This window comes from Sarcophilus harrisii, chromosome 1, assembly GCF_902635505.1.
Source record: "Sarcophilus harrisii chromosome 1, mSarHar1.11, whole genome shotgun sequence".
NCBI classification, from domain to species: domain Eukaryota; kingdom Metazoa; phylum Chordata; class Mammalia; order Dasyuromorphia; family Dasyuridae; genus Sarcophilus; species Sarcophilus harrisii.
Genome location: NC_045426.1, coordinates 49,697,913 through 49,836,661, shown reverse-complemented (window position 1 = coordinate 49,836,661; position 138,749 = coordinate 49,697,913). Strand labels below are relative to the sequence as shown.

Genomic DNA, 138,749 nt, shown 5'->3' with positions numbered 1-138,749 from the left:
CTGGTGCAGGGGCTGTCGTGCGCCTGGGGCGCCGCGGTGGCGCTGGGCACGCTGCTCCTGTGCCGCCGCTGGCTTCTCGGGGCGGTGGAGGTGGGCCCCGAGGGCCACGGGAGGAGCCGGGCCCCGGGCCCCGGGCCCCGGGTGCTGGCTGTGGGCGGGGCTCTCGGGCTGCTGGCCAGCGGTTTGCAGCTGGCGGCCGCGGTGTGGCTGTACCCGCTGGCGGGGACCCCCGGCCGGTTCTCCTGGCCCTGGTGGGGCGTTCAGTTCTGGCTCCGCCTGGTGGAACTCGCCTGGGCTGCCGCCCTAGCCTTGGCGGCTGGAGTCGCTTCGTGCCGCTGGGGACCCGGGCCCACCGAGCACACGTGCTGGGGCAAGCTGCTGCACTACGCGTGCCCCCCACCGGGGAAAAACGAGGTGCCCGAGTACCCCAACAACTGCTACGACTGGACGGGCACAGCCGGGGTCGAGCGCGGCGGCACAGACATCAGCAAGAGCCTCATTCGCAACCCCGCGGAGAGCGGGGGCTGCCGCCCCGCCAAGGACAGCAACGAGCTGCGAGCCGGTCAGGTCTTTCCCAGCCCCGCCGGCTCGGCGGCCTCCCTGGCTCGGGCCGGCCGGAGCCCCAGGCACCCCACCAGCGCGGGCCCGGGTCGCTCTCGCAGCAGCGTGTGCCTGGATAACACTGCGGGCTTGTCGCTGAGCGAGCTGGACTTGCGCCCGCCGTCGCCCATCAACCTGAGCCGGAGCATCGACGAGGCGCTGTTTCGGGAACACTTGGTCCGCGACAGCGTGTTCTTGCGCTCCAGCCTGCAGTACCCAGCTGGCCTGGGCCGTCGGGACTCCGCCGCCTCTCTGCAGGCTCTCCCCCAGCCCGGGGGCCCCGTCCTGCGGCAAAGGCGCAGCAGCAACCCCGACTGCTCGGGCCTGGCCCCTCAGGACCGCTGCTGCTCCTTGACTGACGTGCGGACCGTCCCCCAGCCTGCTCCCGAGCCTGAAGCGGGGGCAGCGTCCGGGAGCTCGCTGGACAGCTTTTCCAAGGGCTCCCTCAAGATCAGCTGGAACCCGTGGCGCCACGGGCTGTCATCGGTGGAGAGCCTTCCCCTGGACGAGCTGCCCAGCACGGTGCAGCTGCTGCCCTCCCAGGCCGAGCCAGAGCCGGCGTCCGCCCCGGAAGAGCTCGGGGACTCAGAGCGCGAGGCCCGGAGGAGCTTCCTGGCCCTGAGTAAGCAGGTGGACTCCCGAAGCGCCTCCAGCGAAACCATAGAGCTGTGATCAGGCCGGGAAACTGGCGACTAGAGAGAAAAGGGGAGCCGCTTCCCTTCCCTCTCCCTGCCCCCCCCAGAGCAGCCCAGGGAGAGAGGGGCGCTTCTTCCTCAAAGCCAGGATTATTTTTTTACCTATTTTTTGGAACTCTGATTTTGCCCAGGGATATGGCCTTCACAGAGTGGAGGGAAAATGGGGAGAGAACTCTAGGGGACCCTTCTGCTGCCCCTCAGCACGGAGCCAAGGAAGGAAGGATTCCAGGAGCTATAATGGGGGACACGTTCTGCAAGAAGTCCCCTCGAGAGCCACGTCTAAAACTTCCTGCTTTGTGCCAAAAAAAAAAAAAAAAGAAAATAAACTTTTAAACCAATCTGCCTTGCCCAGCCTTCCTGTCCCTCCTTAGCCCTCAAGTCCTGGTTTTCCTCCTGTAGGATCTCTATCCTTCACCTCCTCCTACCACCTGGGCTGAGCTTTCAGCCACTCGGCCAAACAGCGAGGAGAAATCAAGGCAGGGTAAGCCAGGTACTGCTCCAACATCTATGAGGGCCCACAGCCATGTGTGCGGAACTCAGAAGCCACGGAGTAGAAATTAAAATCTTGGTTTGCCTAACTCCTCTGAGACGGGTCCTCATCTGTAAAACGAGGGGGTTTAACTCCATCACCTCTAATGTCCCCTTTTATTTCTAGGTCTAGGACCCAGGAGCTGCACTTGGAAGATTTAAGAAGCTCTTGGGAGGCAGACACTACAGAGCAGTGGATGGAGGTTGGGAGTGGGCATTCTTTGGTTACAAAGGTTTCTCTCTCCTTGCCCATTAATTTTCAGGGCCCTGCTGTAGCTGAATCTCACACACCCAGTGGACATTCCCTTATCCCATTTTCCCCATCAGAAGCTCACACACTGAAAGTGATGGCAAATTCTTTTCTTCTACCACCCGACCCCAAAATCCTTCTAATTCTCCCAGTTCCAAAGAGATTAGCCCAAGATTCACAGTCAGAGGATTTAGCCATTATTCCCAACATAGAGAGCCTAGGATCAGCTATTAAACTTAAGAGACACTCAAGTTTCCTCTTTATAAAATTAGGTAATATTTTGGCTCAAATTTTGGGGGGAATTTTTAAAATAAAGAGAAAAGAAGAGGTGCATGGTGGGAGTAAGGAGGGTGTGATATAGCAAAATAACAAGAACAAGGATGTCCAGGAAATGAGCAGGAGAAATAGGCGGGTCATGGGAAAGACTGAGGCAAGATAACCTTGAGAAGTCAGGAGAAAATGAAAGAAAATTCATGGGGCAAACCTGAAAGGAAGACTTGGACATAGAAGGGTGAATCAGGACACCTCATTCCAGGTGAGCAAAGGCCTCTTGGGGCCTTATATGCTGTCCCTCATACAGTCACCATTAGACAAATGTATAATATGTCAAGCTGGAGGTTAGGTCTGGGATAGATAGCAGGGGGGCTTAGAGATGCTGGAGCCATTGTTAGATTTATGAAGAACTTTATTTTCCTGAGATGAATAAATAGTTGAGTGAGTGTGGGCAAAAGCAAGGGCAGGGACCATGCAGGAGGATTCTGTCCCTCTGCTCCTCTTCCCTTGCATGGACCACCTCCCCGTGCCTCCCAGTTTCCAGGACTAAAGAGGGGAGAAAGAATATGGGGCACAGCTGTGTGGCCAAGGTCATAGGCACTACCAAAAGGAGGAAATGATTTTTAAAAATCACTTAGCCGGGACTTGTCCTCCCTTTCAGTATCTCATTCCCACCCCCCTTCCCAGCTCCCTTTAAAGTTGTGGGCCCTGCCTCCAGGGGTATTTTTTTCAAAACCCTTCCATTGCCAGTTCCAACGACAGGTAGGCCCCAGCATCAATGGAGGGCCTGGAGCCCCACTGCACAGGGGAGCGGAGGGCCACAGGAAGTGCATCTAGTAGAGAAGGGGAGTGGGACCAGAGAAAAGGATGGAACCCTGGCCCGGTCCCCACACACAAACACAAAATAACTGCAGCCCTAGCCTGTGGCTAGGAGGGAGACATTCCCATCTCCAGCTCTGCCTGGAGGGTCACATCTGCAAAGATGGAAGCCAAGGGACAGAGAGAGGCACTGAGCTCAGTGGAGGACTGGCGTGGCACCTGGGAGCCGGCAGTCCTGATTCACTCAGGCTTGGGAGGGCAGGGCTTAGAGTTAAGGTTTGCTGACTTGTTCCCTCCTCGACACAAACCTTAACTTGCCCAAGCTGCCTCTCTATCTGGATCCAGTCTCCCCCCACCATCAGTTTTCAGTCCTTGGGCTTGACCTGAGCCGACCCCCCTTGGCCCTGCACTGTAGAGAGGGAGGAGGGGGACCCTCCCACCTGTAGCAATTCTCTATCTGCCCTTGATGAAGCCGTCCAGCACACGGTCACTACGCTCTGACAGCCAGTATCCGGCCATGGCAGCCACAGCCCCAATGAAGATGGCAGTGAAGACCATATCACCTTTGGCTGCCAGTGTGGCCAGGGCACAAATGATGACACCAAAAAACATCTGCTGCAAGACCACCACCTCATCGTCAGTCACCTCGGAGAAGAAGCCTCCCGGCTTGGGCTCTGAGGAGGAGGAGGAGAAGAGATCCATGTGCAAACGCTCTGAGCTTTACAAATCTGGGCCTAAAAGCCCCCTTACGGGTGGCTGCTCTCACTCCTTTTGAAGATGAGGAACCATCTTTTTAAAAGGGTTTAAGGGATGTGCCCAGGGTCCCTGAGTGAGTTTAACTCGGGTATCCTGACATCAGGGCTAAGGTTCTATCTGATAGGCTGGGTGGACAGAAGCCAGGTCAGGCACATGTAAAAGTCACCGATGGAAGCAAGGCGTTGGGAGAGGGCTGATCCAGATGGTGGCAGTCAAGGAGAGAGAAAAGAAGGGTTTGGGAGAAGGGCTGTGGACACTACAGATGGCCGGTGGCCAGATAAGCGCTGGGCAGGCCTCTGGACAATCTCCTTGGAGACTGACGGGAAGGGCGGGAGGCTCAGCTCCCCAGGGGCCCAGAAGGCAGCCCCCAGCCCCACCCCCAGGGCACTGCTCACCTTCCAGCTGCCGAGGCACACAGCCCTCCTGGCTTCTCTCGTAGCCCTCCACACAGGCACACCGGTAGCTTCCGTCCGTGTTCTCACAGAGCTCATGGGGGCCTGTGCACACCTCCTCCTGACCCTCACACTCGTCCACATCTGGGGGATGGAGGGGAAGTCAGGCCTCCTCCGGCCCCCGTGACCCAGAGTCCCCGAGCCCACCACTCCTCAGTGTTGGACGGGCCAGACAAAACGGAGGCTCCCTCACCCAGGCATTTGGCTCCCTCTCGGCGGTAGCCCGCACTGCACCTCTTGCACCGGGCAGGCCCTGCCCCCATACAGCCAGCACAGGCTTTGGCACAATCTGGGGAGAAAGGGGAGAAGGGCCGTGAATGGGACCCCGCGATCTGATGGAACTTGGGAGTAGGCCATAAGAGACGGAAGGAGCCGCTGTCCCTCCCAAGGGGCCTCCCTCTCCCCACCTCCACCTCCAAAGTTGGGTCTGACCTCGGCACTCATAGGACCCATCCGTGTTCACGCAGAACTGGTTGGCTTTGCAGGTGGCCATCTCTGTCCCACACTCATCGATGTCTGTGGAGAAGGAGGGGCTTTCAGGGACCTCCCTCCAGCCCCAACCCCCTCTGATTTCATGGGACCCTATCCTCACAGGCCCTACAATACTCTATGTGTATCCACAACAGTTTATTCTTTTCAAGTCTTTTCATATCATTTACACTCATCTGATCCTTATAACAACCCCATAAGGGAAAAGTAGGGTTTTTTTTTTTTTTTTCCATTGTTAAAAAACATTTTTACTTAAAGTTTCGAGTTCTAAATTCTATTCCTCCCTCCTTCCCTGAGACAATAGCAATGAGGTACAGGGTCTACATGGGCAGTTATGTGAACCATTTACATATTAGTCATTTTGTAAGAGACAACCCCAAAGGGAAAAAAATGAAAGTAAAAAGTAGCATCCTTTAGTCTGCATTCAAACAATAAGTTCTTTCTCCAGAGGCAGATGATCTGTTTCACTATTAATTCTTTGGGATTGTCTTAAATCATTATATTGTTGAGAAGAGCTAAGTCTTTCACAATTTTTAATCCAACAATATTTTAGTTCCATTTTTACAGAAGACAAGACTGAGGCTCACTGAATGACTTGCTCAGAGTCACATGGCTCCTAGTGGCCCAACTCTCCTAACCCCTGGCACAAAGCCCCCCTGGACAGAGTGGGAGGCGTGCCCCGAGTCTGCCCCACTCTGCTGCACTCACCCACACACTTTTGCTGATGCAGGGCCCAACCTTGTTTGCAGCGAAGGCAGTTGCCCTCCTTAGGGCCTGAGCAACGGGAACAGGGGCCGAAGCAAGCTGAGGAAGGCAGAGACAAAGGGAGGGATGGTGTGAGATGGGGAAGACGGTGGGCCCCCTTGACAGCTGAGCACTTTGTGCCATCTCCATCCCCAACCCAAGGGCCTCCCTGGCCCTGGCCCACTACCTACCCTCACATACCAGGTGGCTGGAGTTTCGAGTGGCTTCATAGTAACCGTCCCCACACTGGGCACAGGTGGGGCCCCCATAGCTGGGCTGGCAGTCACAGCGCCCACTGCCCTGTCGGGTGCCCTCCCCGTCACAGTGCCCATTACCACTGCATGGCTTCTCCGTGCCCCCAGGACAGGCTGTAAGGAGACATCACCCATCCTAAGCCCAGAATAGCCTTGGAGCTGGGCTGGCAAAAGCTACTCCTCCCTTACCCCCAGGATCCACCAGTCCTCCCAAAGCCCCTCAGGCCCATGAGCTCTCCAGAACAGTACTGCCCCTTCTCCTCCTATCATCACAACTGGGCCTAGTCTGAGTCTGGGGCCTGGTTGCTGCACCACATGTACCACACTGTGCTTTGTCACTATCCTCCTCCACTTTTTACCTCATTTCATCTTCACAAATGCCCCGGGAGGGGACAAGTATCATATTCCCAATTTGCAGATAGAGGAATTAGGCTAGGTCACATAAGACAAGTGGAGATGAAGGGATGGAGACAGCTTAACTACACAAGGGTCAGACAAGGCTTCGGAAGAGAAAACGGGCAATTTTGACTAGTTAAAATGGAAAAGCTCTTGCACAAGCAAATCCAGTGTAGTCAGAATAAGAAAGGGAAGAAGCTGAGACAAGTTCAATGGCTTCCCTCAAACTCCATGCCACACTCTCTGCAGTGTCCCTGAGGGGCAGATGCCCACGCGCCCACCACCCCTATTCCCCAAGGCAGCTTGAGCAACTCACCCTGACAGGCAGGCCCATAGGTTCCAGGAGGGCAGCAAACCTTTAGGGAATCCATGCAAAGCCACTGGAAGAGATCGGGGGCCTGATGCTGCCTGAGAGGGTGGGGGCACCATTAAAGGGGCGGGACACAATACAGGCCACAAAGAGTGGGGTCGAGGCTCTCTGAAGGACCCAGCCCAGCATCCTCCCTTCCCCAGTGCTGGCCAACCAAGGAGCCGGTCTGGTGGTGAGCCATCATTCAGCCCCGCTCCCCTTACTTTACATAGAAAGAAGCAGTGACCCCAAGAGGCTAACTGGCTCGGACCCGCTTCAGATTAGCATCAGACCTGTAGGTTTTCGGATTCCAAATCCAGTGCTCTTTCTACCACACCATCTCGTTTCCCAGGTGAGTTGTTTCCCAAAATAGAGTTCGGGTCAGTTTGATTCAATTAAAAAAACATTTATTGAGCACCATTAACATGGAGGCACTGTGCTAGGTGCTGAGGCTACAGAGATAAAAATCAGCAGTGTCTGCTTTCAAAGAGCTTACAATCTAAAGGGGAGAAGGGGAACCCGAGGCTCAACACAAGCAACGATGAGCCAAGACAGAATGAGATATGGTAAAAGTGACCCGGCAACGACCTGGTATTTGGACTGATGGGAGATGCTCCCTCCTGCCAACCCATGTCTCCCCCAGCTCTTTCCCATCAGCCCCCGGGGAGCCCACTCACTTGTGGAACCACCAAGTCTCCACCAGCTCCTCACTCTGCTCCAGGAGTCGGTGACATTCAAAGTCGGACTTGCTGCACACGCCCTCCAGCACCTCCACCAGCCTAGTCTCACTGGCCAAGTGAGACAGATGGACAAGCTGAGGTCCAGCCCTGCCCCTTGCCTGGCCCTCCCTCCCCCCAGTGAACCCCACCAATGGTACCTTGCAGAGGGGGGAGCCTTCGATCTGCTCCTGGCCCCCGATGTGGCACAGATGGGACATAAACAGAGGAGAATCCCCCTTTTCTTGGGGAAGGAGGTCCTGCCCCAACCCTGAGACCCCGTGGTCTCCCAGCCCTTCGAATTACCTGTCCTTATACTTGGACAGCTTCTCTTCCTCCCAGGCAGTGTTCCCTCCTCCAAAATTGTCCCGGACTGTCCGTTCCAAGCCCTGTAAGAGAAAGGGCAGGAATCATCCCACTCCATAATGAGTGGCTCGGCCTTAAACACTTAAAGAACAGGAGGTTGGGGGTAGTAGAGAGATTGGAAAAAGCACTCACCTTGCTAAAGCTGTTGACCAGGTCCCGGCAGGTATGGCAGGGCTGTGATTGGAGCCACACAGGGATTGGGAAGCTCAAAAAGAGGCACAGACCCCATGGTAGGATGGGAACCAAGCTTCTCCAGAGAACTGGAGCCATCTTCCTTCGGGGAAGCTTGTGTGTATCGGGTAGTGAAAGGAAAGAGGCCACTTTGTCCCTGTTCGGGGAACTAGGGGAAATAACCAAGGGTAGTGATGAGAATATGCAATGGAGGAAGACTATGTAACAAGTGAGACTTGGCCGGGGGAAGATGGGACAAATTCTCCTGGAAATCAGGGAAGAAGAAAGAGCAGTAGATAGAGAAATACTGAGAAGATAACTGCTCTATTTCTAGGGAAGTGGGCAGTAATATTAGAAGGAATTAATTAGTGAGGAAACCTTAGTCATTAGAAAAGTATCTAAATGGGGACAGGAATAACTAACTTGGGCTTTCCAGTAAAGGGACAGTACTAGGACAAGGAAGACAGAGGAAGAGGCACCCCCTGTAGCAGAGGGGGAGAGGACATGGGAGAGGAGGTAGGATTATAATACTGGGAGAGGAGAAGGGAGCAAAAAACTAGACCAGCAAAGGGACAGTGTCTGTTGAGGGCTGTGAATTGGAAGTTGTGGGAAAAGGATGAAATTGTAGTATTTGCAAAAGAGGTGAGCTGGGGATGCCAGTGTTCGGGGGAGCATGAGAAGGAAAGAATGTGAGGAGAGCAAGAATAAATAGAATCATGGTATTTCCAGAGGAATCAATAGGCTGAGATGGGGTGGAGAGGGGAGATTTATAAAGATATTGAGAGGAAGAGAAAATACAGTTAGGCTAATAAAATACTGAAAGAAAAGGGGCAACATGGGGAGGGGTATAGTAACTACGGGACTGAGAGGAAGGGGACAATATTAGGGGTGTTGTTATTAAGAAAGGTATGGAAATAGTAAAGGGGCTGATATAAATCCTGATGTTGAGAGGATAGGCAGCAATAGGGGGAAGTAGAGTAACTACCTTATAAAGAAGAGGGCAATAATTAGTTAGCTGGGATATTAAGGAAAAGACGGCAATCTCAAAAACTGGTAGTAAGATATTGAAGGGGAAAGGGAAATATCAGCAGATTGCTATAATTAACCGGATATTTAGGGGAAAGGGACAATATTGGGAGGCTGATATTAGCGGGGTGTTCAAGGGGAGCCAGGGCTGATATTAACCATAATATTGACTAGGACAATATCTGGGGACAGATATTAACCATAAAATATTGACTAGGACAATACCTGGGGACAGATATTAACCATAATATTGACTAGGACAATACCCGGGGACAGATATTAACCATAATATTGACTAGGACAATACCCGGGGACGGATATTAACCATAATATTGACTAGGACAATACCTGGGGACGGATATTAACCATAATATTGACTAGGACAATACCTGGGGACGGATATTAACCATAATATTGACTAGGACAATACCTGGGGACGGATATTAACCATAATATTGACTAGGACAATACCTGGGGACGGATATTAACCATAATATTGACTAGGACAATACCTGGGGACGGATATTAACCATAATATTGACTAGGACAATACCTGGGGACAGATATTAACCATAATATTGACTAGGACAATACCTGGGGACAGATATTAACCATAAAATATTGACTAGGACAATACCTGGGGACGGATATTAACCATAATATTGACTAGGACAATACCTGGGGACAGATATTAACCATAATATTGACTAGGAGAATACCTGGGGACGGATATTAACCATAATATTGACTAGGACAATACCTGGGGACGGATATTAACCATAATATTGACTAGGACAATACCTGGGGACGGATATTAACCATAATATTGACTAGGACAATACCTGGGGACGGATATTAACCATAATATTGACTAGGACAATACCTGGGGACAGATATTAACCATAATATTGACTAGGACAATATCTGGGGACAGATATTAACCATAAAATATTGACTAGGACAATACCTGGGGACGGATATTAACCATAATATTGACTAGGACAATACCTGGGGACGGATATTAACCATAATATTGACTAGGACAATACCTGGGGACGGATATTAACCATAAAATATTGACTAGGACAATACCTGGGGACGGATATTAACCATAATATTGACTAGGACAATACCTGGGGACAGATATTAACCATAATATTGACTAGGAGAATACCTGGGGACGGATATTAACCATAATATTGACTAGGACAATACCTGGGGACGGATATTAACCATAATATTGACTAGGACAATACCTGGGGACAGATATTAACCGGGCTGTTGCGAAGGGGGCAATATTGGGAAGAGGAACTGATTTTAACCAAGTATTCAGAGGGAGATGGCAAGATTGTGGGATAATACCAACACAATCACTAACAATATTCATACGATATTGTGGGAGCAATCATAGGAACTGAGGTAAACCCTGGTGCTGAGGTGAAGAGGGCAGTGTTAGGGGACTTATTTTAACCAGGATATTAATGGAGATAATATCGGCAAGGGCTTCGTCCAGGTATTCAGAAAGGGGGCAATACTGAAGGGCTGCTTTTAATCAGGTGTTTGGGGTTAGGGGCGTTATTGAGGGACTGATTTTAATCAGATATTTGGGGAAGGAGGCAATCCTGGAGGGCTTGTTATTAACCAGGTATTCAGGGGCAGGGGCAAGACTGGGAGGGCTGATTTTAATCACGTATTTGGAGAAGTAGACGCTGGGGGGGGTCTGATAACTGATTCAGGGGGAAGGAGTAATACTAGGGGGCTGACACTAACGGTGGTATTGAAGGGAAGAGGGACGGGAGGGGGCTCCTATTAACGGCGGGGGGGGGGTGGGAAGAGAGGGGTTGGGGGAGGGGATGACTGGGGCAGGGAATGACAACGTCCCCCCCAGTTCCGGGGCGGGGCGGGGAGGGAGGAGGGGGCGGGACCCGCGGAGGGTGGGGCCGTCCGTACCCGCCGTCTTCAGGAGCCCGGATGGCCCGGGGGCTCCAGGGCCGCGCCCAGCCCAGCCGCCCTCGCGCCGCCGCTGAAGCCGCCGCCGCCGCTGCTGCCGCCGCCGCCGCCGCCGCCGCCGCCGCCGCCGCCGCCGCCGCCGCCGCCGCAGCCTCCGCGCGGCTCGGAGCCTTCGCAAGCTCCGCAGTCTAGGGGGCGGTGCCAGCCCTTCCACCAATGGCGGCTGGCCATGTGCCTTGACGTCACTGCTAGAGCGACCAATGGGAGCTGGCTCGAGCTGCACCTGTCCGCGCTTTTAAAGAGACGACGCGCGGAGCCCGCGAGGGAGGGCGGTGTCCCGGGCCCCGGAGCCCTTGGCCCGGATGCATAGACTAGAAGCTCGGAAGCTACAAAAATAAGTCTGTCTTTATTCACGCACGCGTCCCCAAGCCGGGGTTCCACCCCTCCCCACGTCCTCGGGCACCGGTGGGCGGGGTTCTGGGGGAGAGGCGACCTTTGCTCCGGGTGGGTGCAAGCCTGGGGCTGCGCAGGACTCGGCTCCGGCCGGGCCTCGGGCCTCGGGCCCCCGGGCGCGGTGGGTCAGAGAGCAGACGCCGACCCCCGCCGCAGGCACTCCTCCAGGGCCGGCTGCAGGTGCTGGGCCACGCGTGCGGCCTGAGCGCCGAAAGCGTCCCGGTGCGCCCTGGCCGGCCCCGCTAGCGCCCTCAGGAAGGCGGGCATCTGCGAGGGCAGAGAGAAGACGGGCACTGCGCGGAAGAGGTCGGGGATGCCCTGCGGCGGGAGCAGCTCCTCGAAGCAGGCCACCACGTAGCGCCGCTGCGCCCTGCCCTCCAGGAAGTCCGGCAGCACGCAGCTGAGGGACGCCCCGAAGGTGTCGGCCGGGCGGGCGGGCCCCCGGGGCGCGCGCGCCCCCCGGAGCCACTCCTGGCAGAGCGCCGCGGCCCCCGGGGAGAAGAGCAGGATGAGCACCCCGCCTTCCTGCAGGGCCTGGCGCCGCTGCGCGTGAAACCAGGCCAGGGGGCCCAGGGCGCTTAGCTCCCTCCGGTGCCACAGGTCCACGGCTACCGAGAGCGGCAGTTGCCCCAGGGCGGTGGCCAGCGTGCCCACGAGGCGCTCGAAGCTGGCGTGGTCCGGAGAGTAGAGCAGCAGGGCTCGACGCGCCCGCGCGGCCCCTGCGACAAAGACAACTGCTGTTGAGCCTTCTCCGCCTGCAGCCGGGAACGTCCCGGGCCTCGCCCCGAGTCCCACTGTCAGAGGGCAGAGGTGTGGCCTGGGACCCCCTTGACACTCACCCCCATAGCGGTAATCGTTCTTCAAGAACTGCAGCCACCCTGTGAAGGGAGAGGGGCAGAGGCAGCCGATCAGCGTGAACGTGCTTGGCGTTCGCCTTCGGTGCTCCAGGCCCGCTAGGTCTGGGTCCTTCTAGGCTTATGCCCCACCTCCCCCTCCTCCCTCCCCGCTAAGGACTTCCTAAGCGGGCCCTGGCTGCGTCAGGAAGAGGGAAATCCCTGAGAGGCTAGGGACTGGAGAGAAGTGCCCCATCTCACCTTTCATACCGCCTCTATTGAGCAGGAAGAGAAGCAGGATGCACGCAGCCAGGACTAGGAAGGCCAGCCAAACCAGGACCCAACGCTCATGAGTGTCTAAGGACAGAAGTCAGCACCAGGGCTAGGGACTTGGCCCTCCAGGGGGTGGGAAGGGGAGGCAGACACCCAATACCCCACAGATCTCCTCCCGCGGGTGTTCTTCCCTTCCCTCAGGCCAGCAGGTCCTAGAGCTCCCCGTGGGTCCAGGTACCATCCATTCCCCTTCCCTTTCATACTCACACTTTTGAAGAGAGCAAGCCCACAAGATCCCTGTGTCATTCCACAACTGAAAGATAAGCAATTCATTAATTTCCAGGAGCCCTCCTAGCACGAGGCATTGCCTCCTCATTTTTCCCCTTCCAGGGTAATAACCCTGCCTTGCTTCCTTTCCCTCTGCCAGACCTGCTGGAATCTTTACAAAGTGTTAAGAGATTGGAGTTGATAGAGACAATAGTTATCTGGTTTGGGATGGTTCAGTGTGATTGATTTGATCTTAGAAAGAGATATTTTGGGCCAGAACTTGAAACAAGGTACTAAGTGGAACTGATAGAAACAATGCTTGTGTTCACATCTTTAGAGAGCTCATAAGTATCTGAGCACTCAATGGAGTTCACACGTTTGGGAGAGTCAGGGTTTAGAATGAGATAACCAAATTCACACCTGTTAATCAACATAAAAATTAGTTCAGAGGAAAATCAGATGAACATTTCACCTTCGGCTTTAGCCCGTTTTTATGAGGAAGATTTTAAACTACATATGGCTACATTGAAGGTTCTTCCACCTACAGTATATATGAGAGTAACTGACAATAAGACCCCATCTCTGAAATTCTTCCAAAGCCATCCCAGAATCTTTACCACCTGAACAACTTATTTTTGAGCCTTGGAGGAACTTCCCGCCCTTGAAAGAGATAGAGACTGACCTGGGTAGGTGAGAAATAGATTACATTCACTGTCAGAGATTTACTCACTATCTTTGTGAATCTGGACAAGTTTCTTTAGATATCTGGCCCTCCGTTTGAAGAGTTAGACTAGAAGAGGCAGAGGGGTTCATGGATAGAATTAGTTTTGGAACCAGGGAAAACTAAGTTCTGCCTTTGATGACCTGGTTGTGTAACCCTAGATAAGTGTTCTCAGCAGCTCTCTCTAAAATACTGACCTACATTTGATAAGAATTCCCTCATCGGGTAGAAATTATAGATCCAGGCCCCTAACTATTCTAGACTAGGTGATCTCTAAAAGTCCTTTTCATCTCTGAATCTGGGACCTTTTATGGTGGTTTCAACTTCACAAAATACTTCCTGATGAATGTTATTGTTCCCATTTGACAGGTAATGAAATTAAGCCTCGGAAAAGGTCAGTTGATGTACCCATGTTCACACCAACAGTACAGAACAGCTAGGTGGCTTAGTGGAGAGAATTCAGACCTAGGGTTAGAAAGACTTCTCTTCCTGAATTCAAATCCAGCCCAGTCAAGTGTGACCCTGGACAAATCATTTAACCTTGTTTGCTTCAGTTTCCTTATTTATAAAATGAGCTAAAGAAGGCAATGGCAAAACCATTTCAGCAGCTTTGCCAAGAAAACCCCAAATGGGGTTATACTGAGCAACAACAACACAGACAATAAGTATTAAGGTTGGAATTTGAACCCAGATCTCCTGGCTTTGAATCCCACACTCCCTATGCTATAGCTGCCTATACCCAAAATCCTAGTTATCCTTCCAAATCTCAATTTAAGGACTATCTTATGTTTGCTTTTCTTCAGGGAAACCTTTCCTAAATGTTCCAATGCCCCCTAATCTTCTCATCTCCTTAAAGATCTTCCCAAATGTTTTTCACTTCCACTGATTCAAATAAATGCTGTACTTTCCAATAATATCTGGTTTATATAAAACCTGTATGCCCTGTAATGAGTTCTTTTTAAAAATACACTCAGATATATTTCCTTTCAAATAGATCTTATTCTGAAGACTATATTTAGGGGTAGCTTACATTTGGACCAATACAGTAATTATGTTTATATCATCATCTATGTTTCATATATGATATCCTGTCTCTACAACTAGACTATAAGGTCCCTCAGTATAGAACCTTATAAATACTATTTCCTAGTATTCCCTATAGCAACAGGTATATCAGGAGTTTTTCAAAATCCAATTTGGTTACATTTTGAGAAATATTAATAAGTAATAAAATAATCATAAAATTATGAAATTAATTATAATATAATTCATGTATATTTAAATTAACTGATTTGAGCATCAGGAAATTTCTAGCTTTCATGGAATCATAGATTTTTAGAACTAGTCCAACCCTTCTTATGTTTTAAAATTTATTTTTATTAAAATATCTTGTGTTTTTACATTATCTTTACTTCTGAGCACATCTTTCCCATTATCCCTACCCAGCAAGCTATTGTAATAGAGAGTGAAAAAGAAAGAGGGAAGAAAATCAGTTTGATAAAACTTGCCAAGATACCTGATAGTGTATGCAATGTTCCCCACCTCTGCAAAGAAAGGAAGGAGACATATTTTCTTATCTCTTCTTTTGAGCCAAGTTTGGTGATTATAATTATATGGTATTCAGGGTTTTTGTTGTTGTTGCTGTTCTTTCCCTTTTACATTTTAACTTTGAAGGAAATTGAAGAGCATGAAATCTAAATGACTTGCCCATGAACTTGTAACAGATTAGAGGCAGAGTTAGTAGTGTTGTTTGTTTATATTCTTCTGTTTTAACATGACAGCAGATTATCAAGAAATGGGAAACCCTTCCTGGAAGGTTTTAAGAACAGAAATTCAAATGCAAAGAGAAATTTATTCCTGGCATAAAAAGTACCACGTACTCCACAGTCTTATGGCACAAAAAGCAATCTAATAATGCCATATAAATATGAGTATTTCCCCAGAGGCCAGCCTGTGTGGAGGAGGGAGAGAGAGCAGGGGATGGCAAAGTTCACTACAAATAGCAAGAGATCAGGTTTCCTGCTTCAATCATCTCCTCCATGGCAGGCACTTTGTAAGGTGCTGTGGGATCCAGAAAAATAGCAGTGGAGACTTTATTTGCTTCCTGTGTTCATTAGTCTCCTCATTAGTCGATTATCTGCTTACAGATAGATCAGGGTCTTTGCTTCCTTCACATCTTCCTAGAAGGTTCAGCCCAGAACTCTGTACAAAATAGATCCTTATGGGTGGTGTTTATTATAGGATAACAGAATATTAGCTCTCATAGAGACTTTAAAGACAAGGTATTAAAACCAGAAGGGACCTTGCTAATAGTGTTAGCCCATGAAATGTCAGGGCAGGCAAGGACCTTAAGCACAGACTTTTAGATCTGGCAGAGACCTGAAACCATAAAATGTAAGAACACAGAATGTGACAGCCAGAAAGAACCTTACAATATTGCATGTTAGTCAAGGAGAATAATTTACACAATGATCACAGTAAGATAAAAGAAACAACCTTGAAAGACTTCAGATCTCTGATCAATGCATTGATCCATCCTGACCTCAGAGAACGGATTGATGGTGAAGCTTGGCTCTCATCAATTAGCTTAGGAGATGGATCACACAGCAGTGCAATGAGGGACACATTTTCCGACATGGCTATTGTGTGGATGTGTTTTTATTAACTGTCCGTATTTGTTACAAGGAGAAGAGGTTCTATTTTAGGTGGTGAGAGACTTCTCTAGGAAATAGCAGTGACATATATTAGACACTTTAAAAATGATAGCATCTGAGGGACCATGAAACATAGACTGTTAGAACAGAGACCTTAGAATGTAGAACATTTGAAGAAGAATAACTTGGGAGGGACCGGAGGGTCTGAGAATGCAGAATGGCAGGGCTGGAAAGAAACTCAAAACAGATCATCTTAATCCAGTGCCACCTTCCTTCCTTCCTTCCCTCCTTCCCTCCTCCCCTACTGATTTCACAAAGGAAGAAACAGAGAAGAAAAAAGAGAAGAAAGGAAGATGACTTGCTTATAACTCATTTGAAGCACTTACAACCCTGTGAGGCAGGAAGGATGAGTTTGGGTTCAGAATTATGATTTCATTGACAGGGAACTTCCACATCAGGAAACTCCCTCTTCCCATCTGCCATGATTCTTAATGATCTTAGTAAGTGGCCTAGGGCACTTGAGGAGAGGGGGAGAAGATTAAGTGACTTGCCCAGTCATTCCACCACTACATGTCAGAGGTGGGGCTATGAAGCCAGGTTTTCCAAACTCTCAGGCCAGTTCTAACCTGTTTGCTTAAAATCATAGGATCATAGACCTAAGAGTCTTGAAGGAACGTCAGAAGCCATCTAGATCACTGTCTGAATTTTATAGATGAGAAAACACAGCAAGGTTAAATGATTATCAGTTATTCGCAATAATAAGTGTCAAATCCAGAAGCCACACAGTTAGAATCAAAGGTGAGTTTCCTACTGCACCATACAATTCTTTATCACTCCCCTATTAGATTTGAGATAAGGGGCAGAATAGTTAAGTGACTGCCCCCATGGAAGCATCAGATTTAGAACCCAACTGCCTCTATCCAGCATTCTTTCCATTCTTCCAGTCCTGGAGGTTTCACTGGGTTGCCCTCCCGCCCACTACCTGTCCACCTTTGCCAGCTTTCTGCCTCCACTGACCTGCACACATTGACCGGATTGCAAGTCTTGAAGAAGCTGTTTTCCAAAGAAGGCTGCTCTCTGTCAAGCCAAAGATAGGAGCTGTCACACGGGAGGGCCACTGGAGCTGGGGGGGAGGGAAATTGTGGAGGGCAGGGAGGGAGGAGGGAACTTGAGGGAAGAAAGGAAAGAGCTCTAAGGTAGGGGGAAGGAGCTGAGGGGAAAGAAGGGAGGTGCACAAAGGTAAGAACCTTCAAACTTCAAACCTTACTTTGGGGACCTGCAAGTAATCTCAGCCTTATGGCCAAAAGGTTTGAAAGGAAAAAACCAGGATGTAAAACAGATCAAGAATAAAAAGCCAGGAGGGACCTTGGATACTATCAAGTATTACAAATTTTACATTTTGCAAATAAGGAAATGGAGGCACCAAAAACATAAGTAATTTGCCCCGAATCACAAATTAGTAAATAACTGAGTTGAGATGTGAATATGTGTTTCCCTGATTCCAAATTCAATGCCAGAGGATGGAGCGAACCCTCACTGGAAGATTGGGGGGGCTGTAGTGCAGAGTACCTGTTGAAATGGAGGAGGAAAGCATGCAGAATAGGTAAAGGGCTATAGGATGTGGGCTAGGGTCTTACCGTATGGGCCGTGCTTGGCAGTGGGGTGCACCCACTGGTCTCCATGGCACAGAAAGAATGGTTCTGCAGAGGGCCCCAAGTCTCCAGCAGTAGCATGTCATTCTTTAGAGGACCCAGAATATCTGGGAGGGATTAAAGGTCAGAAAAATCAGAATGAGAACCTTCTTTCATTCTCTTCAACTTGACCATCATACCTTCTCCTCCCCCAGCTTAACTTGCTTCTTCAAGTCTTTCCCAGGCCAGATCTCTTCCCCCCTTTCTTCCCTCCGCCATGTTTCACTCACTCTCCTGTGGGCATTCCTGAATCTGGAGCTTTTCCCCACTCCATACCTGCAGGAAAGAAGGATAGAATCAGGAGGCCTGACGAGGAGAAGGCTCCAGGTGAAAAGGAAGGGGAAAGGCAGGGGATGGGGAAAGGAGGAGGACATACATGCTAAATAAAAATAATCATAGGCATCTAGGTGACTCAGTGAATAGAGCATCTGTCCTGGAGTAAAGAGGACCTGAGTTCAAATCCAGCCTTCAGGCATTTACTAGCTATGTGAGCCTGGGCAAGTCGATTGGCCTTATTTGTCTCAGTTTCTTCATCTGTAAAATTAGCTAGAAAAAAAATAGCGAACCACTGCAATTTCTTTGCCAAAACAAAACAAAACAAAACAAAAAATAAAACCAGTTGGGATCACAAATTGAAAATGATTTAACAACAAAAGTCACTCTATGGATAGATCACTAAGCCTAAATTCAATCCAGCTTCAAATAGTTACCAGCTTTATGATAAAGCAAGTCACTTAACCTCAGATTCATTTATAAAATGAGGCTAATAAGAGGACCTGCTTCCCAAAGATCATTGTGAGAATCAAATGGGACAATGTTTGCAAAGCTAAAATTTATATATACACCACCTATTTTTGTAATGAGAAGGATAAGTTTAAGATGTAAAAATAAGTTATAATGAGGAGAAGGAATTTTGGTATTGTACATAATGAATCAGAAAGATCTGGGTCCAGTTCTAGCTTTGAGATCCTGGACAACTCATTTAACTATTCAGTGGTTCCAGGCAGCTCCAGGACCATGGGCTGAACAGCAGCTACCTCACTGTATTGATAAAAGAAGTTTCCATACTGGAAGTTTTCTATGCCCATTAAGTCAAAGGTTGGAGAATAATGGTGATAATCCCTCACAAATTTTATGGCAATTTATATTTTTTCAAAAAGTTCTTTCATATATTTTATCTTATCTTCAAGATAAAAAAAAAAAAAACAAGTATTTGTCAGAAAAATATTACTTCTGAGGACAAGAGGTCCTGTGCCTCCACCTACCTACCAGCTCAGCCCAGGGCTTCTGGTCCTTATTTGTGCCTTGGGTCCTGCTGGCAGTATAATAAATACTATGGTCTCCTCTTATATTCATAATTGAAGAAAATGCTCCATTTCAGTTAAAAGTTGGTAAGAAGAAAGCAGTGATTTTCATTCCTTCCAAGTTCCCAGACCCATTGAAATTTATCCAGGAATCCTTTAAGTCTGAGGAAAGTGAGAGTAAGAACCCCTGACCTAGCCCAATCCCCAATCGTACAGATGAGGAAACTGAGGCCCAAGTGACTTGTATTAGGTAACAAAGTTAGCTCCTGGCACTGCCAATCCTAAAGCCTAATGATCTCCTATGCTAATATTCTTTCCATTGCACCAAAGGTGATCCTCCAAACAGTCCCAGGGAGTAGACAGAAGTGGGTCTGATTATAATCATTTGCCAGATGAGGAAACTGAGTCTCAGAGAAGGGAAGGGCCAGCCCAGGGTCACAGAGGGAGTTTGTAACCGAGTTGGAAACAGATTCCAGAGCTCCAGTTCTACTAGGCTCAGAATTCTTTCTCTTCCTTTGGAATCTCACCTGAACACAGACATTAGGATGGAGAGTCAGCAGAGGGAGGTCCTGGAATTTCTGCAGAGAAGGGGAGGGAAGGAGAGAAGGAGATCCCCAAGATTAGCAGTCACAGGGTGTGTGTGTGTGTGTGTGTGTGTGTGTGTGTGTGTGTGTATCTTTCGATCTGTCTGTCTGTGTCTGTGTCTGTGTCTACCTCTCTCATATCCTCTCCACTTCTTGGATTATCTGAGCTAATTTCCAGGTAACCATCCCTGGTTTCTCCCTTTTCTCCTCCTTCAGCTATTCCCCTGCTGCTCCTTGATTCCCCATCTCCCTTTTAGTCCCCAACTTTGTCTTCCCTTCCCTTACATTCAGAGTGACATTTTTCTGAGGCAGGGGCACAGGCAGCGGGTAGCAGAGCTCACTATCCACCGACTTCCAACAGAGAATGATCTCAGCAGACAAGGAGCAGGGTGCCTCCACCATCCAGCTCAAGCTTCTTGTTCCCAAGAACTTCAGCTTCAGTTTGGTCTGGTTCCACAGGTTCTTGTGGGCTCTGGGGTCTAGGGAGGAAGGGTTGTGGGAGACCCAGGTATTCCCCACCTGTGCACCCGCCAGAGGATGTATCCCATCCCTCTCATTAAGTTTTATTTTCCCTCTGTATTCCTAGCTCCACACCCACCCTGACACTTCAAGACCAGAGACTGCCTCCCTCTGCTTCCATCCCAGGCCCCAAACTCTCTCACCCTCCTTGAATGGGCAAAGGTAGTTTCTGATGGCATCTTCCTCTTCCTTTATCCACATCTGGAAAATGAATCCATTTGGGTGAAGGAACAGAAGGCAAGATTTAACCTTCCTTTGACTTAGGAACGGGGTCCTTTCTTCCTTTTTCTCTTATCCCCCCTTTACATTCTTCCCACACCCCTCCATCTCAGGGAGACAATTCTAAATCTACCACCACCAGCAGCCAGCTTCAAATCTTAAATAGGCTCAATTCTTACCTCGATACAGAGGCAAGGGACAAGATCCGTTTGGTTCAGGGTGATATTCTGTGGTCCTGTCTAGGAGACAAGTCAAGGATAGAATCTGAGATACTACTATTACTACTACTACTGGGAGATGGGAGATGGGATGGGCAGTCAGGGTAGGGAGGAGGAGAGAAGACACACTCTTAGAAAGCAAACAAGAGACCAAGGAGCCAGCCAGGACTGAGAGTAGAGGAATAATATGATTTACAAAAGCTAGGGGCAGCTCTATTCCCCAGTAATCTCTCTTTCTGCAAATCACCAGTGCATGAAATTCTATCATTACAGATTGACCATTTGGGTCCTGGATGCTTTCTTGGTTTTGAGAGTCTCCTTTTAAAATAAAAACGCTATTAGGGTTAAGGGTGAGGGCAGAAGAGAAGATAGGAGCTCTTAAACTTGTCAGAAAACACCACATATAGGATGTACTGACTGTCACCAAGCTGGAGATAGGGGATGGTCTGAATAAGGGAGGAGCCAGGAAGGAGGAAAGATAGAAGGGATCCTAAGAGGAACTTCAGAGACTGAGAGGAAGGGGAGAGACTGAAAGACTCAAATTGGTTGGTTGAAGGGGAGGGGACAAGAAGAGGTTTGAGTAGGAGATCCTAGTCAGGAAGCCAGAGGGGAGATTTCTGGGGGGAGAAGAAAAAAATGGTAGGATGAAAAGAAATGAGGAGTTAAAGAGGGGAGCTAGATCCCTTCTCACCAGGACTTCAAGAAACTTCGTTTTACGATTCCCACTCTGATTCCAATAGAGAGAAAGGAAATAGTTTTGCTCTGTGGAGATGTCCATCACCAGCTGTATATCATCCCCTTCACTGGAGATATTGAACCAGGGCAGCACTGGAAGGAAATTAAGGGTGGGGTAAAAAAGGAAGACTTTCATTCTGTCTGCCCTCCAACTCAGACTGCTCTCTGTCTTCTACTGCCCCCCAATTTGCTCTTCCTCCAAACTTCTCCCTCCTTTCAACCTGACTCTGTTCTATACCAAAGCAGCTTGGGACGTTGTTCTGCAATTCCGGCCTGACGCAATCTGAGAAGAGAACAGAATGAAGGTTCTTAGTAGGGATAAGGGAAAAAACAGGAGAAGAGAGAACACTGTCTCTTTACAGGTTCTTATTCACTGGCTGAGCAGGTAAACAATAAATGTTTTTTCTTTTTTAATATGTACAATTTTAAACATTTATATGTAAGTCATGTTGAGAAAGAAAAATTAGAATAAAAGGGGAAAACCACGAGAAAAAAAACAACCAAAAAAGAGATACTTTTGCTGAACTATTTTTTCTTTAAAAAATTATGGGAGATTATGTGATGATCAACTATGATGGATTTGGCTCTTTTCAACAATGAGGTAATTCAAGGTAATTCCAATAGACTTGTAATGGAAAGAGTCATCCCTCATCTAGAGAGAGAAGTATGGAGACAGAATATGGATCAAAGAATACTATTTTCAATACTATTTTTTGGTTGGTTGTTTGCTTGTTTTTTCTTTCTCATTTTTTATCACTTTTTGATCTGAGTTTTCTTTGGAAGCATGACAAATATGGAAATATCTTTAGAAGAATTGCATGTATTTAATCTATATTGGATTACTTGCTGTCCGTGGGAGGGAAGGAGAAAAATTTGGAATACAAAGTTTTGAAAAAGTGAATGTAGGAAACTACCTTTGTGTGTAAAATAAAAAGCTATTGGGAAAAAAAAAAAACTTTTAAAAATTCTTAGACATACTAGATGTTTTTCTTGGAGGGAAGAGGCTCTATTAGAAAAATAAATGAGAGCTATCAATAAAAATTTATATTTACAAAAACCTCTCAATTTCAGATAAAAACAGTTTCAGATCCTTTCCTGATAGTAGGTTGTAATAGGGAGAGAAAGCAGATTTAACAGGAAGGGATCCAACAAGATAAAACTAAAGAAACCCAAGACCAATTTTCCCTCCTTTCCATGTTGCCAGGACCATATCTTGTTTCTCCCTTCCCACAGCGGCCAGACACTCACCTGGCACTTGCTGTATATGACTGAGTTCTTTTTCATATGGAGGCTCAGTATAGATCCGTACTTCCTCCCCTAATGGTGCCTTAAAACAGTCAAATACCAATGAGCCCTGAAGAAAAGCCAAAAACCCACAAAGGATCAGCGTTAAGGTCAAAAGCAAGGATTACTAACTGGATCCTCAGCTCCCCTGAATTTCTCTACCCTTCCAGGCCCTTCCAGGCCCTCCCAGCCGCTCCTACCATGATCCTCTAGAGGCAAAGTAAAAATCATTTCCACACTTCAGTCTTGGGAAGTTATGAAGGAGCACAGGGACCCATTTTAGAGATAAGGAAATTGAGGTCCAAAGAGGGAAAGTGCTTTGCCCATAGCTGATAAATATGGGAGTCATTCAAAACTAGATGTTTTGACTTCAAGTCTAGTATCCTCTATAATATAATTAACATCTAAATGACAAAACGGACAGATAGTTACAAGCCTGGAGTCAAGAAGACCTGAGTTCAATTCTAGCCTCAGATGATTACTGGAGGATTCTGAGCAAGTCACTTAACTGCTTCTGCCTCAGTTTCCTCAACTGTAACCTCCACTGGGGACAATAATAGCATCTGAGTCCCAGGGTTGTTGTGAGAATCAAATGAGATAATATTTGTGAAGCACTGAAAAGACAAGTGACTAGTACACGGTAAGTTCTTCATAAATGCTTCTTCCTTACCCCTTCATGTTGAGGGGAAAAGTTCTACCCAAGGTCAATTCCTTCCCTCAGATACTCTTTATTTTATCCTTTTTAAAGCATCATCATAATTATCACTTTATCTGTTCCCGAAAATAACCTATGAGGGAGTCAGAACAGTAATTGTTCCCATTTTACAAATTAGGGAAACTGAGGTACAGAGTGAGTGCCAGAGCCAAGTCTTTTGACTCCAAGCCTGATGTTTTCCTGGATTACGCCTTCAGTGCTAATATGTGTGTCCCGGTAGAATCTCAGGGAAAAGCTTTAGGATAAAGCTAAACAGTGGGCCAGCCCCACAAGGCTTCCCTGCCCTTTCATCTTTCAACCTACCACATTTTGACCCGGTTGTACCATGGCGGCAGGCACCTCTATCTTCACTAAGACACATCGGTCGGAGAGGTATGCCTGGAAGGAAAGGATGACTTTTGCCTGGAGAGATTCTACGGAAGACACAATATAATTTAACTCAGCAAACATTTATGAATCACCTACTGAGTGCAGAGGACTACAATAAGACTCTGTGCCAGGAAGAGCAGCCTGGATCGGTCTGAGGAGCAAAGCAGGGATCAGGGACAAAGGGAACACTGTGCAAAAAGCCATTCTTCCCCAGGGAGAAAGCAGAGAGAGGCTGGGAGCGGAGAGGGGGCTATCTCACCATTCCTAGGCCAAGGGTGAGAAGTTAATTCAGCATCTTCCCGGAGCCAGACCTCATCAGATTCCTCCTTCCTAGGTTCTAAAATAATTCTGTAAGGGCAGATTCCCCCCTGCCCAAGAACCCCGCCCACCCCAGCTCAGAGACAGTGAGTAAGTTTTCTGGCCCCTCTCCCAGGTTTTCTGGAATTCCTTTTTGCCGGGAAATAAAGCCTGTGGGCTGCATCCCAAGGAATCCTCATTTCCTTAGCTGCTAGGATAATGAGGAACACAGGTAGGAGAGACCCTGAGCCAACAGCTGAGTACCTGCCATCTCTAGAAAATTTAAGGGGAGATCCTTCTCCCCAAACCTGCGCCCAGCCGTGGGCAGCCTGAGTCCTCCCCAGATGGCCCCATTTACTGGCTTCCTTCTCCCTTTCCCCTTCCTCCCTCCCTTTCCAAAGGCTTTCCGGTCCTTCCCCCTATCTTTTCAATCACTCCGGATCTCTTCCCGTCAAATCTAGTGACATAGACAGATGGCAAGAGCAGAACAAACCACCCTCTGCCACAGGCTCGCTCCCTCTTTCCTCCTGCCAACCCCTCTCCTTTTCCCCTCTGCTTTTTCCCAACCCATTTTTTCCTCCTTCCTTCCTTTCTCTCCTCAGGAACTTTCCCTTTTAAGTACAATCCCCAGCCCAGCCCCCCTCTTCCCACACTTACGATTTTAGAATTCAAAGCTAAAAGAGACTTGGGAGCATTATCCTTTTGTCACAAAGGAGAAGGCCGAGATTAAATGCCAGAGAGGTAGGTCCGAAAAGACCATTTGCAGAAAAGATGGTGCCTCGGGTCTCTTTTTTGCTCTGGCTCTATGATCCCATGATCCCACATGGGAGGGTGAAAGAGTCGAACCCAAATCCTCTGACCTCAGTCCAGTGTTTGTTCCAGACTGTGTCCCTACCAGATTTCTCTCTCCTCCCCAGGTCTTTTTGACCTCTTACCTAAACCCACATCCTAGCCTGAGGATCCCCTTTGCCCTCCACCTTGATAAACCTTTTCTTTAGCTCCCCCACACCCCCACAGTCTCTCACCCTGCACTGTCAGGTGGAGGGTTACCCGCACACAGGGGACACAGTTCCTCTCTCCCCTGCACTGAAGGACCACCTCTGTCTGTAGCTTTGTGGGCACCAGCACAGGGTCTTTGGTGGGCTCGAGCAGGCAGAGCACATCTTCTGGAGGAGGTAAATGGCAGCGTTTGAAAATATCCAGCGCACCCAGGCCAGAACAGGGGTGAAGGGGGATGGGGAGGGGAGAACAGTACTCTCAATGCTAGTACAAGGAGGGGGGTTCCCTAGGAAGCTCTCGGGAACCAGCTCAGCCAGACCTAAGGGACTGGGGGGTCTCCAAGGAGCCAGTGGCAGGAAAGTAAACCTCATCTCCAGTCTTCTCTTGATACTCACCCCAAAGGTGACAGGAAAGACCCTAGGGGAAGAAAGGGAGTTCAGAGCTTCCCTGTTTCCTGCCCCAACTTTCCCACATGCATCCCTGCACTCCCATAAGCAGGGTTCAGATTGGGTGCCTTAAGGGCACAGAGACAGCGAGGGCCTTGGGGAATCTGGAGCCTTTTCCAGAGATGCCCGCTGCTCAGTAAGTACAGGGAAGGGAGCCCTGCCGGAGCCCCACAGAGCCAGCCAGTAGCCTGCAGGGAAAAGGTGAGCCGGCTGCTTGTTTCTCTCACACATCGGCACTCTGCCCTTCCCCCTAGCCCAGCACCCGCTCCCTACCTGGGCAGACCTGAAAGGGCAGTTACACCGGAGTTGGGGTGGTGGTGGTTGGCACCGCCAAAGCCCCGGGCCAGAATGGGCGCTCTCTCCCGGCCATCCTTTAACCCCCTCCGAGACCCCTTAGGAGCCTACCTGAGAGCATCGGGCATCGTCGTGGGACCCTGACAGCTTCTCCAGAGACAGCACCCAGGGCCTGCTACTGAGGACCAAGGAGAAGAGCAGCAGCAGCAGTGGGACCGGCATCTTCTGGCTGCTGATCGTTGTTGTCAGCCGGGCTCAGGCCTGAGGCCGCTCCCCCTCGGGGGGGAGAAGCTATCTCTGCCCTCCCCCCCCCCCCCCCCCCCCAGGTCTGCTGGCCAACTGTTGCTCCTTTCCTCCTGGATGCCCAGCGGTGCCAGAGTGGGGACTGGGACCCCTCCCCTCCCACTCCTATCCTGGCTCGGGGCCTCCTAGGGTGGGAGGGTTGGGAGGAGATTCCAGGCACTGGGAGTCTTTGATGGCTCTTCTGAGTTTGATCTCTGAATCCAAAGTGCTTTCGATTCGGCTCGGAGCCCTGCTATCCCGCCTCCTGTTCCAGCCCCTGTCCCATCCTGTCCCTCCCACAAAACACTGGGCCCAGTGCCCAGAATCTGGATGACTGGGAAGCCGGCAACTCACTAGCCACTCCACACAAGGCACAACCCTCCACACACACACACACACACACCCCTACCTAGCAGAGGCTGGCATCTAACCAAAGGCAATACCCAGCAAAGCTACCTACCACCCCAGGGAGTCTTCTGGGAAGAGGGGAAAGGGGAAGGCAGTTCGAGAGGCCCTTCTCCAGGGACTTAGTGACATGGAACTACTCCATGCCATAAAAGTGTGACATTCATCTTCCTGCTGCTGATGTTAAGGTAACACCCAATCCTTTTTCTCCTGAACCTTCAAGCCCTGCCTTTTTTATGTTTTCCCAGTCTGAAACTAATATAGACCCTAGGGTACCGATGATCTCAAGAGAACATAGCTTGTTCATATCTTTTGGGTCTAGTAGATCCTAAAAGGACTGTTACCCCTTCCCATTCTTTGCTCACCACATAAAAGGGAGAGTTGGAGTTACAACTCAAGTGGATGTATCTCTCCACCAAGTCCAGGATCCTGAAGCTTGCTTGCTAAATATGTGTGATCTCATAAAAATAACAGAATTTGGGAGTTGGGAAGGATCGAAGCAGCTTTCCAGTCTACTCTGTACACAAAAGGAATACTTATACCAGATTGTGGTCACCCAGTCTTGAGGCCCAAGAAAAGTGAACCATCTCAGCCACTACAGTGGAGACTTTTATCTAGGGTAATGGAGTACATAGTAATTCCGCTTCAGAAGTCAAGCTTAGTTGCTATATTTCTCCTCATATCTGACTCCAGTGCACCCATTCTTGTGACCATTGATGGAACATCTGGGTTCCTTCATGATGATCTTTTCAAACAGCTTACTGATACCTTTTTTTGATGGTTAACCCCTCACTTTATTGCCTGCAATATCTTTTTTTGAAAACATTTCATTTTGGGTATAAAATATATATATTGTATAAATGAACTTCAACAATTCCATATGCAAAGGTCAGAAAATAAGAATAGATAAAACTATGAATCTATAATATACAGATTATTTAACATATTAGCAGTATATTTTAAAATATTTTACAATTGCACATTAATTTAATATAGACATTTTTATTTTCAGTTTCAAATCTTCTCCCTCCCCATAATGAATACCTCACATATAGTTGAACTCTTTTAACAACAACAAAAGTCAGGCAAAATTAACATAGCAGTAATTCTCCTCTCCTCCCTTTCCAAAAGGAAGGACGTGTTTCATTCTCTTTTCTCCCAGAATATGGTCTTTATAATTAACTAATCGAAGTTCATATGCCCGTATTTTCACAGATTGTTATTCACCATGTTTGCTTTGGGCAGCCCATCCCAATCCAAACTGTGAAAAGTAACCTCTTCTCCTCCTCTACCCAGTTTAGCCAAATTTATTACTCAATCACTTCTTTGCTAAATCTCGAGGATGAGGGCAGAGGAAGGAGGCTAGCTGAACTCCAGGCAAATATCACCCCTAAGTAAGAGATGGAGGCAGGAACTCTGGGCTCGTGTGTTGATCCCGATCTCTGGGTCGTCACTGTTTCTTCCACTCTCTCCTTTGCTTCCTCTCCCAGCTTCCCCCCCCCCCCCCGCCCCCACTATTTTAGGATTCCTTTCTCCAACTGGGAGCAAAAGGCCTCTTTACTGTTATCCAACCAGGAAACTGGGCCGGAGGGGCGGAAGGCGAGGAATGCTGACGGCTTCCTTCAGCCTTGGTCTAGACACTTTAATAGAAGTGAGAATGCATGTGCGAGCAGTGGGAACAGAGCCGCGCTTTGGGGGAGTCGGGGAGGCAGCGCCTCGCCACAGATGGAAGAATCTCAAATCCTTTTGCGGGGAGGGCGGCCAAATGCTTTGCGCTTCCTATCCATCCTCGGGGTGGTCCCCTCCGAGCCTCTCCTCCTCCCCACTCCTATGGGGACACGCGCTCCTCTGGAGGCCCACCTCTGAGGGGAGAAGGCTCCATCTTGGCGATGGGCAGGAGCCCCTTCAGGCCTCCCCCAGCTCGCTTCTCTTCACAGAACGCCGGCCTTCCCGTCCCCCCTGGGCCGGAGGAACAAAGGCACCTCTCCCCTCTCCCTCCCGACTCAGCCGCTGTCCGAGCGCAGCAGCTCCGCCCGCGCCGCCTCCTGCTCCAGCCTCTGGCACAGCTGCAGGCGCTTCCGCAAGTAGCACCGCCAGTCTCCGCGGCCCGGGGAGCGGGGGCCGAGCCCGAGCCCGCGCGGGCCGCCGCGGTTGTCCTCGGCGCCCAGGGCCCGGAGCAGCCGGGGCAGCTCGCCGAGCAGGCGGAAACGCGGGGCAGCGCGCAGCGGCCGCGGAATGTCCTCCGCCGCACAGAGCTTGCTGAAGAAGGCCAGCAGGAGCGGTCGCGCCCCGCTCGCGGAGCGCGGGCCAGGCTGGAGGCAGCAGCTGAGGGCGGCTCGGAATAGGTCTTGGGTGTCCCGGTCGCCCGCCGCCCCGGCGCGCCAGCGGCGGTAGAGCTGGCTGCTGGTCCGGCTCCAGAGGAGCAGCACGGCGCCCCGCTCCTGCGCCACGCGGGCCTGGGCCGCGCACAGCCAGGGAAGAGGCCCCAGGCGGGCCACGCGCTCCCCCTCCCACAGGTCCAGGATCACCTCGCCGCCGCCTCCCAGGGCCACCCTCAGCAGCTCGGCCAGGGCTCCCACCAGACGGCGGTGCGCCTCTGAGTCCGCGGCGTAGAGCAGCAGAACGGGCCGGGGCCGACGGGGTCCTGTGGAGACAGAGCAGGGGCAAAGGGCAGGGGCGGCTTGAAGGAGAGGGCTGGGCAGGGGCCGCTCCATCCCGCCCTGCCTCCCGGCCCCCTCGCTCGGGCCGGGCTAAGGCAGGGACAGCCAGAGCTTAACATGCATCGGGAGAGGAGGGCACCGCCTGGGGACTGGGTGGGAAAGAGAGAGACCTGCTCCCCAGGGGAGCCCCGAAGCCCCGGATCCTTTCCCCTCCTCAAGCACCTCCGGCCAGTCCGGGCCCTCTCACCTGTCAGCAGTCTCCGTAAGCCCCGGCAGTTCAAAACCAGGATGGTCACCAGCAGGGAGATCCCCATCAACAGCCCCAGAGCCAGAAGCCCCAAGTGCCTGTGAGAGACTGAGGCAGGCGAAGGGGAGGTCAGAGGAGGGCTCCCCATCTCACCCCCTCCATCATCTCTGACCCTGAGAACTTACCATCGGGGCACAAAAGGTGCTTCCGGGCATACTGGACGTCTGACCGCCACACCTGCGGAAAAGGGTCCACAATGAGAGCGAAGGGAGGGGAGGGGGGGGGGGGGGAATGAGAAAAGTTCATTACCAGAACACAGTCCCCGAGGCTCTGTAAGGGGATGAGGAGGTCTGACTTCACCGGGCTGGATCCTTGAGGCTATGGGAACAAAGGATACATTGGTCATCCCCATACAGGCAAATGGTTAAAGGGTCCTATTATTTTTGCTATGCTCTCCCCAGCTTGGACAGTGGATAGAGCACACTTGAAGTCAGGAAGAACTGAGTTCAAATCCTACCTCAGACAATTTTTAGCTGTGGGATCCTGCCATTTAGCCTGTTTGCCAGTTTCTTCACTGGGAAAAATGAGAAATGGCCTCTAAGATTCCTTCCAGCTCTAATCTGTGGTTCTATGCTTTTATGATCAGGAATTCTTTCTGTCTCCTTTCTGCCTACCCACTTCATTCCTGGAGAGATGGAGTCCAGACATACCTTGGCATGAAGCCATCCCTGACTACTGCACCTTTGCTCTAGACACTTTAATAGAAGTGAGAATTCATGTGCAAGGAGTGAGAATAGAGCTGTGCTTGGGGGAGTCATCGAGGCAGCCCTTACCATCGGTGGGATAATACAGAGGAAAGTAGTCAATCTGAAGTCAGAGCACCTGTATTCAAATCCTGAGGGCGCTACTTACTATAGGACCCCGGCAAATTCCTTTCTCTCTCTAGACCTGTTTTCTAAGCTATAAAATAAAGAGGTTGGACATGAAAAGAAACTACCCCTTTCTTTGAACAATGTTTTTAGGTATCATTAATTCCATTAAAATCTAGTTATCAGAATAATAATTTTAGAAAACCAAATCCACAGCCCCCAGGTTAAGAACTTCTGCTTTAAAATGTAGGTAAAGGGGAAGCTAGATGTCATAGTGGATAGAGCATCAGCTCAGAAGGACCTGAGTTTCAAATTTGGCCTCAGACACGCAACACCAGCTGTGTATGTGATTCTGGGCAAGTCATTTAACCTTTATTGCCTCTCAAAAAACAAAACAAAACAAACAAACAAACAAAAAACCACCCAAAAATAAATAAATAAAATGTAGATAAGGAACCTCAAAAGGCACCTAATCCCAGTGTTCTGTGGGAGGATTGCCATACTGATTTACTCAGTGTTGGTGGATCTTAGTGGTTCAATTATTCTTTAAAAAAAAAAAAAAAAAAATGGAGATTATGCAAGAAAATGAGTACAGTGTCCATATCTTTGACCTAGCAATCCTGCTACTGGGCATATACTCAAAGGAAGTCAATTTATACAAAAATATCAGCACTTTGTGCTAGAGACAAAGAAATGGATACAAAGTGACTTCATCAATGGGGGAATAGCAAAAAGAAGAAAAACCAAAAAAAAAAAAAAAATCCTCAATCCCATGATAATGATATGTCATTATATAGTAAGAAATGATGAACTTGAGGGAATTCAGAGAAGCATGGAAAGATTTGTCTGAACTGATGCACTGTAAAATGGGCAGGCCCAAGAGAAATAGGATAATGACTACAATGTAAAATGAAAAGATTTCAACTTTGAGAGAAGAAAACAAAGAAGGTCCTAGAGGACAGATAACAGGTTCAGAAGAGAACTAGAAAACTACTAAAACAGAATATATGTCCAACAAGAGGGTCACATTAAGACATATTTTTGGCTGAACTGGTTCTTTGAACTTCTCCCAAGTTATAAGGGAGAGTTTGTAGAGGGGCAATGAAATGAAATAATTATGATGTAAAAATTAAAGGAATCCTTAAAACATAGTTTAAAAAGAAATAAAAAAAAAAGCTTTTCCAAATGTATGGATTCGATTTTGCTCCTTGCTGAGGACTGACCAAAGTGAGTGGATTTAGCCTTCAGAGAAAGGACAGAGGAGATACTTCTAAGACCTACTGTCCAGCCTGATATGTTCTGGTGCTGGTTTGTCCTTCATTCTTGAAGAGGGCCATACATGACGTGCAAGGGAATTGGATGCCCAAAGATGTCCCTTGTGTTACGACATCTGGGTTATGTTGGAAGGAGCGGGATAAAAGATGGAGATGACTGTGGCCATAGTATAAAGCAGAGAGGACGTGTGAGAATGCTTGTGTAAATACAAAATGAGGTATGAGTGAACAGTTGGCTAGCTCAGTTCCTGACCAAATGAAGTGGTCAAAGGGAGTTAGAGGATTGGATAATTTCCCATTTGCCACAGCCTATTAAGTTCACAGATGTGTCAAGAACTGAAAAGTTTGGAAATATTCTTCTAGATAACCTAACAGAAATCAGAATCTAAGATAGAGGTTTTCAATTTTTTTTGGTGCCAGGGACCATTGGGCATCTGATAAAGCCTATGGACATCCTTTTCAGAGTAATGTTTTTAGATGCATAAAATAAAATACATAGATTTGCTAAGATAATAATTTATACTGAAACACAATTATGAAAAAATTTGAAATTAAAAGTTCGTGGCTCCTGGATTAAGAACTTCTGCTCTAAGATTTAGATTAAAAAAAACCTCAAAAGTCATTAAATAATAGCTTCCAAGAACACCAGCCTTGGAGGACCTGAGTTCAAATCTGGTCTCGGACATTTAACACTTCCTAGATGTGTGACTCTGGACAAGTCACTTAACCCCAAATGCCTCAGAAAAAAAAAAAAAAAAAAAAAAAGAATAACTTCCCTAGCATCCCTAACAAAGGGTCATTCAAACTTTGCTTGAAAACCCTAAGGATCACCACTTTTCACTTCTGAATTGCTCTGATTCTTTGGGAAGTGTTTCCTTACATTAAGATAAAATCAGCCTTTCTACAACTTTCCCTTATGGTTCCTGGTTCTACCCTCTGGGGCCAAAAAGAATAAGAAGACTCTTTCCTCTTCCTCCCTTCAATATTTGACAACCACTTGTCCTTCTAGAGCTACTCTTGATAAATGGCAGAAGGGACAGATTCTAGAGGCAAACAAAGGGACTGCAATGAGTGCAATACAAAAACCTTTACGTTCTCCCTAATATCAATACCCACACCCACAAACCCCTAGTGCTTGGGGCTAGTTCTCAGGGGGTGAAGGGAAAGCTAGAAGCTGGGAGAGTGGGGGGAGATGGAGGCTTCTGGAGGAGATGGCGGAGCTCAGCCTTGGCTTCAGGGACCGTACCTGACTGACAGAGTACACAGGCAGCTGGGGATCGTGGTGCTCCTTCCCCGGCAGGCACCAAGCAGCACTGAAAGCAGCCGGGGTCCTTGAGGAGAAGCGCAGGATGAGCTGTCTGTACTGGATATCCATACTCACATTCCAGGAGGAGGCTGGGAGGGGAGGGGAACACAAATACCCAGAGTACAGAGATACACAAACCGTGAGCTTCCCACAAGTTGGGTCGTAGCTGAGTGAAGGTTAAAAGGGGGGATAGGGTACATGAGGAAAGATCACATGCTCACCGTTCCTCTGGGGGCATTTAACATGGCTACTATTCCCAAGAGAGAACTAGGAAAAAGAAAACAAAGTTATCAGGATGGAGGTGGAAGGGGAAAAGATATATATTTCCCCTTTCCTGTGAGCTTTCCATCCCTGTTTAACGAAAGCCCCAACTCTCCTTCCCAGAAACTTCTGCAGCTAGAGCCATACCTTGAAGCAGAGATGTGGGTGCAAATCCACCTTCTCCACCACGTACCACTGTTGGGAGAGAAGGGAGTCACATTGGAGAAGTTTTGAGCCCCCACTCATCCCAGGTCATCTCATGTGGTGGGGCTACACTGAAAGCTCCCTTAATTTTAGAGATAAAAATCATCCATCCTCCTTCTCTTCCTTCTCCTCTCCTTTCCTCTCTCCTCTCACCCCCGTCCCTGTGAATTTTGAGTCTTCCATCTCTCTCCCTCTTACTCCACACCTCTCTCTCCCCCACTTCCTTTCTTCCCCCTTTCCCCCTCCTCACCCCCTCCGATTCAGACACTGTGGCATTGGGAAGATCTTCACAGGGGCTGTGCCAGCTCTGTTTCTGGCACAGGGTGGCCTCGGGCTTCACTGGGCAGCGTAGGGTTAGGGTCATGGCCATTTGATCCTGGTAGCTGTAGTCAGTGAAGTGCACGGACCTCCAGAAGTCCATGCTGTCTGTGGGCAGATAGGGGTCCCGGTGAGGTGTTTGCTCCCCTCAGGCCTGTCTCTGCTCCAAACTATCCTTGCCCCCTCCCCAGATCCAAGACTTTATTATGGTGCTATCAAGGACAAGGCAAAGATCAGGCTATTCCAATGTCCTTCCTGTCTAACCCCACCCTAGAACCAATGGCTCTCCAAACCTGTATGCTCTGCTCCACCCAGACCCATCTTTCCCTTGTCTTCTCCCTTCCCCACTATGATACACCAACCCTATTTCTCTCTCTGGGATTTTATCAATGCTGTTCTCTCTCCATTAACTACTCAATACTCTACACTTCAAAGCTCAGCTCAAATCCCTCTGCTCCCATAATGTAATCCTAGATGGCTCTAGTTCACCTGGTTTTCTTTCTTCTTCAAAAGCTTAAGAGCATTTACAGTTTATTCCATAAAATGGTCACTATCTTGTACCGTGTGCCATTTCATAACACTCAACAACTTTTTACTGAGTTGATGACATTGTATAGCCTATCTCCCTATCTAGGCTACTGAGAGGGAGAAACAGCATACCCACCAAAGATTTGATGTTTAATAACTGACTGACTAGAATGTCAAGACATGGATACCACTGCCATCTTGTCTCCTTTTCCCAAGGAGCAAAAACAGGGCAGCTCCCCCCAGCCACCCTGATCCCCAGGTCCCTGTGATAAAGCTGTCTGGACAAATTCATCCTTGGAGTGAGGGACTGGGATGAGGTCTGTGTGGGCCACTCACAGACTTCAGGCTGGTCCTTCAAGGGGCATTGCTTCTTCCGCATACTGTCCTGGTGCAGGTATGCCGCCTGAGAGAATGAAGGGGTGGGGTGGGTTGGATGCTCAGAGGGACAGATTTTTTTCTACCACCTAGACCCCAAACCCACTTTAATGTAATTAGAATCCATTTCTCTGGGGTCAGAGGTAAAGAACTAGGGTTTATATTCAACATACAAAAAGGGAACACACACAAATCAAGAGAATCCAACTTCTTAAAGGAGAGGAAAAATCACTAAGTAGGAAGCAAAATAAAATGTGAATAATGATAATAGTTGACACTTGATTTCCTTTTTTTCCACTAAGTAGTACTATGTCATATCTGAGTTACTTGCCACCCTCACCCTTTGGGCTCCATCTCCCTATTTCCATCCTCATTTCAGCACTACCTCCTAAAGCATTAGAGTCCCCTAATGGGGTACTTTCTTGGTACTCTTCCTTTGCATTCAGTTTTTTACCCATAAACCATCTGCTATGTTGCCCCACCCTACCATGTTCTATGGCTTCAGCATCTTGTTCTCTCTTCTTTTCCACCTCATTTTATCAACTAATCTATAGGAAGGTGTTGGAAGGAGGAGAATGGTCCTAGAAGTCAGGATTGTCCCTTCAAATGACCCTAATAGAGACTAGGTCAGTTGAGTTCTGAGCTCTTTGGACAACTTAATAAATGGTCATTGACTATCGACTGACAGCATTCTGAAGCAAAACTAGTATCGGATTAGTCCTAGATTGGGTGCAAGAGACAAACTGGAAGAGTGAATAAAATGCTGGAGTCAAGAATATTGGAGTTCAGGTTCCCCACTCACACAATAGCTGTGTGATCCTAGGCAAGTCACAACCTCTTAAAGCCTCTATTCTTTAATTATAAACTGGGGTAATAATAGAACCAACCAGATGGGGTTATAAAGATCAAAGGAGAAAGTCTATACAGAGCACTTTAGAAACCTTAAAATGAGATATAGATGTTAGTTTCACTTCTCAGAATAATCATCCCAGGCTCTTCCTCAATAACCCATGGTTGGGAGAAAAATGAGTCTCCAGACATGGGGAAGATGAGAGCCAAGAACAATCAATAGTCCCCTTGGGACTCTGGAGAATTAAAAATACACTTATGCCCCTATCAAAGTATCAGCAACATCTCCTCTCACCTCTATACACAGACAGGGCAGCAGGAACTCATAGGGCAACTGGACCGTGTGACCTCCAGACAGAGTTTCCTGTATGAGAGGCAGAAAGGGAAGGCAAGATGCCTGAGAAAGAGCCAGGTGCATCCTGCATGGGTATCTCCAGGCCAGTGAAAAAGATCTCGAGGCTTAGGGATTGAGGAAGAGAAAAGTAGGAACAAGCTTGAAAATCCCAAATACATCAAATTTGTCACACTGCAAAATACTCTTTCTTTTTCCTTTGAAAAAACTGCTCTGTAAAGGAAAGGTCTGTAATTTTGTATTTAATAGTTTGCTTCATTAGTCCCATTCTCTACATTTTGTTGTCTGGGCTTCTGACAATGATATTCTGGGAAAAGGATTAGGGGTATGTGTGTACAAGGAGATTTGGAATGGAATGTCCCACCCCCAGGGCTGCTCACAGGGCTCAGAACCAGGAAGCAGGCTGCCAGGATTGCCAGGTTATGTAAGACACATATAGTCCTATAATCCTGTGATGTCCTGATCTCAGAGGTGACAGCTTGCACTACCGAGAGATGAAGCTTATTGGACATAGGTTAAATCGAGGTAGAATTCATCTTGAGAGAAGGGGGGAGATGAAATGCCAGACATATAGCAGATTGGAAGACTGGACAAGGAAGTCAAAAGGCCTGAGTTCTAACCAAACTAGTGACACTAATTCATGGAGAGACCATGAACAAATTGACTAATCTCTGTGGGCCTCAGTTGTGCTTATCTGTAAAATGGTATCAATGATTCCTATTCCACTGATAATGAAGAATAATGCTCATTTCCTGACAGAGAAATCAGAGACCCAATATGCAGAATAAAACACATATTTATGAACATGGCCAATGAAAGACTTTGTTTTGCTTCATCATGCATCTATCTTATGAAGGGTTGGTTTTCTTTTTTTGGTGAGGAAACAAAAATAGATGCTTGACAATTGAAAAAAATTGAAAAATTAAAATAAATAAAATAATCCCTCTCCCACTAATTTCACTAGGGCCCTATGAAGATCAAATGTTAATGCATGAGAGAGCTTTGAAAAACATAAAGCCCTAGGCAACTATAAAGGGATGTTAAAATGAATTTTTATAACCATTTTTACCTCAAAACCTTGGCTGGAATTTCAGCCCCACTGCTTGTTATAGTTTCAGATTCAGCAACCTTTCCAAGACAGGATGTCATGTTGTTAACCCTAGAGCTTGGTCAGAGTCACAGAGTCACCCACCTCCCCTTAAAAAGTGTCTCCTCCATAAATTTCTTAAAGCAATAGAAGAAATTATTGAGGTCAAAATTAATGGGTTCAATTATATTTGAACAATAGAAGCAACGAGCCTAAAATAAAAAGGGAAAAAAAAACACAAGAGACTAGAGATATCTTGATTTCTAGAACATAGAGAAAACTATTACAAGGGCTGATCTAGGATCAGGAAACCCTGGGTTCGGGTACTATCTCAGCATCATGATGGTATGTAGGTGATCATTACTTAACCCCTGGCAAGTTTCTAGAAAAGTTACAGATGAGATGAAACTCTGAATCAGGGTAGGACTTTCCATGTCAAGAATTCTCCCACGCTAATGAAATAACAAATCAAGATCTCCAACTTCCCCACACACACAAAAAAAGAGAGGTAAAAGGTAAACATGCACCAAATTATTAATAGTAAAAAAGGAAGGAGAGACAATTCATAAAAACCACTTAATGGAACTGAAGAACAGATAATGAAACTTTCCCCCTCCTCATAGAAGAGCACAGGATGAAGATACATTACATTGTCAGATATAGTCACTGCATCTATGGGATAAATAGACAGATAGAGCTACTATAAAGAGAATTACTATAACTATAGAGAGTTACTATCGACTCACTAAATATATAGTTACTATATCTAGTTAATATACATATTGTTACAAGAAATGTTGGATTATATTCAATGATTTTCAGAAATTGTGCTGTGTAGACAAAAGGTATCCCAAAATGCTTTTTTAAAAAGAAGGTTCTGAAACTAAAAAGTAGACAATTCATGGGAAAAGAAAGCAAAGAGTAAATAAACATGGGGGAAACACTTAACCTCACTAGTAATTTTTTGGGGGAAAGCAGTCAGTATTAAATGATTTGTCCAGGGTCATGCAGCTGGTAAGTGTCTGAGATCACACTTGAATTCAAGTTCTCCTGACTCCAGAGCTAGTATTTCCACTAATAATTAAAATAATTAAATGAGACAAGAATGAAAACTACAAGGGACCTCCCCACGTGCATTTAACTATCACTATTAAACCGTTAAATTAAAAAAAAAAAAAAAAAAAAAGGAGAAAATTAATGATGCAGGTATACTCTCCAGTGCTGAAGAGTAATATTTCTGGAAAGCAAACCACTGTGACAAAATTGGCTATGTCTTTTGACTTAGTGATCCATCCAAAGTTGGAACTACATATCAAGAAAAAAAAATTAAAATACTCTAAGTGCAAAGATTTTTATAGCAGCATTACTTAGAATAGTGAAACTTGGAGGGAAAGAGATGTGAATTACTGAAAAGTTGCCCTTTGAATTTGAAATCTGGGGATTTACATTTGAATTCTAACTCTGCAAAAAGGGTACCTATGTAATGACCTGAGGACAAGATAAAATGAGGATGTCTGTATGGCCTCTGAAGTCATTCCAAGCTCAAAATCTCATTTATATATGTATGTATGTATGTATGTGTGCATATGTGTGTATATATTTATATACACATATATGTATATTTATGAGTGATAAGTTACATGTGACACAGAGATCTGCATTTACATGTTTTTTTTTTTTAAATTGGAGACTCCAGTAAGCACAACTTTTTTTTTTTTTAATAATAGTTTTTTATTTTCAAAATATATGCAAAGGTAGTTTTCAACATTTACCCTTTCAAAACCTTATATTCCAAATTTGTTCCCTTCATTCTCTTTCGTAGACAGTAAGTAATTCAATATATGTTAAACTTGTACAACTCTTCTATACATACTTCCTCATTTATCATGCTGCACAAGAAAAATCAGATCAAAAAGGAAAAAAATGAGAACAAAAGCCAACCAAACAACAACAAAAAAGGTGAAAATACTATGTTGTGATCCACATTCAATATCCATAGTCCTTTCTCAGGATGCAGATGCTTTCTCCATCATAAGTCTATTGGAATTGGCCTGAATCACCTCATTGTTGAAAAAGAGTCCCTTCCATAAGAATTGATCATCACATAATCTTGTTGCTGTGTACAATGTTCTCTTGGTTCTACTTGCTTCACTCAGCATCAGTTCATGTAAATCTCTCCAGACCGCTCTGAAATCATCTTGCTGATCATTTCTTATAGAACAATGATATTCCACAACATTCATATACCATCATTTATTTATTATAGCCATTCCCTAACTGATGGGCATCCACTGAGTTTCCAGTCCCTTGCCATTACAAAAAGGGTTGCTACAAACATTTTTGCACATAGATCCTTTTCCCTAAGCACAACTTTTTTTAAAAAGCTAAGTCCACTTGAATTGATAAGCACCTCGTTTCCCCCCATGCTTTTAAAATTCTGAACTTCACGCATAAAAAACCTAAGATCATTTCCATTACAAAGTAGAACACAAAATTATATATGAAACTATAAATAGCTATTCCACACCTCTTTAAAAAAAAAAAAAAAGAAAAACCACAACTTTCAAAATTATCCTGCTTGTTTGAGTCTCCTTCCATTCATTCTCTTTTGTGCATTTAAAATTTTTTTTTCAATATTCTTTTTTCAACATCACCAATGCTACCTCCTCTCCACTCTTATCCATATTCTTTCTATTAAAAACAGGAGAGAAAAAAAGTCCACATGCCCATCAATTGGGGAATCACTGCATAAGTTATGGTATATGAAGGTAATGGAATATTATTTTTTTTAATTTCATAGCTTTTTATTTACAAGTTATATGTATGGGTAATTTTACAGCATTGACAATTGCCAAGTCTTTTGTTCCAATTTTTCCCCTCCTTTTCCCCACCCCCTCCCCTAGATGGCAGAATGACCAGTAGATGTTAAATATATTAAAGTATAAATTAGATACACAATAAGTATACATGACCAAACTGTTATTTTGCTGTACAAAAAGAATAGGACTCTGAAATATTGTACAATTAGCCTGTGAAGGAAATCCAAAATGCAGGTGGGCAAAAATAGAGGGACTGGGAATTCAATGTAATGGTTCTTAGTCATCTCCCAGAGTTCTTTCTCTGGGCGTAGCTGGTTCAGTTTAATACTGCTCCATTGGAACTGATTTGGTTCATCTCATTGCTGAGGATGGCCAAGTCCATCAGAATTGATCATCATATAGTATTGTTGTTGAAGTATATAAGGATCTCCTGGCCCTGCTCATTTCACTCAGCATCAGTTCATGTAAGTCTCTCCAGGCCTTTCTGAAATCATCCTGTTGGTCATTTCTTACAGAACAATAATATGGAATATTATTTTTCTATAAAAAATGATGAGCAGGCTGATTTCAGAAAAGCCTGGAAAGACTTACATGAACTCAGCTGAATTCAGAGAAAATTATATACAGTGAAAATATATACAGTTACAACAAGATTATGTGATGATCAATTCTGATGGATTTGGTTCTTTTCAACAATGAGGTGATCAAGGCAATTCCAATAGGCTTGGGATGGAAAGTGCCATCTGCATCCAGAGAGAGAACAGTAAGCCTGAATGTGGTTTAAGGCATAGTATTTTCACTTTTTTTGTTGTTGTTTGTTTACTTGTTTTTTTTTTTCTTTCTCATGGTCTTTCCCTTTTGATCTTATTTTTTTTGCGCAACATTACAAATATGGAAATATGTTTAAAAGAATTGCACACATTTAGCCTATATCAGATTGTCTGCTGTCTTAGGGAAAGGGGACATAAAGGAGGGAGAAAAATTTGGAATACAAAGTCTTCGAAATTAATGTTGAAAACTATCTTTACATGTATTTGGAAAAATAAAATACCATTAAAAAATAGCAAAGGAAAAAGAAAAAAAGAAAAAAATCCCACATTGTAACAAATGAGCATAATCAAGCAAAACAAATGCCTACAATGACTGCATCCAAAAATGTCTGTTTCTTTCTGAAGCCTGAATTCATTCTTTCTCAGTCAGGTTGGAGTTCACATGAGAAGTTTCTCCTTAAAATGCATTTATACATATTCTCAGCAGGTTCATGACTTTCATAATATCAGGGCAGAGAGACTCTTTGGGGTAGGGCAGGAGAGAGCAGATATAAAAAACGCAGAGAACCTTGGAGAATAGATGTGAGAACATGAAGAAAGCTTAGCTGGCCAGACAGAGTGGGACCCTCTCTCCCATAAAGATATTATTCTCTCCTAGAAGGCATTGGGAGAATTCAAGAACATTTCGCCTCAAGAGTCAGAAGCCTGAGTTCAAATTCCAGGTCCTCTACCGTGAGTAGCCAATAGAATTCAAACCACCTAAGATCTCTAAATCTCACTTCCCTCATCTGTAAAATGGACATAATCTCTATCTGCTCTACATACATCACAGAATTGTTATGAAGAAAGCACTTTAAAAACTTGAAAGGACTACATAAAATTGGGCTCTGGCTAAGATTACGTTCTTCTCCCTTCCCTGGGAATACTCTCCAGGGACCCTTGGGCCGGGTGGTTTGCCTGCCCAAGGGATTGTGTTTTTGTTACCTGTCTGTGGAAGGGACTGCTCAGCTCCTCACACTCGAGAACCCACTGGTGGCACAGCCTCACACTGATGTCAGGGCCCGGTGGGGCTGTCACCTGAACAGCCCTCTCTCCTGGCAGCAACGTGAAGGAGAACGCAGGCCCTGCAGTAAGCAGAACGAGTCAGGAGGTGATTCAGCTCAGAGCGGAGCTGGTAGGCTTGGCCACTGACACATGGACGTATTCGGGGGGTGCTGACTCCAGCCTAGCCCACCCTTCCAGGAAACATGCCCTGGCACTCACCTCTATGCCCTTGGGAACCAGGCAGCTGTGGAGTTCCATCAGCTACCTCTGGAAGGCTAAGCTGGGTCCGTTTTAAGCGAAGCCCCGAACTGGGCACAGCTGGGAAGGACACAGCGACATGGTGGCCCTGTCTAGCCCGGCAGCAGTCACACAGCCACTTCCACTGAGGACAGAGGATAAGATGATCTTGTCTGTGCCCAGTTGCCTCTGCCAGTAGGAAGTGAGTTTCTTGGGGCACAGACTGAGTTTTTGTCTTGTTTAAACCCCCATCACATTTTACCCCCATAGTCACTATAATTACATATTTGTTGATGATCACAATTAGCCTTCAACTAGAGGTCAGAGAGCTGACTCTGTCCTCCTGTTGACCTGTGTGGCCACAGGAAAGTAAGTCACTCAAGGCCTCAGTTTTCCTATCTGTAAAATGAGAATAATAATCTTTCTCCCCTTCCCTTTCCATATCTTTCACTAGACAATGAGAGAATGAGATGGGGAGATAGATGTGATAACATTTTGGTAATAAAAATGGCATAGGCTTCAGGGCACAGACAAGTGCAGAATGAAGAGGGGTGGGCAAATGAAGGAAGAGGCAGGCTACCTGCGCAGTGGTGAGCATCCTGAGCCTGACGCAGAGCTGGAGCTTATGGGACTTGTGAAATTTCCTCACTAGAAAGTGAAGCTGGTGCTTTGGAAAACCTGAGGATGGAGAAGGAGAAAAGCATTACTGGGGATATATAATCCCTTTGGAGGTCACAGAACCATAGAATTGGAGCAAGAAGGAATTTTAGAGACCAGATATTCCAACCCCCTCATTTTTCAGATGAAGAAACTGAGATCAGGAGAGATTTTTGCTTTGCCCAAGATAATAACAGCTAATAAAAATCTGAGGTAGGATTTGGACCAAGGTTCTGTGGATTCCAAATGTGAAATTCTCATCTCTGCCCCTTCTCTACCTTCTTTTCCTAATGAAGCATTATTGATTATTAGAAACTATTATTTGTAAATGCAGAAATATGTTTAAAAGAATTGCACACACTTAACCTCTATCAGATTGCTTGCTCTCTTGGGGAGGGGGAAGGGAAACAAGAAAGAGAGAAAAATTTGGAACACAAAGTTTTACAAACACAAATGTTGGGGGCTATCTTTGCATGTGTTTGGAAAATGAAATAATTTTGAAAATTAAAAAAGAAAAGAAACTGTTATTTGGAAACAAAGCATGATGAAATGGATATAATCCTGGTCTGGAATCCCATCTCACGGATATAATTTTGAGCAAGTCATTTGTCTATCTCGGATTCAGTTTCCTCATCAGTAAAATGAACTTACTATTAGCTTCTATCATGGGTCATAGTGAGAAATAACTGAGGTGCTATATATAAAGCACTTTGTCGCTTAAAAGTTCTCAATAAAAGTTATGAATGTTAAAAATCCAGGAGGAAAATGGGGTTACTATAGAAAGACAGACCAAAAAGACTGAACCTCTTTGTAGATCATCTCAGCCTTTGGCATTTCAGATCAATCCCAGTCAGGGCTATAGTCTAACCAGACTGGGCCTCTTGACCCAAAATAGGCAGGGAGGAGGGATATGTGGGTAGAAATAGCTAAAATGACAGATAAATTCAGTAAGTACCACCCCCAACTTCAAAGAGTTCCACTAATCCATGTGGTTACTCTTTCCTGGCCTACTCACTAGAGATACATGAATAAAAGGCTTCAGTTCTTTAGATCTGCCTTGAGAAAAAATCCCACAGACTCCAACCAATCTGAGCCATTCAGAGCCAGCTTGAAATGTTCTCTACTCAGCTGGATGTCTGAGATTATGTATGTTTTTTCATCTTTCAAAACTGAAACCAATATCAAGATGGTGGATGAAATGGAATGATAGCCAAATGGTCAGGGCATATGAATCCTCAAAATCTTGGTCTCCTAAATGAGGGTGACCACTATTGGCTGTCTCTCTACCACCAACCTGGAATGCTCTCCCTTTTTACTTCTGCCTCTTGACATCTTTCAAGTCCCTGCTAGAATTCTACCTTCTTCAAAAAGATTTTCTTGAAATCCCTTGATGTTAGTGCCTTTCCTCTATTGTTCATCCCAACTAATCCTGTATATATATCTTGTTTGCCTATTGCCTCCTTCATTAAACTATGAGTTTCTTGAGAGCAGGAACTATCTTTTGACTTTTTGTATCCCCAGCACTTAATCCAGTGATTGGCACATAGTTGGTGCTTAATAAATGCTTGTTGATTGATCTAGGTTTTGTCTCTGTAGCTTTTGATCCTAGACCTGATTAACATAGTCTATAAAACTTCAAAGATTCTATATAGAAAGGTCCCCAAATCCCAGTGTACAAAAACAAGCTGGGGAGTATCACTTAAAGACACTTAAAGAGTTAAGCTGAGGCTAAATTGTTCATTATACAGTGAATTTAGAAAAGTTACCCTCATGAGTCAAAAAATTACTAAAGACTAAAAATACGAAACATTTCAAGGAAAATTTGAAAGACACCTAATCACATCCTCAATCTGTTTAGATTCACAGAGGGAAGGTGAACAGACATCTTCTTCCACAGGTAACAGAAAAAAAAGCAGAAATAAGAATTTGGGGACTACAAGTCCTGGTTTAGCCACTAATTAGCCATGTGATCTTGAGCTAAGAACTTCTCTGCAGGTTTCAAGCTTCCCCATCTATAAAACAAAAGCATTAAACTAGATCTCTGAGATTCCTCCCAATTCTAAAATCCCATAATTTTATGATATTCTGTTCCTTTGGACTTCTATAAGAGACAAACCAGGGTTTCAATGGATACTAGGTTTGAATTAAGATTCCAGATTTAATCCCTCTTTTCTAACCTTATTTCTTAAGATTAAAGGGGAAGATCTCTTCCTTTCCCCAAGGGCCCACTCACTAAATGTGAATGGATTATCTGATAGTCTCACTCCAAGTTATTCAGGGGAACTAACTGGTCCCAAAGGGTGAACCTCTATTGTAAATTTATGTTCTTCACACCTGGAATGTTCAAAGCAAGTTGGATGTGGAAGGAGAGTGGGCTTCGCCACACCAAAGTGCACTTCGACCTTGTGGAGGAGATCCCATGCTGGTGAAGGTCAAGAGCACGCTTTTCTGCAAGGGATTAGAAAGGGGGACAGACATTGGAGACTCATTTACTTTTCTGTGCTGATAGAAGAAACAAGTTAGGGCTCCGAAGTAGGAAGCATGGGAGACTTGAAACGTGTGTATACTGTGTGTATGTGTGTGTGTTTTACAAAAAGAGAAAGCAGACTCACCGAAAAAATTGTCATCCTGCCCAGGGGCCAGGGTAGAAAAGAAAGAAAAGAAGCATTAATATAGAGACTGTCAGGGAAACACTAGCCCAGGACCTTTGTCCCAAACTGCCCGATGGAAGTCATTGGGCTAGTATCCCACCCACGCAGGGTCATCTGCTGGTCCCACTCTGTATATGACACAAATCCACCCTGAAGTCCTGTCCCAACAGCCCATTTTCCGAGCAGAGACAATGGGAGTAGGAGAGGAGGCCAAGGGGGAGGTAGGGAATGAAGTTGAGGAGAATCTTTGCCAGACCTAAGGCAGGGAAGCAGGGGAAGGTCGGAGGTCGTCCCCAGCGCTTCGTGTCCTTACCGTGTGGGAAGACTGAAAGCATCGTAGCCCCCACCAGGTCCCAGGAGAGGATCTGATCCCAGCAGAACCAGAGAGGCAGATGAGAAGAAAAAAGGAAGGACCGAGGAGGGGAGCCCCTGGCACCAGGCTCCCCATGGGCCTCGGAGAGGTCAGCGCACCGGGAGCATGGCTGCATTGCTGGAGACGGGCGGCCAGGTGCCCCTCTTCGGTGCGGGACGCCCCGGCCCCAGCCCCAGCCCGCCCCTGCCCCTGCCCCTGTGGCTGCCCCAAGCTCCTCCTAGCTGCTCACCAGCCGGCCAGACCACATTCCTTTTCTCCTGAGCTAGGGCTTGTTCTGGAAGGAGTTCTGCTCCCAGTTCCGGAGCCAAAACGCTCCAGAGCTTGACTTGCCTTCCGAGGTGGAGCAGGTAGGCGAAGGAAAGGGTCTGAGTTTAAGGGAAAGGTTGGGCTGCGCTCACCGAGGGAGGAGTGTCTGCTCTCTAACCCCTCCCACCCCTCACCTTCCCGCCCTGTAGCCCTGATCTTTTCACTAGGCTGTCTAGCAGCCCTAAATCTCAGAAGAAAAAATTCTCGAGGCACGTGCACCACTGAGCTAGTGCTAAGATCTTTCCACCCTAATTCTGGGGAGAACGCTTGCTGTCTCTTGTTTCTCAGTCCGGCTCGATAAAAACGAATTTTCTTCCTCCTCCCATATATCTCTTTTTGATCCAGCTACTCTGGAGAAAAGGTTTTAAGTTAGAGCGACGCAGGAACCGCTAGGCCCGGTATCTCCAGACAGTTGAGTCAGGAAGCTCCAAAATCTGCCCATGAGCCAAGCCCTGGAGATAGGGGAGGGGCCTGTGTCAATACTGACCTGGTTTCCTGCGGTTTCCTGTGCTGGAAAAAAAATGCAGGAGGGGTAGGTTCCATTATTTGTGGGGACCCTATCATCCCACAGCTTCCTCCTTCTCGTGCCCCATTCAGACAGCCTCAGCCTCGACTTTTGAGATAATTCTATCCGTAGATAGTAGATATAGATATTAAGTAAAAATAGATAAAAGGCGATAAATCTATTCAGATTCTATCCGTAGACCTTGTGTCTGATATCTTGAATATGGGAAGTCTGCTAAGGCAGCTGAGAGAACAGAGAAACTAGGGGATAGGATGGTGCAAGTACACTTTGAGTTAGTCTTGGGACATTTGGGTCGGAATCTTATTTCTGCCACTGTCTAACAAATGACCTTGGCCACATTAGACATTCTGCTCTGAGACTTACTTTCACCTATAAAATCAGGAGACTCGGACTTGGCCATCAAAGCCTAGCATCTGTCTTGTGGCTTCACACCTCAATAGCTGATAGCTATCAATAGCAGACAGTGCCTGGCACTTAAATGATTGTTCAGTGACTGAAGGAAGGCAGGCTCATATTCCCTTCCTGAAGTTGAGAAGTTAGACTGGAAAGAAAACAATAAGTAACTAGAGTTGACTGTTTACCATAAATGGAAGGAGTGAAGACAGAGAAAGAGGGTGGATAGTTGGGTGGAGCACAGGAAATTATGACTTTTATAAGGTTCAGGGATTGTTGGCAGGTGTCAATAAGGGGGAGGGGAGAGGGTAAGAGAAGGGAATAAGCATTTATATGTCACTTATTATGTGTCAGGCAATGTGCTAAACACTTTATAAATTATTTCCTTGGATTCTCACAACTTTAGGAGGTAGGCACTATTACCCCCACTTTACAGTTGTGAAAATTGAGGCAAACGAGGGCTAAACTCACTTGTCCCAAGGTCACCTAGCTACCAAATATCTGAGGCTGGATTGAACTCAGGTCTTCTTGATGCTAGCCCTGGTGCTCCAACTGCTGACAACCAAACTACTTTGCAGTTAGAAGAATGCTAATGAGGGTTAATTCAAAGATGCTTTCTGTATGGAAAAAGGCTTTCTCTGCAGCTCAGCACTGAGTTAACCTGTCAAAGATGGTGCCTCTGTCTATAAGCTTTATTTATAATCAAATGGCCTGGATTTCATACCCTAACCTTTACTTAGGCCATTTTCTTAAACTGGATCAAATGGGGTCTTGTAACTGAATGTAGGGGTTGTGAAATTATGTTATGTGTTTGGTATACCTATTTTATATATCTACATACCCACGGTTGCATAAAAATCAGCTGCTTTAATGAAATACCACAGAACAGGCACATCTGTTGGGCACAGGTCTAGTGCATCTCATTGGTGCTGGACACAGTCTAGTGTATCTAATTGATGCCTTTACTTCTGCAGTGGAAGACAGCCAAGTTCTAAAAAATTGAGGAAAGATTTATGAGACCCAGACTTATCTTCTAGTCATCTCCTAGGGATGGGCCTTGATCCGTTGGCTGAGAGGATGAGGGTGGCATAAGTAATATGAATTTCTCTATTATTTTACTATTGAATATATCCAATGCTGAAACAGCTTTGATTGGGGAAGTAACAGCTGTTATAAAGATTTCTATTCAAGGAAGGTAATTAGAAAATAAATTTGGTAGAAAAATTCAGCAATAAAGCTTTTTAAAAGTAATGTCTTTGAGGTAGATGACAATTCATTTGATTCCTATTCATCCCTAAACCACTGGAATGCTCAAATAGTTTTTCTCCAAAGTATTATACATTGATATTCAAAAGGATTTAAGGTATAAGAACCTGAAATACTTCCTAAGTGCAAAAGAAAATAATATGCTCCTCTTGTGAGAGTTGTAGTTTAACTGCATTTTAGTTTTTTAAAATTTGGTAATTTGTGTATGATTACAAATATTTTCTTATTTATAAAATATAACCATGTGGAATTCTCTTTCATATCGATGGACCACATTCCTTCAAGGTCTGAATTAAGCTCCCCTGAGACTTTATGACGACTCCACCCCACACAGACTTCACCCTTCTCTAGTGCTTCTTGCCATTACTGTACAGCTCAATTAATGTTGTCAACTAACTGATACTTGTTTATCTGCTTCACTAGACTGTAAATTCACTGTAAGAAAAGACTATGCCAGTGATATTACATTCTATTAAACAGCACAGCACAGTCCTGAGCACAACACAAAGTAGATGCTCTCCAAATGTAGGCTGATTAACCAAAATATTAAATTAAAAACAACACTCCAACCCTCAAATGAGATAGTGGATGAAAAGCACTTTCTAAACCTTTTAGGACTAAAATAAATGTGAGCTATTATTTCTCCAAAATTCTGAATAGAAATCTCCTGAAGTTCAAATGTAGAGATAAAAATACATATGCCCATTGATGACACCATGGTGAAGTCAATAGCACAGCTAGAGACCAGGAATCAGTTATCCTCACTTCCAATTTCCTACTCTATATAATACATTTTTTTCAAGATCTCACTCATTCCCCTTCCCCCCTTTTTATTCAGAACTAAACTCCAAATAAAATGGGCATTTCCACAAACATTGCACAGAAAAGAGGACTTTACACACAACTGCAGATCTCTGTTCTGTACAGGTTGCTAGTCTTTGTTTTACTCCTTAATAAGAACGATTTGGGGTGTACTTCCTGTTACTCCAAATCTCATCAAATACAAAGCACAGTGGTCGGGGCATAGGTGAGTTTTATTGAGTTTCTTTTTGAGTCATGATTCTTGGCATCAGAGAACACAACCTAACGATATTTTCTTGCTAGAAAGTATGGAACCTGATTCATTACCAGCTTCTGCTTGGTCTCTGTTTGTCTTCATGGCTGTAGGAAAGAGGTTGAAGGGATGGAAGGAAAGAGTAAAAGAGATGGTAAATAGGAGATGAAGAGGACATTCATTCTGAAGGGTCAAAACTTCAGCAGTTCAAGCCATAGCATTAGATCATCCAATCCTGGCCAGAGGAAGCCCCTTCCAACTCCAAGAGTCCTACATCACAGTGGCTTTCAAACAAAGTGAGGGAGGTAGGAAGTGTTTTCTGTAGACACAGCCTAGTGTGCACCTGCTGCCAACCTTCTTAGGCCAGTGGCTTGAAGACTATTTCACAAGTAGTCCCAGTACCCTCCCCTTCCTCTAAATTTGAGACCCAGTCTCCCCTCCCCCACCCCCAACCCCATGCCCTCTCCCATTACAGCCCAGAGTCCATGTGTCAAGCTTCATTTACGCTTCTTCTCCTGTGTACTGGTGAACCAAGAGTCCAGGAGTTTCTTACTGTAGTAGAGCTGCCAGCCATGCACCTGGACAGCTACCACCAGCACCAGGTACATGATGGAGACAGCAGAGATGCCAAAAATGACCCGGTAGGCTTTGCCGTGGAGGTAGAGCTGCTGGGCAGCAGGAAACATCTCCATGGTGCCATAGATGAGAGGGGCAATGGAGAAGAGCCCCGTGCTGATCATGGAGAGCACCAAGTAGCTTATGTTGTTTCGGGGGAATGAGAGCAGGCCAAAGCCAGAGGGCACAATGCTCAGCAGGTAAGGGTATTCCCACTGGTAGGGCATGGCAACTTGATCATAGGACAGGAGCTTCAGATGCCCCACACACATCTGGGCTGCCAACAGGAGCCAAAGGCCTATGTGAATGTAGATCAGCCTCTTAATCTCAGTCTTGAAGGTAACACTGTGGGACAGAGCAAAAGAAGAGTACATTTAGTGTCGAGGGAACCCGGGGGTATCAGTCTAGGGAAGAGCCTTTTTCTAATCCATACACGTCTTCACTTTTTCTCCTCCTCCTTTTTTCTCTTTCTTTCAGCTTCATGCTTGGGTGGGAATGAAGCTGGGGAAAAGATGCATACGCAAGATTGGGAGGTATGTAAGTGAAAAGTTTAGGGCCATTCCAGCAGCATTTTGGGTAGTGTAAGGATGGCCTTTTACCCACACCTCAGTTAGGAGAAAGGGCAGGTTGGGATTGGACAGAACTTCAGAGAGGTATAGTTTAATAAGACTGGCAACAAAAATTAGGTGATACCAACCTACTCGGGAATTCCCCCTCCCTTTATTTGAATGTAAGCTCCTTGAGAGCAAATTGGTTTCATTCTTTGTATCTTGATCCCCAGGACTAACTCACGACCTGGTAAATAATAAGTCTTTAATTAATTTGGGTGGTTCATAGGATCTAAATGTCTGGAAGGGCCTTTAGAAAGAACCACACCTTGCCCCCTTCTTACCTTCCCGACAAGAAACCTGGATGACGACCGCATGTAACGGAGCAGCAATTTAATAGGTTTCGGTTGGGTGAACGGTGGGACACTCTGGGGCAAGCGGATGGGAAAAGGGGGGACCCGAGTACTGGTCAGAGTCAAGCGCGTGAATGGATCATAAACTTCCACCTCCTCCCCTCACCAATGGTGGATAAACTCCCACACATGGATCAGATGCGTGTTGTTTGGCTACCTCTCCGTGAAATGATTTGGTATTGGGGGAGGGGTGCAAGGGAGGTGGGAGAGGGAAAAATAAAAGCTTGCTCATTTTAGAAATGAAAATCAAGCTATTTTTCTATGTAAAAAGGTGGCCGCTGGTCAGGGGCAGACGTTTGAATGAATGGGGGGGGGGGTGGCGTGGAGACGGGATGAATGGAAGGGAGTTCCGGGGCTCTATGGCTGGGCCAGTGCGGGGGCCCCCACTCCGAGCTCCCCGGGGGGGAGGGGGGGGCGGGCCTCCAAGCAGGTGCCCGGATGCAGTAGCGTGCCCTCCCCCACCCCCAGGCCCCCGAACGGGGGGCGCCGGGGACCATCTCCTACCTCATCTGGTAGTGCGAGGCCACGCGCTCCCGGTGCCGGTAGTCGCTGCCGTCGGTGCCCGCCGCCCGCGGCCCCGCGCGAGACGCCATCGCCCCAAGCCCTGACTGACGCTCCAAGAGCTCGGGGAGCGCGAGCGTGAGTGCGCGGCTGCCCCCGCGGCCGCCCCCGGCCAACGGACTCCCCCCGCCGAGCCCGAGCCGAGCCGGAGCCGAGCGCAGCCGATCGCGAGCCGAACCGGAGCCGAACGCGAGCCGAGCCCAGCCCCGCGGTCACTTCCGCCTCCCTGCGGACGGAGACTTCCGGCCTCTCTAGGCGCGTGAAAGACCGACTCGGTGGTCGTGACTCGGGCATGAGTCATCCTTCCCAGGCGCTGGCCTCTCCTCAGCACGTGGGCTTTGGGATGAGGCTGGAGGCCTCTGTGGTGGAGCTGCGGGGCAGCTACTGCCTTGTAATCCCTTCCGGGCCCCGAGGCGGGCGTTTGAGTTTCCAGGAATCTTTGCTTTGTGGAGGCGCGAGAGACGTAGCTTCTGGGATGAGAGTTTACCGACTTTAAGGGCCGGGGCTGCGGAACAGGGCAGGGCAGGAAGGAATTGAGTGGGGAGGGGAAGAAAAGAACCCGCTGGTCGTTAACGTTAGCGGGGAAAGGTCCGTTATCTGCCCCCTCATTTTCCAGAGGAAGAAACTGACTCCCTGGGAGGCGAGGGGGGGGAGTTCGGGTTCGGGTCCTCTAGATTCACCTTCGTTGGAGCCGGCACAAGTGGGCTTTGGGACGGGCAATGGGCGAGTGATTTTGCAATAGAAAATATCTGGCGAGGTTCATCCAGCTGCCTCCCCGTGTGTGTATCTTGGTATATAAATTGTCAACAGGAAATCACAAAAATATACGGGGAAAACGATCTGCTACAAGTAGAAATAGAACAAAGAAGTATCCCCTCCTGAATGGGATGGGAGGAGGAAAGCAGCCGTCGTAGTGGGGAAAGAGCAATTCCTTCCCAAACGGGAGGAGGTCATGAATAATAAGTAAGATGGTAAAAGCAACATTCTTTCCCCTTGGGAACCGCTAGACTAGAAAGATAAAAGGGTGTGCTTAGTCTTATATCAAGCTATGTCTCCCGACTGCCAGGGACACACAAGAGTTCAACCTGAGGTGCAAATGGCAAATAGCAGCTGGGTAGTGGAGCTTCATTCTTGTCACATTCAGGGCCTCTTGCCTACTTTGGGTCAGTGGAAAATAGGACAACTCAAAAAGACAAGTTTAGGAGTCTTTTAGCAACACACATGCAGGCACCCACACACATACATAACCATGTATTTGTACGTTTTGCTTTGTATCTGGCCATCATGTTGTGAATGAGGTTGGGTTTTGCAGATCTGAGGGTCAATCAGACCTTCTGGACTTGAGGATGAGAGATGGGCTGTGCTTATATTGTTTTCCAGACAGTGAAGGAGGTGATTGAGATCAACCTTTACCTGCTAGGAGTCATGGCAAAAAGAGCAACTGATTTCCATTTCTGAGAACATCTGTTGGCTTGACACTGTGGCATCTATAAGCTTCAAAATAAAGAACAAATCTCCATGGCTTCCACCTTAAAAGTCCTCTGCTAATAATAGTGTATATTAGGATAACGATAAGTAATTTTGGAGGGAATCTGTAATTTGGATAGGGTATTCAAGAAGGACTAGCACCTCTGGTGTAAAGGTAACTGAGCCCTTTTCAGGGTTGTTCATACACCTTTGGTTTCTACCTGGCACTTAGCTCTCATCTGTAGCTCCAGGAAGCTAAACCCTACATATTGATATGCCCCACCTCAATAAAACCATCTCAATATGGTCGAGGGTACCTGACCATAAGCTTCAAACCAATTGATGAGTTAGGGAGCATGTCTACCCCAAGATGTGAAGACTTCCCTCCCATCAAAATGAGCAGATGAGAACAAATTGTTCCAAAGGCCATGAAGTGGTTGAAGCAGGTGCTAGGGAGCACTGAGAGCTTGGTGAGACATTGAAGATGCTGAGGGCATTCACTGCATCCTGGGCCATTTCAAGTCCTCCTGAGTTTTGTCTTGTCAACTGAACTTCTGAAGACTCTGGAAGAGAGAAAGAGGTTGAAGACTGAATTCTGCCTCACTAAAATCCAATTTTTGTGCAAGATATCAGCCATGATGTTAGTGATGTCATTGGTGCCTTTCAAAAACAAAGCGACTAACAATAACAAAAAGATATTCATGAGTTGTCAATGGGTACCATGATTCGTGGTTGGGATAAATGAAGACTTGGGCTGTACTATGTGGCTAGTAGGGGAAACTATATCACTGGAGTTACTTTTTTCTGTAACTTCTGGTTTTGTCGATGTTTTGGGGTTTATGGACCAGGGCTACTCATTTTACTTAGAAGTAGAAGATGCCTATGACCTACCCCAGAGAACCATCTACTAGACCACCTATCAGGATGGTCAACCTCTGCCACATGGGAGAGGATAGTCAGAGCCTTGTCTTCAGCAAAAATGCAGCTGATCTGAATGACAAACAGGGGAAGTCATCCTCTAAAGAAAGTTGAGGGGGGACAGCTAGGTGGTGCAGTAGATACAACACCAGCCCTGAAGTCAGGAGGACCTGAGTTCAAATATGGCCTTAGACACTTAACACTTCCTAGCTGTGGGACCCTGGACAAGTCACTTAATGCAATTGCCTCACTAAAAATAAATTTAAAAAAAAAAAAGAAAGTTGAAGAGATGGCTTTCTTGTTTAACACATGATGTTTATATAAAATGTATGGATATAATACTATATATATATACATAGACACAAACATAAACATATTTACATATGCATTTACATACATACATGTAGTTGAGGCAATACAGTGAATAGAGTACTAGGTGTCAGGAAGACTTAATTAAGTTCAACTCCAGCCTCAGCTATGTAGCCCTAGGCAAGACATTTAATTTCTGTTTACCTCAGTTTCCTCATCTGAAAAATCACTTTAGCAGCTAAAAGATGGCTCTAAGTGGCTCCATGTTCCATCCCCATCAAAGTGTGTAGCCCAGGGCTCAGTGTCAGACTTTCTTCTCTTCTCCATAGTCTTTATTTTAGTAAATTCATCAGCTCCCATAGTTTCAATTGTCATCTTTATGCAAATGACTCAGATTTATGTGCTTAGCCACTATTTCCAAAACCAAACTCACTAAACTTTCTCCTATAAGCCTGCCTTTCCTTCAAACGTCCTTCCTTATATCTGTTTAAAGTCTCCATTATTCACTCTCATGTCTCACATTTCATCATTTGCCAACTTTTTCAATTCTGTTTCTACAATATTTCAACTGTGTCTTTCCCCTGCCCCAACTTACATACCCACCACACTAGGAATTCTTGCCTGGACTATTTCAATAATCTTTCAATTGGTCTTTACATCATCTCTCTTTTATTTGATCCATCTTCCATATTGCTACCAATTTGGTATTACTGAAGCACAGAAATGACTTTATCACTCAACAAACTACTTCCCTAGTCATAGGGATTAGCAGCTTCCTTACTACTAGGATAAAATGTTTCTCTAACATTCGATTCCCTTACAATTTGGATCTAATTTATTTTTTGTGTAATTATCTTTTCCCCTAATATATCTGATTTCTCTTCAATCATTTTAGGTTTCAGTTAAATTGGCCTCCTTGATACTTTTGATACTTCTATATGACCTTCTATTTCTCCTCTTTGCATAGACTTTCCTCCATGTCTGGAATCCTCCCTTTCCTTCCTTCTTCCTCTTGGAATCCTTGACTTCCTTTAAGGTCCAACTCAGATGCCATCCTTTACAAAGATTTCCCCTGATTCCTCCCAGTTATTTCAGCTCCACACTACCCCCTAATTACTTTACATTAATTGTTTAACTAGAATTTATGCTGTTTAAAAAATGCCATATGTCCTTGAGGATAGAGACAATTTCTTTTTTATCTTTTTATTCCCAGTATAGCGCTTGCCTTGTACATAATAATTGCTTAATAAATATTTACTGAATTAAAATAAGGCAGGGATTAATGCTGAATCCTTATTCTTTAGCTCTGTGTTGTCAATAATGTGAGAGGCAATTTCAAACAAACAAAAAAGTCGATCTTCTCTAGGAAATCCACTATAAGGCCTTTCATTTTTCAGGAGCCCCAGATATAATGTCTCTTCTACTGGATAAAATGCTCTTCTGAGCGCATTCCTTGAGACCAACTTTTGAAGGAACATGTGTGTTCTTTCCTGTATTTGGGAAGGGGAAGGAGAGGAAATGAATCAATTCAAGCCAATGCCTTAAGATTTTACTTAAGATTGAGATTTAGAAACCATGGTCTCCTCCAGGCAAAGAGATCTTGCTGATAATGGTAAGATTGTTGCAGTGGAAATATCATCCAGCTAGCCTGTTATTGTTGCTGGTACTAGAGAACATACTGTATTCAAAGGAACATGACATCTAGTGAAATTTGCAGAGATTGAAAACTTTTAAAACTATGAGACAATGTATCATAGCATGGCCCCAAATGAATTGAGTTAGCTCATGTTTCTGTTACTGTCTCTTAAACAAGATGTGAAATTCCTTATGCAGGTTGAACTCTGACAAAATGTAAATCTGCCTTACTCCAGGCATATCTATATAATTCAAAATGAAGAGCAACTTGGATCTACTTGCCTCATACCTTCCCATCTACCCTGCCATTTTACAGGTACCATGAATCATGGGATATAAAAGTCTTTGATGAAGTTCCCATCAGAGGAGAAGAATAGTGTTAAGTGTTCATAGGCTAGGAGTCCTCAGGTTTTTTTGTTCAGGTAGAATAAAAAACAAAACAAACTTGGTTTACGTCTTATGCATTATTACCCTAAGTACATCAGAAGGAAAGAGGAAGAGTGTTTATTAAGCAGCTACTATATGCCAAACACTTAGTATTTTACAAATATTATTTCATTTGATCCTCAGAACAAGCTTGTGAAGTGTAGGTACTGTTATCCCCATTTTACAATTGAGGAAATAGAGGCAAGCAGAGGTTAAGTGACTTGTCTAAAGTCATGTAGCTAGTAACTTTCTGAGGCTGAATTTGAACTCAGGGCTTCCTGACTCACTCCTAGTTCTCTATCCACCGAACAACCTAGCTGCCTTGTGAGAGCAAAGGATCTATGTTTTGTTTTGTTTTTCTATTTTGGGGAAGACCTAGACATGAGTCAGATCTAAAGTCTTCTGGTTTAACTCCGGTTGTGAGTATGAACTAAAGAGATTATTGAGTATAAATAACCCAAGGACACCACTTTGTAAGAATCAGTATTTATTTGTATACGTAAATTTTAAGAGATTCTGGGCCTTTCAAATCATGTACAAATATAAGAAGAATGTAGCTCTATAATTCTTCTTACAATGCAGGCTATGAGGGACAATAGCTTATGTAGTTGTGGACTACATAATTTTATGTAGATAATTGCATCAATTTGAAAAATAAAGTCACATAAGATTGACTTTCAAAAAAAAAAGAGATTATTGAGAAAGAATCCCAAGGTTGAGTGCAGAGATGGGACTCCGGACATCACATTCTGGGTCTAGGATCAAGACATCTGCTTCCTTAGAGGCATTTTTTAGGGTGGAGCTTTGTTGTCTCTGCCCCTGTCAAATTTTCTCCCCCTTTCTAACTAAGCTATTTAGGTGGTTCTGTATATAGACCCCTGGCATGAGAGTTAGAGAAGCCAAGTTTAAATCTTACCTCCACCATTTACTAGCAATGTGATGCTGTGTATTGCTTTCAGTCTTCATTTCTTCATCTGTAAAATAATGTAAGGCCACTATCTCAAATTTATGATCTTATGGGTTCCTATGGTAGAATCATAGATTTAAAAGGAACTTCAGAGATGATCAAATGCAACTTTTATCTAAATAACTCCTAAAAGGAGTTGTTCAGAAAGACCAGTGAGAGAGAAAGCTATAATTTCCTGAGGTATTTTAGAGGGCTTAAATTTTCTCAAGATAAATTTGCCCCTTTAAACTTCTGCCCACTACTCCATATTCTAGCCTCCTAATCCAAGCAAAACAAGACCAAGCTGTCCTTCCTTCCCAGGATAGTCACATCCCCACCCTTTTTTCTCTTTTTTGGAACAAACCTTCCCACTGCTTCTTAGTTCTTGTAAATTACCAGACAATCCCGGTCTTTTTCCTTGTTATTCTCTTCATATGTCAGTTTGGTATCCAAAACTCTTAACAATATGTTGCCCATCTGCCTTTGCCTCTTCCCTCCCACCTCCCTCATGTATGTACTTTTCTACTCAGAGATCTGGCCTCTTTGCTGTTAAGCAAAAATGTTGTTTAAGCAAGATACTCCATTTCTCAATTCCATTTTCATTGGCTATCATCCATGCCTAGATTTCTTTCCCTCCTTATCTCTGTCTTCTGGCTTCTCTTATCCTTCCTCTAGTTCTTGTTCCTGTACAAGCACTAATTGCATTAAATACATTGGGGTATATATTTTATCCAATGAAAAATGCATCCACAACAATGCAGAAAGAATACAAAAAAATGAGACTCTCAAATAGTACATCCATAACTGGCTAGAAAGAAATTCAAATTGGGATTGCTTTTTTTGGCAACTCTCTGATATTTTGGTGAGTCCCTTTTTTCCATGCACTCTGTCAACCACACCCTGTGGTTTAGAAACAATCATAATTTGAAGCTACTGAAGAAATAATTCTCTTCCTGATAGACTTGTAATGTCCAAATAATTCACTGACTTTCAGTATATGAACTGACATCATTGAGGTATATAACTAGTATTGAAGATAAAAAAATATTAATACTGCACTCTGTGTTTTTAAAGGACTCAAGTATTCCACTACTTTACCATTATCCAATCCATTTCTAGCTTAGAAAGATGTTCAATTTGGCAAAATCCTCCAAGAACTCTAACATAAACTTTCTGATTCAAAATAAAATATTTATAGAAAATGACAGATTAGGGGAAGTCACCTAGCTGAACTCTCCCAACATTTTTCTCCAAACAACTTTAAAATAATGCCTCAAATCAAATTTTGGAATGGTAGAACCCACAAAAAGTCAAGGTGAGACAATTTTCCAGCCTAAGAAAACTTAAAGGTGTTTGGGGTACTGGGGAGGCCTATCTCTAGAATTCAAACATACTGTGGCAGCAACACCAGCCACAGTATCTGAATTAGCAACAGCTTGAGGAATTCTTAGCCTAAAGACAGAAATAGGGTCATACAACTGTCAGAAAGAAATTACAAGGGACCTTTTATTGGTACTAGACACAGTTGATACTAATAACTCTATTGCCCTTACACAATTCTGAATCATAGCTCTAGTGTATAGAGGAGTATGGTCACAAGGAAGCAAGGTCCCTGGTTATAGTTCTAAGGTAAATAGAAACACTAGTGGCAGCAGGGCACCAGTAGTCCTTTCTGAGCATAGATTAGGAGAGCAGTACCCATAGCACACCACCTTATAAGCATCTAAAAAAACTTTCAGAGCTCCAGAGCAAGTTCTGAAAACAGCAGTATGAAAAAGCCTACAGCTTGGGACAGCACTTCCCTAGTCATAGGTGAGTAAAGTCCAACTTTAACAATAAAAGTCAAAGTTCAGAAAAAGGCTAGAAAAATAAGCAAACAAAAAAATTGACCTGGAAATATATCTAGAAGAATTGCTCATGTTTAACCTATATTGGATTATTGCTGTCTAGGAGATAGAGGAGATGGGGAAGGAAGGAGAAAAGTATGGAACACAAGGTTTTGCAAGGGTAAATGTTGAAATCTATATTGGCATGTATTTTGAAAAATAAAAAAACAAGGGCAGCTAGGTTGCACAGTGGATAGAGCACCAGTCCTGAAGCCAAGAGGACCTGGGTTCAAATCTGTTCTCAGACTTTTAACATTTCCTAGCTGTATGACCCTGGGCAAGTCACTTAACCCCAACTGCCTCAGCAAAATAAATAAAAAACAAACTTTGTTATTTTTTTAAAGAAAAAATACTGGGAAAAAAATTGAATATAAAAAGTTACGATGGTGATAGGAAAGACCAGGACATAAACTTAGGGGGGGAAAGCCTCACAGAAAAATGCTAATTGGAAACAAATCTAACAAGAATTCCTGGAAAAAGTGTGAAGAAAGAGATAAAAGTGGTAGAGGAAAAATGGGGGGAAATAAGAATGAGGCAAAAAAGTATGAAAAGAGAATTAACAGCTTGATAAAAGAGGTACAAGCAAAATAATGTTTTGGTCATGTATACTTATTATGTATCTAAGTTATATTTTAATATATTTAACATCTACTGGTCATCCTGCCATTTAGGGGAGGGGGAGGGGGGGTAAGAGGTGAAAAAAAGATAAAAGAGGTACAAAAATTCACTGAAAAGCACTACTTAAAAAGTAGAATTGGCCAAATGAAGAAAGAAGTACAAAAGCTCATTGAAGAAAATAATTCCTCAAAAATTAGTTTGGGGCAAGTAAAACACCAAGATGCACCAAAACTTGCTCATGATAAACCAAGATCCATGATACACCAAGAAAAATAAAACAAAGTCAAAACAATGAAAAGAAAATGTGAAATATCTCAATGGAAAAACAACTGACCCAGAAAATAGATTGAGAAGAGATAATTTGAGAATTATTTGTTACCTAAACCTCATGATCAAAGAAAGAACCTAGATATTACAATCAAGGAATTATTAAGGAATACTTTCCTGATACATTATATGCAGATAACAAAATAGAAATTGAAAGAATCTTTCAATCATTTCCTGAAAGAGATCCCAAAATGAAAACTCTCCATATTATTTATAGCCAAAATCCAGAGCTCCCAGGTCAAAGAGAAAATATTATTGCAAGCAGTCAGAAAGAAGTAATTCAAATACTGTGGAGCCATAGTCACATACGATTTGGAGGCTTCCACACTATGGAGTGAAGGGCTTAGAATATGGTATTCCAGAAGAAAAAGGAGCTAGGATTACAACAAAGAATAACCTACCTAGAAAAACTAAGTGTAATCTTTCAGGGAAGAAGATGGATATTCAAGGAAATAGATGACTTTCAAATATTCTTGAAGAAAAGACCAGGGGTGAAAAGAAAATATGACATTTAAACACAAGATTCAAGAGCAGTTCTTTTTATGGTGGAAAAGAGTTGGAATTCAAGAGGATGTTTATCAGTTGAGGTTAAGAAGGTTTGGTGTGTGATTGTGATGGGGTACCATATAACAAAAAAAATAATTTTCCCCCCAGAACATGTAGCAAGACATATGAACTGACATAAAGTGAAATGAGAATGATGAGGTCCTGAATGGTGTTTTGGACCAAGAAAAACTAAAGAATTGATTCCTGAAACAAATAAGCAGAAGGTCCTGATAGAGATCAGTTTAGCTTCATGGTTCCTCCCTTTAGGGAAGTGGTCCCATCTGTAATCCAAATTATGTCAAACTTCTGAGATCCACCCTCTGTAGAAATCCCAGTCATGTTGCTGAGGTTAAAATTTCCCTATAAAATCTATTTGTGGGCCATCCCATGGTTGCAACTGTCCTTTGGGTCAGCCTGTCACAGCATTCTGTCTTGCTGTGTCTTTCTCTTTCTCCTTCCCATGCCATGTGGTATTTCCCCTAACTCCACTATGCTTTTCAACCCCACTTCTCATAGCTAACTTAACTCTTTTAGGGTGTTAAATCCCCTTAAGAATTTAGTCTGCCAATTTTCAGATGATGAAATTGAAACTATTACCACTCATATGAAAGAGTGTTCCAAATCACTATTGATCAGAGAAATGCAAATTAAGACAACTCTGAGATACCACTACATACCTGTCAGATTGGCTAGAATGACAGGGAAAGATAACATGGAATGTTGGAGGGGATGTGGGAAAACAGGGACACTGATACATTGTTGGTGGAATTGTGAATACATCCAGCCATTCTGGAGAGCAATTTGGAACTATGCTCAAAAAGTTATCAAACTGTGCATACCCTTTGATCCAGCAGTGTTTCTACTGGGCTTATACCCCAAAGAGATACTAAAGCAGGGAAAGGGACTTGTATTGTGCCAAAACATTTGTGGCAGCCCTGTTTGTAGTGGCTAGAAGCTGGAAAATGAATGGATGCCCATCAATTGGAAGAATGGTTGAGAAAATTGTGGTATATGAATGTTATGGAATATTATTGTTCTGTAAGAAACGACCAGCAGGATGAATACAGAGAGGGTTGGCAAGACTTACATGAACTGATGCTGAGTAAAATGAGCAGAACCAGGAGATCATTATATACCTCAACGATACTGTATGAGGATGTATTCTGATGGAAGTGGATTTCTTTGACAAAGAGAAGATCTAACTTAGTTTCAATTGATCAAGGACATACAGAAGCAGCTATACCCAAAGAAAGAACACTAGGAAATGAATGTAAACTGCTTGCATTTTTGTTCTTCTTCCCGGGTTATTTATACCTTCTAAATCCAATTCTCCCTGAGCAACAAGAGAACTGTTCAGTTCTGCACACATATATTGTATCCAAGATCTACTGTAACCTATTTAACATGTATAGGACTGCTTGCCATCTGGGGGAGGGGGTGAAGGGAGGGAGGGGGAAAATCAGAACAGAAGTGAGTGCAAGGGATAATGTTGTAAAAAATTACCCTGGCATGGGTTCTGTCAATAAAAAAGTTATTAAAAAAAAAAAAAAAAGAATTTAGTCTGCCAGATAAGGGCATGCCCCAACCTCATGGGTTTTTTTTTTTTTTATTTTTTTTTTATTACCTTTCTATAGGATAATAGTGAGTTCCACTTGTCTTTCATATACTCTCTTACTCCATTTCATATTTGCCATTCCTGGTGTCTATTGTATCCATTCATTTTGCCTATAACCTATTCCCCTAAACAAATCTGCCTTTTGCCAAAGAGAATGGCTATTGTGAATTTTTCACATGACTGAAGGTTAACTTTTGGTGCCAAACTCCACACCATAGATCACATCAAGAAGAATAGGGATATCACCATGCACAGGAACAGCACTCTTATGGTGATAATCAACTGTGAAAGATTTGGCTGCTCTGATCGATTCAATGATTCAAAAAAATTCCAAAAGACTCATGATTTAAAAAATAATAAGTGCTATACACTGCCAGGGAGAGAACTGATAAACTGTAGTGTTATTGTAGTGCAAACTGGTATTATTTTCTTACTTTATCTTTTTCCTTGCTATAATAAAAAATGACTCATGTGAAAATATCTTTTGCATGATTTCATATGTATAATTGATATTATGTTTCTTGCCTTCTCAGTGGGTTAGGGAGGAGGTAGGAAGGAGAGAGAATTTGGAACTAAAAATTTAAAATGAAAAGAATGTTAAGTAAATAAATAATAATAATGTTAAAAATATTTATAGAAATCTTGAAAGAAAAAAAATTACAAAATGTAAAAATACTGTTTGATTTACAAGTCAAGAATAGTTGAGAACTAAGCCACAACTCTCTCATTCCCTTCTGGACTATTCCAGGAGCAAACAAAAGAATCTCCTCCCTTCCATAGCTAGCTTAATAATTTCTCAATAGAGAAAGACGAATGTTTGCTAATTAGCTCCTGGTGGGTGGGGAAGCAATTATGCAAACAAAACAGAATTATTCATTGTAGAAGATATCTAAATAATCACTCAATCTGTTTCTCTAAGAAAAGTGTTTTTTGTATTCCATCTATTACCCATCTTTCCAATAGGATTTTCCAAGCACTTTAGAAAAGACTTCCAAGAAAAAGAGATATAAATAGGTTTTAAAATATGTATTTGAAATTAGCATTTGAATGTCTAAGTCAAAGGGTATGGATATTTTAACCACTGTATTTGCATAGTTAATTCTAAATCACTTTCTAAAATGGTTGACCTAATTCACTTGTCTATCAACAATGTATTAGTGTGTCTATATTTCTATAATCTCTTCATCAGTGATCATTCTAATCAGTCATCATCTTTTCCAGTTTGCTGGAAGTAAAGTAAACTAAGGATGGGAATTTTTTAAATATTTAGAATTTTTCTTTATATTGATGCTTTACAGTGTTCTTTTTTATGTCTGCAATACTTTTGAGACCTGCTATTTCATATTCTCTGACCACTTATCTATTGGAAAGTGGATTTTATTCTTTTATTTCTGTTCTCATTGTTAATATATCATGTATAATTTACTCTTATCAGAGAAATTTGATACAAAGATTTTTTTCCCCCATGATCATTATCACTAGGAACTGAAAAAACTTTTTAGAAAATCTGATACTGATTCCTATTAAAAACTCTAGAAATTAGAGGAGTGACTATATTAAGTGCCTCTCCTTAATATAGTGAACAGTATTTATCTAAACTGAATAGCAAACATATATAATGTAAAGAAATTTAGAAATTTTCCCCATAAAAAAGGAGTAATGCCAAGATGTCCATTACCACTGGCACTGATGAGATTCTGAGTAAATAGGGTGGGGAGAGAAAGTCTGAAGTACTGATAAGATTGTAATGTTCCCTGAAGCAGTCAGGGAAGTGCTCTGATGGGAATCAGCTCAGCCTTACAGTCCCACCCCTGTGGAAGACTCGAGAAACCCCATCTTACTGTATCCAATCAGAAAGCCAAGTTATGATGTCAAACCGCCCCCAAGTTAAATTTCCCTTATAAATCTGCCCATAGACTATGTCTTATTTACTGAATTCTTTTGAGGTTAGCCCACCTTGGCATTCTGCCTCACAGTGTCTTTCTTCTCACCTCCTCTCCCATGTCTCTAGTATCTTTCTCCTTCTTATAGCTAACTCTTTTAGGGTGCTAAACTCCTCTATGGATTTAGCGTGCCAATCAGTGGCATTCTCCCACAATATGGCATATTCCCTTTCTCCTGGTTAATTGTGAGTTATACTAGGGAACTTGTCTTTTTCCTTGTTAATTACTAAAACCCCTCTTGTTAACTATATGCTCTCCAAAATCTATTTCATGTTTACCACTCCTGGTGTCGATTTTACCTCTTCATTTTGTCCATAACTTTTTCTCATAAATAAAGGTAAATCTTTTGGTAAAGAGAATGCCATTGTGGATTCTTCACATATCCCTTGCACTATGTATCTCATATTTTGAACTAGGGATTGCTATCTGAACTCCCATCACTTAGTGCTCAACCTCATCAATAATATTTAACGTAGTACTAGAAAAGCTAATTATAGTGATAATGCAAGACAAAAAAATTGAGGGAGTAAGCAAAAACAAAGAGAAAATTATCACATTTTGCAGATGATAGGATGTACCTGGAGAACCTTAGTGAACTAGTAACTAAAGTAATTAATCCCTTCAGCAAAGTTACAGAATGTAAGACAAATCCACAAAATAATAAACATTCTTACATGTAACCAACAAGCTTAACAAGATAAACTAGAAAGAAAAACAACATTCAAAATAACTATAGAAGTTATAAAATACTTGGAAATATATTTACCAAGATTCATCCTGACACCATATAAATTTAATTATCAAACACTATAGAGTGTCTATAGAAATAAAACAGACCTAATTAATTGGAGATTCATTGTTCATAGGTAGGACAAATAAATATAATAAAATTATTATAATATCTATAATTTACTTAATCAGTGCTATACCAAACTCCCCAAAATATTTTAGATAGTTAGAAAAATAAAATAAAATTCATATAGAAAAAGAAAAAGTAAAAAAAAAAAATCTCAACGGTGAAAAAAGTGAGAAGGAAGGAGATCTATCAATTTCAGGTTTCCAACTGTACTGCAAAGCAGTAATAAAAATGATTTAGTATTGGTTAAAAAAGAAAGAGGTCGGTCATGGATCTATATACAGAAGAAAATAATTACAGCAGCATATTGCTAAATAAACACAAATATCCTAGTTACTGGGGGAAGGACTTACTATTTAATAAAAAGCTGCTGAGAAAACTGGACAGCAGTCTAGTAGCAATTAGGTTTAGATCAATACTTCACACAATATGTCAAGATAAGTGCCAAATGGATGCCAGACCTAATTAGATATAAAATATGATATCATAAACAAAAAAAAGGAGTAATGAAAGAAATTACCATTTGAATTTATGGATAAGGGAAAAATTCATAATTCATCAAGTTATAGAGAAGATCACAATTTTTATTATATAAAATTTAAACAATTTTGCACAAACAAATCTAATGTAGTAAAAACTAAAAGGGAAACAAATAACTTAGGAGAAATCATTGCAATAAGTTTTTTTCTGATAAAGATCTCATTTCTAAGCTATAAAAAGAACTGAGTCAAACTTATAAGATTAAGAGTCATTCTCTAATAGATAAATTATAATAAGATATGGACTATGAGGTTTTAAAAGAAGTAATTCAAGTTATCATGAGAGGAAAAACTAATCCACTAGCAATTTAAAGAAATGCAAATTAAAACAACTTTGAGATTCTACCTATCAAACTATCAAAGCAAAGGGTTTTGTTTGTTTGTTTTTTTGATTTTTTTGGTTTTTGAGTGTAGGAAATGAAAGATGTTGGAGGGGTTGTGGGGAAAAGGCATTCTAATGCACTATGGGTGGAGGGTGAAATTGGTCCTGACATTCTAGAAAGCAATTTGGAACTATGCCTAGAAAGTAACTGCATTACATATCCTTTGATTCAGATATATTACTACTAGGCCGATATCTCAAAAGAAATCAAAAGAAATAGTAAACACTGCGTGTGTATTTAGCAAGAATTGTCCCCTACATGTAGCATTCAGGTGTTGTGTGTCTCAAAGGAAAGCAGAATAAATATCTCTAGCCTCTTCTTTCTCTACCTTTCTCTTAGGGATGCTTTATTTATTTTTTAAAAAGCTTTTTATTCTCAAAATATATGCACAGATAATTTTTCAACATTGACACTTGAATAGCCTTGTGTTTCAGATTTTCCCCTCTTTCACTCCACCCCCTCTCCAATACATGTTATACATGTTAAAATATATGTTAAATCCAATATATGTAAACATTTATACAATTATCTTGCTGCATAAGAAAAATCAGGTCTAAAAGGAAAGAAAATGAATAAGAAAACAAAATGCAAGTGAACAACAACAAAAGGAGTGAGAATGTTATGTTGTAAGGATACTTTATTTTTTGCCAGGAGAAACAAAGGGCCTGGGGACAAAAGTGTGGCCACTCAGCTCTGCACTCCTCAGAGAGAGAGGATACTAGGCTCAAATTATATTGATCTGCTCTCTTAAATATTATTAGTTTTGGGAATATGGTTTTCAGGCTCAAGCTGAACTTCTAATTACAATTTCTTAATAAGGAAGGTCAATGACAAATTTTGTATCCAAAGTCTGAATCCCTTGCCATCAAAAACCAGTTGTATAATGAATCCACATAGAAATGAGCAATGGGGGCAGCTAGGTGGCGCAGTGGATAGAGCACCAGCCCTGAAGTCAGGAGGACCTGAGTTCAAATGTGACCTCAGACATTTAATACTTAACACTTCCTAGATGTGTGACCCTGGCAAATCACTTAATCCCAATTGCTTCAACAAAAATCAAACAAACAAACCAAAAAAAAAAAAAAAAAAAGAAACCATAAAAAAAGACATTAGCAATGAAAACATTAACACTTCCTAGATGTGTGACCCTGGCAAATCACTTAATCCCAATTGCTTCAACAAAAAACAAAACAAAACAAAACAAAAAAAAGAAACCATAAAAAAAGATATTAGCAAATGAAACATTTTACTAAGTCAACAGAAAAAAAATCAGAGAAAGTACATGTTAGGAGTATGATATACAGACAACACAGAGCAAAGTAACTCTTCTACTGTGTAAGGTAATGTAATTCAACCAGAAGAAACTTTTATACCTTACCAAAGGGGAAGTTCCTGCAAAATCTCTAGTGAAATAATCTCAGAATAGGGACATGATGAAAAACCTTAGCTCCTCTTATATCAGCTTCATCCTAGAATCTTTTTCCTTTTGTCAATTTGAAATGGGGTTGACATCATGCACCTTTTCTCCCAAAGCTGTAAGTGAGAAGTGCTGGAAACCTAGATATTGAAAAAAACTGATAAGGCCTAAGAGACTTAAGAGATGGCCCTCTTCTCTTGTCAACTCTGCCCTACCCTTCACACAATCATGGGACATTGCTTTACACCAATAAGGAGATAATCCCATGCCAGTGGGCTCTGGGACTCAAATTGCATGTGTAAAAATATATAAGCTCTTTAAATTTTTTATGGTAGACTTTTATCAAAAGATATTTATTGCAAAGTTTTTCCCATCCTCACCCCTAAAGTTGATGCTTTTGCTTCTTATTTTAACTGCATTGGTTGTTGTTTTGTTTTGTTTTCCTCCCATGCTGAAGCATTTTCATTGTAGGTAATAAGGATATTAATTTTGTCTTTTGTGATTATCTTTATCTTTGTTTTTTTTTTTTTTTTTAAGAAATCATGCTCTTCATTCAAAATTACTAAAACTATATATAATATTTGGGGAAATCAATCTATCAAAGCACACAAGATATTTGTATAGATTTAATTATAACACGTTCCTTAAAGAAATAAGGAACACCAGGAGATCATTGTACATGGCAACAGCAACATTATATGACTATCAATTCTGATGGATGTGGCTCTTTACAACAATGAGATGATTGGGGCCAGTTTCAATGATTTTGTGATGAAAAGAGCCATCTACACCCAGAGAGAGGACTATGGGAACTGAGTGTGGATCATGGCATTCTCACTCTTTTTATTGTTGTTCGCTTGCATTTTGTTTTCTTACTCATTTTCTTTCCTTTTTGATCCGATTTTTCTTAAGCAGCAAGATAATTGTATAAATATGTTTACATATATTGCATTTAACATATATTTTAACATGTATAACATTATATTGGATTGCTTGCTGTCTTGGGGGGAGATGGGGGAAAGGAGGGGAAAATTTGGAACACTAAGCTATGCAAGAGTCAGTACTGAAAAATTATCTGTCCACATGTTTTGAAAATAAAAAAGCTTTAATAAAAAAATAAGGAATAACTTAAATAGCTGGAATGCTCTGCAAATGTGATAAAAAATGATAATATTGCCTAAATTAACTTACTGCTATATCAGACTATTAAAGACATACCTTATAGAACTCAACAACAAAAAGAAAATTGACAATTCACTTGGAGAAACAAAAGATCAAGAAAATTAAGAGGAATAAATTTTAAAAGGACATGAAGAGGAAATAGTACTTCTAGACCTCAACTATATTATAAAGCTGTAACCATTGATAGCATTTAGCATTGGTAAAAATATATAAAGGCAGATCAATGTAATAGACTAAATAAGGAAAAACCAGAAACAATGGAACTCAAAAGCCAATATCCACAAATACAAAATCATAAATTAAGGGTTACTTATTTGATTAAAAATTGCTGGGAAAACTGGAAAACAGCCTGGCAGAAAGTAAGCTTAGACCCATAACCTTATAACATATTTTGCAAAATTCAAAATGAATTCATGATTTTAATATTAAAGAGCCTAACATTAAAAAATTAGCAAAGAAGCAGGGTATATCTCTTTCACAACTATGGTTATGAAATATTTTGCTAGCCAAACAAGGTATATATAGACGCAATTACAAAAATAAAATAGGTAATCTTTTTACAACAAATGAAAACAAAAGTTGTTCAAGCAAAATTAATGCATCTAGGAAAAGAAAGGAGGTGATCAGATGGAAGAAAATCTTTGTTTCAAATTTCTCTGATAAGGGTTTGGTATCTAAGATAACACAGACAGCTAACATGTGTATGCATGTGTGTATATGCAAGTCATTTCTTAATACATAAGTGATCAAAAGATATGAACAAACAACTCTGGAAAGAGAAATTAGAAATTATTAGCAGCCATATGAAAGAATGATTCAAATAATTATTAATAAAATAAATACAAATATAACAACCCTAAAGTTTAATTCACAGCCAATAAATTGGTTCAGATAACGAAAGATAGAAATCATAAATGTTAGAGGGAAACCGTAAATGCCTAGGAAGATAGGCACATTAGTGCATTGTTGGTGGAGTTGCAAAGCAATTTTAATTATTCAAATAAAGTGCTTATAATATCCATATCTTTTGACTTAGAGATTCTTAGCATATGACCCAAAGAGATCATTGATAAGAAGAAAATTCCTACATATACCAAAATATTTATTGCTACTTTTTTTTATATTAGCAAAGAACTGAAAACAAAATAAATCTCTACAAACAATGGAATGATTAAATGAATTGTAGTACTTTTAGTGTAATGGAATATCACTGTGGTGTAACAAAATAATGAAGATGACTACCAAGGAGATTGAAAAGAGTTAGGTGAATTGATGGAAAACAAATAGAACAAAGAAAACAATATATACAATGATTACATAGAAAATGAAGGTAAAGAAAAATCATCTTAGAACAATAAAAACTGAATGTTCAAATATTAGAAAGAAAAAAATGGCCCCAAAGAAATATGAAAAGAAGCTGCCATCTCATTGCTTTGCACATGTGGGAGGCCCCAAAGTGTGAAACATTGAATGTATTTTCGGAATTTTCCTTTTTTTTTTTTTTTTTTGGTTTTGCTAGGGGTTTTCCTCTTCTTTCTTTTTAAAGTATTCTTGTTATATGGGTTATGACCCTATGATAAAAGAGAGAAGGAATATTGGGAGAAATTTTAATGAATTAAAATAAAAATATATCAAGAAAATTTATTTTTAAAAAAACACATTAAAAAAATCTTCCTCCAGCCAGAATTATGACAGATGCTTTTTCTTTTCTTTTCTTTTTTTATACTGTAATGTTTTATATTTTGGTCAAGTATCTGTTTAGAGTTTAGTGTAACATATAGTGTAATCTACTGATTTAAATTTAATTTCTGCTAAATAGCTTCTCGGTTTTCCCAGCAGTTCATATCAAATAGGAAGTCCTTTCCCCAGTGATTTATGTACATGAAAAGGAGTAGATGCTCATCAGTTGGGGAATGGCTGAGCAAGTTGTAGTACATGAAGGTAATGGAATATTATTGTTCTATAAAAAATTATGAACAAGCTGATTATAGAAAGACCTAGAAAGATTTACATGAACTGATGCTGAGCAAAACGAGCAGAACCAGAAATACATTGCATGCAATAATAAGAATGTGTGATCAACTGAAAAGGCTTGGTTCTTCTTAATGTTTCAGTGATTCAACAGCAATCCCAATAGACTTTGGACAGAAAATGCCATCTGCATCCAGAAAAAGATCTAAGAAGACTGAATGTAAATCAACACATGCTATGTTCACTTCATTTTTCTGTTTTTAAATCTCTCCCATTGTTTTTCTCTCTTGCTCTGATTTTTCTCTCCCAACATGATTCATAAAGCAATGTATATTAAAAATAAACTTGCAAAAATTCTATGTTCATGATTTTATCAAATTCTGAGATGTTTTCAATTGCTTCTGGTTTTTATTTGTCTTATCCAGATCAAGAGCTTTCCTATTTTCTTTATACTTTTTAAAAAATCCTCAGATATTTTTCACAAGAACTATAAGCTATCCATACTTATTTTTTATTTGTGAAATTAAATTTTTAATTTATATGAAGATATTTACATTTTCTCCTATTAAATTTCATCTTATGGAAATTGAACCAGTGTTTTAGATTGTTGAGATATTTTTAGAGCCTAACATGAAGCATGTTAGCTCTCCCACTCACCTTTGAGTCATCTGTATCTTTGACAAATATGTCATCTATGACTTCGTCGCAGTCATTGATAAAAAGATTAAAACATTTCACTAGAAAACGCCCTCCAAATTGACATGAAATTATTAATAACTACTCTTTGGATGAGGTCACCCAACCAGTCCTGAATTCTCCTAACTGTTCTGTGTTGTCTAATAAAAAACTCTCCATTTTGTCTGAAGGACAGCATATCAGAGACTATCAAATGAGATCTAAAATCCAATAAACTCTTAATGAAGCATCATTTTGATCTACCAGTCAAATGTCTCTGTCAGATAAAGTTAAGTTCCATATGACTTTTTTTAAACATTGAAACAAAAATTAAACTTTCTTATATTCATATTCTTTCAGTAATCCATCCTAGAATTTTGCTAAGAATCTCTGGTTTATGATTTGAAGACTTCACCGAAAACTGGAACATTTGTTTTTTTCTAATTTTTTTTTTAACTATCCCCACCCCTTACTCTCCAATTCACAGTCATAGCTGCTTAGAAATTGGATCTTTCAGATAATATAAACAAGGTTTTTAGGGTTTATTTATTTATTTTTGCATCTGGGATCTAATTCATTTAAGTCTGATATCTTGAATCTTGAATATTCTCTTATTATCTCTATCACAGGCTTGAACTCTCTCTTAGCCAATTCTGTTCTATCCTTTCTAATATCCAAATCATTCTTGCTAGAGAAAACAGAAGCAATATATGAGTTGAGGCTGCTTTTTTTTTAAATGGCACCCATATGGCACTTATCAGCTATTTCCTTTTACTGCTGCCATTTGTGTACATAAGACATATATCTTAATATCCCCTGTCTGTCTAACCCTTTGGTGTTACCATAGCAGATGCACAATACATACCTATTGAATGAATGGCCAACCTGATGCTCTGGAGTTAGTTCCTGTACAAGCCAAACAAGCTTCTTAGATTTTTGGAGGAAAAAGCAAGAAGCTACAATCTCAACTTTGACCGGGACTCTTCCCTTCTCTCTACCTCATCATTCTTGCCATGCTTTCCTTCCGTTTTTCAGAGGAAGGACAGGAAGAGCTCACAAGATATGAGGGACAGCTCAAGTCAATACTCCTTACATAGCTTTCCTTTGACTGGAGTTAATAATGCAGGAGAAAGGGCTCTACTGTGAACCAGAAATAAATTGGAGAGAGGGGGAGAAAGGGAATTGAACTAAGACTGCTTCTAGTCAGCTACGGGGTCATGACACAAGCAAGTGATACTCTATACACGGTTTTTAGTGAGGCATGAGAATAAGAGAGACTGCTTCTAAATGGGGAAGGTTGGAAGAAAGGTGTTTTTGTGGGAGCTGTTGTAAAGATGGAAAGTTGGGGAGTTAATTGTTGATGTTAAGAGAATGAACAGGCCCTCAGTGTTGGAGCTGGTTGTCTGAAGGATGTCTTGTTAAGGTGGAAAACAATTCCTAGGATGTGTGAGTGATGCTGGGTTAGGGAGAGTTAGAAAAAGGGTAAAGCTGATCTAGTGTCTGTTCAGAACTTAAGTTTGATAGGTATTAGTAGAAGTCCTGGATGCTTTCCTAGAATTGGCTAGAGGGCAGTTTGGGGTGGAGATAGATTCGCTAGGTAGAAAATCAAAAGAAATGTGATTGCAGTAAGCTTCTTGAACATAGTAGTGTCTGCTAGCCAGATAGGTGAAAAGTCTGGGGAAATCGACCTTCCTCACTTCAATGAAGGATTCCCAAACTCTTATGTAAGCGCTTAGTTGGCTGTGGACTCTGCTCCATGGAACAGAGTTCAGTTATCTTGGGTCTCTTTAGCTCCAATCCCAGGTTTCCTTGGCAGTTTGAACATAGCAGTGGGACAGCAGACATGGAGTGAGTGTCTGGGGAGGAGTGATGGTTAGAAATGGACTAGAACTAAAGACCCCTACTGAGGGGAGGACTAAACCAAGAACAGGCTTAGGACCTGGGGTGGGTGAGTGGGACTATAGAATCAGATGTCTAAATTAGGAAATTTTATTTTCTGACTTGGAATCAGCTGCTGTTAGTAAAGTAGCTAAGCAATAAGCCCAGTATTAGGAATGTCAGGCTAGGGGAGAGAGGTATTAGAGGGGTAACAATGGTAGTAGATTGCTTCTCATGGTTTTGTTGCTGTAGTGCCATTTTAAAAATGAATCCTAGAGCTTCCTCTGCTGGGGAGAGGTTGTGAGGAAGAGAAGTTTTACTTGAAATGAATGGTCCTTGTTTTCTTTATAGGTCTCAACCAGAACAGCTGACCAGGATGGAATATGCAATGAAGTCTCTCAGCCTTCTTTCTCCAAAATCTCTTTCCAGGTGAGGCTTGTCCCTATTTAGCTTGCCAAATCAATTCCCTAAGATATATGACCATAAGAAGGCACATGGTAAGCTTGTCCTCTGGTACCGTATTTATGTTCTGATTCAAGCAAGATGAGGTTTACCATGGAAGTTTTCCTGAAATAAATCTGAAATAGACTTCAGAAGGAAGGGAATGTCATTTGGCTGGGAGGAGGAGAAAGGTGGGTAAAAGGTTGGAGAAGGTAGGAGTTATAGAGAGGACTCATCTTTACTTTTTTATCTGGTTTTCCAGTTGGGTAGCAATAAATACTTCTGTGGTGACACAGCAACTGTTGGCTGAAACCAGTTCCGTGACCAAAGCCCATCCCTATCGTGTCACCAATGCCAGTCGAAGTATTCGGAAGGGGATTATGGCTGATAGTCTCTTAGACCTTAGCCACAAGGTGAGAAGCCATTTTAGATATAATTATCTGTAGTTTCATCTAATTCACTTATGTTTTTAGAATATTATCTCAGGCTGACTTTCATAAGTACAACTCTATACACAAGGCAAGAGTGACCCAAACTTACTTGAAACCCAGACTACCACAAGCTAATCTGTTTCAGAATGGAAGGAACCTTGGGAGGATTAATTTTAAATCAACCTTTGTATTTCTCAGATTAAAAAAAAAATTGAGCCTCATAGAATGGAAGAGATGTGTTTGAATTAATGTATACTTTGTCAGGCCTTCTTATCTCATGGTTCTGGGATACTTTTTCTTCTCAAATTTCCTTGTATCTTGAATATTCTTTATTTATCTTTCTTTATGAACATCTTATCCCTTGTAAGAGAGATTAGAGATTAGAGAAGAGTGACTAGAACCAGGAGATTATTATACACAGTAACAAAAAGATTATGAGATGATCAACTCTGATGGACATGGCTCTTTTCAATCATGAGGTGATTCAGGCCAATTCCAATAGACTTGTGATGGAAAGAACTATCTGCACCAGAGAGAGGATTGTGGGGATTGATTTGTTTTGAAAATAAAAAGTTATTATTTTAAGAAATAATATATACAGAAAAAAGATTAGAAAAGAAAGGGAAAGCAGCAATTTGGCAAAGCCAACAAGCATATTAAGTATTTCACAATATGCACAGTATTCAGTACACATAATACCCTCCCCCCTCCAACTTCCAATGATGAGAAGTGCATTTTTCAGCTCTTCTCTAGAACTAGGCTTAATCAAATAATTTCAGAGCTGAAATTTTTTCTTTTTTTCCCCCATTTCAGTCATATGCATATTTTCTTGCATCAGGTGATAAGTCTTAGAACTGTTCTTGTCTTTATTAGCTATACTGCCTTGAACAAAGATGCTACTTAAATGTTAGAATTGAATTAGTGACAGAGATGAGATTAGAACTCAAGTCTTCTGACTTTTCTATTACATTGTAAGTTTTTTTAAGGCATACTATTGCTGACATAAGGGTAAGTCCCTTCCATAACTACAGGAAGAGAGTCCTTTGGGCAAAGTTTGGTATGAGGAGAAGCTCTGGGGATTCCCTTTAGACCAGGATTTCTTAACTTTTTGCATGTGATAGATCCCTTTGGCCCATGGATTCCTCAGAATAATCTTAAATACATAAATATATGATTATAAAGGAAATCAAGTATACTGAAATAGTTATCAAAAATTAAAAACAAATTTAAATCTTGTGTGAAGAAATCTTAATTTGTCCCTTAAAAAGCTAGTTAGGTTGGACAACTTTCTGAAATTTGTCAATAATCTCATCTAATAGTCTGGGCACTGTTCCAAACTCTATATAAATTACTTGTCCTTGGAATAATTCTGTATTAAATGTAGACCCCATGAGCAAATTATCTTAGTCTAGTTTTTTGGTGGTGAAAAAAAAATATTACATGGAATAAATATTAAGAATAATTTAGATTAGGAGTCAAGGGACAAGTTCTGGTCCCAACTTTGTTCTGGTCATCACTTGTGAGTCTGGGCAAGTAGCTCAAGCTCTGTGTACTTTACATGTTTTCATCTGTGAAATTTGGATAAAATTGGACTATATCCAAATTCTCTTCAAGTTTTACAGCCTTATCTTCAAGTAGACAATTTCTGCCCAACTGGCTGGGACTAAAGAGGAGGTATATTTTAATTTCCTCAAAGAATGATACTTTGTATAAACCTTAATCATATCACGTCCTCCTCTTCTTGGATCTTTGTGATCTTTTCCATCCCTAAAGATATCAACTGGCTTAATTTCCACTTAATAGCCATTCTGTAGACCAGGGGTGGGGAACCCTTTTTTCTGTCATCTGGATTCTTATAACATAAGTAGTGGCCCTTATAAAATTATCAACTTCTAGAATTCAAGCAGTGGGAGGTGGTTGTACCTAGTTATCCACTCAGCATCAGCTGTGGTTGCCTTGGTAAATGATTTCTTGGCCTTTGTATGACGTGAGAGCTAGACATTTCCCCATCCCTGCTGTAGAAGTCTAGAGCTCTAGAGTCGGAAAGAAGAGGCCTGGCCATTAGAAAAGGATTGTCAACTTAAAGGTGTAAAGAAACTTTTGAGATCATCTAGTCCAAGACCCTCATCTTCCTAGTGGAGAAAACTAAGACTGATTGAAGGAAGTGACTTTTGAACCCCATCCTGTCTTAGATAAGCCTTATAACCTCGGTGGCTGAAGTTGGATTAGATGTCCTAAGGTCTCTTTCTCCTTTACATCCATGATTCTAAGTCAAGGTAAGATTTGAACCCAATTGCTGACCCCAAACCAAAACCAAATACATTACATTGCCTCTTAGCTTTGAAGAAGAAATGACAAATGACACATTATTCCTTTTTCCCTTTCTTCTCCAAAGAATTCTTGCATATCCTCCTTCATCCTTATTCTGTAAAATTTAGATGTAATTAAAAGTAAAACGAATAAGACCAATAATTATGCTTCTCACCTTCCTCTCAATGGGAGAAGAGAAGGGAGAATAATTATTTATCTCCTTCCCCTGCTTCAGCAACCAAAATTAGTAAAGTCAATCTAGAATTAAGCTCCTTTTTTCATTGAAGCCTCTTCTAGACTACAAAGGAAACACAAGACCTCAGCAAGTCTGAAGGTCTTCTAATTGTCACTGTTTGATTTGTTGTCTTAAGGAGAATTCTCCCCCCTCCCATTTTTCCTCCTCTTCCCAAGCTTCACTTGGACCCTTCAAGCATCACTTTAATTGATTCTAGCAAACTCTTGTTTTTGTTTAGGGAACACCAAAGATTCATACCAAAGCAAACTTGAGAGTTACTGAGATTCTGAAAGACTGAGTGACATAATCACTGTTACATGGGTTAGAGGCAGTAATATCTTTTGGACTCCAAGGAGAAGCCTCTGTGACAAGATAACTAGTTTGTCACAAACTGGTATCTATGGCACAGTTATCAGTCAGTGATGACTAACTGGTTTTCTTCTGTCATACCCGATAAGAATGTTTTTTTGTTTTTTTTTAAAGAAGCCATGTTTGAACCTCTGTTGGCACAGGACAAAAGAACCTGAACTGTTACATAATAAGACCAGTTTACATCCTATTTCATATACTCTGCTTAAAAAGGCAGAGAAGCTTGTGATGTATCTTAAATCATAACAGGAACACGTTCTAGCTGTGTGACCCTGGGCAAGTCACTTAACCCCAATTGCCTCAGCAAAAAAATAAAATAAAATAACAGGGACAGCAATAACAATCTATATAACACTTTGTTTGCAAAGTGCTTTATAAATTCTCATTTAGTTCATAAGTATTATTATGATTATTATCTCCATTTTACAGATAGAGAAACTGAGGCAATCTACAGGTATGCCTCAGAGTCACACAGCTAGTTTATGTCTCTCTATTCACTGCATCACCTAGCTGCCTCTAGAAAAGTTATGGACAATTGTCCATAGTGAGATGAAGACAGTCAGATTGTAGGTCCTGAATTTCATTTTTTCCCGAGCAACTCTTCTAAAGGTCCTTTGCAAAGTCAGTGTGAGTTCTAGGAAAAGAAGGAAAGGTAGATTTGTTTCTCTCGGTGCTACTTTCTATCCTGTCTTGTGTTTTTCAAAATTGCCATCCTGATTAATTTCAGAGTTGTCTCTGAGGACCAAGCACATTCCCCACCCCACCCCAACCTTAAGCAAATCCTGGCAACATTGTAAAGGTACAGAAATAGAATTCAGATAATGATTCACTTCCTACTGAAAGAAACTTTGTCTACGCTATTGAATCTGGTAACTTTGTTCAACTACTTAAATCACAAGTGGCCAGATTTGTTAAAATGAAGATAGTAACAGCTGAGAAATCTCTCTTCAATCTGTCCCATTTCTGCCATTAACTCGCTCTATTCCTTTTTCTCCCTTTAAGGGGCTGGTTATCTCTCTAGTGCAAATACATAGCAGTCAGAACTATTTAAGACCTTATTATGTGAAATGATTATTATGTCAACTTAACTCCTATCTGTGGGCAAGTCAAATTTTTGCATTAGACTAGAGTTAAAATGATACAAGAATGTACCATAAAGTGGAGATGGGGAAAGATCCAGGAGACTAAAAGGCAGACTGTTCTCCATATTTGACTCCCTTTTTGGAAGCCACTAAACATTTTTGAGTTAATTTAGCAAAATACCAATAAGCAAGATTTTTATAAACTTAATTCATTTGTATTTTTTTTAAAGATAGCATGAATAGGCATGGAAAATATATACTAGTTAATACTGTTAAGGTTAAGAAGTCCTCCTGTCTTGGCTACAAATTATCTTAAAACCTAAGTGGGATTTCAAACATTCTAAAATACTGCCTTGAGCAGGGAAGGAGTTTTAAGCATGATCCTTTAAAGTGTTAGTGAGCAGTGTTATAGGCAATACTGTTTTCTATGATATACTCATTTCAATACTTTTTCTATGATCTAGTAGTTTCATGTCTCATAACGGTCCGTAGTCAACTGTTTTGCTTTTTCTGGACATCTAATTATATAGTTTATAGATGGTAGTAACAGTTAACAGTTATTTAGTGCCTATTCTCTGTGAAACTAAATGCTTAACAAATATTATCTCATTTGATCCTCACAACAATCTTGAGCGATTGATGTACATTTTACAAATGAGGAAGTTGAGGTAAACATTAATTGGTTTGCTCATAGCTAGTAAGTGTCTGAGACTCAATTTGAATTCTCATCTTGACTCTAGGCCCAGGACTCTATCCACTATGGCACCTAGGTGTTGGAAAACTTTAGAGCTGAGAGAAAGATCTTAGGGACCATTTAGGGACTGCTACTTTTCATCTTTCTACTCCCACTACTTGGCTCTTATATTGAACTGAATCTCAAGCTAGTTGATATCTTGACTTCTATTGAGGATGGGAAGGAAAGCAGGGGTTCGAAAAGAGAAAAAACGTCCAATTATCATAAATTATACCTTTCTTTCCCTAGGTACAAGAAGCTCTGTCAGTGGTAGAGACCTTCTCCCTGGTTCTGGAAGAAGATGGTACTATCATAGAAACAGAGGAATATTTCCAGACATTAAATGAAGGAACAGTTCTTATGGTTCTAGAGAAGGAGCAGAAATGGCAACCCACACCCAACCAGGTAAACCAAGTCAAGAGGATACAAGGGATTAAAATTATCCCATCTATAATAAAAGAGACTGAGACAGAGCTCTGAGCTAAATGGCACTTTATTAAAGGGTCCATGGTTCTCTCTAATGAAGTAAACCAGAGATCTTTCTCACAATCTGAGATGCTCCTTCTTTCAGAAACCTATTTTTGTGGAGCTAGATAGATGTCTAATCATTTAAGAACAACTATATTAAATACAAAATAATTATATCAACTGACATATGATACATAAGCTAAAATAAGCAAAATAATGTATCATCAGGGTCACAAGTTGGATGAAGTAAAGAATATCTCCTCATAATATGAACAGGCTTCAGAGCAACTAGGTAGCACAGTGGATTGAACACTTGCCTGAAGTCAGGAGGACTTGAGTTCAAATGTGACCTCCAACACTTAACATATCCTAGTTCTGTGACCCTGAGCAAGCCACTCAGCCCTAACTGCCTCAGCCAAAAAAAAAAAAAAAAGAAAAAAAGAAAAAGAAAAGAAAAAAGAAAAAAGATGAACAGGCTTCTCTTTAAGTTGGTCAGGAGGAAATGGTAAAAGCAATCTCATTCACTAGTCATAAGATGGTCACCTGCTCCTAATGGACAAGAGATTGATATGGAAGTACAAAAATATTTTAGGGGACTTTTAAGGTAGTTGCCTTCTCCTCCATGTAGAGCTTAATTACTGTGACTAGGCAAAACAAGTGTGGCAATTAACTTCCTATTATTAAGCAAGTGAACTGCAAGTGAATCTGCGGTTCACAGCTCTGGGGCCTTATATACAGAACAAACTTGATATGATTCTGTCAAATTGATTAATACTGATCAGAATAGAATAGGAATCTAAATGAATTATTTCTTACCAGGGGAAAGAGAAGATAAAGCTCTAGTGGTGGCGGAAGCTATCTGCTAACTACTCTTATCCATATCTTAACTAATCAGCCTATCTCCCATGACCTGTAATGCTCATTTTAGGGGCCTGGATACCAGCTCTCCCTCTCTCCAAAGCCTTTTAAGAGGATGGATGTGGCTTCTGTGACCTTTGACTTATACAAAGCAAGGCCAGATGACTTCATTGGCTGCCTGAACGTGAAAGCAACACTATATGGCAACTATACACTGTCCTATGATCTACAGTGCTCTGGGGCCAAGCGCATCATGAAGTGAGTAGCTTTGGGGAAGACAACTCGGCTCCCTGAACACATTCATATACTTCAATAATCTGTTCTAATTTAGCTCACCAAGTATTTACTCAGCTAACGTGAACAGAATCCTATCCTAGATGTTGAGATACAAAAGCTTAAGATATGGTCGCCGACCTAGCTGCCCAGTCAAATGGAAGCTTTATTGTTTCTCAAACATGGCATCATATCTCCATGCCTTACTCACCATCTCAGAACATCTTGATTCCTTTAAAGCTCAGCTCAGGAGGTAACTTCTATATGAGGTCCTTCTTGAAGACTTCCTTCCAGCTAATTTATTTCACCTTGCTAATTGTTTTTGTTCAGTCATTTCAGTCATGTTCAACTCTTCATGACTCCATTTGAGGTTTTCTTGGCAAAGATGCAGGAGTGGTTTGCCACTTCCTTTTCCAGTTCATTGTACAGATTAGGAAACTGAGGCAAACAGAGTTAAGTAACTTGTCCAGGATCACATATCTAGTAAAGTATCTGAGGCCAGATTTGAACTCAGAAGATGAGTTCCTGACTCCAGACCCTGACTGTATCCACTGTATCACCCAGCTGCTCCTTCCTTATACTTGTTTGCATTTTCCTATCTGTATACTTGTAGGCTGCTAAGTAGTGCAATGAGTAGAGTGTTTGACTAAAGTCAAAGAGAACACAGTTCAAATGTTTTCTTAAATTCTAGATATGTGACCCTGGGAAAGTCACTTAAATTCTTAGCTTCAGTTTTCATGTTTGTAAAAATGGAGTAATAATAACACCTATATCATAGGTAGTTAGGATCAAAACAGATGTAAAATGCTTTACAAATCTTAAAGCACAATATATGTACTGATGATGATAATGATATGTTGTTGCCACTTAGTAAAATTAATCAATAGCATTATATGCCTACTATCACTTCCTTGAAATTAGGAACAGTTTAATTTATCCTTGTATTTATAGTGTTTTATATTCAGTAGATATTTTAAAAATGTTTGAAAGAGTTTTACATTCTAGTTGAAGAGACAAGGTGTTAATTCTCCCTGCTTGAGTACAACTACAGCCACTGGGGTGATTAAGGCAGCAAGTGTCTTAGATTAGCAATGTCCAGCCCAAACAGAAATGGAGACCACTAATCCATGGATAAGGATCTTTGCAGGCAACATATTGATTTAATTTTAAAATGTAATTAAAATGTAATGTAATTTAGTTTAAAATGCAATGTTTTATTGTATTTTTATTGATTTTATTAAATATTTCCTAAACATTTTAATTATATTCTGCAACCTGAAGTGTTGGCCTGCTGTCCACCTCTACCTTAGAGCATAGAAGGAGAGCTCCCTAGGAGCTGGAGAGATGGAAGAAGACTCCCCTATATAAGATGGTGTTCAAACTATTCCTTAAACAGAAGGAGTTAGGCAGATAAAATGAAAGGAGGGGCATGTGAGGAATCTCCCCAAACCTGAGAAGTCTTTATCACTACAGATTTATAAATTACCTGAAGAAGGGCAGGAACAGGCCAAGGTACATGACTGAATAGAAAAACATCCAGGAAGTCGTCCTAAGCCTGGGTATTTGATTGGCACAAACAATCTAGTATCAGTAAAGGAACTATAAATGAATGAGTATACTTTACTCATACATATACAGATTTGAATCTAAATAATACTTTTATGAATATATAGTGCAGAACCATCTTATTTGGTCCCCTCCTCCACTAGGTAGCTGTCTGTTTCCAGGAGACTACAAGATACCACATTATCAGTATAAAGTCTTCAATTATGCATGAAACAAAAATCATTAGCTGCTTACATAGAAGCAGGGCTTCTGTCCATCAGAATCCCCTAACTCTCTGTGGCTTTTATATCTTTTAATTATAGCTTTTTATTTACAAGATATATACAGGGGTAATTTTTCAGCAATGACCCTTGCAAAACCTTCTGTTCCAACTTTTCCCCTCCTTCCTCCCACCACCTCCTCCAGATGGCAGGTAGACCAATACGTGTTAAATACGTTAAAGTATATGTTAAATAAAATATATGTATACATGTCCATGAAGTTATTTTGCTGCACAAGAAGAATCGGACTTTAAAATAATGTAAAAAATTTATCAGACTGAGAAGGAAATCAAAAATGCAAGTGGACAAAAACAGAGAGATTGGAAATGCTATTAGTGGTTCACACTCATTTCCCAGAGTTCTTTCACTGGGTGTAGCTAGTTCTATTCATTATTGAACAAATGGAACTGATTTGGTTCATCTCATTGTTGAAGAGAGTATGGCTTTTATTTCTTTCTGTTCTACAACCTGAGAACTTCATCCATGAAATCCTGGCTGCTCTCTCAATCTTACTTCCTCCCTTACATATAGGCCTGAACATAGCTGACTTCAAAACCTGTGGGATTTCTTATTCCCTTCTTCCCACAATAGCCTAGGTGACTTTTTGGCTTCTAAAAGCTTCCCAGAAGTCACTTATCTCTATCATTATTCCAGAATATACAGGATGTCACTTGAAAGTTTTCCTTTGTGTCCAGGCCAAGGATATATTTTCTATTGCCTGGTTGAAAGAGCAGTAACTAGGAAGAGTCTGAAGTTTGAGGCCCCAAAGATTAGACTCAAATTTGCTTGATACAAACAAAATTGCACCTTAAGCTGGATATTAATATTCCACTAATGCCCGAAGATTTCCCTCTATCCAGGACAGCTTACTTTCTGTTGTCTGTCTGTCTGTCTCACTCTCTCTCTCTCTCTGTGTGTGTGTATGTGTGTGTCTCTTGTTCTCTGTGTGTGTATGTGTGATAGATCCCTTTGGTGAAGCCTATGGACCCTTTCTTAGAATAATGTTTTTAAGAGAATAAAATAAATATATGGTTATAAAGAAAATCAATTATATTGAAATAGTTTTTAAAATATTAAAAACAGGTTCATGGACCCCCAGATTAAGAATCCCTAGTTTAAGGAAGGCTGGGAGGGAAAGATTTAATGTAGCTCAGTTGGAGATTACAAACAGTTAGTCAGCAAGCATTTATTAAGTATTCAGTATGTGCCAGGCAATATGCAAAGTGTCAGAGATACAAAGAAAAGCAAAAACAGTTCCTGTCCTTGTGGAGCTTACATGCTAATGGGGAAGACGACATGCAAACAACTATGTACATATAAAATAAGTTGGAAGTTATTTCAGAGGGAGGGCACTAGCGTTAAGAGGGATATGGAGAAAACCAGTGAAAATACAGAGAATTGGAAGATGGAGAATCTTATGCAAGGGAAGGTTGTGCCAAATCACCAACCTTACTTTCCCCCCTACCGTCATCTGGGTCCAGTGACAGGATACAGATCATAATGACAGGAGATAGCCCTGAATGCAGTAGGAAGATCTTGGCCTTTTTCAGCTAAGATCTTTTAACAGGTCTAAGTTTGACTGAGGCAACACCCATTCAGTAATTAAGGCTAAGTAAGAAATGAGATCCTCTGAGAAGGAAGGACAAACAACTTCTATGAGTAGGAATAAGAGTTCTTTTTTTCCCTCCCCTCCTCTTCTCATCTTAGCCCTTCCCTTCCTCCTGTCCACATAGAGTATCATAGCCTTACCTGAGGTGTTTTAAATTTTAATCACTTGGGGTTTATGATTTAGGACCATGCTTTAAACCTTAAAACCAACCCCAACTTGGTCATTGTTTGGGTTCTGATTTGCTCAGGGTGAAAATAAATAGCAATTGTTTCTATTTAAGCCAGAAACTCAGGTCTTTCCCTCTATGTAAAAGTCATTCTCTGTCTCATTTCTTACCTAGCATTAATCACTGACTGGGCATTGCCTCAAGCTGAGATCTGTTAGAGACTTTAAATGAAAAAGACCAAGGTCTCTCACTGCCTCCAGAGCCATCTCTAGTCATCTTGCTTTATATCTGACCACTGGATCCAGATGGCTCAGGAAGAGAAAGTGAGGCAGGTGACCTTGCACAGCCCTCTCTCACTTAAATCCAGTTCATTTGCATAGCCTGGCATGACCTCCCCGATGATATGGTGGTTTTTGAGAATGAAGAACAAACAGCAATGAGCCACACAATTATTCTGCCTGGTGATGAGAGATTTAGGGGTTGAAGATTATATTCAGGAGGGTGATAGTGTCCCTGATAGTAATAAGAACATGAAAGAAGGAAGGGTTTGGGGACAAAGATGAGTTCAGTTTTGGACATGTTGAATTTAAGATGTCTGACACAGGACATCCAGTTTAAGATGTCCAGTCTTGGGGATGCAAGACTGAAGATCAGACGGGAGATTAGAGCTAGATCAACAGCTCTCAGACATGTTCTAACGCGGTTTTCCCTCCTTCTAGAGTTGCCCTTCAAATGACCAAATGCCTTTTCCTCCTTTTTCCTCCCTACCCTCTTTACACAGGGAAGCTCTCCGATGCGCTGTCTTCAGCATGCAGGCCACTGGTCATGTCCTTCTGGGGACCTCCTATTTCATGCAACATCTCCTTGAAGACACAGAGAAGCAGCAACCCCTGGAGGGGGTGGTATCATCTCTCCCATTGAAGCTCATAGTCCCCTCCTTTATGAAAATGCTACAGTGAAGCCTCAGTTCAGACTGAATTGCTGAGAGCCCAGAATGCTTAGAACTAATGGTTATATCTTCACCATTTTACCACAAAGTCAGAGGAAGAATGGAAGCAACAGGTGTGGACTGAAGGGGAAGCTGTGGGCTTTCTTGTGCCCTTTCTCCCAACTCTCCTCCAAAGAATTTGGCCAACATTTTAGCTGGGTAGAGTGACCTGTGGTGTAGTCACAGTCCTCTGGAATCCATGATCACTGTAACACATTTCCCTGCTCTTGCCTCACTCCAGCATTGCCTTATTTTGTCACAAATTAACCTAGTATTGTGGGACACATTTGTAATATGTAACTTATGTAAATTATAGCTTCCTTGTCTCTTTTTCTTGCCAACTCGGTGCAATCTACAGGATTGGGTGACAGAGGCCCATAGGCTATAAATTCAATAGCTTGGGATCACTGGCTGAGCCACTGGAATGAGAGCTGGAATTTGAGGAGTTTGAAAAAGAGGAGACTGGATCAGGTTCTTACCATTTCCATTCCTTGGGGGGTATACTTAAGATATTAAATTTAGCAATCTCATTACACATAGTGGGAAAAGAGAACCCAATCATAAAACAAGTGTTTCAGAAAAAGCAGGTTTATGATAAAGTTTTTTTTTTTTTTTTTTTTTTTTTTTTGTTGTTGACTAGATGAAGACTGAGTAGGATGCTGTGGTGCTTATCATTTGTGTCTAGATTGGGGTAATGGTATGATCCCTCTACAGGTTGAGGTGGTATGAGGATGTCAAAGATAGTGCCCCAGACTTGTATGAACTGATGAAGAGTGAATTGAGCAGAATCAGGAGAATAATTTATACAGTAACAGCAATATTGAAGAAAACATTTGAAAGATTTAGAAACTCTGATTCACACAGTGAGCAACCATAATTCTAGAAGACTCAAAGGTGAAATATGCTACCCATTTGCTGATTCAGAGCAATGAACTCAGGATGTAGAGGGGTGTGTGTGTGTGTGTGTGTGGCCAATGTATAAATTTGTTTTGTTTTGACTATACACATTTGAAGTAGGTTTTTGTTTTTCTTGCTTTATTTTGAATGGAGATAAAAGAGAGAGGATGTAGATCTGAAAATAAAATAAAATGTAATTAGTTTTGTTTAAATGCTTGACAATAACAAAATTGCTTCCTTGTTTTTCTTTTTTGTTTATGGGGGAAAATTCTATCTTAGATGGGTTAAAGATTATTGTAGGTGGGTGGCAAAAATTTCTAAGAAGGTAATGGATAGAGAGGAAGGTAAGGTGTTATTTGCTAAATTCTCTTTCCAAAACTAGATTTTGGGACCTTTGAGTGACACTTGGGTGAAGGAGCCACCTAGATGTCTCAGTGGATAGAGCACAGGCCCTGAAGCCAGGAGGACCTGAGTGACACTGGAAATGACCTTTGATTTACTCAAGATTATTTAAGAAGGGAGATATGGCTGCTCTCATCCATCCCCTCAGAGGTTTTGAGTCTCTATAGCCCTATCAGGACATTTCAAGACTATGGGCAAGATGTAGACAATATTATTGACTGGTTTTGGGAGATATCAAAAGGCAAGAGACAATGACTACAAGAGTTATACCAACTAACTGGCAAGGAAAGTGGTTTGGTTTGCCTTTCAGAAAGTAAATAAAGATCTTAGAGAGATACTCATGGTACTCCCTTAACTCTTATACCTTAGTTGGTTTCCACACATACTATATGTGAAATGCTAATTCAGATACACATAAGTTCTAACAAAGGAGAAAAGTTTTATAGGTCTGTGGATAAATGTGTGTGGGTTATTTACATTCTATAGGGAAAGGTATGACTTATTAGCATAAATTTACCAATACAAACTGGAATTTTCTATGCAATTTATAATGTAAGTTGCCTAGAACAGGGAGAGCCAATATGTTTCAGCAGGGACTCTGAACCCAGGTCTTCCTGGTTTTGAAGCTGAGTTTCTGTTATTATTTGCTGTTTCTGTTCTATGACAAACAACACTGATTTGATCCATTTATATTCCTTAAGAGGAGAAAGAATAGCATTTAAAGTTATAAAATTCCAAGAAGAAAAGTATAGTTGGGCGTACAAAATTACAGGAACTTGGTGTGATGGCCTGGGTACAGCAATTAAAGTTTTGCTATGCCAAACCCATGAATTAAATGGTTTTAGGGTAGATTATTTGGACACTAAATAGTACCAAGGATAGAGCACTGATCTTGGAGTCAAGAAGATTATCTTCACAAATTCAAATCCAGTCTCAGACACTTACTAGCTGTGTGACCCTGGGCAACTCATTTAACTCTTATACCTTAGTTGCTTATCTATAAAATGATGAACTGGAGAAAGAAATGGCAAAACCATTCCAGTATCTTTGCAAAATGGGGTTCCAAATGGAGTGATGAAGAGTCAGAAATGACTAAAAATTACTCAACAGCAACAAATAGGGAATATTTTGAGCAAACCGATCTGTAAACACAATAGAACTGTGTCCAGACCCCATGAAATAAGTTGATGTTTTAAAGAATTCAAAACTTAAAAAAAAAAAAAAAAAAAAAAAAAAAAAAAAAAAAAAAAAAAAAAAAAAAAAAAAATCCTACCCAGCAATGAGGTCAAATCATCTGGAGAAACATGGAGAGATCAGAGAAAATCCCATAAAAGCACTCAGCTTGGTCTGGGATTCAAGGCTAGAATTTGGGGTGTGTGGCTGAGAAGGGAGGCAGGATCAATTTGTAAGAGCAGATTTCCTGGTATCTAAGCCAGGAAATGTCCTGTGTCAGTTTAACTATCTGTGCAATGGAAGCAATTTCCTGTTCCATTTTCATGTTGTGGTAGTAGCTGAATGAGTTGAGTGCTTTTAGCTCCAGGAAGTTTGCCAGAAATAAGTAAGTAGCCTCATCCTGATGACTGTTCTTAACAATCCACTGAGGCTGCATTGGTCAATACATTGATCAGGCTTCCCATCTTTCGATATTTCCCTTTATGCTACTGTGGTCATTGTGCCCATTCTCTTGATTTTTCCCACTTCTGTTTGTATCAATTCAAATAGATCTTTCCAAATTTCTCTGAATTATTATTATGTATTATAACACAATACCATTCCATTCCTGTAGTATGCTATATTTTGTTCAGCCGTTTCTCACTTGACGGACAACTCCTTTTGTTTCTGATTTTTTATTTCTATAAATAAATGCTATATTTTGGCATCTGTGTAGCATTTCCCCCTTATAGACCTTGTCTTTGGGGGCATATATCCCAAGATCAGATGATACTTTCCACCTTTTTCTGTTCCCTTCTATTTCTTACCCCCTTTTCACTAAGTTTCAATTTAGGCATTTATTGCTTTTCATGCACTGGATACAAATCAGTGTTAGAACGGAAAGAATATGGGACATTAAGAGTCAAAACCCAGGTTCTATTAATAACTAGCCCTGTGTCTAGCCATTAACTAGCAAGTTACAACCTTTTCATTAATGCCACATAGATTGTAATGAAAGGTAGATTAATAATGTATGTAAATGGTTATGCTATAAGCAATGTCAAGTAGGATGATTTCAGAAAAACCTGGAAAGACTTAAATGAACTGATTCAAAGTAGGAAGAACCAGGAGAATATCGTACATAGTAACAACAACATTGTATGAAGAATTCTAAATGATTCAGCTATTCTTAGTAATACAATGATCCAAGACAATTACAATTACATTATTAAATGAAGCATACTATCTGCCTGTAGAGAAAGAAATATTTAAAAAATTATGACTGAAGCATGCTATTCATTTTTTCTTTCATTCTTTGAGTTTTCTTGTACAAAATGACTAATATGGAAATGTTTTACATGATTGTACATGTATTACCTATATACTGATTGCTTATCATGTTAGGGAGAGGGAGGGAAGGGAGGGATAAAATGTATAACTCAAAATTGAAAAAAATATTTTAAAATCGTTTTAGTGTGTAATTGGAGGAAATAAAATATTACATATTAAAAAATAAATCTCAGCTAAAGTCTCAAAAGAAAGAAGGCATGTTTTTACATGTTTATGACTGTGAACAATTATGTTTCTGAAGTATATGTAAATAAGCAAAAGCCTAGGATGGAAGGATATTGGCTAGCTAAAGTATACAAGGCAGATGTTTTAGTAAAGAAGAAATTGTTCTCTTAAATCAGCAGGGTCAAACTCAAATCCCTGTAGATTGCATACTGACTTAGAAAACCACATACTAATATTATTTAATATTGTATTTGTATTTATTTTGTTAAACATTTCCTAATTACATTTTAATCTCTTTTTGGCTATATTTGAGAGTTTTGTAGGCTGCTTATGGAGAGCAGACAGTTCTAATCCATCTATTTTGCCAGTTTGGAAATTTACAGATGGGTCAGCTCCAGTCCCTTTTAAGGAAGGGACAGAACCCTTTTTCTCTGTTTTTCCCATTATATTGCCCTGGGGTCTTGGGACTATTAATGACCTGTATTTAGTCAAGGTATTAACTGGTTTCAAGGAAAGAACTCTGGATTTAAAAATTAGAAAACTTTATTACTGATTAAGTTTATATTTGTTATTTTCCTCCTGAAAAATGTGAAAATCTTAGAAGCAGAGACAGTCTTGCTTTTCTGTTTGTATCCTCAGCACTTAGACCTGTATTTGCACATAGTAAGTAAGCCCTTAATAAATACTTAATTCAACTCTTCATTCAGTGATGCTAAAGAAGAGTCATCAATTTTCAGATCCTCAATTACTTTACCTCTAAAATGAAGGTAATTATGAGTGATCTATCTACTTCAAAGGATTGTGGGGATCAAATGAGACACTTTTAAAGTGCCATATAAAGTGTCATTTGCAATCACCCTATTCTGTGGGTCTGCTTACTTGTTTAGAGGATTGCTATATTTTTTGTGGGTAGGAGAGGGAAGTGGGAAAGATTTTAAACAGAAAGACAAGGACTCTTTCAGTTTCTAACATAATGGTCATTGATGAGGTCCCTCAGTGACTGGGTGGAGTTGGTTGAGAAAAACTGGACCACTGATGGAATTGTTCCTTGGAGTAGACAAAAAAAGGTTCTGATAGAAATCAATTTGGTTTAATGGGCCCACCCTCTGTGGAGGTGCTCCAGTGAGAAATCCAAATTATGTCACACCCCTGAGGTTCACCCACTATAGAGGTCATGGGCAGCCCTACTTTGTGCAAGAAATCCCAGTCATGTCCCTGAGGTTAAAATTTTCCTATAAATCTGCTTGTGGCCCACACCATCTTGGCTCCACTCTTTTGGGTCAGTCCACAGAGATATTCCATCTTGCGGTGTCTTTCCCTTTAACCCTTACTCAAGCCCCATGGTATCTCTCCTAACTCCACTATGCCTCACAGTGTCTCTCTTCTCAAACTCCATTTCTCTTTTTTATCCCTATTAGCCTGCCAGCAAAGGGTCCTTCATGGGGTGTTCCCTTTCTCTTGGGTAATTGTGAGTTCCATTAAGAAGCTTGTCTTTTCCATCATTAATTATTAAAACTCCTTTCTTGCTAACTATATGCTCTCCCAACTCTATTTCATGTTTACCATTTCTGGTGTCTATTGTATTCCTTCATTTTGTCTGTAATCTCTTCTCCTAAATAAACCTATCTTTTGCCAAAGAGATTGGCCATTGTGAATTCTTCATATTCTTGAACACAAACATTTGGCTCTATCATTTTGTGCTTACCATCATCTGGTGTCCACATCAGTCATCTCTGTCTGAACCTAGCAAGTAAAGCTTTCATCACTTGCTCAGTAAAGTAGTGACTATGGCTTGCTCTTGGTGAGGGGAACTCCTTTATTTTGGATATCTGCCTAGAAAACTACATGATAAACTAATCAAAGTCTGAATAAAAAGGAACCATCCCAACTAAACTCACTGAAGCCTCCATCCAAATCAAGCCAACATTTCTAGAAGTTCCCTGTAGCCATTTAGAAGGATCTTTGCTGGTGTTAGAAATGTAAGCTTTCCTATTTATCTTGTGAACATTGTCACCTTTAATAGAAATTATTTCTGCTATCACATTGTGATTCTTATTGTTCTGCTCTTTTCAAACCCAGGTTCTCCATAAACTACAGTGGGTATGATTGCTTGGATTCATGTTGTAAAGTTCTGGTGGTATCCAAAGTATCAATTAAAAAGTTTGTTGGAGAAAAAAAAAACTGACATCACATGTTGGCTGAGAACAAAACCTGAGACTGTAATAATTTAGAAAAAATTCATTAAGTTGTCCAGCAAAATAGAGAGTTGCTCAACCCTAGTGTCTATAAGTTACACATTATTTCAAATTCAAAGAAAGGTACAAGGAAATAGTAGCTGATTGGCCAGCATGGAGGCAGTTTCCAGGTAGTATAAGATGTCTAATAGAAGAAATCTCACATTTTTTTGCATCAATCTTTTGACCTGGCTGGTTTTCTAGTCAGCAAAATCTAGTCCTAAGTTAAACATTAAACACATCTGGTTTCTGAACAACAAGTCTGATTTCTTCGTCATGATTCAAACAATGTCATGAAGTTTCCCCTGCACACATAAAATATTTTACAGCTATTTTATTAGGTTTAAATACTCTTCTCATTGCTGCCTCCACCCAATTCACAACTCATTAGAGAGGTATTGTGGTATAATGTCTGATTTCTTAAATTGTGATTTGTGACCTTATATGGAGTCTTGGAAGTGAATGTGGGGGCTAGAAATTAGGAATTATTATAAATAAATGTTTGATTTTTTTTTTAACCTATTTTATATACCTATATACCTGGATCATGGAACAATTTCTCAGATGAAAAGGGAAAATTTAAGAATCCCTGGTGTAGTGGATATGGCCTTGGCCTAGAAGCCAGGAAGATCCTACCAAGCCTTGCCTCCCAACTCAAAGGGATTAATTACATGACCCTGGTCAAGTGAGTTACTTCATCTCTCAATGTTCTACATAATTCTCTAAGAATGTCTGTTATGGAGAAAATGCCAACTTGAATTGATAGAGGGAATTTTCTTAGTCAGGAATTCCCTATGCCAAATAAAATCACCTATTTCTAATACTTTATTTATCCCCTCTCTTTTACATCACAATCCATTCTCAATATGTTCCTCAACATAGGACTCATTATTTATTACAGAGGAAAATTTTAAGCAAAACCCAAAAGGCAAAAGAATCACATCTGACAGAATATACAGCATTCCATACCCACTGTCCCCTATCTCTGCTGAGAGGAAGTCTGTCTCCAATTTTCTTTCCCCCGAGAACCCAGGCTACCATTTTAAACCCAATATTCTATTGCGATCGCATACGATTGATAGTGTCCAAAAATATTTAGATTCTTAGTATACCACTATAATTAAAGTAATATCTAATAAAGCAATAGGTTGATGATTCCCCCAACTAGAGTGGTACTCTTCCCATTGATTACTCAAGTAACCAATGAACATTATTAGCTTTTTTGAAGAACTATCAAAGACTAACTAGGATGGGCTAGTTTTTTCCCTGAAAGAGAGAGAAGTTGTCCCTGAGACTTAATTGGTCTAGGGGCTAGATCTGGGCTAGTTGATATGGCTTCCCAGTTACTTAGGGCACAAAAGGTCAATCTCTAAGGAGTAGTGCCCCTTGGATCTGATTGATATTCCATTTCCATTCAAATCAACATACCTTTCTGGCCAGATCCGGTTAATAGAAAGATGCAAGATGGATATAAGGAATTAGCAGCATAACACTAAGATTAATACAGTCAAGAGGACCTGAGTTCAAATCTGACCTTAAACACTTAACATTTCCTAGCTGTGTGATCCTAGGCAAATTACTTAAACCTTCTTCCCTCAATTAATTCACCACAATAATAAGAATAAGAATAAGAAATAGTATTAGAATCTCCAATCTTTTTGGGTTACCCCATGGAAAAACTAGTAAGCTTTCCTCTGGGGACCCAACTTGCAAATATAAATGAAGGCTGAGAGGATGGGCAAAAAGAGCCTTTGCAACATTGGGCAAATTCTTAGTGGACAATTTGTGGAAAAGCATGGACTGGAATTAACTGAGAATCACAAGCCTCTTAATGTCATGGAAAGAGCATCATAACTGTTCAGAAATTGTGGATTCATAATAGCTCTTCATTTATTGCTTGAGTGACTATGAGCAAGTCATTTACTTTCTCTGGGTCACTCCATTTGTGATACGGGAGGAGGAGTAAAATTAATTATCTCTCAGGCTTCTTCCAAACTTAGATTCTATGCCCTGAGATGAGTTACAAAGTTGTTTATTGTTAATTAAAATGTTAATTATTGAGTCCCTGTACTAACTAATGAAATTAGTCCTAGAACTAACAAAAATCCTCAAGAAATGTATAGTCTCTTTGGGGAAACAACATGGAAGTCTGTAATCTCTGCTGCATAAACTTACAAAGAGAATGGCCACTGTGAATTCTTCACATGACTGAATTCCATCATCTGATGCCTACATCAGACACATCAAAAGCACAGGAAATTTTCTAAAGAATTATCAGATGTAATATCCATTGTCAATATAAGAGCTATAAAAGGTGGATTCTAATAAGCATCAGAAGAGAGAGATCCTTTTCAGTTGTGAAATGACTTGTCTTCACTGCCACAAAGACTATCATGCTTAACTAACTAGGAAAATAAGAAGTTCCCATTTTCCTCCATGTTTTCTTACCCTATCCCACTTCAGTGACTGAAGCTCCCAATCTAGAGTCATGCTATCCCGACTGCTGAAAGGCAATTCTCTATCCGGCCACCCTCAGCCTCCCTACAATCTTTTACCTCATCCATCTCTCTGCTATGTTGCTGCTCTGAGCCATTCTCCACTTTCCCCCTTCTTTGCCATAGTTCTGGCTGGTAGGGAATTCAAGTTGGGTTAACTTAATAGGTTATAGTAAGGATGGTGTATAGTGGCTTCTCATCAGGAAAATAAGTTTAACCAAATCCCTCCAAACCCAATGGGCAGCACCTGAGCTCATCCTCTTGCCAAGGGAACCATCTGTACCCTAGAACTGAGAGAAATCTGCATTTGGCTGCTGCTATTTGGCAACTCAGATTTTAGGACCAGTGACACTCGTTGGGAAAACCTAAAAAGAGAAAGCTTAAATTACAAAAGGTGAGGAGAGTTTTAAGTCTTGTGCTGGTCTTCCTATGGTTTGGGGCCATGCCTCTATTTTTTGGAAGAGGAGGAGGAGGAAGAAGAAAAGGAGGAGAAGGAAGAGGAAGAAGAGGAGAAGGAAGAGGAAGAAGAAAAGGAGAAGGAAGAGGAAGAGGAAGAAGAAAAGGAGGAAGAGGAAGAAGAGGAGGAGAAGGAAGAGGAAAAGGAAGAAGAAAAGGAGGAAGAGGAAGAAGAGAAGGAAGAGGAAGAGAAAGAAGAGAAGGAAGAGGAAGAAGAAAAGAAGAAAGAGGAAGAAGAGGAGGAGAAGGAAGAGGAAGAGGAAGAAGAAAAGGAGGAAGAGGAAGAAGAGGAGAAGGAAGAGGAAGAGAAAGAAGAGGAGGAGGAAGAGGAAGAGGAAGAAGAGGAGAAGAAAGAGGAAGAGGAAGAAGAGGAGGAGAAGGAAGAGGAAGAAGAGGAGAAGGAAGAGGAAGAAGAGGAGGAGGAAGAGGAAGAAGAAAAGAAAGAGGAAGAGGAAGAAGAGGAGGAGAAGGAAGAGGAAGAGGAAAAGGAGGAAGAGGAGAAGGAAGAGGAAGAAGAGGAGGAAGAGGAAGAGGAAGAAGAGAAGGAAGAGGAAGAGGAAGAAGAAGAGGAGGAAGAGGAAAAGGAGGAAGAGGAGAAAGAAGGGAAAAAAGAAACTTTGGAACAAAATGTGGAAAAGAAAGGGTCAGGTATTTAAAAGGTTATATATATAAATAGATAGATATAAATATATATTTATACACACACATACACATAATATAAAAGGAACCCTTCAAAACACTGGGGAGAAGGGGAGTGGGAGCTGGCTGGCTGGGCGAGGAGGGTGCACGAATTTGGGAAGCGATGATGAGCGGCGTTTGACCTAACACAAAGTTCGAGGGTCAGAAGGGTCAGCCTTTAGCACGGACCAACTTATGAGAGCATTTGGGGACTGGGAGGGAACTCACGGCTCATTTCGCGCGGACCCGGGCCGCTGGCCCAGCGGGCGGGAATCGGCCCAAGCCCTGACTCTCAGGTCACGCCGCCCGCTTTCTAGTTTCAGCCCCCCCCCTAATTGACAGCCATTTTCTTCAATCACCGCATGGGAGGGCGGAGCTACGCGGCCCGTCGCCGCCCCCCTGTGCTCCACCCCGCCTCCTGCCTCCTGCTCGGCGCATGCGCACATTGCTTCGCCTGCTTTCTGGTTCCTGCCAAGATGTGGGGCCGCGTCTCCTGTCGGTGTCGGTTGTTGTGTGGGGGGACGTGGCCGGGAACAGGGGTCAGGGCACGGTCCGAGACCCAAAAGAGTGAAACATGGTGATTGACCCCGCGGGGGGTGGGGCAGTAGAAAGGGGCGGCCTGACTGAAGGAGCGTGGTGTAGCGTGGGAAGGGGCAGTCGGGGAGAGGACAACGTGGGAGCCGGGGACCGTGAGGGGAGGGGAAAGGAAGTGAGAGGGGGAGGGGAAAAGGGAGTGAGAGGGGGAGGGGGAAAGGGAGTGAGAGGGGGAGGGGGAAAGGGAGTGAGAGGGGGAGGGGGAAAGGGAGTGAGAGGGGGAGGGGGAGGGGAAAGGCAGGGACGGGGAGGAGAGGGGAGGGGCAGGTTGTGAAGGAAAGAGAAGTAACCGCAGAGAAAAGGACAGAAGGGGGAGGGGAGGGGAGGCGGGGATGCTCTAGCCCGCCCACTTCGGGACCGAGACTGCGCAGCCTTCTCGGGGAGCCTGGCGGCCGCCTTCCCGAGGCTCTGCGTTATTCTGACAGTCCTTTCCTGGTGCTCAGCCCCGGGGTCGCCAGTTGCCTCCGTCTGGCATGTTTTTTTTTTTTTTTTAATAGTGCCGCTTTTTATCATAGCAAAGCACTGGAAACAAAGCGGGCAGTGATCCCTTATTTGGGAAACGACTGAGGAAATTCGTCTCTGAATGTAATAGAATGTTATTGCATCCTAAGTAATGCAAGCTATCTTCAGAAAAACCCAGGCGGAATCAGATGGCCTGCTGTAGAATGCAAGGAGCTTAGCTAGGAAAACAAGTTGCACAACGACTGTAGTGATATAAAGCTAAATCGATTTTGAAAGATTTAAGAAGCCAGTTGAATGTAATGAGTCATGAGTCAGGTATATTGGTGATAAAGCATGCTTCCCACCTCAAGGTAAAGGTGATAAACGAGATGAACAAGACGTACATTTTCAGGCGGAAAATGTGTGAATTTGTTTTCCTTAACTATAACTACTATTGCAAGGCCTTAAAGATCCTCTCTATCCCTAAGGTGATTCCCCACCCTGATTTTTAAGTGGTAGAAGGGTTGTTTGTTCATGTATAGATTCTTTTTAAAAATTTTTTTTTGTTTTATCTTTATTTTTAGTTATTATTCCATCTTATGATATATATCCAAAAGAAGTCTATTCATCACCATTATATTGTGATAGTTCAGTTATTTCTGGGTCATGTCTGACTCTAAATATGGCACGAATTCTCAAGGCTATGTATTAGTATGATCTTTTATTATATCATACAGAGTTTTGTGTATAATTCTGTGATCTTAAAACTGCCCCAGCTAAGTGTGGGAAGCACTATTACACTTGTTGGTTGACCAACAGGAAATTAATTTTTTGATCATAACTCCTGAAACCATTGACTAATAAGGTTCAGAAGATACTGAATTAAATTAGACATTTAATTAAATTAAATTTTTATTGTCAAATTATTAAATTATCAAATTAACAATTTAGACATTTCTTTCTTATGTCTTGTAGAGAGCTCCCACATCTAGAAAATCAGAGATCCTTGAATATGTCACACTTATTTGACACTAAAGTTTACAAAGTGTTTCCCTCAGCAACATAGTATTGTAGATAACTTTCATCATTTTACAAATAAGAAAACTGAGACTCGGAGCAGTTAAATGTAATGGTGTCAAAACAGATTTACTCAACTCTCCCCGACTTAAAGACCAGTGTTCTTCACTGTTATATATGACACCAAATTTATGTTCATTTCTTTTTCCATCATTAGGTACCAGATATACCTTAAGGGGGCCAAGAAGAAAGGAGACCTTCATAAACAGCTCTTTCCTGGAATGCTAAAACCAGAGACGCTACATCATGAGGAATTGGCTGAAATGATGAAGACAGCTGTGCTATACCATAATGGTGAGGGGGAGACAGAAGATTTGGGGATCAATAAACTCAATTCTAGGATACTCTTTTACTTTTGTCCTTTAGGGAACAGGAAAGGGACTAGAGCTAGCTCCCATGCAAATTTTTGTTTAAATTTTGTATTAAAAACTTAACATTGTCAATGCAACCAGCTAAACTTGTTTGGTAAGTAATTACATCTAAATAAATGAAAATAAAACATCTAAACAAATACTTAAGGTATTAGTGGTGTTTCAGGTTTTTGAAGTCCTCATCGCCATTCATTTTCTTGATGTTTCTCTTACATAGTGGTAGTTAATGTGTACTTTATAATTCTGATTCTATTCTTTTGTTTTGCATTATTTCATCAAGATCTCTTTCCAGATTTCTTTGTATTTCTCTTATTTATTCCTTTTCATTATAGTATTCCATCACATAAATACAAAATGGTTTAACTATTCCTTTTTTCATTAAATATTCAGTTTATTTTGCAGTCTCACTTACATTTCTAAGCTTTCTATCTGAATGTGATGACTTTGTTTTTTAGGACCTCTGGTGGCCTTGAACAAACCACAAGGATTAGCAGTAACAGGTAGGGCAAGGGGAGGAAGTAGTGTGGGGTTAGAAAGACAGTGGAAGGGATTGTTTAGGATTAAGGGAGTAATGGAAGTAGTCAGAAAGAAGGTTAAAGAATTTGGGAGGTAGGAAGCCTCATTACTTTTCTCCTTGTGTCTCCAGGAAAACCAGGCGAACTTACATTGCTCTCAGTACTTCCAGAAGTAGGCCAGCACCTAGGGTTCAGACAGGAGCTCCAGATTGTCAGAGCTCCAGGAAAGTAAGTTATACCGATCATGTTAAGCCAGAAATCAAAGGCAGAGCTCAGATTGAAAGCTCACATGAGAACTGGATTTGCTCAGGAGCATTAAGTTTTTCTAGCAAGATCTGGGATTGTAGACATATATCCTACAATGGGTAGGATATAGTGGGAAAATGTCCTTCAGTGGGAAACCTAGCTTCTAATGTTAGTTTTGCCACTTAACTATTTGTGTCACCATGAGCAACTAACTTTACTTCTGCCTTCACTTTCCTCATTTGTGAAATGAATCCTAGGATCTGTTGTGAGTTCTGTGGTAGAAAGATCACTGGACTTTTCAGTCAAGAGACCGAGTTAAAATCTTGGCTTTGACATAAAGGCTGCTGTCAGGGTAAATGGCAAACTAAAGTGGGTGGTTGTGAAAAAAGGCTATTATAAATCTTAAAGTATTATAGATAGATGAATGGTGACAATTATAACGTGACTTTTTTTTCTCCTCCACCAGGGAGAGCTCAGGGCTCGTTCTCCTCTCCAGCTCTCCCCAGTTAACCAAAACCTTCCAGAATTTCTTCATACATTCTCGAAGAGCTCAGAAACCCACAGTGACCTACTGGTGAGAGGCAAATGCTAGTTTCCCCTTTTTCAATGCTAAGTGCCCCAGGGTGGCTGCTCTGTGACCTCCTTCCTCTACTTTTCACTCAGGGCTGTAACTGTTGGGGTCCCAGATACTACCAAAGGTGAGATTCAAGTTTCCCTGAAGCTGGATCATGTTAGGGGAATGGACCCGGTGAGTTTAATGTTAACATTAATTTCTTGCTTTTGGGGAAAGAGGGGATGAGTTTCATAAATTTGGTAAAGGAGGTTTGGTGAGGCTTTTATTGGGCTCACTAATCAGGAGTGATGGTTTGCATTAAGCATCTAGTACCACTGTGGCCTAGCCTTAGTGGTTCTTACATTGGAGGTGGGGAGGGGGAGAATAGCACGGAGTTTGAAGCGTTTTTTTTTTTCTTTCTGGGGAACAGGTTGTTCCAGTGAAGGCCCCATCTCGACAGGCCTTAAGAGAGGGTGTCAAGAAAACCCTGACCCACTTTTTTGTGGAAGATTCCACATGTGACTCTGCTCTGATAAAGCTCCAGCCGCTTACAGGTAGGAGCTAGGGACATCTACCGGGATTTCTGAAACTGTTTCAAGAGGGCAGGAGTTTGGTGGGTTTACCCCTCTTAGCTAGCACTTGGGGTCTTCTTAGATACTTCATGTTTGGCCAGGGAGATAAAGAGCCATCAGAAGGAAGAGTTAACATCTGGCTCCAAGAGGCAGCTGGAGAGTTCTTGTTGTGACTGTTGTCCCTAGCATTTCCCAGCCAGCTCCTGGTGCATATGGTGCTTCAGCTGTGTCCTGTGCTTGGGGATCACGTGTACTCTGGCCGAGTTGGCAGCGTCCTGGGTGAAAGCTTCCTATTGCCATTGGAGACTGCAATTCCTCAGACACAGGTACCTGGGTTTGCTTTGCTTGCCCACCTTTTTTTGTTTGGAAGTCAATAGCAAGGTAGTACCTTTTGTCACTGGTGATTCAATGGGATACAACAGAAAGCTGGGGTGGTAGAGACCTGGGTTCTAATCCCGGCTTTTGACATTTTTTGACTTTGCATGTGTGAAATAAAAACTTTTTGACTCATATAAAATGTATTTGGACTAGATTTTAAAATTGTCTTTCAGCTATAATATCTTATGTATTGTACAAATGTCTGGATTTGGGAAAGAGACAACTCAAATTCACATTATTCCCATTTTGAGCCTTCACTTCAAATGAGAGCAACTATTTGGATTTTCTTAACTGATAGATCCATGTCCTCAGTCTTTCTTTTCTACCCTATAGGTCCTGAATGATCTGCTCCTTCATCGTCTCCAAATAACTTCAAATGAAGTGGCCCTTCTACCCCTCCATCTCCACCTGCATCAAATACTTCTTCCCCAAACCTCAGTGGCCCCTACAGTACTCATAGCTCCTTTGCCTCCTTTCTTTTCACAAACCCTGTGGAACTTAGGGCTCCAAATGTCAGGGAAACCAAGGAATAATTAGCAGACAACAATCAAAATGGCACTCAGTTCATAAAGTGAAAAAAGTAGGTAAGAGCCAAGTGGGGAGGGTTGAGGAAGATGGCCTGCTTTCTTGTCTGGGAAGCACATGTCCAGTCCTTCTACCATCCTGGCCTTTTTTTGGCAAAAAGAAAAAAAAAAAGGAAGCTGGGAAGATTCTTTCCCTGGAGACTTTGTGTCCCTGATGAAGTTAAGGTAATCTAGCTTCCTACTGAGTAGTAGTTAGTTTTTGGCATATTCAAAAACTGATGATTCCATTTGATGACACTCTTATTCTAGAGGAAGGTGACTCTCTTATATTCTCTGAAGGGCCTGCCTCAGGAAATTTTCCCGATTTTCAGCTTGCCCATTACAAGTGATCCCTATATATCATTTGTGTCTCTCCTCTATTATACAACATCGACTCTCTCTGAACTGCCTTCTACTTCCTGGATTTGACACCTCCCACAGAAGTGTTTCTTTATCATGACTTCTGAGGAGCCTTTCCCCCACCCCTTACTCATACATTTTTCAGCCAGCCAAGCCTGGTAGTGTGTCCAAACCCTGTCCTAACTGCTCCAACAGTAAACGTAACAAAAGCAGAATGTATCTCAGTTCCATTTATTTTCGACCCAGGATAACTTCTTTGGCCAGGATTTAAGTTTGGGAGGGGAATATGAGAAGCATGGCCAAGAATGTCCCAATTTCATGATCTCCAATTTCTGGAGTTCTCTCCTGGTCCTTCCAGACTTGTGAAGATTAGAAGCCAGGTGCCAGTGGGAGCCATGAATGTGGATACTCTTTTTAAGAGCCTTCAGTAAAATTTGGTCAGTTATCAAGCCTGGGCTTCGAGTTGTTAAAGGTGGTAGGAAGTTGCATTTCATCTTCGAGCAAATGGGGCCCAGAGGCGTTTCCTTTTTCTGTGATTTGGGTGGATGGAGTTCTGAGTGATCTAGAACTGCCATTTGAGGCTATGGGAAAAAGCTGATGGGAATTTCTCAGGAAAAGGGATGAGGATTTAAGGGGCAGTTATCTCCCTCCCTCCCTCCCTCCCACTTCTCTGAAATAGCTTTGGGATGAAACTAAAGAACAGATATAACTTGCCTCTTCACTCCTCTGGGCTTGATCACAATCAAGGCTCTAAATTGGGGACACCTTGCTGGGGCCAAAGGGCTTGGTCCAAGCACGGGTCAGCTCCCATTGGCTCAGCCTAGACCATGAGAAACCCTTTCCCCTCCCTCTCCCTCCCCAAATGCTCCCAGTTTTCAGCATAAATCAGCCCCCTCCCTGGCCCCTCAGGGTTTGGGGCCCACCTTGGCCTGCTTCCCACAATTGGGAACAGGCTCTTTATGAGCCGGGAACATAAGCAAGGCCCTGCCTGTGGCACTGAGGTTCTTGCAGGAAATGGGTGTTTTTTGGAGCTGCAGTCTGAGAACGAAGGTACGAGGGTTGAGCACTCGGGAATCTGGCAGCACAGGCTTCGCAAGGAGGCAGGGTAATCCCTCTGGCTCTGTGGAAGGTTAAGAAGAAGCAGGGCAATTAGAAGTTTTGGGTTTCTCTTCTGCTTTTATATAAACTGTCTCTTGAGCCCCCAGCTTAGACATGGCAAGTTGTGAGAAAGAGCAGAGGAAACCCCATAGAAAGCTCCAAGCACGCACATTTTAGTAGGATCTGCTTGGAAACAGTATGTGGACTGATTTGCTTTTTCCCTCCAAACCCTCCTATAGTGAGTCAACAGATGGGATCTCCTATGTTCCTGAAACCCCCTCCAACCCCAAAGGTGATCTAAATCCAAGAAATAGTGCCATGACCTTAGGCAAAACGCATCTCCATTCTGGGTCTTAAGTTTCCTAGTTTTATGAAATGAAGGGGCCAGACTAGGTGACATGAGGTTTAAAGTTCCTTCTAACTTAATATCCAGTAAGTCTATAAATAGACCAACCTGTGTTCCCTGCAAAGAAACTAAGGAAATGGCTCCTGTATTTTTGTCTGTCGTACTCGTTTGGTATCTCTAATTCCATCTCTTAACTTTTCATTCTAGTTTGTGTGTTAGTGTGTTTGCTCTCCCTCTGGCTGCAAACATACCAGAACTTAGGTATCCAAATGAATGTTGTTCCCTTCAAAGTAGTCACTTAGGAGGCTACACATTCATTCCAACGAGACGCCATTACTCAACACACTGGGAACTCCTCTTTGGAAATTGCATTCAGAGCCTGTGGTAGATTCTTTTGAATATTCTCAAAGGTGGTAAATCTTCATCCTTTGAGGGTGGGTTTGATTTCTGGAAACAGGCAAAAGCCTTTTGGAGCCAAGTCTGGTGAAGGTGGGGGGTGATCAAGCTAGGTAATACCATTTTTGATTAAAAATGAGGTGTGGCTATAAAGTAAAGAGACTTGATTTCCTCATATGGCTCATAACCTGGCTTTGAAGGCAATTCCCAAAGAAAAGTTCCCAAAATAATTTGAGTGTTGGCAGCCTTGATGGAATATTAAATATAACCTCCCAAAGTGATCTCACTGAAGTGAGGAGTAAGAAACTCTTCTTTTGAATGTCTTATGTCCTAGTATGCTTGTCAAATAATTCACCAAGGGCTTTACAGGCATCATCTTACTGGATCCACCACCTAACCCTCGAAGAGGGGCACGATACATTCCATTCCCATTTTAGAGGCTCTGAGCTTCGAGTCTGGGTCTGACTCTACGTCAGTCATAAAGCCAGCCCTGCACCTGTCACTGATCTCCAAGTGCTGTGCTGCTAACATTCTCCTGCCTTTGTTTATCAACCAGTCTCATTACATTACAGTCACATGTCATACCTGTATGTGTGTGAAGATCCCGATTCATAGACCTCAGGGAGGGGAGGAGGGTAGAAAGTAAGAGGAAGTGGGCTAAAGGCATAAATGTCGCCCCTACCTAGTGATACAGGATTCTTCAGAAGCAGCTGTTTCATGGGGTGAAGTTGCTTGCCCTGACTGGTAAGGTGTGTTGCAGATGCACTAAGGAGCTGGTTTAACTTGGGATTCTGGATGTCCCATTTTTGGAAGCTGGCCTGGATAGTTTCTGTAGATTGTTTGTTGATGACTCTCTTTTTTCTCAAGCTTAGAGAGTCTGTTTTCTCAATGGGCCCCAGGTTCTTCCTGCCTCCTGCTTTCCCATGATGGTGGGAAAGCCCTGATGACTTGGAAGCAACAGGCATGGGATTTTTAGCCTCCTCAGGCACAGAATCCTTAGCCTCTTCAGGCACGGACTCTTTGGCCTCCTCAGGCATGGACTCCTTAGCCTCCTCAAGCATAGACTCCTTAGCCTCCTCAGACATAGACTCCTTAGCCTCCTCAGGCATAGACTCCTTAGCCTCCTCAGGCATAGACTCCTCAGCCTCCTCAGGCATAGACTCCTCAGCCTCCTCAGGCATAGACTCCTTAGCCTCCTCAGGCATAGACTCCTTAGCCTCCTCAGGCAAGGACTCTTTAGCCTCCCCAGGAACAGACTCTTTAGCTTCCCCAGGGACAGACTCTTTAGCTTCCCCAGGGACAGACTCTTTAGCCTCCACAGGGTCAGACTCGTGATCCTCCTCAGGTATAGGCTCCATAGGCGACTCAGGTTTGGACGCTTTTGCCTCCTTGGGCTCCCTAAGGCGTCGACGTGCCACTGGATGGGCTGGTACTCTTCGGGGACGGACAGTCAGAGGTTTCTTCACAGGGGAGCCTTCAACCAGTAGTCGGATACCCACATAATGGGGTACCTCTACAGCTGCCTAGAGAGCAAAAATGTTAGTGGGATAGATGGCTCAAGCACCGGGAAACTTCCTTTCTCTCTTTCTCTCCCTCTGTCTCATGCAGAAACAATCATGAGGGAGCTAGGGACTGACACTCTTTCCTGGGAAGATTAACTTGGTACTTTGTGGGACTCTAGGTCACATCAGGATAGAAGAAAGAGAGGAAAATAGGTACATCCCTGTTAGAGAAAGGGGATTCTATTCTCCAAAGTGCTCTACCCAAAGAAATGAGAGATGTGCCTTATGGACCTGGGAGTTGACCAGCTGCTGAAGTAAGTGTCAGATAAGACAGGCTTCCAGTCTACTTACTGGTCCCTGAACATCTTGTGCTTTTAGGACCTCGGTTTCATTCTTCTTACCAAGAGTACGCTCCTCTGACTGCTAAAATTATACCCCTCCTCCAAAACCCAGTTCAGACCCTTTTTCAACTGTGAGGACTTTTCTGACCAACCTAGCCAAAAATGATCTTTTTTTCCTTTGCTCTTTTGATGCTGGGTTAGAATCTAGAAGTGTTTTCCCCCCATAAGGCAAAGAAAATGGAAATAGGATGAAAAAATTTATTTCAAAGTAAAGTGATACCTGCAATTGTATTTTAAATGCTTTTGTATTGATAAAGGAAATTATTGTAAGATAATTTAAAAAATATTTTTGCATCAATTGACACCTGCTCCTTCTAGTGTTAATGTCTTTGCTCATCTTTTAACAGTCAGGTATTCCCTTTTAATTTTTCTTTTCTATGTATACATGTTTCATTTCCTCAGCTAATCATTAGAGGGCAGGAGTGATCATACTTTCCTGTATTCTCACTGCACATTCTCTCTCGTATCTTGCACACTAGAGGTTGATCAGAACATCAGAGTTTTGAAGGGTTCCTTTCAAAAGAAGGAACTACAGGTTGGATAATATTTCTTTTCCTCTCAGGAGACCCAAGGAAGGGAAGGCTAGATGGCCTCAAGTTTCCAGAGCATCTCACCTGCTTATAAATAAGCTCAAAAGCACCAGTGTCACAGTTTCGGTTTTGTCGACGATCTATGACTACACGCAATGTATCAGCCAGCACCCCAGCACAGAGTCGGGTGGTGACAGCTGTGGAAGGTGCCATAGTTGGGCTGGCATTGATCTCGATCAGCCAGGGATGGAAATCTTCCCCAAAGACGAAGTCAGCCCCATACAGCTCAAAGCTGCCTTTGCGGGATTGCACCGTGTCTTGAGAAGTCTGCAGTACATGGATAACTGCAGCCTTCATGCCTGGAACCATGACATCTGTCCAAGCATCAGGTGCCCCTACCTCCTGCAGGTGAGCCTGAAATTTCCGGCTACACCACATGTTGTCGGGGGGCAGCAGGGGGTGACGACTGGTAGAATTCTCCAAGTGCTTCTGGATTGAGTTGTTGCAGAGATGCACAGAACTAAATGAGAAGGAGGAGAAACTAAGGCCCTCTCCCTCCTTCCTTTGCCATCTTGAGAAAAGGGGGGGAAAGAAAGGGAAGAGACAACAGAGCCCAATTCTGACCTGGTTCTGTGGGTTCTGGTAGCTTCTGCCTAGAGTTGCCCTAGTGACCAGTCTTGGGTCATCTCTCCCTCTAAGAACTCAAAGTGAGCTCTGGATAGATCTGATGTTTTCCTGCTTTAGACCAAAATGTCAGTATGTCAAACCCTTTATAGTTCCCAGAACCAATGAAGGTTCAGCTCTCTACAAGCCAGTTCAAAGTAAGCTATTGCTTTCAGAGACTATTAATTTGAGAAGAGTTAGGACTTGGCAGCAACCTAAACTCAAAAATTGGGTGCAAAATCTGGGCAATTAAACTTAGGCAAATTACTTGATTTCAATCTCTTTCTGCCATTGCACTAGTTGGTCTCCAAATTCTTCGAGATTCTAACATTTTGTAGTTCTACGTTAATAATTACATTAGACTCCAAGTCATTCTTACCTTAGTCCTTAGTAATAATAATTCACATTTACATTCAAGATTTACAAAGTTCTTCACAATAGGCCCATGAAGCAGGTAGTAGTATAAGTAATATTATCCCCATTTAATGGATAAGGAAAATGAGGCTGAGAGGTTACATGATTTGCCAAGTCACACAACTAGGAAATGTTTGAGTCAAGAAAGGGGCCAAGGTCCCTTCTCAAAGCAAGTTGTGAATTCTGTCTGCTATATCATGTCACCTCTCCATTCAATCTAAGCCTTCACTGATCTCCCAGTTTTCAATTGTTCAGCAGTCCTATCCTTTTCCCCTTTCCTGCTAAATCTAGGAGGTGAAACCAGTAATCAAGGAGAGGTGGGGGATCTACCTTCCTTGGGCTCAAGCTCCTCCATTCCCAGCTTTACCTGTCCAGGTTCCTTAGGGAGAAGGGTTGCGTAGAAAAGCGGATGTAACTGTCCCGGTAGAACCACACAGTGAGTGGGTTCCAGTCAGTCACTAGGAACCACTGCCTCAAGTCGAACTTGGTGCCAAAGATGAGCAGGGGCCGCTCAATATACTTCTGTACCACCCACTTGCCATCTTTTACAATCATGGGGTCACAGTCCACCAGCTTCAGCATCTCTTCTAGGTGGTCCATGCATACTATACCTGGGGGAGAGGAGAGGAGAGGAAAGGGGAAGAACAGAGCTCAGGTGCTGGGAATCCCCAGGGAGCCAGGGCACTAGCATCCCTGAGGTGGAGCTCTCCGGGTCTGGGGGCAGTCACTTTGGTCATTCCTGATTCTTCATGATCCCATTTCTTTCCCTTTGGACAGAGATCCAGGAGGGGTTGCTCCAGCTCATTTTACATATGAGAAACTGAGGCCTATGGTCATATGGTTCTGACGTTGAACTATTTACTCAGGTCTTCCTGATTTCAGGCTCAGTGTTCTAGCCGCCGTGCCACATAGCTGCCCTGACTGTAAGGTAAATAAGACTAATTTTTCCAATTAATAACTTTTGTGGGGTTTTTCCCCAACAATTTCTAGAGTACACCCTATCTCCATTAAATTTTGCCTTGAAATAAATAAAAATACGAAATCCACTTTACAAAGTGACCACGTATGACAGCATATATCTATAAAATCCATATACAGACAGACACATCTGTCTCAAGAGAAGAGGTATATTCTTTGCAATTAAATTCAGGGTAGGAGCATTTTAATGTTTTATATTCTGGTAAGCATGGGGTGCATTGTTCTCTTGGTTCTATTGTCTTTGCTCTGTAGTAGTTCATACGCATCCCCCTGTATATTGAACCCTTTCTATTTATAATTCCTTACAGAGCAACATATACCACACTTGATTGAGTCAGTGTCCCATTAAAGCTTTGTGTTTTTTCCTTCTACAAAACATGAGCTTAATGTTTATTGATTTTGGAAGATTTCTATCACTTTAATTTCCCAGTCTATCCTTCTCCATTTAGCATATCATCCCTTTTTAAAGAAAAAAAAAAAGGGTAAGAGAGGGAAAGAAAGGCATTTTTCCAAAACCAATTCATACATCAATCAAGTTTGACACTATGTAATTAGTGTTCTGCATACCTATTTGCCCCTCCCTCAGAAAAGGAGGGGATCTGAGCCTAATTCTTGGATAAAATCCATCTGAACGGATGCACTCAAATATGATGAGGCCCACCAAACCATCTCTAGTACCATTTCATCATCTCAAACAATGGATTAAATATCGTTGCCACTCTAAGTGATTACACTTTGAAGGTGAGGAGGCATTTTTGAATATGCCGTTTCTGGTACATTTGAAATTTAGTCATATGCTGGAGCTAATTCAGCCCTCTCAAGTAGTGTTCTCAGGCATGCAAATCTTCCCCTAGTCCCATGCCCATTATCCAATGAGTAAAGATGGCCCCACAGATTGTAGAAACAGAGACAGAATAGTTCATATTTACTAAGTGCTTTACAAAGTTCCTAAATGCTTTACTAATAACAAGCCTGTGAAGTAAGTAATACAAATTCACATTTTATGGATAAAAAACCAGGTTCTGAGATGAAAACCAGTGACCCAGTGACTAGTCTAAGAAGGGTAGAGCTGATAAAGTGTCACATCTGATAACAGTTCAGCTGGTCCATCATCTTCCCTATTGTACAGAGGAGGAGACAGACCAAGAGAAGTGATTTGCCTAAGTTCACACAGTATGGTAAGTCCAAGAGCTTCAACTTAAGTCTTGTGTAGCTTCTAAGGTATCACACTTAAGGCCAATCATCTCTTCCAGGGAAAGACTGTATGATTCTATGAGGTTCTATAGATTGGTGAATAGAGGTGGTAGCAGTAAATTGGGAACATAGCTCAGCACTGTGATTCTGTTACAAAAATTAAATGCAACTGGGATCCTAATGCTTATTTCTTCATATGAATCAAAAGGTTCATGGGTATTTCTTTAGTCATTTGCATCACTGATTCAGAGATTATGTCAGAGGAAGGACATGAGGTCTTTCTCTACCTAATCCTGCTGACCAATAATTCCTCTCTCCCCCCACCAATTCTCTATTTTCCCTTACCTCGACCTCTGGACTTGGCTCCAGGCTTCACGATCCAGATATTTCTGTCTCCTTCCATGTCAATTTGAGGCACCACTGCTCGCAGCTGCTGAAGGATGTCTTCACAACGCTGGATCTGAGAGTCAATCTTCTTTAGCTCAGCCCCCTCACTGTGGGAAAATGATAAGGTGCTCAAAATGGGGGCTGGGAAACAGTCCCTTTGTCCTTTCATCTGTCCACAGGACCCTGTTAGGAACCTAGGAAGACCTTTCAATCCCAGATATCTCATTTACTTCCACATACCCAGAGACTGTCCATGTAACTCCTAAAATCACATATCTCCCCATGTTCAATTCATTTAAAGGAGTTCCTAATATTCCTCTAAGTAAAATTTTCTAATTAACAAGGGAAAAGTCAAGACTTTTCTTTTCTGATTATTCTAGCTCTTATTTCTTACCTCCTCTCCATCCCCTTTCCCAATCTATACACTATTCAAAAGTACATATGCACTAGTTCATTATTTACAATTCAACTTTCTGTGTATTCTAACCCATATTTATTACATTTGTTCTAACTCCTTTTGCAATTATCTGTTCCATGCAATTAAGACCTTATCATAGATATTATACAAACACTTAACTTACTAACCTCACTGATAACTGTGGTTTTTGTGCAAAGGCAAACTTGTTCCCCAAAACACACAAAAAAGTCCCATACTTCTTTCCCAAAGGTGGTCTCTCTTTACAGTTTTATTTAAGTTCTTTTGTTTGACCCAGGGAGAAAGGCTCTATAAGATGTTCAAACATTATTTGTGTACACTACCACACTGTAGAATGATATATGCTGGAAGAAACCTTTAGAAATCCTTTTTCATGTTGCAAATATACAAACTTAACACCCAAAGAGACAAGTTTTCTAAGATCACACAGAGCTAAGACTTGAATTCAACTTATCTGACTCATGGAATCACAGAAGCTGAATTGCAAAAGACGTCCAAACCTGTGTGACTCTGGGCAAGCCATATAACGCTTGTTTTTCTCAGTTTTCTCATCTATAAGAAGGGGATAATAATAGCACCCACCTCAAAAAGGTTGTTGTGAGGATCAAATGGCATAATTAATTGTAAAATACTTAGCACAGTGTTATGTATGTGGTGCTACATAAATATTAGTTATTATATATAATTATAATTATGTGGCCTAAACCATGCTGAATTTTTTCTATAACATGCCCAATAAAAGATTATTTAGTCTGTGCTTGTAGGCATCCAAGAAGGAAAAACTTTTCAAGGTACTTTCCTCACTACTGGAGAGCTCTAAACTGTTAGCAAGTTTTCCTTTTGTTTTGAAATCTCTCTCTCTACAACTTTTATCGATTGCTCCTGGTTCTACCCTATGGAGCCAATCAAAATAAGCCTTGAAGGACAGCATGCATGCCCTGTCTCACCACTGTCCTAGTCTAAAGGCAGCTATTTGTCAGCCTGAGTCAACAAGAGACAGAACGTGAAGTCTCTTAATCCATTATTCGCTTTCCAGATTTTAGAGCCTGTGTTTCACTCAATAATTGTTATGAAAACGTCACACACAGCCCTTAAGGATTCAGTTTCTTGTTCAGGATTTCATAATACTTGGCAGCACTTCCTGGGTTCCATCTGGTAGCATCATATGTCCTCACTAAGTCGCCAGGGATGGATCAGTAGTCATCAGGTTTAGCTATTCTATCAAAGCTCTCCTTCACATCTTAGATATCAAAGGCAGACCTCTCTATTACTTGTCAGGTTGACAAACAATTGCCTTGAGAGCCTTCATTGAGGAGTTGTCAACCACTCCCTTTCTTTGCTTCTTTTGAACATTATAGGATCATTCTTCTCCTCTGGCACTGGTGACATCCACGGTATCATTTCCTGGAGCCCGAAAGACTTTTCTTTCTTGAGAGAGTTCAGCTAACTCTCTTCTACAGAAATCTTATATCTGTTATTTAATTCCAAAGCTCAGTGATCCTTTTCCCCTTTCTTCCCTTTGTCATATTTTCCAACTGCAGGTCACAGGTTTGTATTATATATGCTCTGTCTCTTCAGATTATTTTTCTTATGTGTTCTACTTAAAAAAAAAAAAACAAAAAACCCAAAAAAACAAAAACCCATAGCTCTCTCTGGTAACTAAAGAGTCTAGAGAAGTGTTCCTCCAGCCCTTTTCTTTTCTCCTCCAAGAGAGACTAACTCACTTTTTGTGCATAAATAATTATCCTTTGGCAATGGCAGAAACACATAGAATGTTCCTGCCAGATCCCTGAAAAATGCAATTTGGCTCTCATATTTGCTGAAAGTAAGATCTACAATCTTTTGTCATTCTTATTAGCAATTCTCAATGGAAAACTATCTGTTTGTTCCATCTATGTGCTTTCCTTGGGGAGTATTCAGCTACATTTTATTTATAGCAGGCTAAACTTTGTTTCTTTCTGCTTCCTTTTTTCCTTCCTTCCCTTCTTTCTTCCTTTCTCCCTTCCTTTCTTCCAATAAATATTTACCTTTATAAAAATCTTTTACATAATAGTTATTTTCTAATACATAATCCCTTTCCCACTAAACACTTCCTAGTAACAAAGAAAAACAGTTAAGGTTAAGTGAACAACAAAGCACCTAAATCAGATGAGTTTATCTCCATGCCCTCTCTCGGTGATCTCATCAGCTCCCCTGAGTTCAATTATCTTAATGCAGATGATCCCCAAATATACATACCCAACTCTAATGTCTCTTATGAACTCCAGTTCCACAGTGCCAGCTGCTTACTGAACATCTTCACTTAGATGACTCATATGCATTTAAAATTCCACATGTCCAAAATGAAATTTATTCTCTTTTTTCCCTTCATCAGTCCCCACTCCAAACTTTCCTATGCCTTTTGAGGATATCACCATTGTTCCCAACACCCACTTTCAAAACTTGGAGTCATTTCTACTTTTCCCTTTCACTCATTTCCCAAGTCTTGAAGACTCCAATGCCATAATATATCTTGCAGCCATTCCCTTATCTTTATTCATACAATTACTAGCCTGATTCAAGCTCTGGTCATCTCTCATCTGGGACAGTACACGAGAAAAGAAAGGAATAAACATTTAGTAAGCATCAACTATGTGCTAGCCTGTGTTAAGCACTGAACAGATAACTGGTATCCTTACTTCTAATCTGTCCCCACTCTCCCAACCCTTCTCTGAAGATAATCAGATAATCCTTAATTCTTTTGGTGATTCTCTATATCCATGAATTTACTAAATTTACAATTTACAATTTACTAAGCACCCACAATGTCCCAGGCATCATGGATACAATAACAAATAGAAATCATTTCTGTCCTTGAGGGAGCTCACATTCTATCTGAGAGAAGACATATACACATATAGGGAGATAACAAAAGAGAGACAAGTTAAATTCAAGGTAATTTCAATGGGAAGGGCCTAATAGCTTAAAGAATCAGGAAAGATCTCCTTGGAAAATGTTATTTGAGCTGAACCTGGAAGGCAATTAGGTCCGAAGGGGGCAGGGGTGAAGGAGTATATTCCAGGCATTTGCAGGAGGAGGGGAATAACCTACACAAAAGCAAAGGGAGGGAGAGAAGGAGAGTCCACTGTGAGGAATAATAAGAAAGCCCATTTGGCAGGACCAAAGAGTACATGGATACATATGGCATGAAATAATCCTGGAAAGGTAGGTTAAAGACATGTTGTGAAAGGCTTGAAATGTCAGAGATTTTATTTGGAACTAGAGGTAATAGGGAGCCACTGGGGTTTATGGAACAGAATGACATGCAGACCTGCACTTTAGGAATGGTACCTTGTCCACTGTGTAGGAAAATGAGGCAGAGACCTCGGAGTAGAGAACAACTAGAAGGGTACTTTGATATACCAGGGAAGAGTTGATAAAAAGGCTTAAGGATAAAACCTCTCTCTTTGACTCCTCTCTTTGACATTTAAAGTCCTATAGGACAAGAGTTCCATCTGTCCTTCCAGGCAGATTATACCTTTTTTTCTGTTGTGTATGCTTTGCCCCAAATGCCTTGCTTTCTGTTCCTTGTATGGGACATCCTGCTTCCCTTCCCTCTAGGCTTCTGACTCCTGCCTCTTAGAATCCCCAACTCTCTTCAAGACTCAGGTCAAGTACCACTTCTTCCTCCAGGAAGCCTTTCAGGATTCAGTTCTCCTCCTCCTCTGGTCCTTGACTGCTTTTGTACTAATTTGGTCTATATCATGTACTTATTTATATACGCACATGTTCTGTGCCTACAATAGAATATAAGCTCCCAAGGACTATCTTTTGTATTTCTGGTGTCCAGCACAGTGTTTATTTTTATATAGCATTTGATGAATGCTTCTTGACTGATTGACACTTTACACCCTAATGAAGATACCAAAGAGGAGGGATTCGTTTTTCTCCACAGATCGATCAAATACCTGGAACAAATAATAACTTGCTCCCAAAGCCTTTACCTTTACCTCCTATTAGAATGGGTCAGATCATTCAGTGGGAAACTGGCTCTGTCAGGTTTGTGATCCAGGGCTTATTACATTTTTCAGAGACTCCATTTCTTCATAAAATGAAGATGCCAAGTCTTAGAGTCACCTTAAAGCTATGATATTTTAGCAGGTCAGTAACTAAGCTCTTCCCACATCTTCCTTTTTTTTTCCCCTCTTCTTCATGAGAAACTTCCTATTCACCTTCCAGACTGTTTCCTCTACACTACTTATATATTTTTATTGATTCAATATAATATTGATATATATATATATATATATATAATTTTATTGATTATTGAGTTAATTTCTATCTGTACCTTGCCTACTTAATGAAAGGACTTTAAGCAGGCTCATATATTTTAAAATTACTAATTACTAATAAAATAAATGAAAATCAAAAACAATTTAAAGTTCACTCATAGCCAGCAAATTGTCAAAAATGAAAAAATGGGAAAAGATGAAAAAACAAGCACACTTTTGACACAAATACATTGTTGACAAAATTGTAAACTGGTCCAACCAGTTCACATTTGGGAAAACCATTTGAAATTATACTTTTAAAAAATATGACCAAGATATTCATCTCCTTTCACCCAGGGATTCCATTTCTAGGCATACACCCCAAGAAGATCCAAGGCAGAAAAAAAAGGCCACACATATTCTAAAATATACATAGTTATATTATTGTTATTTTTTTAATAAGCAAAGACCTGGAAACAAAGTAGATGTCCATCAGTTGAGAAACTGGTATGTGAATGTATTACTGTGTGATAAGAAAAGATGAAAATAAAGGATTTGAGAAGCATGGGGAAGGTTCATATGAGCAGATACAAAGAGAAGTAAATAGTATCAGGGAAAGTGTGTGTGTATATGTGTGTATGTGTGTGTGTACACACAGAAAGAAATATATAGATTAACAGAATGACATAATGAGAGAGATAGCTTGATTTAGTGTCAGGGCCCTGGACTTAGAGTAAGTGGGGGGCCTCAGACCTTTATTAATTGGGTGACCTAGGGCAAGTCTCTTAGTTTGGGTCTCAGTATCCTCATTTATAAAATGAGATTGAAATTGACAAAGAGCCTAAGATCCCTCAGCTCTATGATCTGGTATAAATGCAAACAACAAAAAGAAACTGATTGCTTCAGAGAAGACAAAAAAAGATTATCTCCTTCCTTTCTTTGTGATGGTGTGCAAACTATTATACTCTTCCTTTATATTATGGTCTGAGTAAACTGGACCTCTTTCTGTTCTTTACATTCAGCAATCTATCTCTCATCTTTGTGCTTTTGCAGCAGCCATCCTTCAAGCCTGGCCCGTACTCTCCACCTCGGCCTTCTAAGATCCCTCACTTCTTTCACAACCCAACTGAAGTGCCATCTTTTGCACTAAACTTTTCCTGATTCTCCCAATTTGTATTTTACCATCACATTTTTATTTTATGTTTTTCTTTAATAATAGTTTCCCCCTATGTTATATGCATATACATACATACTGTCTCCTCCAATAGAATGTAAACTTCTTGAGAACTCGGTTTCTTTTTTTTGTTGTTGTTCTTTATTCTCTAGTGCTAGGTACTTAATAGATAGTTGTTGATTGATTGATTAAACAGTATATATATATATATATTGTCTGATTCCACTGATATATCAGTTATTTTTGTTGAACTGATATTTTTCCCCTTATTTTTAAAAAATTCTTTAGGACAGGGAATGATTCACTAGATGTAGCCAGAAATGAAGGTAATATGAAAAATGTAAAAAAAGATAATATAAAAACAGATGTATAAAATGTTAAAAAAAAAAAAAAAAAGATAACACTAATTTTTTAAAATTTGAAGATAAAAAGAAATGGAACACACTTTTTCAAACAGTCTTTGAACTATGAAAAACAAAAGGAGATATATTTTGAGGAATTCAGCAACTTGTACAAAATACCTGGTTCTATGTATATATTTTCTGTTGCTCAGAAAAAAAAAAAACAGTAACATTTGGTTTACTATATAAACCATTTGTTGATCAAAGAAAGCATACAAACCAATGGCTTATTAGTTGTCTGCAGTGGGCTCAATATTTTGTATACTCAATTTAAAAACCCCAGTTCCACCACTCTAGTGCAGTGCTTGTTATCTCCTAACAAGTCAATCTGCCTCTAGGTTCTTCACCTCCAATCTGGCCTACACAATGTCAATGGATTAAGCTTCCTTAAAAAAACTTTTATCATGTCATTCCTCCATGTAAACAAATACCAACCAACCCAAGGCTCCTATTGCCAACCAAATAAAATCCACTTATTCCATAAAAGCTTCCACATTATTCCAGAGGATTCTCCTTCTCCCTTGCACTGATTCCATGGGATTTAATGAATATTCACATTACTTACTACTGAGTACTTGTTAGTTATATTTTATCTTTATCTGTTTCATCTCCTCTTCTATATGGTAGATTTTTTGAAGAAAGGATTAATATCATTATATCTTTTTCATATTTCTCAGTGCCTGACACATACATAATTGATTGCCCAATCTTGGCACTTGATCAATCCAGGGGAGAGTTAACATTTTCAACAGCTGCCCATCAACAGGGCCCCAGTTAACTGCTCACAATTTCAGCTTTTGGATATTGTTTCTTGGACCATACCCATTAGGTATATTGGGGTTATAGAGAGTAAGTACATCTGGAAAAGTCAAGTATAGTTCCAGGCTGAATCTGTGACAAAGATTACTCAACTCACCTAATGGTGTGATTTCTTTCTGGATTCTGCAACAGTACATCATCACAATTATCAGGACATTAACTACTTGTACTCCTGGCCATCTTTCTTTGAAGATACAAATCAGAAAGGGGAAAATACCTTGGGATCCCAAACCATCTTGTTTGTGCAAGATACAGATGACTCCAACATAATCATTTACATTTTTCCCACACACATTTCATTCTGTAAGCAACAATGTATTGACCAGTCTAGTGTTTTGTTTCCAGTGCTTCTATAAGTATTATCTTTGATGCAGTCCCACAATGAGATCCCCCCCCACCCCAAGGAGCTCTTCCTGTCCCAATACCCCCTTTTCTGTACTAACACACACTTACTGGATCACTTGGTAGTACTGCTGGAGAAAGAAGGCCCAATCAGCCTGAGTCGGGGCCATTGGGGACTCCATGGTGTTATCAATATCCTCATGGGCCAAACTGCTGAGATGACCTTCACAGGCCTGTAGTGCATCCTCAATCAGCTTTGATGACACCTCCTTGACATTTGTTTTTTTATGATGCTTCACCCCTGAAAATTCTGGGGGTAATTGTGGAAGAGAAGGAAGGAAATTGAAGGAAGAACTGATGCTTGTGGCCAACTTCTGCCCTATATACACACACAAAAAGAAAGCAGGGAAATTCTTCCACATGGAAGGGAAAGTAGAGGTACAAGACATGGTTTCTTGGAGCTTAGTTAAGCTTTGATATCAAAATTGTTTGTTTACCTGAGTCCCTGACCATTGAGATCTCTTGAATTTCAGGTCTATGGTGCAGGGAAGAAAACCATAAGACTTTGGAGTTGGGGTCTTGAGTGTGGCCCCCTGCAAATTTGCTATACTTCTTTGTATCCCTCAGAACTTGGATACAAGGGATTCTGGATCAACTGCAACTGCTTGCTTATGCTTTTTCTGTTAATGCAAATGTGTTCTGCCCTCCCCCATGAGAAGACAAAAACCATGTATTCTGCTTGACCTGTAACCTTAGCAGGGCCTGATACAGGGCCAGACCCTGTGGATACTGACTCGATGTTAGATGACTGAGCAAATGATGGAGAGATGAGTGGAGGATTAATCCTTGGGATTTACCTTCCAGGCACTTTTCCAACAAAGTTGAGGGTGGTTTTGTCGGGTCATTCTCTTCCGGGTAGGGGTCCCACGACTTCACCACCAGCTTGAGAACGTTGCGTGCGGCTGTCAGCCAGAAGTCCTCTGCTCCCAGGATGGGGTTGGGATGGAGGGGTGGGGGATACTCTCCTTAGCACCAGGCCACAGAAGAGGGAGTGGGGGGAGGGACAGAGGGACCAACTTCTATTCCCAAAGCAAACTAAATGTTACCAGAGTTTGGTCTACTTTTGGAGTCTAATCAGATTTTGGTACAACTGTTGGACTAGCAATTTAGACTTGATACCTCAGATAAATATTAAAGCCAACATAGGCCTGGCATCTAGTATGGGCCAAAAGCATAACACAGACCTGGTACCTACTGTAGATCTGGAAGGCAACTCAAGTCCTACTCCCCTAGTTTGAATTTAGTGCCCACCCAACAGCTAGCAGCAAATGCAGATCTGGAACCTACGGAGTACAGATCTAGTGCCTAATGTGAATTTAGAGCCCATGTTAAACCTGGAAGCCATTGTTGTGTTCTGACCCAGGACAGACCTAGAATCAACCTAGAATCAACCCGAACACTTCATATGAATCTAAAACCCAGTCTAGATCTAGTCCATTCTAAGACCCAGCCCAAATTGGGAACCCAGTACAGATCTAGAACACAGACAAGAATTGGCCACCAATTCCCACCCAGAACCTGGTTCTGGGTTCAGTAGTTCTGAACTAGTTCAGTACTGTGAGCATCATGGGGAAGGTACAATTGGGAAAAGAGCAAGACCTAGCAGACAGATCATAGCAGAAATCCGGCAGGGAAAGGGACATCCGAACTCTGGCCAGAGAATTCTCTACCCAAACGGAGGCAATTCCCTGGTCTGAGGAAGTGAGGAGCAGGAGTTGGGGTAAAGGGGATCATCCTACCCATGAAGGCCTGTTTCTCATCCTCAGCTCCCAGGCGGTAGCAGCGTGGGAAGAAGGAGTCTGCGTTTGCCTCATCAAACCAGGGCAGGTTCCGGAGACTGAGGCACAGGCCAACCTAAGAAGTCAGCCAGGGAAGGGAACAGGATGGGATTTCCCCTGAGCTGGCCAAATTGACTTAGGGGGTTCATTCATGCTTCCTACCTATTTCCCAGCAATAAAGGGACCAGCAGTGAGCTGAGGGTGTGCCTAGACTGCTATGGAGAGGGTGTCCCACCCACAGGAGTTCCATTGCAATGAGGATGGTCTGTCTTTTCTGTCCTAACTTTGCTCATTTCCATCCTCCATGTCTTTGGTTACACTTCTCCCCATCCCTGGAATACCACCATCCGTCAAGGGGCAGTTCTTCCTCCATGTCCTCCTCTGAACTCTGACAATTCTACATTGTGGTCTATCTCATACAATTTAGGACTGGATCATTTGTCTTGGGCTGATATTGGCTTGTGTAGGGACTACATCTTACGCTTCTTTATAAGCGCTAATGCTTTTTGACTGAATGGCAGGGACAGGGCTATTTCCCTTTCCTACATGCATGCGAATGGAGGGGTACTGAATAAGTCTGGCTTGCCCTGCCCACTGGGGTGTGGTTTCCCACCACCCAATGCCCCCTCTCCAAGAGATCCCACCTTGGTGGTGAAGGAGCCTGCTCGAGCATAATGATTTATCATTTGCTCTTTGCAGAGAAAGCGGCAGTCAATCACATCCCTCCGGGTGGTCCAGATGAAATAGGGCACCTCATTCCGAACCATTCGGGACTAGGAACAAGGGAGAAAGTAGAAGGTGGAAAGAGAATCAAGGTCATTCTCCCCTCCATTCCAGCCCCCCCCCCCCCCCCCCCCCCCCCCCCCCCCCCCCCCCGCCCCATTCCTCTATAACCTGTCAGCTGAACGACCTATTTTTTTTTTTTTTAACCAGTCCCTTTAAATATCCTGGAGGGATTCACTGGGAGAGTTGATTCTCTGATCCCTGAATGATAGGGAAAGGGGGGCCCTCCCCCTATTACCATAAGGTCATGAGTGCCATCCATATCTTCAAGGTCTGGTTGTTGATTTTCGTCATCATCTTCTTCCTCTAGAGGAAAAACCCCCAATAGGTGAGGCTGCTCCACTCTGTTCCGCCTAACCCTTCCTTTCAGAGCCTCAACTAGTATCAAAAAAAATTACATGTGGAGTCTTTATAGACTCCATAGGATTCAAGTAGACATTCAGTGGATGATCTGTGGTGTAAGATGGTGCTTCTGCTGGCTCGGGATTTTCCCCAGGACTCCAACACCACTGACAGGTTGGCAGGACTGCTCCTTCCACAAACCCCTCACCCACAAGCTCTTCCTCAGCATCGTTTCCTTTCAAGGGCAGTCTGGATATTCATTTTTAATCTTTTACCCACAGAAACAAGCCAGGGGCTAAGAGGGGAGTAGGACTGCTGGTTAGATTTTTCGTCTCCAGTCCCCACCATGGCTCTAGCTTTGGACTCATGCCCATCTCAGACCTTGATTATTTGGCCCCAGAGTTGGGGGGAGAAAGAATATGAGGAGTCAATCATCCTTACCTTCATCACACTCCTCTGGAATATCATCTGCAGATCCCAAACTGTCCAAATCCCTAGAGGGAGGCACTGCTGGCTGTGGATTTATACGGGGAATCTTCTTCTCCACCCAGCCTTTTCGGCGCAGGATCCCTCGGATCACGGGGTAGCGGCCCTGGATCATGAAGACTTTCTTCTGCTATGGGGTGAAGGGAGGCAAGGGAGAAGGAGGCTGAGGAAGTAGATAGAATGTCAATACTCCCTGAGGCCTTATTCCACCTCAGTCTCCCCCTGACTCTGCCAGGTCTCCCTGTTCCCCTTTCTTTCCCACCTCTGACCTTGATGGCTCTCTGCACCACGATCTTGGCATTCTTAAGCCGGTCAATGTTGAGTGGGGCCCCAGGGAACCCTTTCCAGACAGACACCGGAGCTTGGGGGCCTACAGTGAGACAGCCAGACAGATCCTGGAAGCTCTTATGCCAAGCTCTCTTCCCAAACCCTCTTCTGTTCAATCTAATCATCTACCCCCAACCTTAGGAATCCAGGTTTTTACCTCTTTCTATTCAGCCCTTTTCCTGTCCTTCCATCCTCCCATTGCTTGGCTTTTCTCCCTCTCAATGTACCACCTGTTTGTCTTTCTACCTCATCTGTTATTTCATCTCTCTCCTATTCTCTATTCCCCCCCCCCCCATCTTTTGGTTCCTTTTCTCCATTCCTTGTTTCCATCCAGACACTCACGATTTCTCTTCAAGTTCTTTGGTCTAATAACCCTGTCTCCCAAACTCTGACTCCATTCACACACTTGCTGTTTGCTTCCCTCAACTCTCAGCCTCCAACCCCATCTCTATTTTTTAACTGCCATGCCACAAGCCATTCCTACACACCTTAGTTCCTTCCCTGGATCTCCTATCCTCATCTATATAATTGATTCTCTCCTCCCTCTCCTTCCCTTCAAATAGTCCCAAATCGGTTACCTAATTCTCATTCTAAAAACGCTTTCCTAATTCTCATCCACACAGCTGATTTTGTCTCCTGCAATCCCCTTCTCCCCTATCCCTCCCCACCCAATCCTTTTCCTTATCCCGCCATCTCATTTTCTCCATCCCCAGTCACCACTCGTAGAAAGAATTGCTCCCCCGCCCTCTCTCCCTGACCCCCCTCCCTTCCCTGCAGAGCCTCGCGCTCCACATGATTTTCTGCATTCTCGGTTACTGGCCCCTCTATACTCCACCTGGTCTCCTCTTCCCTCTCTGTCTCTGGTCCGTGTCCATCTAGCACACCTCCCCGTGCCCTCTGAGCACCTACTGACCGTCTTCTTCCTCAGCCGTTTCTCTCCCCCTCCTGCGCCCTCCCCGTCTCCTCCTCCGCCTGCCTGCCTCCTGCTACCTGCCCCTCCCCTCCTCTCTCTCTGCATCCCGCCCCCTCCCCCCCCCCCCCCCCCCCCCCCCCCCCCCCCCCCCCCCCCCCCCGTCCATCCCTCTTCTCTGCTTCGGAGTCTCCTTCCCCCGTCTCCTGTGTCCGGAGGTCGCCCCTTCCCCCCTCCCGTGCCTACCCCTTCCACCCCCGCCCCTTTCCTGGTGGGGGGAGCGGAGCGAGAGGCGGAGTTGCAGGGGCCCACGTTGGACTTCACCTTCGTGCCGCAGTTTGTCCAGAGCGTGCGGGCGCCTCGGAGGCACAACGCTGTTCTCAGGCCGAGGCTGACGGCGAACCTTGGCCTTGCTATCGCGGTCCGCGGGCGCCGGAGGAGCCTGGATGCGGCTCCCAGCCCCCGAGCTGACTGCTGGGCGGGAAGGCAGCTCGGGGGACTCACCCTGCCCGCCCGGGGGCGGCTGCACGACCAAGGTCCCCGCGGTGCCGGCCCCACTGGAGTAGGCTTCGGGGGCCCTTGTTGAGGAGGTGGCGGCTCCGCGTCCAGGAGCCCCGGGACTCGGGGTGGCCCGGGACCCCGCTCGACTCTGTGGCCTCGCATTGGGGGTGCTCTTGGCCTGGCGGCTCAGGCTCCCGGGGCCCCACGGCATCGACTCGATCCCAGGCCAATGCAGAGCCTGGAGGCGGGGCGAGGCGGCCCCCGACAGCCGGTTTTGGCTCCAGTAGCAGTTCGGGCGCCATGCCGTGGGGAGGTCCCCCCGTGGCTCGAGAGTGCCGGGACGCTGGGCTTTTACGGTATCGAAGCCCGCCCTCGGCCAGACGGGCTCTTTGCACAGCTGGTCGCCGCTGCAAGCGGCCTGGTTCTGTTCTGCATACCAGGAAGGGTCCCCCTTGTACACCGTCTTGAGCTCCCCGCCCCCCAAGAGAACAGCAGCCCCAAGGCCCTGCATAGAACAGGTCCAAGTCCCTCGCCGCCCCTTACAGGCCGGATCCTTAGCGTGAGAGGTGAGGGGGGGGAGGGTTCGTCCAGCCGGCTCTGGCCCGGGCCGCTTCGGTCCCAAGCGTGGCCCCGCCCTCTGTTTAGCGTAGTTATGGAAACCACCCCCTGGGGCACAATAAAGGAGGGAGGGGGAGGTTCGGAGGGGCGCTGCGGGTTGGAGGCGGCTTGCCCTCCGCGGGCACCCCCACCCGCGCTTCATTCCCGGGGGATTTACCCCAGGAGACCGTTGGGTATAGCAACCTTCTTCCGAAGTGCCCTTGGGGAAGGATGCCTGGCCTTACTGAGGCTGCGACTCCTCCCGAATGAACCCCAGTTCTCAACAAAGCTGAAGAGAAGGCCGCTGAAGCCCCAAACTCTCCATCTCAGAACCGGAGGGGATGGAAACTGATAAAGGCTCCGGGGACTGCTGCGGATCCGTTTTCATCCAAGGTGCTTACAGGTTAGCGGTAGGCTCCCGGATTGGGCCCCGGCAACCGCCTCCTCGAACTGCGGGGAAAGCCGGGGCCACTATGCCGCGGCAACTATGCCGGTGCTCTGGCAGCCCCGTACAACGCACCGCACCCCTCACCCTCATCACTGCCCTCTGTTCACACACACAGCACAGACATCATGCAGCCCCTAGGAGGGCAGGAAAAGATTTTAATGGGGTGTGAGGTCACCAAGTTAAGAAAAGTCACATCGAGTGCAAAAGCAGAAGAATGAGGGCAGAGGGGGCGGGTGTACTGATTGGCAGGGGCAACTACTGGGGAAGGATGTGCTGCCTCTAGCATGGGAAGCAACAGACCCCCGGAAGCAGGTCTAAACAGGCTGCTCTCCCTTCCAGAAGGATGACGCAGGAGCCCTCTCTGCTAGAGGACCGAGCCACTGAGGGCTCCGAGGCACAGAGGCACAATGGGGCCTGCCTCTGTACACTTCTCTCCCATCTCAAGCCATCTTAAGACAGCCTCTCAGCTCTCAGAAAGCCAAAGAAGCAGCCCCTTGGGGGGAAAGGTAAAGAAATGAGTGGAGTCTGAAGTCTCTCTTCCCTGCACATCTGGAAGGGAGAGGGGGAATGGTGGGGAAGGCCACAGTCACCTTTTGGTTCCAGGCCCGCCCAGACCCACAGCGACCAGTAAAGCAACTGGAGGTGGTTACGCTGGTTTAAAAAAAGACAAAAGGTTACAGTGTCCTACAAGCACAGAGTTTTAAATTTAAAGACATTAAAAAAACTTGTCCCAGCCCAGGGGACTGAACATAGATGGCCAGGCTGACCCACTGGGTGTGGCCTTGCAGATCTACTGCGGTTTTCTTTGCAATAGCAAGCTCTCCAGCAGTGCCCAGTATCCCCAAGCCCCATCCCTCCCCTTGCCCTAGGGTCTTCCGAGCTGGCCGGGGAAGCTTTGCAGAGAGGAGAGAGCAGCCAGAGATCCAGTCAGATGCTCTAAAACTGTGAAGAGAGCAAAGGGGAAACTGGGATGAGTGCTCCATGGCCTTGGCATTTCGAGCTAAGCAGCCCACTTTCAATTTTCAGTTTCCCTCTTTCAATAATTTCCTCCTACACAAGACACTCCTCCCCTCCCCGACCCTGTTTACTCAGCAAGTGCTTTATAAATGCCTTCTTTGGCACTGAAACCCATTCTCCCCTTTGACCCCAGCCTAGCTCCCAGCAGAGGGGTCTGGAAGCTCCAGGGGACCTATAGACTGGCCCCTTGGTTGGAAAGGAAGAAGGGTCTGGCATTTCACTGGCTGCCTCACCACCAACATCCCACTTGGGATGCCCTTTGTTATGCCAAAAGACCCCTAGGTTCTTGAATGCTATAGTCTTTTGTTTTGGCCAGGCCTGCTTCAAACTGGACAGGGTACAGCAACAATCTTATCACAGGACCAGCTCAGCCAAATCCAGAGATGTGCTACCCAAAGGGCCAGCAACTAGGCCCTGGCTTGTTTTAAGCTCACGGCAAAGAAGAAGACTTCCATTAAGACACCACAGCATTACCATCTGCATTAGTGGAAGAGGTACCCGTACCAATGAAATGACCCATCTGAATGCATACATCTATTTTCTGCAAAGACAGCAGAAGGTCTAATTAAATCCCAGGACAAACTGGTAGTAATTGTCACTTTTAGGAAAGTGAACTTCTGTACAGAATCTATTCTTTTCTACACATAATACATAATTAAGTATCTGGGAATAAGAGTAAATTGTGAATTGAACACACTAACAAATGAAATTTTGTGGGACACATAAGCATTACACGTGTACACACAAAATCTAGCCAACATCAAATGGGTAAATATGTAGGGAGTACACACCTGTCAGTACTCATATTGTATGGAGTTAAGTATTCCCTCATTAAAGGGCTCTATAACTAGAAAGAAATGGACAACTTTGTAAGGAATAAACAAAAAAAATTAAAGACTGGTGGCAAAAATCAGGATCATTATGAAGCCTGAAAGAGAAAAGCCAGAAAGGAAATGCAAGATGACTTCTATGCTATGCAAACCGTAGATACTACTATTTATCTTAGCAGAGCACAACTTAAGTTCCCTCTTAATGAATACAAGTGAAATGCAAGCAAGAACTTCCTAGGCAAGAAGTTTGATATGCTGGGCCTAGGTCACTATAGGAAAATTCCTGGGATATCTTAAGAATAGAATAATTCCATCTTTTCCGGCCTCCAGCAGTCTAAAGCAACTAGTTCCATGAAAACAGTCTCAGCTAATCCTTCCAGCCCTAATAATTTTTCAGGGGGGTAAAAAAAACCCATTTTCTAAATATTGTCTTTCTACTCAAATAGGTAATTTGACTTCTATGCCAGCCTTCTCCCCCTCCCGCAAAGTCCTCAAAATCCTCACATTCTTGAGGAACTCCTCTGCCACAATACGAGCACGAGCATTGACAGACAGCTTCATTTCACTGATTTCCTTATCAATTTCCTCCATGAAGTGGATGACAAAATCCACCAGTTTGTGTTTGTACATTTGTTCTGTGTGGAAGTTTGTAATCAGGAAACTGATATCATAACCCTGAGAAACAGAAACAAAAAAAAAGAAATGAGCAATTTAGTTGCTGGGAGTAAGGAAGGAGAACAGGAGCCCTTGAAGACCAAGAATCCTTTCTTAATCCATCCCACCTTTAAAAAAAAAAAAAAAAGATTCTTAAAAATTTTTTTAATCAATGAAAGTGTACCTTTCTCCTTCCCCAAATCCTCAAAACTTAGAAAGCAAGAAAAAGAAAAAAACCCTTATGAACAACAGAGCCAAGCAAAAAAGTCTTGCATTGTCAAGGTGCCCCCCAAAAATGTCTTCATCATCACTGGATCTATTATTTCTCTATACACAGATGGGCAGCATTGAAGCCCTACCTTCTCAAGTGCTATATTTATCTTTTACCTTCCAACATAGTGACCCTAGTGATTTGTGAGGGTGAGGGTACTAAGGCTACCCAAAGCTTTGCTACATCTTTTGAATGCATATTCATGGGATGTCTGGGTATAAGTTGTGATTTGGAGGAAAAAAAAAAAAGCTGTATTCTCAAACTGATTACAACATACAAACCGTGCTAAATAATTTCTTTTCTCTAGCACTGATCTTATAAGGATTATTCTGCCTAGCAAGTTTTTTAAGCATTTTTTTTTCTTAAATCCAACTTTTGGAGCATCTGGGGCTCCATCTATCATAGAATCATCAGGCTTTACAGATGCAAAATCTTTAGAGGTCAGTTAGCTCATACAAATTTTGCAGATATGGAAACTGGAAAACAATAATCAGGACGAATTTTACACGTGGAGTCAGAGATGCTGAGCAATCCTAAGAAAATCACAAATTCACAAGGTCTCAATGAGAAAAATCACTAAATGATTCCTGAGACCTCTTCCAGCCTTAGATCTCATGAAGCCCAGAGAGGCAGAGATAGGGAGATATAGAGCCTTTTTGACGGCAGTGCTGCCACTAATAGAATGGTATAATGGAAAGACCCCTAGATTAAAGTGAGAAAGCCAGGAGATCCAGGTCTCAGATCAGTCTCTTAACTAGCTACTGAGTGCCTTGTGTCAAATCTTCAGTTTCCCAAATTGTAAAATGGGGAAATATCTCAAATGTTGTGAAGATGGAATGACAGTACATGAAACAAAAACAATTATTTTCCCAACTAGATTAGACATTCTTAACACTGGAACCACTGTCTTCTGCTTCTCTTTTTCCCCACAGTCCTCAAGCTGAGAAAATTGCTTCCTGTAAGCCTCAGATGCTTTTCCTTACCAGACAAAAGAAAATTCACTGACTATTGCCTGGAAGATTTCAAGATGGTGATCTGTGGTCGAGAGCTAGCTAAGGCAAAGGTTTCAGAGACAATCTTGAATCCAAGAACAATCTTGGAAAGCAAGAAACGCTGTATCAGACAGTGTTCTTATCCTCTGGGAATTCTCATGTGTCATGGAGACATGTGGACAAATGAGCAAATAAAAAATGAGAAACATTTTGAGTCAGGAAGGTTATAGGGTTGTGTCTATACAGACCAGAAGTTATTAATCTATCAAGTTCTGAACCCAGATCACACCAATTACAGCTACTCTCCCTGGAAACTCTTTGGAGTTCAAGTTGCCTATGGACATTTGTGGAAGCTCTGAAGTGAGCCTAAAGTTTCTTCCCAGAAATCATTATTCTGATGAATCCAACCTTGAGGGAGCATCTCCTGTGTTCCTGTGCTAAGAGTTGTAAGTGCTCCAGATCCAGGCCTCTACCTCACCTCCACAGGCTTCCTACGCAAGATGAAGAAGTTCTCTGCTCTCATCATCATGAATCGCATAAATTTGTGGCAAAGGATCTTCTCAATCTCATCAGCCTGCAGAGAACAATGACAAAGAAAACAAAAAAAACCCAGGTTTCCACAAGCCAGCATAAGAGGACAAAATGAACAGTACAATGTAGTACAGGTCTTCAATCTGTCACACTCAACCCCACAGTGCTACCATATAATGGCTGTCCATTCTGAGGCTGTTGTTCTGCAATGTCTCTAAACCCAAGTTTTTGAAAACTAAAAGGAAAGAAACTAAGGAGAATTAGAGAATATGGAGAATTTCAAGAATAAGAATTTCACAACAGCATTTTCATTCTTTCTGTTGTTTGCTTGCATTTTGTTTTCTTTCTCTTTTTTCCCTTTTTGATCTGATTTTTCTTGTGCAGCAAGATTATTGTATTAATATGTATATATTGGTTTCACATATATTTTAACATGTTTAACATATTTTGGATTACTTGCCACCTAGAGGAAAGAATGGGGGGAAGGAGGGGGAAATTTGTAACATAAGGTTTTGTAATGTTGAAAAATTATCCATGCATATGTTTTGAAAATAAAAAGCTTTAATTAAAAAAAAAAAATTAGGAGTATTAAGTATATTAGGGAAGGTCCTCCACAATTTAAGAATATTACATGAACACAGGATATTTCCAAGCCTGGAGTTGATGAATATGTTCTAATATTTTCCATATCTGTATTTTGATATCATTGCTTTCTATTGTAATCCTCTAGATTTTATACATTTAAGCAACATTCTATCGGGGTTCAGGAGCTTCACTACACTACCCAAGGGGTCCCTGATGCAAAAAAGTTAATTAACATGACCCATTTCCATTCTTGGAAACAAGTTCTACATCGTTCTTCCAGATGAAATATACATACAGAGCTTTTGTTCAGTGATTTCAATCATGTTGGACACTTTGTGACCCCATTTATGATTTTCTTAAGAAAGCTTAACTGTTGTGCCATTTCTCTCTCTCTCTCTCTTTTTTTTTTAAACAGATGAGGGACTAAGGCAAAGAGGATTAAGTGATTGCCCAGAGTCACAGCTATTAAGGGTCTGAGACCAGACTTGGAACTCAAGAGGATGGACCTTCGTAATTCAAGGTCCAGTGTTCAATACATTGCACCACTTCATAATCTTCTCTCAAAAGTCAAAAGGCTCGGCCCCAGAAAACAGGAAAAAGAACTGGACCCATCTTGTCAGTTCTACACCCTGCTGCTAAATTTGGGTTAACTTTAGAAATTAACATATATTTGCATTTTTTGTTTGCAAACTATATTCAATTATTTCAGTTGGTCCTCACAAGAACACTTCAAAGTACATAGTGTATTATGCTCACTGAGGCTCACAGAAACAGAACCTTTGTCTGTGACATGCCTGGGTTTACAAAGCTCTTGAGAGTCAGGACAGGTAGCTCTGACTTACTATTGAGGTTGTCTGTCATAGCCTGCAAAAAGTAACAACCTGCAGTAGAAACAAGAGAATATTATACCCAGCAACAAGATTATGTGATGATTAATTGCGATGTATTTGGCGCTTTTTAACAATGAGATAGTTCGAGTCAATTCCAATAGACTCATGATGGAGAGTACCATCTGCATTCAAAGAGAGAACCATAAGGATTGAATGTGGATCACGACACAGCATTTTCACCTTTTTTGGTGGTTTGCTTTTTTCCCTTTTTGATCAGATTTTTCTTGTGCAGCACTATAAATGTGGAAATATGTTTAGAAGAATGGCACATGTTTAACCTATATTGGATTACTTGCTGTCTAGGGGAGGGGGGAAGAGGAAAGGGAGGGAGAACAATTTTGGACACAAACTTTTGCAAGGGTGAACGTTGAAAATTACTTTGATTACTTTCCTAAAGCAGTTAGGTTGCAGAAAAAAACAATCGGTTTCATTTCCTAAGCTTTTTTCTCAATAATCTCTCAAATTTCAAGGCCCCCTAACTAATGCAGATTTTCTAACATCCAGTCTCTAGTTTTAAGCAAGTGTTAAACTTACCTGTTTGACAGCAATGCTGACTCGAACAGAATTGATGGAACCCTCAATCAGAACCTTTTCCTTCTCATTCCTGCTGATGGTCACGGGTTGCAAGAGGAGTTCTTTGCTACTCCTATAAATGTAATGTCACAGACAATACTGTCACTGAAGGGACAGCCTAGTCCAGAAAACCCTACTATGATCTCCAACCGAGATAAAGAACACGTTGGGGGTCACAGTGGAACTAACCGCCCAGAGGCTTCAAAACAGGAACCAGAGAGACCATCCTAACACGTAGATTGAGGGACAAAGACTAACATGAAATGTGGCCCGAGGTTTATCAAGCCAGAATAACTGGCACTCACCCGTCACTCACTCAGCCCTCCCCCAGAACTCGCAGTAAGGAAAAGGAGGAAGTGATAACTGGGAAATGTATAAAGGCCGGGCTGGTTCCCACCAGAGCCGGGCGGCTGTCCCCGGGCCCCCCCAGCTCCCCGGCCCTCCTACCTGACTTCCACCTCGGGCTTGTTGTGCCTCTCCACCACCTGGGAGGAGAAGTTCTCCAGGCAGAGCGCGGCCTGCAGCGTGGCCCGCACGGCGCTCAGGTAGGGGCGGAGAGTGGCAGTCTGCAAGGAAGACACCGGGACTGTGGAACCGCGGCAGCTGTGACAGCCGCTCCGCCGGGGGCCCGGGAGGCCCATTCGCCGCTCACCTGCCCCACGGGCCTCCCTTCGGCCCGACAACGTCCCCCGTAACAAGTCACTCCCCGGGAGCCCCAAAGCCTACCCAGGCGCCGCTTTTGGTGCCCTGGGGGAGGGGGGGGGGCACAAGAGACGAAGCTGGGGCAGAGGCAAATGACTCGGCCAAGGTCACTGGTTACAGGCGCTTTGCTGCCCGCCCTCGCCTCTGCTCGCTTCCCCTCCTCCACTGCGCGCTCTCACTGCTTCCTCCCGGCCGCCCCTCACCCTCCCGGTCTGGGCTCTCCGACGTCCGCGCCCAGCTCGGGCTCCCCTTTCCTGTTTCTTCCCTCCTCCCCCCCCCCGAGCCCCCGGTTTTTTGCTTCTCCCCATCCCCCCCCCACCCTCTCCGGCGCTTCTGCCAAGTCCCCCATCCGCGCTCCGCGGCTCTCCCGGCGCCCGGACCCCCCTCAGCCCTCCCGGGCTCCTCCCCGGTAGAGCTGCCCCGGTCTCCCCGGCGACCCCCGGGCTTCCTCAGCCGCCGAGACAGCTCGACTCCCTCTCGGCCGCAAGGCTGCCTCTCTCCCCGTTCTCCCGAGGGCCCCCGGCGGACGCCCCCAGCCCTCACCATGGCTGGTGCTGGCTAGGCCGGAAAGCGGAAGTGCTGAAGTGCAGTGGCTTCGGGGCGCCGTCTCTTCCGGGAGCCGGGCTGGGGCGCTACCATCGCCGCTCCGAGGGGAGGGGCGGCCGCAAAAAAGCAGCGACGGTTCTTCTCTTCCGCCGCCCCCTTACAGCGTGCAGGAACCGCCCGTCTCCAAGGGCGTCAGTGCTTCTTCTAGGTCCGCGGGATGGTGGGAGCGCTTTTGCGCCCATTCCTCCCTGTCATCCCTGTTCCTCCGCCTGCCCCCCCCCTTCCGCTGGAAAGTACAGCCCCGCTCGCCGTTCTGGACCCATATTAGGACAGGGCCAGACACGGGAGCGCCCCGCCTCTTCCGGTTCTGACCCCGCCCGCCCGCGGTCTGTTACTGCCCAGGCCTCCGCTTCCGAGGCTCCCCTGCCTCGCCCGAGAGTGGGCCCGGCCCCTTTGCACCACCCACCCCCGGGCCGCAGTGGGCGGCTCCGCCGGCCCCTGCAGGACCGGCGGTTATCTGCTCTCGCGACCCCGGCCCCCCCAGCCGCGAGGGACTGAGCGCGCGCCTCGTGGAACCGGAGAGAGCTCGGGCTGCGAAGGTGGAGGCGGGACCGGGCGTGGGGAGCGGGCGATGACAGGGGAGTGAGGAGGGGCGGGGGCTGGCAGCGAGAAGAGCCGGGGGGGCAACTCCTCGGGGAATGGGGCGCGGACGGGAGGGGCGTGGGGCAACTCCTCGGGGGACGGGGGGCGGGACAACTGCTCGGGGAGTAGGGGGCGTGGGGGACAAGTACACGGAGCAGGGGCGTGGGGCTGGGGGGACAATTCCACAGGGAGTAGGGGCGGGCTACACCCGGGATGGGGGGTGGAGGGCAGGAGGGGAGCCCACTCCCGAGCGGGGTGTGGGGGAGCACTTTGTGGCCCCCCCGGTAAGGGGCAGGCGTAGGAGAGCGGGTCTGGCAAAGGTCGCGGTCACGGCCGTGTCAGAGGGAGGGAAGGAGGACTGCGGCGGTCCTCCCCCCTCCTGGGGCTCCTTCTTCCCTCGTATCCTTTAAACAAATGAAGGAGCGCTCGCTAAGGGCGTCCCGGGCCGGGCGCCTGCTGGTTATCGAGCAGTTAGTGCTCCCAGGGGCCGGGCTGCCGGGGCCGGGCTCCCATGGACTGGGCTCCCATGGACTGGGCTCCCGGGGCCGGGCTGCCGGGGCCGGGCTCCCGGGGTCGGGCTCCCATGGACTGGGCTCCCATGGACTGGGCTCCCGGGGCCGGGCTGCCGGGGCCGGGCTCCCATGGACTGGGCTCCCATGGACTGGGCTCCCGGGGCCGGGCTCCCGGGGCTGGGCATGGAGATGCCGCAGAAAGGGGAGCTCGCAGCCTCATGGGGGGGACCATGCAAAGGGCCGCCCGGCCGGCGGATCTGTCTCACGGGGAGCAGCGAGGGCTCGCTGACCGGCTGCTCCGGGAAAGGGGGTCTGGAAGTATCCCAGAAAGCCCGAGGCAGGCCTGCTCTCCAGGTGCTGCTCGTTGGGTCCCGGGAGAGTTTGCTCGGACTCCCGGGCCTGGGGAGCCGTCTCCGGATTCTTGGTTCTAAGGGGCCGGTGTCAGGCAGGTGGCTTTGATTGCCCTTTATAGGTTCAGGTGGGCAGGCTTGTACTTATCAGTCACCAGCTGGGCTGGGCGCAGAAGCTTCCCCTAAGTGTCCTCCAGGGCTCTGCCCTGAAGCTCATTTCTCGGCTGTAGCGGCTCCCATGAGTTGCGCTTTTCTCTCTTAGCTCCTACAAAAAACTTTCCCAAATTGGGATGGCCCCGTCCCCACATTCCTTTGTATTTATGTGTGTTTTTTGTACTTATCTGTGTCCATAGTGTTTCCCCTCAGGAGGATGCAGCTGACTCCCCCATCGCAGTGAAGGGCAGCATGGCCTAGTGGATGGAGCACACTTACTATACCTGGAGTCAGATGGATCTGGGTTCTTATCTTCCCTCAGATAATAGTTGTGTGATCCCAGACAATTCACTGAACTCTTAGTTTTCTCTGGGCCAGGGGGAAGGATCAGATTCCTTGTCACCCAAGGTTCTTTCAAACTTCAAGTCTATGGTCTGTGACATCCAGCTCTCCTCTTTCCTAGATCAGCCTTGTCTCACCACATCTTCTCCAAGATGTCCTGTAGTCACCTCCAGCTCAGCATAATTTATTAGCTTTCTCCTTAAACCTGTCCCTCCTTCCTATTTTTGTGGAGTGTTCTATTCACTAGGCCGTGCTGCCTCTCACTACATCCTCCTAAAGGGACATACATACATAGATAAGTGAGTACAAAACCCTCACTGTCCTTCTAGCCACCCAGCTTCAAAACCTTGGGTTCGCTCTCAGCTCCTCATTCTCTCACAGCTCATATTCAACTCGTTGCTAAGTCTTGGCAGTGCTACTTCTATCACATTTCTCAAATCTGTCCTCCCATATTTACTCACACACCCTTTGCCATATGAAGGAAACTTCTGTGCCTCTTTGTTGTCTCTAGGATAAAAGACTAGTCCTTAAAATTGGGCATTTACATTCCTCCATGTAGGGTGCCTAGATGGTACAGTGGATAGAGCATCTGTCCTAAAGTTAGAAGGACCTGAGTTCAAATCCAGCTGAGATACCTCTGCTACTTTTTAGCTGTGTGACCCTGGGCAAATCACTTAATCCCAATTGCCTCATGCACACATAAAAAAATTTCTCTATATTATGACTTCAGGTTCATTCTTCTTTCTCTAGAGCTCTACTTCCCAGCCAAACTAGCCTTACTTGCCCACACATTCTTCCCAGTATTTGCCATTTTATCTCAGCATCTTTACATAGGTTGTCCCTGGGATCTTCAGGGTTCAGTTTAAATGTCAACTCCCACAATAACTGTGTGTCAATTTCCCCCATTTATCACTCTATCCCCCAAACTAATTTATATTTATTTTGTATGTTTTAGGACTTATTTGCACACATGCATACATGTAGATAGATATATATGATTTCCCCTCAGTAGCATATAAATTCCTCAAGGGCAAGGATTATTTTCTCTTTTATCTTTGTATTTGTGGTATCTAGCACAGTGCCTGGTATGCAATAGGTGCTCAATGAAGGCTTTTTGAATTGAATGAGGAACAAGAAGAATGAAAAGAAAAGGGAAGAAGGGAGAAGGTTTGGAGTTATGGGAGGGGGCAATAACTTGTGAGGGAAGGATGAATAAAGATAGGAACTAGCGGGAGACATAGCTAGTGATCATAAAGGTAGGGGAAGAATTTGAAGAAAAGAGGCTGCCTCAAAGAGAGTAATGACATTGGAAGTGGAGAAAATTACTATTGACTTCTGACGTTCAGGCTATTAGCCCCGGCCCGTCACCAACCTTGAAGGCCCACCTCCCCAGAGGTCCTTCCGACCCATGCTGCTTCCCAGTTCTTGTCAGTTGACTGTTTTCCTCTCCAGCCCTTTAGAGCCTACGAGGGCCATGAGTGAGCTCAAGGACTGCCCGCTGCAGTTCCATGACTTCAAGTCGGTGGACCACTTGAAGGTATGCCCTCGCTATACAGCGGTGCTGGCCCGCTCAGAAGACGATGGCATCGGCATTGAGGAGCTTGACACCCTGCAGCTGGAGCTGGAGAACCTGCTTTCTTCAGCCAGCCGGCGTCTTCGGGTGCTGGAGGCCGAGACCCAGGTGACTCCTTCATTTAACTTGTCCCTGCTCTGGAGTCAGGTGGTAAGGTAGAAGGAGAGGGGAGGGGGTGCCCATTGGATAGTGAAGCCAAAATAGGGGATCGGCATTAGATCACCTGTGGGCTGAGCAGCCTTACTGTGCTAGGGCTGTGAGTACTTTGGGGGGTTCGGGACAAAACAAAGGAAGCTTCCCCACATGGGAGGCAGGCAGGCTATATGTAAAAGAAAGTATAGGAACACCGTGACAGCCACATGAATTGCAGGGAGTGTTGGGTAGGGAAGGGCTTTGGCAGTATGGGGTCACGTATTGCCTAGGAAGGCTGTTGAGAGGAATATTTGAGTAATAGTTTCCATTTCTTAAGGGCTTATGTCACTAAGATTCCAGTTTTTCTTGGGATAAAAGCAATTCCATTGACTTCCTTTCCTTAGTAACTAAATGTCTGTCTTTCAGATCCTGACTGACTGGCAGGATAAGAAGGGTGACCGACGATTCCTGAAGTTGGGCCGGGACAATGAACTGGGAGCCCCTGCGAAACATGGCAAACCCAAAAAGCAGAAGCTGGAAGGAAAGGCAGGTCACGGGCCTGGTCCTGGCCCTGGCCGGCCCAAGTCCAAGAACCTCCAGCCCAAGATCCAAGAATATGAATTCACAGATGACCCCATTGATGTGCCACGGATTCCCAAGAATGATGCTCCTAACAGGTGCAGGGCTGGGAGAAGTCAGGGGAAAGGGGTTATCAGGAATTGGGAGGGACCCCCTGGGGGCTTCTGATATCCTGGGGGCTGTCATTGTTTCTGGGATAAGCATGTAGGATGGGACCACCATCTAGCAGGCACTTAATACAGTGGCTGATAATAGGCGAGGGGACTGTCTGTGCTCAGGGCCAGGCTCTGCTCCCAGGTTCTGGGCTTCCGTGGAGCCGTATTGTGCCGACATCACCAGTGAGGAAGTACGAACGCTGGAAGAGCTGCTGAAGCCCCCAGAAGATGAGGCTGAGCATTACAAGGTAGACCCTTCTCAGCACCGCCCCTTGTCTGACCCTGCTTTGGGCAGGGAGTGTCTTAGTCGGAGGCTCAGACCACCTCAAGCTCTGGTTCTGAAACATATTGAATAAGGAAGGAAAAACCACTCCAAAGGTTCTTCAGTTTGACTGGTTCTTATACTATTCCTTTTCCCATGCAGATCCCACCCCTGGGGAAGCACTATTCCCAACGCTGGGCCCAGGAGGATTTACTGGAAGAACAGAAGGACGGAGCCCGGGCAGCAGCCGTAGCCGACAAGAAGAAGGGCATTATGGGACCACTGACCGAACTGGACACTAAAGGTATTCTCCTAAGTCCTGTCAGATCTCCTTTTTTTTCCTCATCCCTGTAAGACCAAGAGAAGTGTCTAAGCTGTGCCCAATAATCTCCTGCCCCCTTTATACCCCCTACCCCTCTCTGGTTCCAGATGTGGACGCGCTCCTTAAGAAGTCAGAGGCCCAGCATGAGCAGCCTGAAGACGGGTGTCCCTTTGGCCCTCTGACTCAACGGCTCTTACAGGCTTTGGTGGAGGTGAGGGTCCAGAGACTTGGCGTTCTCTCAATGCCCTAGTGCAGGGGACGTAGAAACCAGACTGAAACAGTCTGACAGGACTACCTGTGTGACCTTGGGCAACTCATTGTGGCTCTTAATTTCCTCACCTCTAAAATTAGGGCCTCTCTGGTACCTCACTACCAGAGCTGCAGTCCTAAGAGTTGGTCAGTATTGTGTGGAACCCTTTTTCGTGGGATATCAGTGGGCATGGACTGTCCTCTGAGAACTCAAAGCCTGATGGGAGGAGGAGGGATATAGCTTAGACACCTAAGGAGAAACTTAAAAATTTGGTATCTTCAAGCCATATCTGGCTACCTTTTTCATTCATAACTGCTAGGGAAAGGGGCATTTGCTGTAGTGACCAGAACCCTTGCTCTTAGTTGGGAAGGCTTCCTGGAGAAAGGTAGACAAGAGCAGGGCACCTCAGAGAGACGCTGTCATTTGTGGAAGGGGTCACCTGTCAAAGTCTGGGAGGTACAGGGAAGGTGAGTGGTGGGGGACCAAGACGAGCTTGAGACTAGAGCCCTTGCCCTTGTCTTGCTTTTATGATCTCTTAGGAAAACATCATCTCCCCCATGGAAGATTCCCCTATCCCAGATGTGTCTGGCAAGGAGTCTGGAGCCGATGGTGCCAGTACCTCCCCTCGAAATCAGAACAAGCCATTCAGGTGAATAGTGGTCTCTTCTCTGCCCGTCCTCCCCCTGCCCCTTCCCAGCATCTGCTACCACTTCTTTCTGAAGACCAGCTGACTCTTCCAGGTCTCTGGCTTCCTGTGGGGAACAGAGGGTGGTAGAAGCTGCTGCTCAAAACAAGAAGCACTGCAGGGCTGGCCCTTTAATGGAAGAGGGCAGCGTCATTTGTAAAGCTTAGGTAACCGTGACCATCTGACCCATCCGCAGTGTCCCCCATACCAAGTCTCTGGAGGGGCGAATCAAGGAGGAGCTGATAGCCCAGGGCCTGCTGGAGTCGGAAGACAGGCCTGCCGAAGACTCGGAGGACGAGGTCCTGGCTGAGCTGCGGAAGCGGCAGGCTGAACTGAAGGCGCTCAGCGCCCACAACCGAACCAAGAAGCATGATCTCCTGAGGTGGGCATGAGCACAGGAGGGTCAGTGGGAATTGGGTCCCGGCTAGTCAGTTACCTCCCACCTCGTTGGGTGGCTGTGTTACCGTCTAAAAGTGTCCCCCACGGCAGTGGAGTTATCACTAAGGGAACATAAGCTGTTGTCATTGGGCCCCCTAAAGTCTTTCTGTGATGCTTCATTGTAGGTGAAGGTGACCTTAAATTCTAAAAGTTTCTGCCATTGAAGCCTTGGTGGGTACCACAAAGTCGGAAAGACTTTGAGTGGCAGGGTGTCATTTGGCTATCACTGATGAGGCTATCACTCATCAGAGATTGGGTTCCAGGTGATGGAACTTGGTCATGGAAACTAAGAGTGTCTCAGGCTTTTTACTTTGCATCCTCATCAGTGTGGAATCATCAACGTTTGGGGTATTTGGGGGCACCCACTGCGCTACATATTGGATGCTTTTAGGACTCATGAACAGCTGGGGCAGATGCATAATCAATCCAGCTTTATAATAACTCTGGCAAGAACATCAGGGGAATAATGTTGTGGGAGAAAATCCTAGAATGTTAGAGCTGGAAGGATTTAGACATAATCTGGTCCAAACCATCATTTTAAAAAATGTTTTGTTGATGTCTTTTGTTGTTACATCACAGCCATTTCTGTATATACACCACTGTTCTCTGGTCAGTGACCTTCAAAGAAAAAAGGTTTAGCAAAACTTAATATACAACTTCACCTTACAGTATTTCATCCTACTCATTTTGTTCTTTTTTTAATTGTAGTCAGTAATTACAAACATTTCAAGACATGGAAGAATAGGAGAGAGAATTGAGTAAGAAACTATGGCCTTCTGCTGTGTACGATTTTTAAAAAACCATATGAGCTTAATTCAGTTGTAACAAATTGCTTTGTGGCCCCTTTTGCATATCCTCTCTCTTCCCGCTATGCATCTCATAAGGTCCAAAAAGAGGTGGCCTGACTGATGTTCATGGCTAAGTAGCATCAAAGTCTGGGTCCCATTTGAATTTCCTTTAATCTATTGGAGAAGAAGTGAGCAGGTTCCAAGTTCTTGAGAGGGAGAGACTGAGCCTTACCTGCCTTTAGCATCCCCTGTGACAGCCAACAGGCCCATTGTATAGCACATGGACAAAGAGTGCTTGACTCTATGGGTATTTATGGTCTAAAGCAACAAAACAAGGAAAAATGGGATAAATCACATTTGTGTGACAAAGACAAGACAAGACAAGAACATATAACTTACAGTTTTCACATCCCTCTGAAATAGCTGTTCTTTAGCTTGGTTTGTGAACTTAGTGTTTATTTTAATATTTTAAAACTTTAAATATAATTGGTTTCCTTGGTGATCCTTTTTATTGCATTTTGTGCTTTTAAAAACATTCCGAAAAGAGATCCACAAGTTTCACCTAAATGACTGTTTCATGATTAAACCCAAGCCTCTGGCCAGAATCTTGGGATGTTTTGGAATTGTGTTGTTGGGAATCAGGCAATTGGATAGAAAATTTTTTTTTTTTTTTTTTTTTTTTTTTTTTTAAGTTTTCTTGTCATTTTGTTTTTTGAGTGGAATGGGGGCTGGAGACGCAGCTGTCCTAGGTGTGGAATGGATGGATTTGGTCCAGACTAGGAATGCTTTTTAGAAGATGCAGTTTGGTTGGGATGTTGAAGGAAAAGGGTTGGAGATGCTTCCTGAGCTAGGGGACTGAACACATGTGTTGGTCTTTGTAGGCTGGCCAAAGAGGAAGTGAATCGCCAGGAGCTGAGGCAGCGGGTACGCATGGCAGACAATGAAGTCATGGACGCCTTCCGGAAAATCATGGCTGCCCGACAGAAGAAGAGGACCCCGACCAAGAAGGAGAAGGACCAGGCCTGGAAGACGCTGAAGGAGCGGGAGAGCATCCTCAAACTTCTGGACGGATAGTCATCCCAGCCCGCAGTTCTTCTCGTTCTCCCGGATGTTAGTGCCTAGAGGAATGGGAAGAGCCTGCTGGCTTCCTCTGGCAGAATGGACGGGAGCTGCTCTGCTGGCTGCCCCTCTTCACCGGACATTTTAGACAATGCCCAGCCGGGGAGCAGGAGGGCTCGGCTGGGCCAGAGCTGGCCCCAGGCTGCGCTTGGCTCCACATGACAGATCGGTGTCTCGGCCTAAGCTTCTCTTCTTCCCTGTGTCTGGCTGTTGTCCCTTCTTCCCTCTCTTTTCTTTCAAGGACTTTGACCCTGTGTTTTTCTGAAGTGTGAACTTTAGAGTAAACAGACTGCTCTGATTTTTAAGAATATAATACAAGTCCCAGTGTCATCTCTTGCAGTAGAGAGAAGGAACCCACTTGGGAGGGCTGGGGTAAGGAAGCAACAGTCAGTTATGGGTAATCATGAAGACCCAGAGCCTTCCTGATGTGAGCATTTCTTGTGTGCCTAGAGATGTGTTGGGTGCTATGGGGGATACAAAAGAAGGAGAAATCATGGTCTTTGGCCCTAAGGAGCTCTCCATATTCTTGAGGATATAAGACTTAATTGTGTGAAAAATTAGACAATGAAACAGTGCAGAATATACTCAGGTACTCGGGTCTAGCCTAGAAGTTGGGATTATTTGAGAAAAGTATAAGCCAAAGGGGTTGGCAAAAGCAAAAGCTTGGTGATTTAGGTGGTCCAGGTTAAGTTAAATTAAGTCCACTGGGCTTAGCATTATCTTTCCAGCTTGAAGATCCACATTGGCCAGAAATCACTCTGTTGTTAACAATAAGGCATGGGGGAAGAACTAGGGGAGAAGGAGGTCAAGGAAAGGGAAAATGGAAGTCCCCTAGGTACTATGGGAGGGAAACAAGATTGTTCCTTTATTGGCAAGTTAGTACAAGGAGGGATTGGTATGTTCCTCAGTTTCCTAGTCAAAATTTAAAATATATTTTCTCAAACAGTGGGAAGCTTGTGTAGCATGGTTTTTTTTTGTTTTGTTTTGTTTTGTTTTCCCCAATTAAATAGGCTTTTCTGAACTTCCATGGAAACATAAACATTTATAACATTGTTTTTGCAGGAAACAACAAGTTCCAAACTAGCTTATAAATTCACTTTGGAAATATAGCCTATTGGTTAGTTGGGGAGGGCCTTCAATGATGGGCAAATTTGGCTAGGTAAGGGGAAGCTGTCTTACTGGTTTTTTATTTATTTTTATTTATGTTTTATGGCCCTTAAAGCACCATAGAAACGTGAGCTCTTTTTTACTGGTCTAAAACTTGTAATTGTCCTTCCAGTTCCACATTCTAAGGACCCTGAGAGGAGGAAAGACAACTTAATACAACTTAGCCCTCACTGATCCTTTCTAACCAGGGGACAATCAGCTTCCCAAAAATAGATTTCTTACCCTTGGTTTAAAAAAAAAAACAAAAAAACACATCAAACTGATGAGACAAAAGGCATGAATGAACCTGTGAGCGAAAGGGAGTAAGTAACCTGTGTCAGAACCCAGGCAAATACATAATTT

General features: G+C 43.3%; 11 protein-coding genes and 1 long non-coding RNA gene across 27 annotated transcripts in view; 6 read left to right on the top strand and 6 right to left on the bottom strand.

Moving 5' to 3' along the window:
* Nucleotides 1–1,873, top strand: part of PRRT3 (proline rich transmembrane protein 3) — a 13,239-nt gene extending 11,366 nt beyond the window's left edge. For all 8 annotated transcript variants that reach the window (XM_031954909.1, XM_031954926.1, XM_031954923.1 and 5 more), the window contains one exon: nucleotides 1–1,873. This exon is cut by the window's left edge and continues 683 nt beyond it. In XM_031954909.1, coding sequence (XP_031810769.1) covers nucleotides 1–1,272 — 1,272 coding nt within the window. In that variant the 3' untranslated portion in view covers nucleotides 1,273–1,873.
* An 847-nt stretch (nucleotides 1,874–2,720) lies between these two features.
* On the bottom strand, nucleotides 2,721–10,926 carry CRELD1 (cysteine rich with EGF like domains 1). The gene is made up of 11 exons (XM_031954958.1): nucleotides 10,835–10,926; nucleotides 7,820–8,027; nucleotides 7,628–7,710; nucleotides 7,283–7,393; nucleotides 6,573–6,664; nucleotides 5,798–5,974; nucleotides 5,571–5,666; nucleotides 4,806–4,889; nucleotides 4,567–4,662; nucleotides 4,317–4,457; nucleotides 2,721–3,839 (listed from the first exon to the last, which is right to left on the bottom strand). Exons 2-11 carry the CDS (start codon nucleotides 7,955–7,957, stop codon nucleotides 3,619–3,621), a joined length of 1,239 nt encoding a protein of 412 aa, XP_031810818.1. The 5' UTR covers nucleotides 7,958–8,027; nucleotides 10,835–10,926; the 3' UTR covers nucleotides 2,721–3,618.
* A 295-nt stretch (nucleotides 10,927–11,221) lies between these two features.
* Nucleotides 11,222–26,249, bottom strand: IL17RC (interleukin 17 receptor C). Of its 4 annotated transcripts, none has more exons than XM_031954943.1 (19): nucleotides 25,821–26,249; nucleotides 25,365–25,386; nucleotides 24,996–25,133; nucleotides 23,933–24,010; nucleotides 23,608–23,717; nucleotides 22,554–22,659; nucleotides 21,544–21,588; nucleotides 21,262–21,398; nucleotides 20,532–20,591; nucleotides 20,277–20,334; nucleotides 19,900–20,093; nucleotides 19,558–19,608; nucleotides 17,957–18,002; nucleotides 17,673–17,794; nucleotides 17,053–17,112; nucleotides 12,661–12,706; nucleotides 12,382–12,477; nucleotides 12,127–12,165; nucleotides 11,222–12,006 (listed from the first exon to the last, which is right to left on the bottom strand). In XM_031954943.1, exons 1-19 carry the CDS (start codon nucleotides 25,929–25,931, stop codon nucleotides 11,414–11,416), a joined length of 2,112 nt encoding a protein of 703 aa, XP_031810803.1. In that variant the 5' UTR covers nucleotides 25,932–26,249; the 3' UTR covers nucleotides 11,222–11,413. The 4 variants fall into 4 exon arrangements, with proteins under 4 accessions (XP_031810803.1, XP_023353934.1, XP_023353935.1 ...); XM_023498166.2 differs by having other exon boundaries at nucleotides 24,996–25,136; nucleotides 25,821–26,248; XM_023498167.2 differs by lacking the exon at nucleotides 12,127–12,165 and having other exon boundaries at nucleotides 24,996–25,136; nucleotides 25,821–26,248.
* Nucleotides 26,250–28,308: 2,059 nt separating this feature from the next.
* Nucleotides 28,309–45,723, bottom strand: IL17RE (interleukin 17 receptor E). 2 transcript variants are annotated; one of them, XM_031954873.1, is made up of 16 exons: nucleotides 45,218–45,723; nucleotides 44,866–44,881; nucleotides 44,588–44,701; nucleotides 42,177–42,274; nucleotides 41,579–41,741; nucleotides 41,300–41,439; nucleotides 35,583–35,651; nucleotides 34,400–34,466; nucleotides 33,468–33,643; nucleotides 33,161–33,208; nucleotides 32,974–33,019; nucleotides 32,693–32,841; nucleotides 29,613–29,681; nucleotides 29,489–29,540; nucleotides 29,304–29,411; nucleotides 28,309–29,040 (listed from the first exon to the last, which is right to left on the bottom strand). In XM_031954873.1, exons 1-16 carry the CDS (start codon nucleotides 45,350–45,352, stop codon nucleotides 28,400–28,402), a joined length of 2,091 nt encoding a protein of 696 aa, XP_031810733.1. In that variant the 5' UTR covers nucleotides 45,353–45,723; the 3' UTR covers nucleotides 28,309–28,399. The 2 variants fall into 2 exon arrangements, with proteins under 2 accessions (XP_031810733.1, XP_031810725.1); XM_031954865.1 differs by lacking the exon at nucleotides 44,866–44,881 and having other exon boundaries at nucleotides 45,218–45,722.
* A 3,061-nt stretch (nucleotides 45,724–48,784) lies between these two features.
* On the bottom strand, nucleotides 48,785–51,195 carry JAGN1 (jagunal homolog 1). 2 transcript variants are annotated; one of them, XM_031954879.1, is made up of 2 exons: nucleotides 50,903–51,195; nucleotides 48,785–49,782 (listed from the first exon to the last, which is right to left on the bottom strand). In XM_031954879.1, exons 1-2 carry the CDS (start codon nucleotides 50,989–50,991, stop codon nucleotides 49,320–49,322), a joined length of 552 nt encoding a protein of 183 aa, XP_031810739.1. In that variant the 5' UTR covers nucleotides 50,992–51,195; the 3' UTR covers nucleotides 48,785–49,319. The 2 variants fall into 2 exon arrangements, with proteins under 2 accessions (XP_031810739.1, XP_031810741.1); XM_031954881.1 differs by lacking the exon at nucleotides 50,903–51,195 and adding an exon at nucleotides 50,330–50,677.
* A 21,191-nt stretch (nucleotides 51,196–72,386) lies between these two features.
* CIDEC (cell death inducing DFFA like effector c) lies at nucleotides 72,387–85,004 on the top strand. Its single transcript, XM_003762408.3, has 6 exons — nucleotides 72,387–72,466; nucleotides 72,848–72,925; nucleotides 73,200–73,350; nucleotides 78,347–78,502; nucleotides 79,494–79,681; nucleotides 84,079–85,004. The coding sequence occupies exons 1-6, from the start codon at nucleotides 72,462–72,464 to the stop codon at nucleotides 84,254–84,256; spliced, it is 756 nt and encodes a 251-aa protein (XP_003762456.1). The 5' UTR covers nucleotides 72,387–72,461; the 3' UTR covers nucleotides 84,257–85,004.
* An 8,455-nt stretch (nucleotides 85,005–93,459) lies between these two features.
* LOC116422574 (cilia- and flagella-associated protein 251-like) lies at nucleotides 93,460–94,026 on the top strand (the record flags this gene model as incomplete). Its single annotated transcript, XM_031961349.1, has 1 exon — nucleotides 93,460–94,026. A coding segment is annotated over one exon (567 nt), but the record flags the coding sequence as incomplete, so codon positions are not given.
* Nucleotides 94,027–94,461: 435 nt separating this feature from the next.
* RPUSD3 (RNA pseudouridine synthase D3) lies at nucleotides 94,462–100,003 on the top strand. Its single transcript, XM_012543625.3, has 9 exons — nucleotides 94,462–94,691; nucleotides 96,384–96,520; nucleotides 97,053–97,097; nucleotides 97,244–97,340; nucleotides 97,825–97,932; nucleotides 98,022–98,106; nucleotides 98,342–98,465; nucleotides 98,670–98,809; nucleotides 99,195–100,003. Exons 1-9 carry the CDS (start codon nucleotides 94,477–94,479, stop codon nucleotides 99,396–99,398), a joined length of 1,155 nt encoding a protein of 384 aa, XP_012399079.2. The 5' UTR covers nucleotides 94,462–94,476; the 3' UTR covers nucleotides 99,399–100,003.
* A 459-nt stretch (nucleotides 100,004–100,462) lies between these two features.
* TTLL3 (tubulin tyrosine ligase like 3) lies at nucleotides 100,463–121,358 on the bottom strand. Its single transcript, XM_031954782.1, has 13 exons — nucleotides 120,126–121,358; nucleotides 118,834–118,934; nucleotides 118,520–118,694; nucleotides 117,975–118,042; nucleotides 117,598–117,726; nucleotides 116,915–117,029; nucleotides 115,973–116,095; nucleotides 115,227–115,494; nucleotides 107,652–107,800; nucleotides 105,502–105,745; nucleotides 104,142–104,577; nucleotides 102,307–103,147; nucleotides 100,463–100,904 (listed from the first exon to the last, which is right to left on the bottom strand). Exons 1-13 carry the CDS (start codon nucleotides 121,060–121,062, stop codon nucleotides 100,690–100,692), a joined length of 3,801 nt encoding a protein of 1,266 aa, XP_031810642.1. The 5' UTR covers nucleotides 121,063–121,358; the 3' UTR covers nucleotides 100,463–100,689.
* Nucleotides 104,306–117,023, top strand: LOC116421788. 2 transcript variants are annotated; one of them, XR_004232324.1, is made up of 4 exons: nucleotides 104,306–104,465; nucleotides 105,912–106,062; nucleotides 107,132–107,290; nucleotides 116,942–117,023. It is a non-coding gene; the product is annotated as an uncharacterized LOC116421788 (long non-coding RNA). The 2 variants fall into 2 exon arrangements; XR_004232322.1 differs by lacking the exon at nucleotides 116,942–117,023 and adding an exon at nucleotides 107,676–107,767.
* Nucleotides 121,359–121,470: 112 nt separating the features above from the next.
* On the bottom strand, nucleotides 121,471–129,208 carry ARPC4 (actin related protein 2/3 complex subunit 4). The gene is made up of 6 exons (XM_031954833.1): nucleotides 128,936–129,208; nucleotides 128,138–128,256; nucleotides 127,652–127,763; nucleotides 125,590–125,685; nucleotides 123,699–123,869; nucleotides 121,471–122,289 (listed from the first exon to the last, which is right to left on the bottom strand). Exons 1-6 carry the CDS (start codon nucleotides 128,936–128,938, stop codon nucleotides 122,284–122,286), a joined length of 507 nt encoding a protein of 168 aa, XP_031810693.1. The 5' UTR covers nucleotides 128,939–129,208; the 3' UTR covers nucleotides 121,471–122,283.
* An 80-nt stretch (nucleotides 129,209–129,288) lies between these two features.
* Nucleotides 129,289–138,188, top strand: TADA3 (transcriptional adaptor 3). Of its 3 annotated transcripts, XM_031954800.1 has the most exons (9): nucleotides 129,289–129,537; nucleotides 132,390–132,618; nucleotides 133,069–133,319; nucleotides 133,477–133,624; nucleotides 133,801–133,942; nucleotides 134,068–134,171; nucleotides 134,750–134,859; nucleotides 135,092–135,277; nucleotides 137,003–138,188. In XM_031954800.1, exons 2-9 carry the CDS (start codon nucleotides 132,412–132,414, stop codon nucleotides 137,193–137,195), a joined length of 1,341 nt encoding a protein of 446 aa, XP_031810660.1. In that variant the 5' UTR covers nucleotides 129,289–129,537; nucleotides 132,390–132,411; the 3' UTR covers nucleotides 137,196–138,188. The 3 variants fall into 3 exon arrangements, with proteins under 3 accessions (XP_031810660.1, XP_023353933.1, XP_003762455.2); XM_023498165.2 differs by lacking the exon at nucleotides 129,289–129,537 and having other exon boundaries at nucleotides 131,629–132,618; XM_003762407.4 differs by lacking the exon at nucleotides 129,289–129,537 and having other exon boundaries at nucleotides 131,631–132,618; nucleotides 133,519–133,624.
* Nucleotides 138,189–138,749: the final 561 nt, after the last annotated feature.

Coding starts and splice junctions, on each gene's coding strand:
- CRELD1 (XM_031954958.1), bottom strand. CDS start 7,957: ATGGCTCCAGTTCTCTGGAGAAGCTTGGTTCCCATCCTACCATGGGGT. Junction 5,975..6,572: donor CTATGGGCCTGCCTGTCAGG/GTGAGTTGCTCA, acceptor GTCTCCTTACAG/CCTGTCCTGGGGGCACGGAG. Junction 3,840..4,316: donor TGTGCCTCGGCAGCTGGAAG/GTGAGCAGTGCC, acceptor CCTCCTCCTCAG/AGCCCAAGCCGGGAGGCTTC.
- IL17RC (XM_023498166.2), bottom strand. CDS start 25,931: ATGCCGGTCCCACTGCTGCTGCTGCTCTTCTCCTTGGTCCTCAGTAGC. Junction 25,387..25,820: donor ACGATGCCCGATGCTCTCAG/GTAGGCTCCTAA, acceptor TTCTTCCCCTAG/GGTCTTTCCTGTCACCTTTG. Junction 23,718..23,932: donor TCACCCTTGGCCTAGGAATG/GTGAGATAGCCC, acceptor TGTCTTCCGTAG/AATCTCTCCAGGCAAAAGTC.
- IL17RE (XM_031954865.1), bottom strand. CDS start 45,392: ATGCAGCCATGCTCCCGGTGCGCTGACCTCTCCGAGGCCCATGGGGAG. Junction 32,842..32,973: donor TAAATGCCCCCAGAGGAACG/GTGAGCATGTGA, acceptor CTCCCCTCCCAG/CCTCCTCCTGGAATGTGAGT. Junction 29,412..29,488: donor GCACCTTTTGTGCCCCGATG/GTAAGTTCTCAG, acceptor CGCCTGCCTCAG/TCTCTCACAGGCACTTGGGG.
- JAGN1 (XM_031954879.1), bottom strand. CDS start 50,991: ATGGCGTCTCGCGCGGGGCCGCGGGCGGCGGGCACCGACGGCAGCGAC. Junction 49,783..50,902: donor GCCTCGCACTACCAGATGAG/GTAGGAGATGGT, acceptor TCTGTCCCACAG/TGTTACCTTCAAGACTGAGA.
- CIDEC (XM_003762408.3), top strand. Junction 78,503..79,493: donor GGCAACCCACACCCAACCAG/GTAAACCAAGTC, acceptor TGCTCATTTTAG/GGGCCTGGATACCAGCTCTC. Junction 79,682..84,078: donor GGGGCCAAGCGCATCATGAA/GTGAGTAGCTTT, acceptor CTCTTTACACAG/GGAAGCTCTCCGATGCGCTG.
- RPUSD3 (XM_012543625.3), top strand. CDS start 94,477: ATGGGAGGGCGGAGCTACGCGGCCCGTCGCCGCCCCCCTGTGCTCCAC. Junction 98,107..98,341: donor ATGTTAGGGGAATGGACCCG/GTGAGTTTAATG, acceptor TCTGGGGAACAG/GTTGTTCCAGTGAAGGCCCC. Junction 98,810..99,194: donor CTGCAATTCCTCAGACACAG/GTACCTGGGTTT, acceptor TCTACCCTATAG/GTCCTGAATGATCTGCTCCT.
- TTLL3 (XM_031954782.1), bottom strand. CDS start 121,062: ATGAAGCGCGGGTGGGGGTGCCCGCGGAGGGCAAGCCGCCTCCAACCC. Junction 117,727..117,974: donor ATGGCACTCATGACCTTATG/GTAATAGGGGGA, acceptor CCTTGTTCCTAG/TCCCGAATGGTTCGGAATGA. Junction 115,495..115,972: donor GTTGGAAAAGTGCCTGGAAG/GTAAATCCCAAG, acceptor GTGTGTATATAG/GGCAGAAGTTGGCCACAAGC.
- ARPC4 (XM_031954833.1), bottom strand. Junction 125,686..127,651: donor TCAGCATTGCTGTCAAACAG/GTAAGTTTAACA, acceptor TGTTCTCTGCAG/GCTGATGAGATTGAGAAGAT. Junction 123,870..125,589: donor TGCGTAGGAAGCCTGTGGAG/GTGAGGTAGAGG, acceptor TCTGTTTCTCAG/GGTTATGATATCAGTTTCCT.
- TADA3 (XM_023498165.2), top strand. CDS start 132,346: ATGCTGCTTCCCAGTTCTTGTCAGTTGACTGTTTTCCTCTCCAGCCCT. Junction 134,172..134,749: donor TCTTACAGGCTTTGGTGGAG/GTGAGGGTCCAG, acceptor ATGATCTCTTAG/GAAAACATCATCTCCCCCAT. Junction 134,860..135,091: donor AATCAGAACAAGCCATTCAG/GTGAATAGTGGT, acceptor ACCCATCCGCAG/TGTCCCCCATACCAAGTCTC.